The sequence below is a fragment of the Triturus cristatus genome, chromosome 7 (assembly GCF_964204655.1).
Source record: "Triturus cristatus chromosome 7, aTriCri1.1, whole genome shotgun sequence".
In the NCBI taxonomy this organism is placed as follows: domain Eukaryota; kingdom Metazoa; phylum Chordata; class Amphibia; order Caudata; family Salamandridae; genus Triturus; species Triturus cristatus.
The window spans coordinates 967,262,780-967,406,958 of NC_140590.1; the positions used below are offsets into that span (position 1 = coordinate 967,262,780).

A 144,179-nucleotide genomic window follows, 5' to 3' on the forward strand; every position below is an offset into this window, starting at 1 on the left:
GGCATGCTATGCCTAGGAGCGGCACGTGCAATGATCCCCCCACTCTGCCCACACACGGAATCTCACAGAGTTTTCTGGTAACTCTGCGGGATTCTGCAGAGTGCAATATCACAACTCCACCCAACCCTAATTTAGACCAAGGAATCACTGTTAAAACAAGTGAAAATCAGTCCTGGGTGCCTCCATGTCAATATACCTACCACTTACACCCCCCAGTTATCCTTCTCCACGACGTAAGGAACTCACCGGAACTCTCTTTCCCACAGCACTGCCTCCTCCATACAGCCTTGGCCACAGCCAAGATATATATTTCTGCCAGTGGAGTTCAACAAATGGGGGGAGGTAGAGGGATATGCTAGGTCCACCCTCCTGTTCCAATAGTAGACCTACAAAATCCGAAATCTCCGATAGGGTCCTAGCAGAAAAAGGGAAGGATTTTCGCTCAGTCTGAGTCGGAAAATCTCCTCTGAAAGGAAAAATGTCCGTTCTTGAGTCCCCTCACTCACCAGGGTTTCCCCACCGTGACATGCTTCATCAGAGGGGCCATCTCAACCCGCTGCAGGTTGAGGCGTGCTGCGACTTGTAAATTTACGTAGGAGCACTGCATAGTGAGGAACTATGTGTAGTGCAGTGGTGTTGTGGAGTGGAATGAGTTAAAAGTACCTAACTAGTGGGCGAAGTAACTTTATTCAGGCTCCTAGTTGGTATATTAAAAACGGGATGAGTCTCTAGGGTGCCTAACTTTAATGAGTCAGAGATCCCTAGTGAATGTCAACAAGTTTTGAGATTCCCCAGTGCTCTTCTTCAGGACAAACACAGGGTAGCCCTGTGTGTACCACTCCTAAAGTGACCTAAAGTGAGGTAAAGTGAATTAAATTACGCTGCAACTAATAAGCATGCATTATTAATACATACGATACATTTTTGTCACGTAGTATCTGTGAAAAAAGAAATAAATAAATACAGTGTCATCAGAGACAACCTCCCCCGCATGGGGTAGGTAAGTTTAAACCGCAACACATATGTTATTCCTCATCATGGTGTGTGTCTACACGTAGCATTCTTGTGCTTTTCCATGCTGATTTTGTAGACAAACACACTGACTGCTTATTATGCCTCTACTAACAAACAGGACGCTGTTAACCGGTGCGTGGTATTTTGTTAAAAAGCGATATCTTTTAAAAAATACACCTCGTGACTGTACAAACAAACATGACGAACATTACATAAAAGTTAGAAAAACATACTCGTTAGAAAACAACACTGTGCTTCATGGTCTTGAGGGGCTGAGAGGGTTCGTACTCGAATGCTATAAGCGGAGGACAAAGCGTGATTAGTTGCCTTGTTGCTTAGGGAAAAAAACGGGTGAACTGTGGTTGGGACCGCAGTCTGCCCGGTTACGAGATCTGCTCCTGAAAGGGAAATTGACTTACTTGTGAGAAACTCCTCTCGGGCAAATTACCTATTCGTGTCCCTCGAGACCGCATATTGGCGAGTCTCACTCGGGTGCTGGTTTAAGTAGGAAGTGTTTCCGCTCAGTCATGCAGTGAAGACTAGAGCGGAAACCTTCTCAAGATGGCCACCGAACCTGGCTACTGGAGACGGCCCTCTTGGGACCTATTAAGGAATATACGAAAAGGAGATGAATAAAAACGCTTCACAAGTGCTTTGTAGGAATGCTTACACATGCAAAATAAAGGTGAAAAAAGACATTAACACACAAAGAGACACGTGATAGGTGGTATATACGCTGTCTGGTAGTCTTTTTAAAAAAAGGGGGTTATTATGTGGATGTAAAAAACCTCCGTAAGAATGAACTGTTAAGTTGAATAGGTCATCATAATAGTTAAGAAAGTCTCTGATTTTGTGCTCTAGAGGGCTGATGTTACCTCCTCAAAAGGGCAGTTTAACTGTCCTCATCCTTGGTTAATGTTTAAAGGTTGATAAATACCCTGAAGTTTTTGAATTCTGAGCAGGTTTGCTTGTTAATGCACCTTCCACGGGGTATATTGGGTAAATGTGTTTTTGCGCCGCCTCGGTTAAGTTTTCATTCTTCAAGTTATTTCCAAAGGGCAGTGCTGAACAATTCTTACAGTAAGTGTCAGACCTCAATACAGGTTGACTAGCTAGTGTTCCATCAAAGCGGTGTCATAGGTAAAGTTTCTTACACAGTATTTCCTACAATCAGTAAACTATGATTCATGTTTAGTATCATTTTGTGAATTGGCCCCGCGGGATGTTATCATTTATACTTTGGTTGTCGGAGCGTAATTTGAACACCCAGCGTTGCTCCTTTTCAAGGAGTCTGTGTTCTAGATTGTCATTGCTTTTAATGTGTTCCAAAACCACCCATCTCATATCGTTGGGTGTGTGTTGTTTTTCTATGAAGTGTGACGTCATTGTTGTGGTGGCCCGCTTGCACCTGATGTTACTGCGGTGTTCAACTATTCTGGTGCTGACTTTTCTGATGGTTATCCCTACGTAGTGGAGGTTTCAGGTACAGGTGATCAGATATACGACCCCTGCAGTATTGCAATTGGTGAAATTGCGTAGTTCCCAGGTCATTTCGTTGTTAAATTCCACCTTCTTGATGGCTGAGGTAAGGTGGCATACACTGCAATTACTGCACGGCTAGTGTCCACTAGGTAATGCGTGTAAGGTTTTCTGTGGCTCATCTGTTTTGGCTGTATTTTTAGGGCGTGTATGGACAAAATAGTTTCTCAGGTTTTTGCCTTTTCTGTGGCTGAACATAGGTCTAGGTATGTCTAGGTGGCCACTGTTCAGTGTCCGCCGGTGTTTTTTGATGATCTTTGTCACTTTGTCTGATGCGATGTTGAAAGTGGTTATGCAAATTGGTCTTTTATCTTGTGCAGTCTTTTTTTTTGTCTGGGTTCAAGGAGCGCTTCTCTGTGGTTGTTAGCAGCTCTTTTTCTAGCTGTTGATATTAGGTGTTTCAGATAGTGTCTTTCTTTCAGTTTTTCTGACAGGTCTTTTGCTTGAGTGTTATAGTCTTCCCTCTCAGTGTAATTTCGTCTTAATCGCAAGAATTGTCCGAATGGTAGGCTGTCTTTCAGTTGCCTAGGATGAAAGCTGTCGAAGATTAAGAGACAGTTCCTAGCTGCCGGTTTGAAGTGGGTAGTTGTTGTCAGCATTCCCTTGTTAGCCATGATGTTTAGGTCCAGGAAGACTAATTGAGACCTACTCATTGTGTGGGTAAACTTTAGGAACGGGTCTAGGAGGTACAGCCAGTTGATGAAATCCGTAGCTTCTGACTCGTTCCCGTCCTAGACCAAAAACACATCGTTGATGTAACGTTTCCATAATTGTAGGTATTTGATGTGTGGGTTAGAGTTGTTAAGTATTTTCTGTTTCTCAAGGTGATGGACATAGAGTCCTGCTACACTCGACGTGAAAGTGCTCCCCATGCTGGTGCCGTGCACTTGGCGGAACAGTGTGTCTTCAAACTTAAAGTAATTCTCTGTTAGGGCCAGCCGGCAGCATTCAAGGACTACATGTCTGGGTGTGTGGTAATCCCATGGATTTTCGAAAAGTATTTCCTCCATAATTCCCAAAGTTTCTTTGTGTGGGAGACTTGTGTAAAGACTTTCCACATCCAAGCCGATCAGGATGTTGGTTGTGGGATCGAATTGTAAGTCTTGGAGGAGGCAAAGGACTGATTTTGTGTCCTGTAGGTACGTTCTAGTGCCTTGTATTAGGGGTCGTAGAAAGCGTCAGCGAACTTTGAGAGTGGTTTTAGTATTGAACCAATCCCCAACACTATCGGTCTTCCTGGTGGATTGTCCATTGATTTGTAGATTTTTGGGATGGTGTAAAAATATGGGATCGTAGGGTTGGTGTTCTCCAAAAAATCTGCTTCTTTTTTGGTTATCCAGTTGTTGGCTATGGATTCTTCCACCAGATAGGCAATTTCTCTGCGTAGACGTTCTGTAGGGTCAGCCTTGATTTTAATATAGTTTCTTTCATCCGCCAATAGTTGTAGGCATTCCTCTCTATATGCGGTGGTGTATTGTAGTACTATGGCGCCGCCTTTTTCTGCTGGTTTTATGGTGATTCTTGTCTCATGTGCCAGTAGTTGTATGGCCTCATGTTCTTTTTTGCTGGTGTTATGGAAAGGTTTTCATGGTTCTGGGGTCTATTTCTGCCACATCCTTCAGGACTGCTTTCTCAAAAGCTAGTAATTCCATGGGGAGACTTGCTGCTGGTGGTGTAAAGTTGGATTTCTTGTGAAGACCTGTGTCACTTTCCTGGGTTGGTGTAGGTGGTTTGTCTTTAAAGAAAAGTCACAGTAAAGCCTGAATTTATCCATGTTAGGCATTGGCACAAAACCAAGTCCTTTTTCCAGAACTGATTTTTGTATTGAGGTCAGAATGGTGTCTGGTAGGTTTACCACTAGGCTGGTTGGTTGCTGGTTGATGGCTTCTTCTGGATTTTCCATAAGGAGGACCACCACCGTTTTTCTACGGCCCACTGCCCTTCCACCAACAAGCATACCAACAGCAACCACACGCATATTGGGACCAAGTACAACCACATGAGCCACAGAACCAGTCATTTTTAGGACGGGGCAAGGAACCCCAAAGAGGAAAATCCAGAAGAAGCCAACAAGTACAATGGGCACAACCCCTGGAGACCTCGAGGAGCCACACCAGGAGCATGGGCCAACCGGATCACCCATCAACCAGCAACCAGCCAGCCTCCTCCCTCTACCCCGGACACGCATACCCACAAAACAATCAGGTCCCTCCCCCCTCGCCGAGGGTAACAGATGCTGCCCACCAGCCCCATCTTTTATGCCTTCTACCACAACACCACCTACCCTCCTAACAAACCATGCGTGAAACAAAGACGGAGGGCTTCTTTTCTTTTCTTTTTTCCATGTTCTCTGACACAATCCCGGCCTCTGCTCCATCCGCAGCCTGCACAACCCAACCCCTGGCGGCCTATTCTATTTCCCCACTACTCCTCAATATAGGCAATGCCTCCTACCTAGGGCGCGCACCCCAACACACTCCCACCCGAGAGCCCTATGCCCAACAGTCCTCAGCATACGTGGCATCTAAGGGCCAGACCCACGTCAGGGCAACAGACCCCCCCCCACCTTCTCCTTCCTAGGTTACCAATATTGGGTCCCAGTATCTCTTAGAGTATCTCTTAGTATCTCTCAGTTTTCCTTGGATATGGTCTCCTACCCTGTCTCCTGCAATTGCCCTCCCCAACTCTATTCTTAGTACAATGTATCATATCATTCCGTCTATTACTGCACGGAGTTATTACATCTAGCTGTTGGATGATGCTCACCCATACTGTATGTCTTTTCTTACTACAAAAATTGCAACACAATAAAAAGTGAAAATGTATTTGTGTCCATTGTAGCACTAATTTCCATTAGAACGTTAGCACAACCTACACTTATCCCCAATGCACTTACAGGTTTTGCTTGGTTATAACTGGACAAGCTAACTATTGAGCAAACAGGGAAAAAATGCACTAAAAACTGGTGCAATTATCATTTGGTTTGTGAAAATATTATGCCATTATTTTGCACCTAAATGAAGAGATAGAGCTCCCAGCTCTTTGCACCATGGGCCATTATTCCAATGTATTTTGTATTTTGGTAATAAGATCTCACAATGTAAACAAGCAGGTCAGGAATTACCCACCGACTCTGACTTCTGCAGGATGAATTTTTGAGCATTTTACCTTACAAAGCAAGTTCTGTCCTCTATTCTGATAGTGTTCCTAAACAGATTTTCCATCTGTATAACACATTTTAGATTATGCACAAGATCACTGAAACCTTTATTTTGTGGTTTCAACATAACTTGATGAATATTAGTCTTCCAAAATGTATTTAAAACAAAAAGGAAATTAGTTAATGTGAAAAGTTAATGTGAAACATTCATACTGGTTAGTTTGTTTAAGAGGGTGAAAATGGTTGCTGTCCTTTGCTATATCTTTGTTTTATAATCTAGATTCACATTAAACCAAAATACATTGTAATCTTTACACAATTGAATACGTTTTCAGTTAGCCAGGATGTTCAGACATCTCCAAAGCTTAATATATTATCACATCCAGGGCTACTGAAACCACTGATTGGGTGTGCTCAAGTAGATTGAGAGGTGATTTGATGCAATATAGTTCGAAACATGCAATATTCTGGCCCCCATTTAAGGTTCAGGTATAAATTGTGATCCCTGTCCAAACAAGTGCACAAATTGGAATTTCATGTTGTGTGATAATAGTGACACTCTCACAGTTTTCCCTTGATAAATTTGAGCAGCTCAAACTTTCTGGAATCTACTAGGAGAAAAGACCCTGAAAAACGCAAAATATGCAGTATTTGGTGTGCTAAATATAGATCCTACATTTTATACCTCATTTCCAAATTCGAAAACTCATAGTAGGAGAAAATTACCACACCAGTTACATTTCTGACCCTGGAATAATGGTATTTACCAGGTGGGGTTAATACCTCTTCTTATTCTGCACAACTTGTCATCACAGGCTATGTCTCTGCAGACATGTGCACTGAATTTATAGGCACCAGAAACCTTAAAACTGTTTTAATACGCCTGCAATTTATTTAATATTCTCTGAAATATCAGTTGCATGCAGGACTTTTACATATGATCTATCTGAATTGCTCTACTGTTTGTCGAGTGGTGTAAACTGGGATTCCTCTTGATACTCTTAAATGTTTGTTTCTCAAAATCACAAATAATAGACGTAGAAGCAAGATGGTATAAAATATGCACATCTTCATGCTTGCTCCCAACTTTTGTGCTTTACAAAGTTTTACTTTCAAATAATATCCTGAACAAAGTTTAAAAAAATATGAATGGTTGAAGACACGCATGCAAAAACTCAGGGAGATGAAATAAGAAGTAGTAAGTTATGTCATCAAACATGTCACTATAATTATCTCTTGCAGTAATTTGATGTTTTGTGAGGAAACAGTTCCTTCATGTGGCACTTTATTCCAACAGGATTGAGCACAGGCCATCCATATGCACAATAACAAACAAAGCAGACTAAAATCCACAAGGTTTCCCACTCACAGCCAGTATTAGCAAAGGTGTCAGAGAGCAAAACGTGCATGTGCTCCTACTTATTCACTTGTTGTTCTTTTTGTAAGTTATAAAGTGCCACCAACATTTTTATTGTCCTTTCTGTACCACCCATGTATTCAGTGGAAATGTTAGCAACACAGTATGAAACATCGTCATGGCTCCTTCTTTAGCATGGAACGTGCTTGAAAGATGATGCACAGCTAATGTATCCTTTGACGTAAGAGTGACCCTTTGGCAGAGAAAATATATTCAATTCCAGTATTTGAAGGGTCATAAATGTTGGATTCACCTAGTCCAGTGCATTGAGTTCAGCTGGTCAATCATACTTCTCAAAGTCAGCTCTAACTTATTTTTCCTGGTCCATTTCTTGTGACATGCAGACACACTGAAATATGCCACTGGGGAAAGAATGGTGTAGATGATGGCCTAATGTAGTAAGAAACGATTGCCTACCTGTTTGAAGATGGCTTGACTACCTTGAGCTTAGCTTTTGTTAAGGCAGCCAATCAGGTTATGCAGGACCTCTGTTGTACGGTTCCTATGAGTTTAGTAGCGCTGTGTATTATGTCAACGAGAAGTTCACAATAGAGACTAAACCTACTTATATCATCAGTAAGTGTTAGTTTGTTTTGGCTAGCTCACAATGCCACATCTAAACCCCTAACCTGACCAGGGTAATTGATGTTATTGATAACCTCGAACATGACCACTCTGATTCCACAGGTATTCAGAGAAACAGATCTAACCCTTTTGTTCATTACTTTTGAATGCCCAAGGTATCAACAGGAAAAGATATGAAAATTCATTGTCCAACATTTATGGAAGAGATCATATTCTTGTAATAAAAACATGAGCTGCGATTACTAAGCAGATGGAACTCAACATTGTAATAAACATTATTAGGATGGTGAAAAACACAAATGAATCAACCATGTTAATTGTTACTAAAGATATTTTACTATTAACTGTCACTAAAACCTATCCCCTGCAGAGGGAACAGCTGGAGTACCATCTGCCAAACCTACTGGAATGGTCTAACCCCCATACCTTGATATTATGTGTTAAGCAGCTGGTCTCGGTGCATTCACAAATGCACCTATCTAAGCGTGCTGGCTATCTCCCTTCTCAGGCTGAAGGTTGGAGTCAGCAGGGCTAATGTCCATCACAGCACACAATGATTCAATGATAACCTAAGCATGAAGTGCCCCTCTCACCGAGCTTCGTACGGACGCTGTTATATAATAAAACACTGTCCTTATCATACTGTGGTAGAGGTGCAGAACAGTTCATTAGTTTGTCTAGAAAATGAGTTGTCTACGATGAGCACAGGAAAAATAAAACAAGGGCATTGTCTATAAATGTCTGAAAAGCTCCAATAATAGTGAAATAGTATCACGGATTGTTTTGCACTTACTGTAGACTGCCTAGGGGGATAGTGTATTAATTCATGTAGTAACACTGTACATGGATGGAATAATTATTTAATGTTTTTGGTTAGTGGGGTGGCACTTCTCTACTCCAGTCCTCTAAGACGTTGGTATAATACATGCATTAGAGTGGACAGGATGGGATGTTGCTACTATATTGTGCGTACTGCGGCAGGCATTCCGCCGCAGCGCTGGGGGGGGTTAGGGGGCAGCGCGGTGGCGCTGTGCTCATGGCGGAGCCACTCCGTCATGAGTCACGGTTGAGCTGTGCTCATGACAGAGTGGTTCCGTCACGACTCCGCCCACTGCGCTAATCGCCCGCACAGGCAGGGAATTAGCGCCGCGTGGGAGGAGCGGCCGCCAACGGCCGCGGCATGACGGAACCACTCCGTCATGAGCACGCGGCACCCGTGGCTCATGACGGAGTGGTTCCGTCATGAGCAGGGAAGGGGTTAAAGCTCCATGCATAATACAAGAGTCTTCAAAAGACCCAAAGGTCTCTGTTTTTCCCTGACTTGAGAAAGCTTATACAAACACACAAAAACTCCAATTGCAGGCTCGCTTGAGGCTGCTCCGCTGATTATCGAGCTGTTCCCTTGGATCTCAGCCAGGTCTGTGCTGCCGAGGCACACTGACCTAGTTTCGAGAGGCTGAGAGAAGACGGGAGGGAGAGGCAGGACAACAGAGAGAGAGAGAGAGAGAGAGAGAGAATGCACGCACTGCTTGCATTTGTAGATGGTCGCATTAAAATAGAAGGCTCACTTAGAAACCCCACCACAGTCACAGACGCTTCGGAATCGACGAGCTTCTCCTGTACTTCTGTATTGTGAACAGGAAAATCTACCACGGCTTTGGTGAGTATTCATAATTCTCACCTTCACAGAAACCGGAATTATATATAGGGTAGTTTTTTTAATAGGGTAGCTTTATTCAGGGCGACGCACAAGAATCGTGTAAAAGGTAAGATATGTTGTATGGCTAACACTTTCATGTTTGTGAGACCATCTTTGATCCGTTGTGGAAAGGGAGCAGGGCACGGTGGCAGCTCAGAAGGAATTAGTAGGGAGAACATCGGGGTTTATTTCTGGACTGGTGCAGTCTTCCTCGAAGACGAAACGTTTCGGCGGCGAGTATGACGCGCGGACTGAGAGATGAGAAGATTACCAAACCGAGAGCACGTCAGAGTGTTTGTTTCTGTGTCAGGATGGGCGGATTTACCGTCAGCACTGATGGACTTGAGCCAGCTGCTCAGGCAGGCGGGAATACGAAACGAGAAGTGATGTAATTGTCTCCTGGAGTCAGTCCGGTGTATTGCTAATGTTTCCGCTCACATGCTACAGTAGCGAAATTACGTGACTGTTTTCTTTTCCGTGTAATGTTAATCCTGAGGGGCAAGAGCGAGCTTTTGGCATTGTGAGGTTTATCTGTAATTTCTGCATAAAATTAACTCTACAGATTTAGCACCGTTGAGTTGTATAATATCTTGTCTGTGACCGAAACCGTCCAGCGCCCGGTGCAACAGGTAAGACGTTATTTTATATATTTAGAATTGAAGAGAGTGTATCAACAATATTTCTTATAACGTGGAGGCGTTGTTGAAACCGCGTAAAGCTGGAAAGAATGCGTCGGCGTCGCGCGCCACGCCGTGACTTGCAGATATTTTTAACTGGGTCAAGTCTCTGACTCATCTCGCGAGGCACGACGCGTCACTTGCACAAATATTGCATCTCGGAGGATTGCGATGTGATTGTCAAAGCCTTTTGTTTAAACGTCAGTTTCAGGGTAGTAGATGTCGTGCTCGGCTATTTATAATTCTTCTTTTACCTAAAATAGGTGCTCCCTGGAGCCTACATATGCAGAATAGCAGGGAAACAGCGATTCGAAACCATGATTGGCCAATTGTCAGAAACGTTGCACTGGTGCTAACAATAGTTCAAAACGATCTTGCCCTATTGTCTTTCTTTTATAAGAAAATATTCATACACATTTTACTCTAGCAAAACGAGAAAAGGCATTGTGGAAGCACTGCTGAAAAATGCATCACATGTTTTTGCCTGTAAATCATTTCAAGAGTGACAGAGAGATTTTAACAAATCAGCCTAGTCCAGCAACACACGTCTTCTTAAAAAATGAGCAACTTTTTGGCAGCATTGTTGTTAAGAATGGAAACGAGCTGATTTTTCTTGCAATATATTCCCAACAAGGTAATTTCAGGGGCTGAGAAAATGTATTGTATCTACATCTCATTATGTAAACGTGGTAAGTAAAACATAAAAAATATATTTATGACATGCTTATGGACATACTATTCTGCTTCAGTATCTCCAGGACTTCCCTAACGTGGTTAAGTATAAAAGGGCGTTGCATGCTAGCTTATTACGTATAGAAATGCATAATAATCATATTAATCAGTCATATCTAGAAGCTATTCCTCGAAATCGAAAATTCCCATGCGTCATCCGGACTATGATACGACTATATGAGGAATGTGAAGCAATTCTATGACGAAAAAGCAATCTTTCAGATTGATTTGTTGCAAATAATGAATTAATTGTTGAGAGCATATAGTTCTGCTTACTAAAAGTAAGTGGTGCTTGACTGGAGAAAATGGTAAAGTAACCAATCCCTTGAAGTCTGGTCTTTGTTTCCTCTAATTTTTACCATTCTCCCTCTGTCCCACTCTCTCCCTTTGTGCGTGTCTGTCTGTCTTCTGTCTCTCTCTCTCTCTTTAGCTTATGCCCTATCCCACACTTTTCTCTCTTTTGTGTTTTTCTCTTTCAGTATCTTTCTCAACCACTCTATCTTTTTCTCTCGCTTTTTCTCTGCCCCATATCTGTCTTTCCCCCTCTATCCCTCCCCTCCCCCTCATTCTTTCTCTTTTTCTCCCTCTCTATTCCACACCATGTGCAATTAACGGGCACCCTTGTTCATAAAAGCGCTGTAGAAGTAGCACAGGGCTTTCAAAGAAAGTTGCTTCTTCAAAAGAAAGCCAGTGCAATTCAGAGAGTGCATAACCCATGGGGACTCACCTCAGAAAGTTCAACAACCGATGAGCTGCAGAGTTCTGCAGACGCTGAAGTCTCATCAAGCGAGATTGAGATACTCCTAGCTATAAGACGTTGCAGTAGTCCAGACTGGAGATAACTAGTGCCTGAACTACAGTGTTCATGGAAGATTCATGCAAGAGGCAAATTATGATTTTAAGAGATTTTAGAATCCCAAAACATTTGCCGGACAAGGATGTGATCTCACTGTCGAACATAAGCTTTTTATCAAACCAAATGCATAGGTTTTAACCCTAGACTTTGCCGAAAGTAGAGGTCCAAGCAAATCTGGCCACCAGGCAGAGGACCAGATCAATGGTTGCTTGCCTAAGATGATGACTTCTGTTATCCATGCATGCATTTAAGTTCAGGCAGTTGAGGTCCATCCACTGAGTGACCTCCGACAGACATGTCCTCAGTGAGACCATCCATACTCCTGATCTGGTTCCGCGTACATATGGGATGTTGGCGAGTAGGAGTACTGTGGAATGTAGGTGTCTGGGTGGTTGGTGGAAGGTGATGCAACTGTTAAGGTAGGTGGGCCCAACTTGCTTATTGCTGTGAATATGTGTGTGAGGAGTTTGAACTGAGCGTGTATATGTATCAGGAGCCAGTGGAGCTCTCTGAGGTGTTGTGTGATGTGAGATTTGTGTGGGAGGTTGAGAATAAGTCTGCCGGCCGTGTTCTGGATGGTTTGTAGGCTTCAAATGAGTTGCTTTGTGATCCTGCTGTAGATGGTGTGCCAGTAGTTTTTCTAGTGTTGCTTGGGAGCTATTTGCAGATTTTCCTCAGCATCTTTTGGGTGTGCAAGCAGGATGCCATAACAGCATTGACATGTGCGGTCATGTCCAGTTTGCTGTTGATGATTATTCTGAGGTTCCTTGCATGGGTGTTGGGTTTGAGCTTTTGTGGTTCTGAGCTTGGCTGGCCACCAGTTGGCGTCCCATGGTGAGGTGTTCTTGCTGAAGATCAGTACTTATATTCTTGTCGGTGTTGGTCTTGATATAATAGGCTTTCATCCAGTTAGTGACCTCGGTCATGCAGGCAGTAATCTTGTTGGGGTCTTGTCCAAGAGTAAGGATCAAAAAATGTATGCAGTTCTCACATGGACACTAAATACGATATAGTATTGTGAAAAGTGTACAGGCAGAAGAGTTCACACTCAGTGCTAGTTTATGTGATGTTTGTACATGAATCATTCCTCAGGTGCAAATATCTTCAAAAACGGGAAAGAAATATTGAGTTCCAAACATAACAACTTTCTGTCCTAATCCACTTGTCCTCTATTTCTTCAAACAAATTGGAGCCAAAATACATTCTTCACTAGTTAGAGCAAGCACTTGCAAAGCTGGTTTTGGATTTGTAAATGCTTTATTTGTTTAGTCATGCTTTTTCTATTTTTTATTGCTGAGGAAACTGTCATGCCCTCGTCAATCTAAAAAAACGGGTAAAAGTATAATTAGTAGTTTTGGGTAGTAGTTTTGGTGTAAAAAAACATGCATTACCACAATAGTCCCTAGCACTAAAGGGAACTAATTTGCATGTGGATGTGCTCTTTGTGAAAGGACAAAATGCCAAAGCTCAAAGTGAAGTTAGCCAATGACAGAAATGGGCTGATCCATTTCCCCATGCTTCATGCTGGAGAGAGTGGAAGATAAAACATGAAGGACACAATAACAGACCCAATTGATGAAGAGGGCCAGGTAAAAGGCTCAAGTGGTAATTATATTATACATATAATTGTAAGAAAATCAAGAGGTCTTCTCTTACATCAGGCATTAAATAGTCTAATTTGGGGAAATTAGATTATTCTGTTGTGCTAAAAATTCTGATAGACCACTCAATACCTAGTCACATTATGTTTCATGTTACAGATGAAAACAAGGACCGTATTACTTTTGCTTCCCACACACCGGCATCCCCTTCATCCCGCTTCATGTAGCTTAATTTTCAAATGCAAAAATCCTTCAGTGGTGACTAGGCCAGTTCCTTCAATTTTGAAATTCTAGCCTCAGGATGGCAAGAACTTGGCCAGTAGCACAGTCCGCTTTCCTTTTCATGAATAGTCAGCACAGTGAGGGGTGGTAGCGGGTTGGAATTTCTTCACGCTTGTGGAACCAGTACATCATGGCAGCAGCACAACAGTGCAAGAAGCTTACCCAAAATACAGAAGAGAATCAGTGTGGGCAGCCGAAGGGCAGTCTCCCAGCTGCCAGTGCCTACACCCTGAACATTAGTATTTGCTGGACTGTGCTTGCGCAGTTTGTGTCACTACAGAGATCAGCCCTACCCGTGACTGATTAACGGGCAGAGTTAATGAAGTTGTTCCTTCATCTTGCCTCCATCTCCCTGCTCTCACACCCACAGGGAGCAGCAGAGGAGAGGCAAGACAGCACTTCAGGATTTTTGCATTTTGATTATGAAAGTCCAAAAAGCTTGTCACTGGCCAGCCCCTCCTCAGCGGCACAAGGGAGAGTGATGTGAGTGTGCTCAAGAGGGAGACAGGAGAGGCCACAACAAAGCTCAGCCTGCTTTCCACACAGGCATCCTAGATGGATTGGCAGAAATAGAGCCTAACATCTGGCTTGATTCAGGCATGGGCCTTTATTCGCTAGATGTCTGACCAATGGGTACTATTGCATGTGGCATTAATCCCTTTTTTGTAATTAGTTCTGTGTTTTGTAGAGTCCCAACTGTAAAGCTGTGGGGGCTACGCCCACATACTTAGGGAAATAAGGTATGCACACACAGCAATTATTGTATTGGAACTGGCACAGGGCACATGCTCCCTGACACTTTTATTAGCAGGGTCACCTGACTTGTGATGCCTGAGATGGGTGGGTGTTTAGTGTGGGTACAGCACAATGCTGAACACTAGTATGTGTACAGCAGGGCACTACATCCCTCCCAAAGTTTATTGGAAAAGAAACAAACAAAGTACAACCTGTGGGAAAGAACAAACAAGGAAACACAGCACCACTGAGTCTCTTTAGGCCATCTGCCAGACAGTGATGGAATCTCAACCGCATGGCCATTAGGCTTAAGTTCACCTCAGCTTTGTCGTTTGGACCGGCTTGGTCTCATGGTGTTGGAGACTATTTACAGAGTTCTTTGTGGGTGCATCCAGAGTGGTGGTTGAGTCCAGTTTGGAGATCTTATTGAAGGCGCTCAGGCTCTGGTAGATGAGGATCTTCCATGAAATCGATGATGCTTCCCAGTGCCTGCAAAAGACACACAATTGATGGACGGAATGCAGAACAAATCAAAACATTCACCTCCAGTCAAAAGATCTGGGTTAAATCCATTATTCTTTTACTCACCATGCCACCCCAGTTTCGACCAGGCCATATGCAAATCAGTCTTGACCCTGTGCCTCATGGGAATAGTCCAGCCCGAACTGCCAAGCCAGGTCCTCCCTGGACCGGAAACAAGCATCCTAGGACCGGTTTGGGGGTTTCACCCCTGTTCAGCCAGGATAGCTTGATTCCAGTGGCACAGTGAGCCCAGGACCCACATCTTGACATACCTGGCGCACTTAGGGCGAGAAAGCAAAAGACACACAATTGATGGATGGAATGCAGAACACATCAAAACATTCACCCCCAGTCAAGAGATCTGGGTTAAATCCATCTGCTGGCAGAACAGATTCAGACTTTCCTCTCCTGTCTGTACTCCCCTCTCACAGGAGTCTCCTTGAGGCCCTTTCTTTTGGGCTGCTGCAGGACTTTGTGGACTGTGTCGGTGCCTCTCGTAGCCCACATGAAGGCATTACTGAGGACATGCCAACAGGACCACAACCAAGACGCTCTTGCAGCCGCAAAAGATGGTGTCTTAGGGTCTGTGGGCTCTGGCCATCAGGACTCATGTGCACGTGCCTTCACTAGATAGTCTTTGACTGACCAGTCTCCGTCTCTGACCTTAGTGGTTCCCGTTGCCTGTCCTGGAGCTGCTGCAGGTGCATCTCTTTTGTCTGGATTCCCCTCTCAAACTAATTCCCTTGCCCCTGGATTGCCAAGTGACTGCATGGTCTGTGCAGGGCCTCTCGTAGGCCACGCTGGGTGTCACTGCAGAACTCCCAACAGGGTCACAGTTAAGCCTCATGCAACCCCAAGAGTGGATGCGCCAATGTTGAGTATGCTCTCTTCTGCAGGCCTCAGGGTTACTGGGGCTCATAGAAGGTCTCTGGTTGGCCAGCCTCCCACGGCATCAGGAACGCCTAGTTGGTCTCGGACTCTTCAGGCGTTTGGATCCACTCTGCTGGTGTGATGCTCCTTAGGGGTTTCTGGTGAGGCATCTGTGTAAAGATGACAATTACCCTCTTACACTTGGGCTACAGGTGGCGATGTCTTGCTTGGAGTGAGGAGGGCTGGGGGGACTTCGTAGCCACTTGTACTTTTTTTCTTCGGCAGGTGCAGTTGATAGTCTGGATGCCATCTCTTTCAAGCAGCCATGTACAGGTGACTGGATGGTCTCACTGTGAAGCATGGGGCCTGGACGCAGATTGTGACTGCTGGCGGCTTACAGTTAGGCCTCCTGCAAAGCTGTTTCCAGTGACGTCCCTGCACTCCGGTGGTTGGCTTTTGTTGATAGATAGTATTAGATACCTTCTCCGGTGCTGGCATGAGTCCTCAGTCCTAGCACTCTTCTCTCTTTTCTCTTGTGCACCTGTGGTCATTCTGTGCTGTGGTGGCTGACTATAGCGACTTCTGTTGTGTACATTCTTTCTTGTTATTAGAGCGCTCTTTCTCTGGGCCTCCTACCCTGCTGTCAGACATCCCGAGGCGGTCCTTGGCGCACCTCTGTCTTTGCGCTCTTGTGCCTTTTTTCATGGGCGCCCTCTTCTGATGCTTGATGCTTGGTGTACCCATTCTTCTAGCTTATGGTGGTGTCCATTCACCACAGGGGGTGTGTGGCACAATTTCCTCGCTTGTTGTGGCATCAGACAGCCACTGGGGGTTGCCTGCTGTGCACACATATTTCTTGTGCTTTATGTGGGGATTGCTGCCTTGAGGCATTGCCCTCTGGCTGCTCTTGGCATCACTGGACCAGTGGCAGCCTCCCTGGCTGGGCACCTTTGGGTTGTTGTGGTTCTCTGTTGGGAGGGACAGTGTCTCTCTGCTGGCAGCCTCTTCTCTCAGGCCAATGCCCTTTGAGTCTTCTCTGGCCGACTGTGGCTCTGGCTGCTCTTCTCCTTTTCCCCGTGGACTCTACCTTTCCTTAAACATTGCTGCTGTGATTTCAGCTGCCTTTAGTGCCATTATCTTTGTTGGGGAAGCTTCAGGCCTCTTAGGGCTCTCTAGGGGGAGGGGAAGTGGGATTTACAGTCTCTTCCCCTCCCAAAAAGATGGGCAGCTTATTTGGGGGCATATGGCACTCTTTTGGTGAATCTCCAGTTTTCCTTCTAGAAAAGTCAGTTCATTAGGTCTCGTCTGAGACAGCGCTTTAGCGCTGCTCTGGCGAGACTTATAGTAAGCGAGTTTTGGAAGTGCAAACAGTGGCTTTTCAGGCCTCCAAATACAGTGCATGTGCGTCGGCCGGGCGCGCGCACCATTTGGAGGCCTGAAAGCACTCGTTTGCTTTCACTTTCGCCGGCCGCTTTGATGTGATCGCGATCACTTTCACTTTTGCTCGAAAGCGTTATTCCACCATTTGCCACCCCCTACCTGCTTGTTTCTTTTTGTTCCTGTGTTTGCGTGAAACTTTTTCACTTCCCATGTGAACAGCAATAGTGCAATAAATAGAACACAACCGACAAGTGAATATGCACACACAGTGAGAGGTGCCTGACTCGTATTAGGATTTAAATTACAGGTTGTGTCCTCTTCTTTATTGAATTAGTCATTGTCGTTGGGTTGTTTGCAAGATACTACTGTGTAACCCACTGCCCCGTATTCAACGTTAACATATCATATATCACTTTGTGTGGAGTATCGGAGTAGTCGGAGTACAAGCATTTCAACTTTCCATTTTAGACCCTAATACTTGTTTTTAACCGCAGCAATGTCTCTTTAAAAAACAACTCCATGGAGCAGCAGACTTCATTTACAGCACCCATCCCCCAGGGTCTAAATCAGCTTAATTGCTGTATTTACCAATCAGACCTGCAAACGCAGAGCACAACACGCACCTCCTCACCGCCCCTGCCCTCCACCGTGTTCCCATCTTTCTGCACTCCGATTCCCTAACGCTGCTGTAGTTACCGTTGTGGCTTGTAGCTCCTGAGACAGAGCACAATGAGAAAAGGCACTCAGCTGAGTTGTAATTTTCCACTTGCCGAGCTTTAGAATATTTCCCACTGATTCGCCCCATTTCAGACCTCCAACTCACATGGTAACACTGTGTGACACACATATATGCCGTCCCAAGTTCTCTCCCTCCTCACCCCTCTCTTGTTGGCTCCATATTTATCCTTTTTATGTCTCCCACCCTCTTCTTGCCAATATTCTCTCCACCCCTCCACGTTACTCTACTTTATCGTTCTCTTGTTCCTCTCACCCCCTCTTCTCTCTGTCACTCTTCCAGCTCACAATCTTCCCATCTGCAAATATTATGTGTTTTCTTATTGGTTGCTCAGTCTCCCTCACTCCGTCTCCGCTTACTCAGTTTATTTTTCTCACTTTTCCTACTCACACCCTTTTTCTGTCAGTCACCTTCATTCCCTCGCTTGTTTCTGTCTCTCCTCCTCCTTCCTCCCTCACTCACTCACTCTCCTTTTTTGTCTCTTCCCAGAGTGTGTGTTCCACTCTCTTTTTCTTCACTTCGACCTCCTCTTTCTTGCTTGCTATAAGTGCCTAGAATGGTGAGGCGGGCAAATAAGATGGCGCCATTCAGTTGAGAGGCCCTGGCATAGTGACTAGTCCATATATCCGAGTGCTCTAAAGATGCTGTAAAGCGTGGTGCGTTCACGAAACACCAAAGTAAATAGGACATTTCAACAAATACCACGTGATCTGCATACCGGGATATCCTCTTGCTACCTTTGTGTATTCGTATTTTATTAAAACTTTTAAAACGTTTTACATCAGTGACGTGGTGAAATCCGAGGACTGTTAAAGAGTGGAATGTCAGTGAATTAGTAACTGGTACGTAGCCAGTAAACCAATATAAACGGGGCAAAAAATACAAAGTTGACCCAAAACCCCCCCCAGAAAATGAAGGGATTGGATGGACTCGATTCTCAAAAGTGTTTGTGCCCCCCAAGTGTCACCGTGCCAAAATCCTCCTTCAGTTTCACCAGTATGCCTACTTCGTAAAAAACATAAGCAGATCCACGTACTGTTTACAAATGAGCACTGTGTAGGGAGAGAATAAATTGCCATTGCACGGGTAGGGAGGGGTAATGAAAATTTGCATATTTGTCTTATTTATTTCCTTTATATGGGACAATTCCCCTTGTGAAGCACTCTGTTCCCGCATGAAACCACGAGTGGCAAAGCCAATAATTCTTGCTTTTTAGTGGCACCACCTGAGCATTTGGTTTTGCCACTGCTTTTTAACGATATTGTTCTGCGTCAGCAAAAATAAACAAGCATTTGCAATGCAATAGGTCTCGCAGTTACACGAGTTTAAGCTATTGGCATTGTAAATGACAATGCCTTTTATTTATGTTTTTAAAACTAAAACAAAACTAAAAGGCATTGTTATTTGCAATGTCAATAGCTCAAACTCGCGTAAATGCGAGACCTATTGCATTGCAAATGCTTGTTTTTTTGTTGTAGTTGTAGTAGCCTATTGCCACTAGGGGGCCCGCAGTGCACACAATACCCTTCTTAGCAGTTCTTCACAGTCTGTCTCCCAAACATAGAGCCATCAGGCCACTTTGCACAGGTACATCCTGGGGTGCCGTGCAGTGAGCCAGCACAAGGTGGAGCTGCAGTCACTTATTCCAAAACAGCCGCAGCTTTAATGTTGCGGGTCATCATTCCGCTGGCATGCTACCTCGCAGGGGTGATGCAGGCAGTAACTGCAGGTAGGCTGAGAATGCCTGTGCTGTTTTAGTTGCATGAAACTGCAAGTCCCTTCGGTTCTGCCTCACAGTTACCTCTTAGATAAGTTCAATACTGGTGACCAGCAGGTGGCGCTAGAGTCTCTACAGGACGCCACAGCAGTTTTCACAACACTGTGGGCCTCATCTCTCACCTGCAGGGCTGCTCTGCGGCGTAGGAGGAAGACTCAGCGGCATCACTATGGGGGTGCGGGGGGTGCAGACCGCACCGGGTGACACCCTCACATGGGGTGACACCAACAGGGCCGGTGTGCGCAGAGCAACCTAACCTTTTAGGAGGAGGAGGTGCCTGTGCGCAGTGCGCATTGTCTCCTCTCCTTTCTTTTATTTGCTTCCCTGTGAAATGGATCCAAAAACAGAAAATCACTTTTGCTGGAAATCAATGTCGTATTTTTCTGACATTTAATTCCAAAATGCAGCATCGGGAATAAAACTTTAAAAATATGAAAAATAAATAACTAAATAAAGTAAGACAGAGTGGTAGCAAACTGTCCAGATTGAATAATTGATTTTATTCACACCCAAACACATTAGCGCCACTTTTACAGAGTTTGCCAGTGAAGCGCTATTTTTGTTGTCTTGGCTTTGTTTTCCCTGGGCTTGGAACTAGTGCACCAATCCTAGAGGTACTGCAATGTGAGGATTGAAAAACAAAATTTGTACTGCTTCTCTGTATCTAGGGATGTTGTCTTTTTTTTACCTTACTGCTTACGTTTTGTAAGGATATAAGCAATGGCCATTGAAATGGGTCCATTCAGGGCCCTGTTGTCATGTCCTTAACTTTTCAGGCAAAAGCACTCACTGATTTCTGAACAGTGAGTGTAAAAGCGTTAAGGTAACCATGTTGTTCCTGCTTACATTTCACATGGTTTGCAAAATATTGCATTCTCTATGATTGTTTGCTTTTTCCAGGATGCTGTCACTTTTTTTTGTAGGCCACATATTGCTCTTGCCCAGTGCGTAATTTAAATTGAGCCGCATCCAGGTGTTTATAGCTGGCAACAATTGGGTCGTAGTTGAAGGCAGTCTGAGTTTTTCTCAGTGGGGCAGTATGGTGTTCAGTGGGGGAGAGGATGTGGCACTATGGTCAGAGCTGCTGAATTTGGAACTCGGGAACCAGGTTCAGCCTTAATAATCAGTCCGCCAGACCACTCTCCTGAGAGAGCACTATCTCATGCTAGACCTTAGAAGGCTTCGCAAGACATTTGAAGCCCCGGTGTCGTAGCACCAGCAGGTGGACCCTAGCATGACAAGTGTAGGTTAACCTTCAAGGCTTGTCCACCACTATTCATACTGAAGTTCACCTCCAGTCTTGCGGGCAGGCCTATGAAGCAGTACACCCTAGAACAGTGACCCTGTCACTGAGATCACAGGACCCTTAAGAAGGGCCAGCTCTAGGGCGGTGCAACCGGTGTGACCGCACCAGGTGCTCACTTTTGGTGGAGGCCTCATTTTTGCAAGTTTATTATGGTTTTAAAAAGTGCTTGCTGCCTCCTTCCTGGCCTCCAGTAATTTTCGGTAACAATAAAAATGTCATGATGACTCTGGTGATTAATGTTCTTCCTAGAGAGAGATCAGAATTTTGTCTAATGGAAGATTTGACTCATGGAAAGGTAGCTCAGAGGGTTAATGTACCTGCTGCAAAGAACATGTACCATGCAGATCACAAAGTGCACATAATGTAAATAGGCCAGTGGGCTACTGCTTTTGTCAGAGAGATCCTTTTGTTACTTGCAGTTTATAAGTTAAAATCCTAACAGAACAGTGAGCTATTAACTGTAATCTACTCCGCAGCAACACAAGTCGCATATTTTATTAACTTTTGATACGTTTGAGCTTCAAATAATTTATTAGTTTAAATGATCAGATCATGCTGCAGATCTTGCATCATGAGGCAAATATGGCAGAGCCATTATTATTTAGAAAACATTTGCAAACTAGGATTTTTAGCCATTCATGTTTGAACTGCTGTTTTGGAAAAGGGAGAAGTGCTGATGACAGAAACTCCATGGCTCGGAGACAAATAGCTTGTGCTTCCACATTTTATCGTATTTGAGGACATTCTGTGATTAGAAGCAACTGTCAATAACTCATTATAACCGTAAATAATCATGTGTATCCATTGGTTGATAAAACTGGGCAGTGAAACCAAACAAATACAAAAAATTGGGATGTTTGCGCATTCTGGCCACGCCTCTGGCTCTGCCCACTGATCCAATCCTTGGGTTATTCCCACCCTTTGATTCTCCGCCCACAGTTCCCCTACTTTTTTCCCCCACTTCGACCACTGATATATCGTGTTGCTGGATAGTGGGAACACCACACCAGTAAAAAGTACCATACCTATGATATTATAAATTCCAATAAACTGTTGACTAGCAGGTAGCCCACTGTACAACCTGATTAATGAGTCATTATCACACTGTTGTTAACAGGCACATTTTGTAAATATAGGACCTACATTTACAAACGTTACTATTGATTGTGTATGGTCCCGTTATTTGCCAACTGTGTCCACTTGCGGACTCGGGCGGAGGAGGTCCATGCGGTAAGTCGTGAGGGGGTGACACCATGAGTTACCCGCACCAGGTGACACCAACCCTAGTGACGCCACTGGGAAGACTAGTCTCTATATATGTCCAGGGTAGCAACAGGGATGCATCAGAGGCTGTGTTCCCCTCATGTTGCAGCTAAGGTGTCTCTCTCATTCCTCTTCACTGGGTGAACCAATGATTATCACAGGGTTGATAGTGCATGCTTCCCTCACACTGGGGCAGTCTCAGACTCGGCTTGCTGCAGGGGGAGCCAGTGGTTACGTTGGCCTCTTCACTAAAAAGACAGTCCCTTCGCCCAGGCGGGCAATTCAGAAGCGTCAGTCACTGAGTTGGGTGGCAGCAGGAGCATGAACATGCAGGTGGCTGCAGAGGCGTTTCCGCTGGACACCAAGGTACGTGCTGGGTTGCCTTCTTCCTGCCCCGACCTCCCTTAGTCGAGCTGGCAGCAGGTCCGGCAGTGCTTTAGACTGGGGCTACACTTATCCACAACAGGAACTGTGAGGCGGCAGCCTTAATACACACGGGGCCGGACCCCCTTGTCGCCATTGTAATGTAGTGGGCGCTAGGTCCACATACTTAGGGAAATAAGACATGCACATACAGTGACTGTGGTACTGGAACTGGCCCAGGGCATGTACGCCTGGCCCCTTTTATTAGCAGAGTCACATGACCGTTGACGTCTGTGATGGGTGGGTGTATAGTGTGCGTACAGCACAATGCTGAACACTAGAACGTGTCCTGCAGGACACCACACCAACCAGTATTGATAATTTTCCAGACAGAGCACCACCCCCTTTTTTTTTCTTTTCAATGTACGTTGCAAAAAGTCTGTCTCATTTATCTAAGTCTAGAAGGCCGACATCTTTGCATCTCACTTTAGAAGTTGACGGTATTTGGCAACTGTTGGCACTTTAAACCTGCAAAACAAAGGTACACCTATTAGTATTTCCTGGTACTGTAACAATCTACTTCGATGCCCGATCATCTTATGCCATTGATCTCTGCTACCACTTATTGATGTGCCATCCATTTGAACCAATGCATGGTGAGTATGCTGTAAGCCCTCATTAAACCTCTCACTACCCAGACTTGACATCAATCTTTCCATCAGACAATCACTGCCCTTCGCATAAGCCCAACCTCCTTTCTGTGTTTTGTAGATGCATATGATTTTGCAGTGAGGCTGTTTCTTATTGCGTTGTAATGTAAGTTATCAACAAAATACTGCATAAATAATATCATTAATCCTAAAATGCTGTTGCTAGAAAAGATACTAACAAGAGCAAGAATTCTAACAATAATAAATATATAATTATAGCATAATTGCTTAAGCATGGGAATATATATGCTTATGTATATATTACTATCATTATTATTGATATTATTATCATTATCATGTAATTATAACAATAGCTATGAATGGTTAGATAGATACATACATACAGTTTACGTGGAATTAACAACCCTGCATCCAAGGCAGTTGTAATGAGGCCCTGAAGCAGATGAAACCACGCAACCAGCATATGTCTATTTCCTTAACTAATGCTTTCAGATGTACCATATCCATAACATTCACTAGCTCCTCATTCCATATCGCAGATTGATTTTTTTCCCTGTCCATGATACTGTTCTCTCCTACACCATTCGTTTGTGGGGCAACTATTTTCTGCCTGTCTTCATTTCAAGTTTCTTTGCATTCTCTGTGAATGTATTTATAGTTTAACCCAATTACGTTAAAGTTCCATCATTTCTATTCATAGCCCCTTTCCTGCTGTTCACAGTATGAAGATTGGTTGCTTCTCTTGTCTGTGGAGACACCCTTGTGGTGACCTGTGGTCACTTTACCCTTTGAGAAGATCAACATTAATATCCCAGTGTGGAATATGAATACCTTGCCATTCAATCAACACACTCACATCATTAGTTATTATGCTGACAAATTACAGATTAGATAAAATCTTGTAATATGGCAAACTTGCATTAGAAAAGCTGCTAAGCGATTCCACAACCTCTTAGTTATAGGTCACCATTAAAGCAAATCTATAGTCCTAGAGAAGCTCACTGTAATATTGGCTCTGTTCAATCCTCCTGTTATGCCAAGGTTATTATTACCAAAGAAATTACATTTTACTCGGACTCTGCAATCCCTGTATGAAAGTTTTTTACTAATTTTTTTATAATCGGCGATTTGTGATACCCCCAGTTGCTGAATACAAAGAAAAGATGTCAGCACTCAAGTGTAATAAGTTATTACAGTCGAGTTCTGACATCACAATGCCTGCTGCCAGAAGCTGAGGTGAAAGGCAAGACAGGTCATGCAGCAGCTGTTTAAAGCAACGAAAATGACACTTTGCTTTTCTTTCTTTTGTTTTATGTTTACAGTGTCTAACAGAAAGAACATGATTATTTTTTGCATTCCTTAGATAATTACAGAATGTTCGCATTTGTCTGCACGTTTCTACTACTGCAGCTTTTTTAAAACTGATTTGCATTGAACGGTTTGTATTATCTTTTTGCAACAAACCCTAATATTTTTTTGATGTTTTATTTTTTGCACTAGAGGTTCTACTTTTATTCTTCATGTTTGCCAACTTGCTCTCTCTTTCAGAGCATGTTTATTGTGTTGTGTGTAGCAATAGCACAGGGATGTTAAAGAAAGTCACTTCTTCAAAGGGAGCAAGTGCAATTTAGAGAGTGCAGAACCCTTGGGGGATCGCCTCGGAAGGTTCAACAACAACTGATGAGCCGCAGAGTTCTGCAGACGCTGAAGTCTCATCAAGCGAGATTGAAATACTCCTAGTTATAAGACATTGCAGTAGTCCAGGCTGGACATAACCAGTGTCTGAACTACTGTTTTCCTGGTAGATTCAGGCAAGAGGCAAATTATGTTTTAATTAGATTTTAGAAACTGAAGACATTTGCCTGCCAATGCTAACAAATGTAAGCTTTTCATAAAAACAAATGCCTAGGTTTTTAACCCTAGACTTTGGAGAAGGTAGAGGTCCAAGCAAATCTGGTTACCAGGATGGGGACCAGATCGAGGGTTGCTAGCCTAAAATGAGGACCATTGTTTTCCCTGCATTTATATTCTGGCAATTAAGGTCTATCCACTGACCGACCTCCGGCACACAGGTCCACAGTGAGACCATCCATCCTCCTGATCTGTTCCGTGTATGTATGGGATGTTGGTGAGTAGGAGTACTGGAACCTAGGTGGAAGGAGGCGCAACTGTTAAGGTAGGTGGGCCCAACTTGCTTAGTGCCTTGAATATGTGGGTGATGAGTTAGAATTGGTGTGTTTATGTTTCAGGAGCAAGTGGAGCTCTCTGAGGAGTGGTGTGATGGGAGTTCTGTGTGGGAGGTTGAGAATTAGTCTGCTTACCGAGGTCTGGATGGTTTGTAGGCTTCTAATGACTTGCTTGGTGATCCCGGCGTAGATGGTGTGCCAGTAGTGTTTCTAGTATTGCTGTGGAGCTATTCGCAGATTTTACTCAGCATCCTCATAGGATGCAGTTACGGCATTGACTTGTGCTGTCATGTCCAGTTTGCTGATGATTATTCTGAATTTCCTGGCATTGGTGATGGGTGTGGGTCTGAGCTTGGCTGGCCACCAGTGGAGTCCCATGGTGAGGTGTTCTTGCTGAAGGTCAGTACTTCTGTCTTGTCGGAGTTGAGCTTGATTTAATTGTTTTTCATCCAGTTAGTGACTTCTGTAATGCAGGCGGTAATCTTGTTTCTTGTGCTGGGGTCTTGTCCAAGAGTAAGGCTCACAAAATTAATGCAGTTCTTACATGGCACTAAATAAATATAGTATTGTGAAAAGTGCACAGGCAGAACAGTTCACACTCAGTGCTAGTTTGTGATGTTTGTACATGAATCATTCCTCAAGTACAAATATCTTTAAAAATGTGAAAGAAACATTGAGTTCCAAACATAACACCTTTCTGCCCTAATCCAGTTGTGCTCTATATATTTTAAAGAAAATCAAGAGGTCTTCTCTAACATCAGGTATTAAAAGTCTAATTTTGGGAAAACAGATTATTCTGTTGTGCTAAAAAGTCAGAAAGACCACTCAATACCTAATCACATTACGTTTCGTGTTACAGATGATAACAAGGGCCAGTTTCCTTTCACTTCCCACACACCGGCATCCCCATCAGTGGTGACTAGGCCAGTTCCTCCAATAATGAAATTCTAGCTTCAGGAGGGCAACATTTTCTTACATATACAAAAATCCTGTAGAACATGGCCAGCAGCACAGCCCGCTTTCCTTCTCACGAACAGTCAGCACAGTAAGGGGCGGTAGCGGGTTGGAATTTCTTCACACTTGTGGAACCAGTACATCATGGCAGAAGCACAGCAGTGCAAGAAGCTTACCTCAAATACAGAAGAAAGTCAGTGTGGGCAGCCCAAGGGCAGTCTCCCAGCTGCCAGTGCCTACACCATGAACATTAATATTTGCTGGACCGTGCCTGCGCAGTGTGTCACTACAGAGATTAGCCCTACCCGTGACTGATTAACGGGCAGAGTTGATGTCCTTCTTTTGTCTCGTCTCCATCTCCTTGCTCTTACACCCACAGGGTGCAGCAGAGAGGAGGCCGAACAGCACTTCCGCAGTTTTGCATTTTGATGATGCAAGTTGAAAAGCTCTGTCAATGACTAGCCCCTCCTCAGTGGCACCTGGGAGAGTGATGTGAGAGTGCTCAAGAGGGATGCAGGAGAGGCCAAAGCCACAACAAAGCTCAGCCTGCTTTACACTCAAGCATCTTAGATAGATTGGCCGAAATAGAGCCTAACATCTGGCTTTATTCAGGCTTGGGCCTTTATTCGCTAGATCGCAGGCCAATGGCTACTTTTGCATGTGGCATTTGTACCTTAATTGTAATGACTCCTCTGTTTTGTAAAGTCTCAACTGTAAAGTAGTGGGCGCTATGCCCATATACTTAGGGAAATAAGGCACGCACATACAGTGATTATGGTAATGGAACTGGCCCAGGACACGTGCTCCCGGACCCTTTTATTAGCAAGGTCACCTGACTGGTGACGCCTGTGATGGATGTGTGTTTAGTGTGGGTACATCACAATGCTGAACACTAGAACTTGTCCAGTAGGACACTACATCCCTCCCAAACTTTTTCGGAAAAGAAACAAACAAAGTCCAACCTCTGGGAAAGAACAAACAAGGAAACACAGCTACACTGAGTCTCTTCAGGCTATCTGCGGGACAGTGCTGGATCTCTGGACTGCATGGCCATTAAGTTTAAGTCCACCTCGGGGAGGTAATTTGGACCGGTCTGTTCTCATGGTGTTGGAGACTATTTACACAGTTCAATGTGGGTGCATCTGAAGCGGTGGTGTAGTCCACTTTGGAGATCTTCTTGAAGGCGCTCAGGCTCCGATGGACCGCAAACCTGCAAAGACTGAGGATGACCTTAGTGGATGAGGGCCTTCCATGAAGGTGATGATGCTTCCCAGTGCCCACTTGCCGAGCAGCTTCAGAGTTGGCTCTCTATTCCCCTCTCCTGCCTCTTCTGCCGGGCTGCTATGCTACTGAGTGGACTGTGCGGGGCCTCTTGTAGGCCATGAGAAAGAGTCGCTGCGGAACTGCCAACAGTACCACAGTGAAGTCGCTCTTGCAGCTGCAAAGGGTTGTGTCTTAAGGTCTGTGTGCTCTGGCCATCAGGACTCATGTGCACGTGCCTTCACAAGATAGTCTTTGGGGACCAGTCTCCGTCTGTGACCTCAGTGGTTTGTGGTGCCTGTTGTGGAGCTGCTGCAGATGCATCTCTCTTGTCGGGATTCCCCTCTCACCTGAACTCCATTGAGGCCCTTGCCCCTGGATTGGCATGTGGCTGCATGGGCTGTGCGGGGTGTCTCCTAGGCCACGCTGAGGAGTCGCTGTATAACTTCAAACAGACAAGACGGGAGAAACAAGCAATGGAAGAATTAAGCAAAAATGAGAATATAATTGTCAAACCAGCTGACAAAGGAGGCGGCATCGTCCTCCTTGACAAACAAGGATATAACAAACAATGTCTGGACCTCCTTTCAGATGATAAATTTTACGAGAGAATTGCCAGTGATCCAACCAAGAGGTTACAGAGAACAATAAATCTAATGGTTGAAGAAGCACAAACAAACCAATGGATATCTAAACATGAGGCAGACTTTCTTAGAACAAAGTCACCCAAGACTCCGTATTTTTATTCTCTACCCAAGACTCACAAAAACAGAGTACCACCACCAGGACGACCCATCGTCTCAGGAATCGGTTCAGTATTAGAACCCTTGTCACAATTTGCTGACCAGTTTCTCAAACCTCTAGTGCAAAACACACCTACGTATTTGAAAGACACTCGGGACCTTCTGATTCTACTAGACAATCAAACCTACAATGAGAACACCATGTATTTAGTAGGACTGGATGTGGAGAGTCTTTACACCAGCCTCCCACAACAGAAGACACTTGACACTCTGGAGAACATACTGTTCTCGGGAATTTGGAATCACACTACACCAAGGCACTTCGTATTAGAATGTTGCAGGTTAGCCCTTACAGAAAACTATTTTGAGTATAATGGCACCCTCTTTAAACAACGCCACGGTACTTCCATGGGAAGCACATTTGCTCCTAGTGTGGCGGGACTGTATGTGAGCAACTTTGAAGAACAATACATACAGAACCCCATCAACCCCTACCTAACACAGGTAAAATTTTGGAAACGCTACATAGATGACATCATCTTAATCTGGGAAGATACCGAAGAAATCCTACTCAATTTTCTGGATTGGATTAACTCCAGAGATGATTGCCTAAAATTCACCCACACGTCAAACAAGAAACAACTTGACTTCCTGGACGTCACTATTTACTCTGAGGATAACAACTTACACACCAAAACGTACTACAAACCTACAGCAAAAAACAGCTTACTTTCTTATCAAAGCTTCCATCCTCGTCCCCTCCGAGACAATTTACCCTACAGTCAATTTCTCAGACTCAAGAGAAATTGCAGTAATCTCAAGGATTACAAGATGCAAGCAAAAGAACTAAGTGACAGACTTGCAAGAAGAGACTACCCACAAAGGATAATCAACAAGTGTCAGAAAAGGGCTCGCAACCAGCCGAGGGAAAACCTCCTTCAAACAATCACACGGGATGAACCAAAAGATCTTCTGACATGTGTTACTACTTATAACACCATAACGAATACAGTGAAAAAAATTGTCAACCGAAATTGGAGGATTCTTACCTCAGATACTTTACAATGGCCAAAACCCCGTTTTGCGAACAAAAGAACAAGAAACATCAAAGACTTTCTAGTCCACACGAGACCGACCCCGAACATAGCAAGAGAGACGATCACTGCGGCATGGAACTTAGAACCTATTACAGGACATTATCCCTGCGGCACATGCTCAGTGTGTGATTTGACTAAAATCACTAAGACCATCCAACTTCTTCCGAATCTTACCTGGACGCTACGTCATCATACAAATTGTAACACCACGCATGTAATATATATGATTACATGCCCCTGCGACCTGAGGTACATCGGCATGACATGCCGTAAATTCAAATTAAGGATCACTGAACATAAAAGCAATGTTAATTGTAAAAGACTGACCACCAAAATGAGCAGACATTATATAGAAAGTAATCATACTACCAACGAGCTAAAATGGGTGGTTTTGGAAAGTTTAAGAACTGTAAATAACAATGCCGAACGTGTTCTTTTTGAAAAGGAACAACGCTGGATCAATCGCTTGGGCACAGACAAACGGGGCATGAACGACAATATCCCGTGGTACACACTGGCATGATGTGAATTTCATGATCTGATCATTATCATCATTGACTGAGTTCTGGCATTATAAGATTACTACATTAGCCAAATAAATGCTCTCTCTACACTCACCAGTAAAAACACGAACTGAGATTCATAGTTTAATTACATCCACTATTTGAATTAATTACGAGATGACTTGAGCCTTTATTCTATCTCTGTATTTGTTTTAATGTCGATTGACTTACGGGAATTATACCTATTAGTCTTTTTCCCATCTCCATGCTTTTTCTCTATGTAAACCGGAACTTTGAGCGGTCCGGCGTCACCGGGGATACCGCGAACAGAGGCAGAACAAGTCCATGACTTCACGGAATCGGTAAGCACTGATGGCCGCCACGATTGCCTGAACGCGCTACAAAGAAGTAAGACGCATCTAACCCTCTCTTTCACGTTCTTTCCTATTATCTTAGAAGATAGTTCCGTGAATGCCTCTCGGGTACCACCAAGAAGTGCAATTTGCACCCGTATGAGGTAACATTGAGATTATTGGTAAATTGTGGGTTAGGCTGTTTGTGTATTTTGTCTTTTACACTCTATACAGTACTTGACCGTTACACTCGTATAGACACGAGGGGCACCGCCTGCTAAACGTATTCGCGGACTCTTTCTGCACCGCGTTACCCACAGCTTAACTCGCTTGTTTTATGTACATAGTATAAGTCAATACGAGCACAATATAAAGCACTCTAATAGCTGCACCTTCTACAGGCAACTAACACGCCCGACTATACGCACAACTACAACTTAAAGATGTTACTTTTAACTTACTTAATTTGCCCTGCTTACACTTCTGAATGGCCGCCCTTCTCGCCTCTCGCCCGAATTCTCTCAGTGGTCCACCAAGCCACTAACCTCACTTTTCCAAATAGGACAGTAGCACTCCAGTAAACTATTGTGACACAATACGATTTCTATTTTGTGTCCCTAGCAATACCCAATGCTGTTGCTTTCCTTTTTTCTATCAGGTACAGATACCATGGATCTGACCCTTTTACTTGTAGTCAGTGAATAATATTCACTACTTAAGGAGCCACAACGCGCCTTCCTTCTGATTGGTCCTGACGAAAGCCTTTAGACTTCTACAGAAGGCTGAAACATGTTGACCCTGATCTTTGACACCTGAAAGTACGGCAGACCAGTAACTCGGTCTATATCCTTACTTCAACTTTTTTATTTTTTTTTATTTTATTTTTTTTCTCTTTTTTAACATTCTCTCAATAAAGTCCCATTAGAAAAAGTGATTAAGAGAATTTTACCTCACTTTATCTAGAGCACTTCTCACACCTTCCCTCCCTCATATTCATGTCTGGACGCTACTGTTTTACCAGTTGGTCTTCCTCCTGGCGGAGGACAGCATACATTCTAAAAAAGACCCTATGATGATGCTGTACTAGTACACATTAGCGGTGACCCAGTAAATACCGCCTTCGCGCCTGTGTACAGTTGTGAGGGTTCTTTTTATGACGGAACCAAGAGCAAATAGACCCTGGCGACACAGGACAAGTGGTCCACTCTTTATTGATTCTTTGTAACTTCAAACAGGGCCATGGACAAGCCTTTTGCAACCCCAAGAGTAGATGCTCTAGTGGTTGAGTATGCTCTCTTCGGCAGGCCTCAAGTTCACGGAGGCTCACAGAAGGTCTCTGGGTGGCCAGCCTCCCACGGCATCAGAAATGCCTTGTTGGTCTCCGGACATTTCAGGTGTTTGGATCTACTCTGGTTGTGTGATGCTCCTTAGGTGTATTAGGTGATGCACCTGGGTAAAGATGGCAATTAGCTTCTTACATTTGAGCTACAGGCGGCATTCTCTTACTTGGAGTGAGGAGGACTAGAGGTACTTCATTGCCACTTTCAGGTTTTTTCTTCAACAGGTGTTGTTGCTAACCTGGATGCCATCTATGTCAAGCAGTCATTGACAGGTGACTGGATGATCGCATTGTGAGGCGTGGGGCCTGGACGCAAGTCGCGCTTGCTGGCAGCTTACAGTTGGTCCTTCGCAAAGCTGTTTCTAGTGACGTCTCTGCACCCCGGTGTTTGGTTTGTGATAAGGGATACATTCCCAGCTGCTGGCATGAATCCACAGTCCTAGCCCTCTTCTTCCTTTTCTCTTGCACAACTGTGGTGGTCGTTCACCCTGTTGCAACGTGCTACTATCTTCTTCTCTTTACCTTCGCAATGTGGCATCGTGCCATGCTCTTCTCTCCTTCCGACCAGGTTCCTCGCAATAATGTGGCATCATGCCCCTTGTCTCAGGTTCACTCCACATTGACATCTCGCTGGTCGCGTCCAGTTCTTAGGACTGTATCATTTCTTTGTTACGGACCTGTCGCAAGTCTGTCCTATGGTAGGACTTGACTCTGCTTCTTTGCTGGGACCTCTTCCAGGTTCGGTCTCTTTCTCAGGTAAAGTGCAAGAACAAAATTAATGCTGGCAAAAACACAAAATAGGAGCACACATTTACTGTTTGTGCTATGTTCCAATTGAGTTTTGTGCTAAAAAGAATATAAATGATACAAAATAATGCATAGCTGTTTCTTCCAAATTTTATGTGCAGATTATTATATTCACAATTTACTTTGTTTCTTATCATTAGTAAGGGTGGGCGTAGTGGCGTAGTGGGGCTACGTGAAGCAGCACGTAGTGTGCCCAAATCTATGCACACTACGCGCTCCGCGTAGCCCCACTACGTGCCATCCGCCTCCCGCCGCCCTCCTTTTAAATCATACCCGCATGTAAAATAAATAAAAATTAAAGAGACTTACCTGAAGCGCGGCGTCTCCGGGGCTCCCTCTTCCTCATTTCCACGCTTCAGGTAAGTCTCTTTAATTTTTATTTATTTTACATGCGGGTATGATTTAAAAGGAGGGCGGGTGGGAGGCGGGTGACGGGCAGCAGGCAGCTACGCTTCGCCCTGGCGTGTGCGTAGCGCTGCCTGCTTCGCCTACTTTGAAAACTGCGAAGCAGGCAGCGCTACGTACACTACGTGGGCGAAGCGTAGTGTTAGGCCCAGGGTTAATCATTAGTTTAAAACGGATGGTAAGAGAGAATGCAAAATGTTAGACATTTTTCTTTTACCACTTTGTTCTAAATTGACACTCATTCTAAATCAGTGCAAATATAATTTACTCCCATTTTTCAACAAGCAGTAGGAAGTTGCTACAGACTGGCGGACATGTTCATTTCAGTGGAAAGCATATGTGGTTCATCTTCCACCAAGCACTTGCCCATAAAGATGTTCACAATCAGCTATTGGTAATCTTTTGCCAGTGCTTCATTTGAGCCAGTGGTTGCTGGTTGGGATCACAGGCATTCATTTTTGGGGACCAGCACTTATTTTTTGCATTCAATATTTACTGAGAGCAAGTAAGAGAAAGACAAACAAAGCAGAAAGATGGAAGTAGACAAAGGTGGAATAAACGTCATAAGAGGAGAAATCAAGAACCTGAAACACTAAGATAAATGGTTTGATAGTGGAATAAAGAGTCATGAGGTTGATTTAAGTCTATGCAGCCTTGCTATTTGGCATGCCCACATTTAATTGCATGGGGCGCAGGCTTATGAGCAGAGCTTTGGGCACCTGCACTCATTCTTTTGCAGATTAATCCCTGGATATTGACAAATGTACTGGAGATGATAGCCATTTCTTTTTCAATCATACCCATTCTGATTTTGAGCATTATGAGAGCAATCGCACTTAATGATCATGAACATTATCGTTCAATACATAAAGGAATGGATCAGTATTGCTAGAGGTCACTGGATCTAATTTGCATCAGGTACAGTAAGCATCACCTCTAAGTCAAGCTACTGAACCCCAAAACCAAAGACATGCTATCACCAGACAGGACCTAGTGTATGGAGCTGAGAGGTCAGTCACCTCAAGACTTATCTAATGGTGAGATCATTATAGGGTAATCCTCGGTTACCAAAGGTGGCCGTGAGTGCAACAAATTAGAGATTTGGAGGGGTATCTTTCAGAATGTAGTTTAAACCTAGCCCGGAAGTAAAAATATGGGCATCACTGCTTAGGACAAAGAGAAACCTGGAGGCATTGGAAAGATGAAACTCACAGCTTGAGGCTTAATCGTAACTAAAATAATGTTGATTTTTTTAACACTGGAGGCTTAAGCTCAGTGAGGACAAGAAAAAGGGGAACACATCTTTAGTACAGCACTGTCAGGGAAAACAAACTACAATATTTCAATGTTATACATTTAAACAATGCCATTTGACTAAAACCCTTCTCATAAGCAGCAGAAGTGTGGTAGGCTATATTGATAGCGATGCTCATCAACATGGCCCTAATGGTCCCGATGCATCTCCGTGCATGTGCAAAGCCAAAGTCAAATATCTTCATAAGAACCTCTATCATATTTCCTTTGAGACAATGCAGAGCCTGGGACATACCATGTGCTAGTGACAAAAAATAGGAGAAATTGGTCCCCCATTGTTAGATCCGTAAATTAAATGCTACCAGAGGGCTGCAGCCCTCATTGTGCCACTGACTGAAGTAGAACTGTAAAGCATGCCTTCTGCCTGCTACTGTAGTCTGTAGTGTAGTTTTAAATTGCCATTTCAAACTGGCTAAACAATCTTTGGCAACAAAATAATTCTTCTTTTTTAATACTTATGAGTCAACCCTGAGATGAACATTAAAGGCACTTTCGGGAAGGTTGCATGGTATTTAAAAAGTGGAACATGTGTTCTTAAGATTTACATGCCCTGACAGTAAAAAAACTCACAAAGTCGGTTTTCGCTGTGGCAAGGCTATCACTGGGCTCCCTTATTAAGCTTAAAAAGTGATAACTTCAGTTTGGGAACAGATAGAGGAATGCTTCTTCCACTCATAAAACTTTGGTAGTTTTCTGCCTAAATAAAATGTGCCTTTCTGCCAGTGTACATGGTCACATGACTGTGAATAGCTCTCCTAAGTTGTGTTGTTTAGTCCTTTCAGACATGAGGACAAAAGGGGCCCGGGTATAGAGGGAGTGGTTCTTCCTGTCAGGATGGCTGGGGAGGAGTTCTGATTACACTTCAAAGTACCTACAGCACACACAAAGGAACCTTTCACAAAGCCTGCACTTATCTTTGTCACCCTAGACAGTTTGGAGCCAAACACAGGAGAGGAGGGGGAACTGACCAGAATCAGTTTGAGCGAAGACCAATGATTGCCCCACACACAAAGGGTGGTACTAGGTATACATTTGGCACTTTGAACGTCTCATCAGAACACTTCTAGGCCTATGGAAGAGTCATAAGAAGGTCTGCCCTGCTGTCTGAAGAAGAAACGCTGGACCTGCTTTACTTGAAAAGATGATTCCCAGAAGTGATTCCAGGGGTCTGTTGGCCTACCTCCTGTTTGATGTGCATGGACACAACAACCTGCTAGAGGCCTTCTTTCAACTGTCCAGTTGACCAGAACCACTTGGACCTGTGTGAGCCCTGCTGCTGGCATCTGCTGGAGTGAGTCCTGATCCCCAAGTCCTTCACTCAAGGTGAAAATCTAGAAGTTTGGGCTTTTTGCAACTGCTTGCAGGCTCTTCTCATTAGCAATAATCACCACATCACCTGCCATTGCAAAGTTCCAATGGTGACCTGCTCTTCACACCAAACAATGACCATCCATACATCCTGTAAATGCAGAGCTCCAGGGATGACCTGCATCTCATGCCAGCAACGACCTCTTTGCAGCCCTCGCCAAGGCAAAGCTCCAGCTGAGGCTTCACGCATGGACTTAAACTTTGAGAAAGTAAACTGTTCACCTCGACAAACTTGGTCCCTGTATCTGACCCACACTCCATCGTAGTCGGCCAGAATCTTTAACTTTGATTGTTTCCAACTTGAACAGATACCCGCGTGTGGCCTTTTGTGTTTCTTAGCTCTATTTTCACCTAAACGTTTAAAATGCATAATTCAGATTCTACGTATTGGATTTTTGTCATCTTGGTGTTATTTTATTTAATACATTTTACTCAATTTTTAAACTGGTTTGGGAATTTTCTTGTGTTGTGTTTTCACGTTATTAATGTTTGAATACTGCATACATTCTTTGCACATTGCCTCTAAGTTTAGCTTGACTGCTTTTGTGACAAGCTATCAGCAAGTATTTAGTCACATTTGTGGTTCACCCTGACAATGACTCTGTTTATTATTTGAGTGGGCATCCACCCTTCTCAACGTTTAACCCAATTTCTTACACTCTTAAAACTAATTATATGTGTCAAATAGAAAAGATGCAACCCTAGCACATGCATAGCGACGAAGATCGATCTCCTCACAGAGATGAAGTAGAAGGGGTGAGTCATTTATACAATTGGTGACTGGGTTCAGTCCCAACAGAATAACAGCCACTGAATTCCCCTTGTCCTCAATTGTGATTGCAACCTTTTCTAAGCAGGAAAGTACACTCTTCATACTCAATTTCTGGTGGACACCAAATTGGACAAATTCAAAATTACAGTGAGTCTCAGTCTGCCACTGTAACCGAAGCACAAGTATTCTTGCACATAATTCGGGCACATTAGGTATGATGAGTGTCAGTCTTGTAGTTACCAAATCTACTGAGTCCAGATCTGATTTTTGTGTAGCTTTCAATTGGATGAGTGAATTTACAAAATTAAAGAAGGGGTCATAACCTTGAACACACCTTCATGACAGGAAGCAAAGTATAAAAAATATATTTTCAGTTTGATGTCAATCATGAGCCATGAGTCTACGAACTGAAATTAACCATGGGAGGGAGTTTCTGACATGGAGCTGCACTCAATTTTGTATTCGCTATTTCATGAACAAATTAGGTGGAGTTATGTATAATGGAAATCTGATTCATACATGTTATGCCTTTAGTTCTTTAATTAACATATTTTGCCAACTTTTGAAGTGAAGAGCAATGCAAAGTGAAACTGGTTTGCAAAGATATTTCATTCACTGGTAGAGCATATTGTGGATATTTGACTTTTTATATGGTAACTCATAGAAGCAGTAGCAAGATTTTGTTTCTCATCTTGGCTCAGTCACATGAGGTAGCTGGTAAATTCTTCAAGATTAAAACCCGTCTACTGATTATGGCTATTATCTTACATTTTAACATAATCAGAATTAGCTTAAACTCTATATATTCTGATTGGCTTGTTTTCTCGGTATTTTACTGAGATAGGAAGTGAAAGTGGACGGATGCTGGTGAATGCTCCATGGCAGCGGCTACCCCAATCTATTCATCTAATGCGAACTTTAACCTGGAAGCATTCTTTAGGTAAGAAAATGAGCCCACTAGAAATCTGCCATGACCAACCCAGTTAAACAATAATTATGTATGAAATATTATTATATATATATTTTTTTTTTAAAGTTGTTATATCTTTTGCATATTTTCTTTTAACGTGTGTTTACATATAAATATATTCATATTGTATTTTAGTGTGTACATTGCTTGCTCATTATGTGTTTAATTTTCTTTAAGGAGGTGAATAGAAATAACTTTGTGCATTTTCTTCTGAAGTGGTCCCATGCTTTACATAACTTGAATTTTGGTCATAGACTTAACAATATTGAGAACTAATGTAGTCAATTGTTTTAGAGTGAACCATGGACATAAATCAACATGTGCATAAAATTATATTTCTTTTAAAGTATACAATTAGTTTTTGTCCCCTACCATTGGGGACGTTGTATTGGCACATTCTATGTACTCTTGTCCCTCAGACTCCTGTGGCTGTTGGGATTCCAATGATCTCCCTTTGAACTCTGTTGTTTCTCACATGGCCCCTGAGCCACACCTGAACCCACCAAAATTTCACTTATTAGTTTAGGAACTCAATGTTCCCAGAAGAAATACATTCCAAGACATCAGTCATTCAGAAAGGGCAGCTAGACCTGGAGTCCAAGAAGAGAAAGCAGAACAATTACTCTAAGTTGTTCACTTAACATGGAGAGATGTTGCCCAAACCTCTGCAAGATCTTAGGATCAAGGATAAAAAAACGTTGTTTGATGGTTTTGCGAATGTTCAAGTGTTATCTTTGAAAACAGTCTCTGTCACAGTGCATTCTAGTACAATATTACTGCAGTTAGTACAGCATTTCCATTTTTTGGCAACCATGCCCTTGCTTGGAATTCCATGGCTTGACCATCATTTCCATCAAATTTGGCCTTCAGATTATTTTTAAGCTGAGTTCAGTGTTGGTTATTAGAAGTAGTCCTGCCTGCTATACACTTAGACTGGGCACTGTTTATAAGTACAGTCACTGATCTGAACAAAGATTTAGAGTTAAGTGATATCAGAATACCCTCTGATTTTTTTGAGTAACTGTTAAATGTAATGAATTGTCTGCTCACAGAATTACCTCCACCACACTATCACTTTGGTTGAGAAAAAATGCAAGTCAATTGTTGTCCAGAGTTAGCCTTTCCTACTTAAATCAGATAATATGTCATTACCACCTAAATCTAAACCAGACATTTGGATGTTTTTTGTCATCATATCTAAACTTAATCTCTAGCATGCCTTGCTTGTCCTTGATGATACGAGAAATGGTGGGGAGTCGCGTTCTATTCTGAGGATTCAAATAATTTGGCAAGTTACATGGAGGATCCCACTAGCCTCCTGTAGCCCATTGTGGCTTTAGAAAAATAGTGACAGAGATCTTTAAGTTCCAAATACTTTAATATTTTAGAAAAACATGACACATGGTTACCATATCCTAACATTCTTTCGCCCTGTGTCTTTTGAAGGCTAACACTGGAAAAAAGTGATTTTTAGTTTTGTATACCATTCTGGGTTTTTAGGTTTTCCTCCCTCCTCATGACTCCCTTCTCACCACATTGCTATGCTGACATCTATGTGCTTACATACAGACTTGGGTGCTTATTTAGAGTTTGGCAGACGTCATATAGCTGCCACAATATGGAGGATGTCGCTTCTGCCCTATTTAAAGTGTTTATAAAAGCATACAATTTAAATGCAGCCAAATACATAATGGGATCTGTCATCAGCATTTGACATTGTTGACCACTATTGAAATGGCCAGATCATTGGTTTGGGATAAAAAGGGATAATAAGGGCAGCCAGATTCTTGCCGGCATATTGGTTGAATGGTAGTCCCAACCATGGCAAACTGGGACTTTTTACTATCAGTCTGAGTTCATCAGGGGGCAGCAATCACTTCCTCCTTCTTCGATGGATATATGTTTCCACTGGAAGGCATGATCAGTGATATGACCACGAATTTCACATGTATGCCAGTGACATCCAGCTGGTGATTCATCTTGAAGGAGGACGTGGGTGGAGAGAGGAAATGTCAACCCACCTGTGTAATGCCCAATAGTGAATGATTGAGACCAAAATAGCTGCAAATGGTGAAAACATTGTTGTACTCCTTCTGGGCACTGCAGGTTCCTTGCCACTTCCTTTGTCCTTCCTGAAGTGCTGTGATCATATCATCTAATGACTTTAATAGCTAAGTGCATTTTGACAACAGCATATTTATCACACTCCAAGAAATTGAAATGGTGTAAAGCTGTAAGTTTCAACTCAAACTGCTCAAAAATGTCAGTCACCAGAGAAATAATGTCCTCCTGACTAAATTATGGTAATTCAGTGTACCTCTGACTGCCAGCCTATCAACCTCCAAAATGTACAAAATGGGACTGCTGTAACAGTCTACATTTGAGGTAAAAAAAAATCCTCAGGCCCAATATGCCTTCAATGTCTTTCAGTTAGGCAGCACGTTGAGTTAAATGTACTCCGCTGAGCTCATTGTCGGTGACAGGCATTTTAGAAGACATTCATGGAGGAAACTATTTCATCTAAATGTAAAAAAACTCTTTGTTTCTACCAAAGTAAAAGAGGGTTACATTGGGCTAGACAGCGGGCTTCAAGGGAGCTGAATTCTGAAACACATCGCTCCAAATTACCCAAGTGATAGAGAAATACCAAAAATTTAGGGAATTAGTTATGACTTTCCTTTTTGAGGAAATGACATGCTTTGATGTCTTACCAGAATATGTAGTGTTCAGGTTTCCAAACTGCTTTGTGTTTACAAATCCACTGACAGAATTCTAATGTTGTTGAGTAGCCATAGCCAACCTTGTAAGCACTACACCCCTGATGGTGTTATGCACGTTCCTTTCTTCATCGACAACGTTTGAGATCACAGCACTGCCCTCAGCAGGAAACCTATCTATTGAAATATCATACCAATGTCAGGACGCCCTCATACATCTCACTACTTTGCATATATATATATTTGCACATCCAGAGCATCTACCTCATATTTAGGAAAGACATCACAAAGTTTATTGGACTGGAAAGATTCTTGACAACTAGGCACCATCATTCCACCTGCACAGGGCTCACCAAATGAACCATCTGGGTGACGCTACCTTACCCCACGTCACACATTTCTCAGTTCTCTCTCATGGGTTATTCTTGCTCATTTTCTTCTTCCTTTATCTCTCTCGTTGTCTGTCTCCACCATTTCTCTCTCTCTGTCTATCTCTCAAATCCCAATTATCTCTCTAAAGAGAGCAAGTGAGTGGGGGTGTGAAAAGAGCAGTATAGGTATTAATTTTCTGATGCAGGGGAAAGTTGTTGCAAGCTCTACCACCACCCCTGTCACAAATGATCTGTTGACACATTTTATTCTATAGATTTGAAAAAGAATCTGGTTTTGACTGTGAGCTAGAGGACTGTTTTAAAGGCTGGATTCGTGTGATTGTGCTTCTCCTAGTTGTTAGGTCTTGGCTGAACACATTGTACTAGCACATTTACATCATGACCAGTGTTCTGTTCATTTCCACTTGTAGGTTTGTTTGGACCACTGATAGAATGCTATAGAGTAGGAATAGGGGCATGATGATCCTGCTAGTGTTTTACTTGAAAGTTACATGAAGAGTCTAAGTTAAAAATAAAGAACAGGCCCCTGTATATTATGCTGTGTTTTTGAAATGTGGGTGTGCCCAAGCATAAAAGTCACTGAAATGGAATTGTTACATTATTTTCATCTTCCAGCAGCAGAAGTTCCATTTAAGAAGCAAGCAAACAGAGCAAGCATTTTGTATTCAAATGCATACCATATGGACCTCTGTATTTTGAGACAATCTTTATGGAGTGTTTTCATATTTGCTCACTTGATTCTTGAGAAAGGGTCTCACCTACTCCAAAACCATGACTGGAATTCTAGTTCAATGTGTCTGTCTTTTGTAAGTTGAAGCCTACCAGACTGTGCAGCTCTCTGGTTTGCTAATTACTTCTTGTGGACATTCTGAAAGCTTCCCCAGGAATGCATTCCACCCATTGCTGATCAATGGCTTTGTGGTTTGTAACTCACATTTGCGTGCTTTCTATTTGCTGGCTTTATTTGTTTTACTCTATCAACCTTGGGTTCGCCTCTCTGGTGGAGCATTGCCTGATTACTTTATCCTTCTGCTCGTTTTCTGTAAACAGGCCTGAAAATCCTGTTCTTATCTTGTCACATTTGCTGTGCATTCAAAGTAAAAAAGTAAAATGTCAGGCTCTTTCTTCCGAATGAACTTGGTGTTTATTTTTCTTTCTCCTACTTAGAAGTGGGAGAATTTATGTGACAATCGTGCTTTGAAAAAAAGGCTTTTTTGCAGCACATAACAAAAATGAATTGTGCTGATATTTCAAAATATATCAGAATTAGGAAAGCACAAATTAAGTTGACTTTTTTTGTAAATCTGAGATTTTGTGGATGATCAAAACACATCAATACACTCCTTGATAACATTTCCACACATTATTATTTGGGCGCAGTAAAACTGTATGTCTGTGCAAATGTAAAGATCATTTCAATTGCAAATGTGCTACCTGTAATGGCAGTGAGCTACCACACAATGCATACTCCATACTACACCACTCCACTCTAAAATACTCTAGTCAACTCTATGTCCTCCACTCTAAGCCATGCCATCCACTCTATGATATGCCACTCCATTCTGCAATGCTCCAGGTCACTCCGCTCCATGACACACCACTCCAATCTATGCCATGCCACTCCAAGCCAGTCCACTCTATCCTACGCCACTCTACTCCATTCCCCTCCACTCTACACCCCTCCTATCCCACACCACTAACCTTATTCCACTCCAATTTACCCCACTCCACTCCAATCGACCACAATTGACCCACACCATTCCAATCTACCCCAATCTACTCCAATATACCCCATTCAACTCCACTCTGCTCCAATCTATCCCACTCCACTTCACAATAATCTACCCCATTCGACCCCAATCCACTCCAATGTACCCCACTCCACTCCAGTCTACACATTCTAGCTCACTCCACTCTACCACAATCTATCCCACTTCCCTACCATCTACCACAATCAACCCCATTCCACTCCAATCTACCCCACTCCAGTCTACCCCCCTACACTTAATCTGATACAGTCTACCCCACTCCACTCTAATCTGCTCCACTCAAGTTTACCCCAGTCTATCCCACTTCACTCCAATCTACCCCACTCACTCTACCCCAGTTTACCCCACTCGACTCTACTTAACTCCAATCTACTCCAGTCTATTCCACTGAAATCTACCTCACTCAATCCACTTAAATCTACCCCACTCCAATCAATCCCAATCTTCGGTACCCCAATGTATCCCTCTCCACTCCAATCTACACCACTCCACTCCAATCTACCCCACTCCACTCCAGTCTTCCACAATCTACACCACTTCAATCGACCTCACTCCACACCAGTCTACCCCACCAGACTCCAATCTAGCCTAATCCACCCTCTTCAATCTTCTCCAATCCACCCCACTCTAGTGACTCCACTAAACTCCACTCAATCTTCTACATATCTACACCACTCCAATCTACAACAATCTACCTCACTCCACTCCAATCTACCCCACTACCCTCAACCCCACTCCACTCCAGTCTACCACAATCTACCACACTGAAATCCACCAAATCAACTCCACTCTACCCCAATGCACCCACTCCACTCCAACCTACCCAATTCCAATCCACCTAAGTCTACCCTACCCTACTCCTCTCCAATCTAACTAATTCCACTCCAATCTAACCCACTCCACCCCAATCTACCCCACTCCCATCTACCCCAATCCACCCCACTCCAATCTGCCCCAATCTACCAGACTCCACTTCACCATACCTTAAGGTACCCCTCTCCACTCCACCATACCCCACTCTACCCCATTCCATTTCACTCTACCCCAATCTACCCCACTCCACCCCAATATACCCCACCCCACTCCAATCTACCCGAATCTGTGCTACTCCACTCCAATCTACCCTACTCCACTCCAGTCTACCCTGCCCACTCCACTCTGGTCCAGACTACCCCAATCTATCCCACTATAACTCAATGTATCCCACTCCAATTTACCCTAATCTTCCCCACTTTGCTGCAATCTACTCTGATGTAATCTACCCCACTCAGTCTAACCCAATGCACCTCACTACAAAGCACCCAAATGCACCACACTCAACCTCAATCTACCCTAGTCCACTCCACTCGACACCAGTCTACCACACTCCACTCCATTCTAGCCCATTCCACCCCAATCTACCCACTCGCTCCAATCTACCCCACTCCAATCTACCTCACTCCAATCTACCTCACTACACTCCAATCTACCCCACTCGACTCCAATACTATCTACCCCACTCCAATCCACTCTACACTAGTCTACCCCACTCCTCTCCAATCTACCCACTCACTCCAATCTACCCCACTCCAATCTACCTTCCTCCAATCTACCCCACTCCACTCCAATCTACCCCAATCTACTCAACTCCAATCCTATCTACCCCACTCCAATCTAACACACTCCAATCCACCCCACACCATCCTAATGTCCCCTACTCCACCCCAATCTACCCCACCCCACTTCAATCTACATCACTCCAATCTACCCCAATCCACTCCACTCTGATCTTATGTACCCCAATCTACCCCACTTCAATCTAACACACTCCAATCTACCCCACTCTACTCCATTTTAATCCCACTCTACTCCAATCGACCCCCACTGCATTCTACTCCACTCTAATCTACCCCACCCTACTCAATCTAACCCACCCTACCCACTCCACTCAACCCCACTCTACTCTATTTCAACATACCTCATCCAACTCCAGTTTAGCCCACTCCGCTCCAATCTACCCTAATCTATTTCAATCCACTCCAATCTACCCCAATTAATGCCACTCCAATCTACCCCACTCCATTTCAATTAACTCTTTTCCACTGTAATGTAACCTAATCCACCCCACTCTACCCAAAGCTACCACTCTCCACTCCAGTCTATAATACTTTGCTCCATTCTACCCAATTCTACCAGACTCCACCCCAATCCACCCCACAGCACGCCATCCTTCACTCTGATCTGAAGTCTAGCTAGCTGTCTTGGAGCAGGTTGTGTCTTTCTGCATATTACTGCAGTTGCCTTGTAACTTCTTTTCTAAGACTTTACTCAGTCATGAAGAATACATGTTGGTCCTTATTTGGTTTGAGGTTTTAAGACTTTTGGGTGTCCGCACAAATTATCATCCTTTGATGCGGGACCCCACACCCAAACTTTTTGATACCATCAAGACCCTGGTGTTGGATACAGTAGGAAAGAAGTGGTTAACATCTAAAGAGGCGGATTTCATTATTAATCAGAAACCGCGGGTCCCGGCCTTTTACATTCTGCCTAAGATCCATAAGCCACAACGTCCGCCTCCAGGGCGCCTGATTGTTTCGGGTATTCAGTCAGTCCTGGAACCCTTGTCCCAATTTGCAGACTTTTTCTTGAGGGAGGCAGTCATTACACAACGTTCATACGTGCAGGACACTACTGATATACTGAACATTCTTAAGACAGTGGAGCTTGACCCTGAGACACACCCAATCTTTTGTCCTGCAATGCATTGAACTGGCGCTCACAAAAAAACTTTTTTGAGTATAAAAACCAACTGTACCTGCAAGTGTCAGGGACTTCAATGGGGGCTACATTTGCCCCAAGTCTGGCCTGCATTTATGTAGGCCAGTTCGAGGAGAATGTTATATATCATACCTCCAATCCCTTCAGAGGGAATATTTCCCTGTGGAGGAGATATATTGATGATGTCCTCTGTAGCTGGACAGGCACAGAGGACCATCTTTTGGCATTCTTGAGATGGCTGAACCAGGTTGATGAATGTCTCCGGTTCACGTGGTCGATCAGTAATACATCTGCTGTATATCTGGATGCGGATATTACAGCTGTGGACCAGAGGCTGGCCACTAATGTTCATCATAAGACAACAGACAGGAATTCCCTTCTCCATTATCACTCATTCCATCCTAGAGCCCTGAGGGATAATGTCCCGGTGGGCCAGTTTTTGCGATATCGTCGCAACTGTTCCACGACTGGCAAATTTATGGAACAATTGGAAGAACTGGAGTCCAAACTAAAGGAAAGGGAATATCCTTTTAAAGTTATTAAGCAAGCACGCAAGCGCGCATTGAACACTCCACGTGAAGCTCTGTTAGAGAGAAGTGCTAAGGAAAGGAAGGAGTGTCTCCCAGTTGTCATGACATTCGATTCATTGTCAACTAAAATGAGACAGATAGTGAGGAAACACTGGCTCATTCTTGACACTGCCAGAAGCAAAATGCCACCTCTGTGGTTTGCGTTTAAAAGAGGGGCTAACCTGAAGGACAAACTTGTTCACACTCGAACCCCCATAACAACAAAGGTAACCAGCCTTCCTTCCGGTCATTATCCGGTCATTATCCATGTGGGGGGTGATCGGTATGTAATCTCACTAAGGTGACTAAAAGTGTGACTTTGCACAATGGTAAAACGTGGTTTATAAACAAGTTCAGTAATTGTAATACATCCAATGTTATTTACAGACTGACCTGTAGCTGTGGGCTGCACTATATTGGTCTAACCTCACGGAAGGTGAAAGTGCGCATACAAGAGCATTTGAGCACTCTCAAGGCAAAGAAGTTGACAACACGGTTAGTGCAACATTTTAATGAGAAACAACATGATGCCAGGGACCTAAAATGGACTGTTCTTGAAAGAGTGTTGGGTGAAACACACAATGTTGAATCCATTTTGGCTAGGAAAGAAGCCAAATGGATTTTTTCAGAACGAGCCGATCAGCACGGACTGAATGATTCCATTGGATGGAACAGGGTCAGCAGCCGTTAAAGGGTGTGCGGCTACCTGTGTGATTATACGACACCAGGATTCATACACTTTGAGGGTCCCCTTTCTACATCACAAGGTGGTGAGAGCTAGTGGTGTAGGAATTAGACTAGTGGCAGCAACACATAGATGGAGCCTCTGAATTTATTTAATTGGTGGGACCATTTAAGAATAGGCTTTGTTCTCCCGTCCCCCGTGATTGCCTACTTTAGCTGATATTCTTCTGGGGGGTGAATAGGATGTTGCATTTAGACATCTTGTCAGACCAGTAATTTCTTATGACATTAAATGCCACATTTGATACTGAATGTGATTAACTGTTTTAAACGTTCCGTTAACCCACATCTCACTATGAGTAATGATGGACCAATATGCCCGTTTGGTAGTGAGGGAACTTCATGGAACATTAAGTCTGTGGAGAGCATTGATTGAGGTGGTCAGAATGGGGGAGATTGCCCCTTTTGATGGATGTTGAGGGAAGTGGGAGCATCCACTGGGGATGGAGTTTTGCGCTGTGGATTCAGCGGAGTGCTCGTTTTGTGAATATGTTGTAAGTTCACTTTATCCAATTCAAAACTTCATTTTTGCCACTTTGTAATCCCATTTTAAGATGGCCGCATTCACGATCAGCGGAGGCCTACCCCGGATGTTTACGTGCTCTAGGGGTGGGGCTTAGAGTGCCTTTAACCCGCGCCTGTGTTTCAGCTCGTTGTCGGAGCTTCTAACACGCCGGTGGGACGCTGCAGGGGTAAGCTGTATGCATGCGGAAGAGAGAGAAAGTGTTCACTGCTGGAAATTGCTTAAGTATTCAGACTTAGATTATGACGCGCACTGTTAGTTGTGAATGCACGTACCAAGACGGTCGAGTACCATTGGAGATGTCGACATTGCAGTGCGTATGGAATTCGGATAACAATGAAACCGCACACTGGATTACATGTTGGTCATATTAATAAAGGGAGCGCGTTGGGAGATTGGTGATTTGAAACATTTACATACCCAATGTCGCTCTGCATAATCGAAGGTTTGGAAAGGGAGCATGACGGGTGTTTGCATACTACACTTACAAGTGGCAGAATAGCAGTCTGTTGTTTATTATTGCGAGAAAGACAGGATATCGATTGAGATACCAAGGAACAATATAACATATATTTTTTGAATGTCCGTAGGGGGCTAGACATTGGGCAGTCACCCCAGGGAAACGTGATCAGAGGACGCGTGTACCATTGTGAAGACGGTTGCAGGTACGAGGAGGCTTCGTAACCGCAAGGTAAAGATGTGATTATGTATACTATTTGAAGCAAACTGCTTGGCTAAAAAGTGTTTGAATTCATTATGTCTTCTTGTAAGGCAGATGGATGTTACAACTGGCATCCTGTTTGTGTTTTTTAATGGTACCATCACAGGTTTTAGGTGAATCTCGAGTGAAGTTGAGAATTAGAACCCCTAACAGCCCTGAAGAAGTTGCGTGACGATTCAGCAATGAAACATGTTGGCAGTACAGAGTCCTCCCTTCCCACCAACTCGGATTCTATATTTATTACTTTCTGTTCAATCTCATGGTATTTTTGGCTATCAACTTTTTTTTTAATGCCATCTAAGGCCGGATATTGTCCTCTTAGGACCGTCTTATAGGCTTCCCATAGAACACAACTTGAGTCCACAGTTCCTTCATTTTTTTGAAAATAATTCTTAGTGCCTTCTCGTATCTGCTCTACAAATTCCTTATCTAATAAATGCCATGACTCTAGCCTAGGTGGCAGCACCCTCCTTGTTGTTTGCCCCTTTAACCAGGTAACTACCGGTGAGTGATCCAAGCTGCCCCGTGCTAGTTGGTTTGTGTCTTGAAAATTTCCTGCATCCCTCCCTTGGGTGAACAGATAGTCTATCCTTGATAAACTTCCATGCCTCTCCAACTGCTGTGTATATCGGCGCTCTGCCAGTTGTGGGCTCTCCAAAGATCTACCCAACCCAGTGCCCTTGCAAAGACTCCCAGGAGAGTTTCAGTGTGTGTGGCTGCCCTCCCCTGCCACCTGTCTTCCGACAGGGACATTACATCATTTATGTCACCCCCTATATTTAGTGTGCCTATCGGTAACTCCAGCAGTTGCACCCGTAGAGCTGCCCTTGTTTCACCCTGTAACATTAGCGGGACATATACTGAGCCCACGTTCAAAGTTCTACCATCCCAGCTCCCGGACTGCAATTTTATTCTGCCTATTGGATCTTGCCATTTCCTCTCCGGGACATATGTGACAGTGGCTCTGAGGAGGATATCCACTCCCCATGATCCTGACGTATACCCACCATGTGCTATTAATCTGTATCCCCACCTATCCAATGCTTTGTAGTTACTCCCTTGCAGGTGCGTTTCTTATAGTAAAACCACATCAGGTTTGTGTCGCTAGAGGAACTGAAGTACTAGTGTGTGGTTGATTTTAGACCCCAAGCTATTTACGTTCCGTGACATAACTTTAAGCCTGCGCTGATCTTGCATCTTTACAACGCATTCTCAAAGTATTAACTAGGCCCGAAGATGGGGGATAAAATAAGGAATTATTACCTTACTGGTCTATGGGTGGTCACTAGCCCCAATCTTTGCCAACTGGGGGGACCTAGCAATTGAATGCCCTATTGCAGTTCCTTGGACAGATCATTATTTGGTTCCTTTTAGTGCCCCGGTACCTAATAACCCTATGCCAAAGACGTCACGTGCTGAGACATGGCATAGGAAGTGGGCTAGGTTCTCAACAGCCAGCTTTAATCAGGCCCTCTAGCAGGGTGGACCACCCGAGGCAATGACATTGAGACCGCCTGTAGATCACTAGATACACGGATTACAGAGGCACTAGATAGAGTAGCCCCATGGTCCTCGAGTGCACCGGGGAGACAAGTAAAAACTGCACCATGGTTTAATGAGGAACTCAGGAGAGCAAAGACTGCCTGCAAGCATTTAGAACGTTTATGGAGGAAAGACTTTGCAGATCACAAAAAATGGAGAAAAAAAATCAGTTTAAAACATTATCACTCCCTCATACGAAAAACTCGGGCCGCCTACAATAGTGATAGGATTGAGCAAGTTGAGAACTCTTCTAGAGAACTCTTCACAATTTCTAAAGACATTTCATCACTATCCAGAAGTACAGTTTCCAACAGCAGCTCGTGGATTATTGCAATATGGTGGCAGACTTATTTGCGGAGAAGTTAGCAAGAATTTATTCTACCTTCCCGGATGAAGCACGTGAGGGGAGTTCCGATAGGGGTGGGACGTCTAACATTGAGGAGGCAGACTGCCTCTGCGAATTTATTCTCCCCTCCTATGACGACCTCAAAGGCATAGCCTTAAGTATAAAATCAGGCTCAGCTAGGGACCCTACCACTCCTAAAGTTTTGAGAGATAGTCTGGAGGTCCTAGTACTATATATTAGACACCTCCTTGAACTCTCTTTTGTCTCCGGAATGGTCCCAAAAAGGTGGAAATAAGCAATTGTTCTTCCCATAAAAAAGAAGCCGAATGTGAGCATGAGTCAGCTGGAGAAACTTAGACCGGTCTTACTCCTGCCATATTTTCCGAAAATAGCCGAAAACGTGGCTAATACTCAATTGCTGGCCGACATCAACCGGCACAGTTTACTACACCCTACACAATCTGGTTTTTGAGCAAACTAATCTTCTGAATCTGCACTACTCTTGTCAACAGAAACTATCCGCAAACAGGTAGATGAGGGCCAGACGGTTGCCTCGGTCCTCCTGGACCTAAGTGCCGCATTCAACACTGTTGCCCACCCATTACTCATACAGCACCTCAGGAAAGGCGGAGTAGTGGAACGGGCCCTAGAATGGGTTTTTACAGGAGCGTAGCTTTCAGGTGTCTCAGCGACCACACTACTCTAAAAGCATTGCGCTGTCCCAAGGGGTTCCCCAGGGCTCTATACTAAGCCCCACTCTCTTTAAACTCTACATTGCCCCAATGGCAGAGAATATTGTCAAATATGGCATCAGTGTCGTGTCATACGCGGATGACACGGAATTGGTGGTTTCATTGACACAATCCCACGAAGAGGCAGCCACCAATTTCCCTACTTGTCTACAGGAACTGGCATCTTGGATGACGAGTAACTGTCTAAAACTTAATGGACATAAAATGGAGGTAGTAGTTGTGGGCAAAGCTCCCTCGATATGGTCCTCTTCTTGGTGGCCGTAGACCCTGGGCCCTACTCCATCCCCCGGCGATCAGATTAAAAACGTAGAGGTGTGGCTGGATACCAAGCTCTCGTTTGAGAATCACACCAGATTGGTGGCCGGAAAATGTTTTGGAGTAATGAAAGGGCTTCGAAAGACCCTAGATGTTCTTCCTGTGGCAGCCAGAAAACCCCTCATCCATGCGCTAGTAACTTCAAACCTGGACTACGGAAATGCTCTGTACCTGGGAGCAAGTAGCAATTGTCTGAATAGACTTCAATGAATTCAGAACGCGGGAGCCCACCTTGTTCTGATGCTGCCCAGGAGAGCTTCCTCCAGCCGCGATCAGTAGTAGGAGTAGCAGCAGGGCGGTGAGGTGGGGAGGGGGAGGGGCAGGGTGGGGGGTAGTAAACTATGGATTACGGAGGTTTACAGGTAAATTAACATATAAATTAATAAAACGAATTTCGTTGCGTGCACTGCATCCCCAAATGCGATGCAGTGCACGCAACGAAATTCGTTTTATTAATTTATATGTTAACTTACCTGTAAACCTCCATAATCCATAGTTTACTACCCCCCACCCTGCCCCTCCCCCTCCCCAAGTCACCGCCCCACTGCTACTCCTACTACCGACCGCGGCTGGCTTCCTCTAAGAATGCCCTCGCGATCCTTCACTGGCTCCCGATTAAGGAGAGAATCCTCTTCAAGGCCCTGTGTGTCAGTCACCGCATTTTGCAGGGAAAAGGGCCAAACTATCTGCACAACCTACTATCCCCTTATACTCCAACCCGGCATCTGAGATCTCGGGGGACGGGACAGGTCAAAATCCCGACTATTAAAAGAGCAAGAATGGGTGGCCATTCCTTGCATTATCTGGCGGCTAAGAACTGGAATGACCTCTGCCTCGATCTCCGGATGGAACCATTGGAATCGCTCTTTCGTAAAAGACTGAAAACATGGCTCTTCCGCCTGTAGGTTCCTCTTTAAGATGGGTACAATACTACTCCAGACGAGTCTTTATTAGCTGCAGCGCGGGGACACACTAGTGAGTGTAACCATGCGCTTTATAAACGTACTTATTATTATTATTAATAACTTTCATTGGTGCATGGAAACGGGGAATCCATTGTTTTGCTACAAAAATATGGAATGCAGCTATTTTGTGGCAAATGTGGCTTTCATCCCCCTTAAAGGATTTTTAGACATCTTGCAGGGTACTTGGAGACCCCTCTATCCGAAATGATGATGTTTTTCTGGCACCACTGCTTTTACGACTCAAAGGCCATCTGTCTTACTTTGACAACAATCTGCTTTCCCTGAAAATCTTGTTAGATCCAGCATGTATTGATCCTCTAACAGACACTACAAAAATGTAAGAATAGATCCCAGCCAGCAGTCTCCAACTAAATGATAGAAAGAAGTTATCCTTTGTCCATAATACAATCCCACTCCTCGTGTTAGATAGTCTCTCATTAACCATCAAAGGGAGAATTCTTGAAATGTAGATGCCCTCAAAGACTCTGGAAACCTGTTAGAGCGGAATATTAAGGCAATACTTAATTTTTTTTTATCAGTGTGCTATCTGAGGATGCTGTGCCTGTTCAAAACTCATCTACAAATTCCACAAAATGTGGTTTTAAACTGATTTATAGTGTACAGATATGAGATCATGTGTCTTTAGCCAGGAAGACTCTATTTAGCTCCAATTCATATAGGCAAACATATTATATTTAATATACTATGACTAGCTTTTGAGTTCATCCAGGGCCTCAGACTCACTAACGTCTGTCGAAAGGTTACAGTGTATAAGTTGAGTGGACTCTTCTGTCACTTCACTTCATTGTACTTGCACCCACCCCGCCAAATAAAAAATTTGGCACAGGAGGAATGAAGACATTCCCCCCAATGTATCTAAAGTCTGGAGTGCAGACCAATCATTGTTGTCTTTTACAAAGCATCTAAAGAATTGGTTGATCTAGGTTAAAGGAGTCTGGTGACAATCAGCACCTAGATGAACCATGTGCACAATATGGTGTAATGTGTTACACAAATGCCTTCCATCCATCAAGGTAGAGGACATAAAATAATGTTAGCTGCATAGATATATTACGTTGTACTTAGTCACATTTTTTGTGTCTATCTTCCCGTAAAGCAACAATTCAATAATTATAATTTGCTCTGACCAAAGTACATCTGTTTTATTTCTAACACTATAACCAGGGACACTGAAATTATGTAATTCCGTTGCTGCATTGTTTTAAGCATAATTTAGGATTAAAGCTATTTTCATTTAAGTGAAAAATAGAATTTGCAGATTTCAACAAATAAATTGCTTCTAGTTCAGACTGATCAAATGTCACAAAAAATTTCTTACAATTTGTGCTTAACAGTGGAAGAGATTTTTCAGTGTTTCGCTGATCTCTTTTCAGTTGCTGATGTCATATGCAAACATCATACTGGTATTACTGAGGTGAAACTTTTGCAATAGACAATAGAGGTTGGGCATGAGGGGTAGGGTAAACAGAAGCACACTGAAAACAGAGGGTGGGAGGGAGGTGCTGCGGGAGCACACAGACAGCCAAGGTTGGTCGGGAGGGGCTGGGATACGCACATGGACAGCAGAGATTTGGCAGGAGAAGAGCAGGGAGGAACATGGAGGCAATAGTAGTATTCGGGGGAGGCATCTGGAAAACACAGAAACTCTTGTAGAGTGCTTAAAACAAAAAAAAACCTAGCACCTGAAACATCAAGTAGTGGAAGGACACCGTAATTACAGCCGTGGTCGGTAGTGGGAGTAGCTGCCGGGCGGTGACGTGGGGAGGGGCAGGTTGGGGGGTAGTAAACTATGAATTACGGAGGTTTACAGGTAAGTAAACATATAAATTGATAAAACGAATTTCGTTGCGTGCACTGCTTCCAAATGCGATGCAGTACAAGCAACGAAATTTGTTTTATTAATTTATATGTTTACTTACCTGTAAACCTCCGTAATCCATAGTTTACTACCTCCCACCCTGCCCTCGATCCCCCTCCCCACGTCACCGCCCGGCAGCTACTCCCACTACCGGCCACGGCTGTGTAATTATCCAAGAGAGGGAAGAAGAAAAGCCTAATTAAGATAATAAATTCGAAGTAAGCAAAAAGGAGCGACAATGGAGCAAAGTAATGGTAAATAATGAGCAGGCTCTAAGCCCACTTTAAAGTAACAAAACGTCTTGCAACTGACAGCGCATGCGCTGCCTGAGGCGAGACCACAAAATGTACCATCTCACTCTTTTAGAAAGCTAGAAAGTATATAACAGGTTATTTTACTTTGTAACTAGCCTCCAGGCTTGTCAGCCTTGAAAAGGTGTCAGCTCTGTTGCGTCAGGCTATGATCTTTATTTATTTCGTAACTGCTAAACTGAAAGAAACGTGATGTGTGAGGACAGAAAAGAGGAGGAAAGATTTTTGGGCTAGGCTAGTTAAGTAACTAACGTTTCACAGGTTTCACCACAAATGAAACTCAGCCTCAGTTTCACTTTAAAAAAAATGGTAAGCTGATCTAGTTTGAAGAAAGTTAGCCAGGTTCGTTTTCCTGGCGTATTGTTAACATTTTGATATATGGCGTGGATAAAATTAATCGTAAACATATTTGAATAAATGTTGTTTTGGGAAGTAATATTAGGCTAATTACTTTTGCCTGGTATACATAAAATTCCAAAGTCCTGAAAAGACCCCGCTTAAGCCAAGGGTCACTTTCAAGAGTATGTGCCAGGGCAGTGAAGGTACCTTCGGGTGTTGGTTGAATATATTGCAGACTACACCAAGGTTCAGATAACAGAACGTGCCCAGGGTGAGATATCCATACAGACAGTCTTTGCCTAAGTGGTTTCCTACTAGGGAGCTGTGACCAGCGGACTGGATTCATATCTGATATTCGCCTTACAATGGAAGACGACTGATAACATGCGCAGTTCCTAATGGCTTCTCTTTTTGCACTAACTGTGATGCAAAACACACCATTTGGCACTCCTTTAAGCAAACAGTTTTCTCAAACTCACTGAAGCAGGGACAGTAAAACTATCTGAGCATGTTCAAATCTGTAAAGTATGTAGCTGAGATTATGTGGTAAGGATGGCAAATCAATACTTATGCGAAAAAGCAGCAGCCACATTTTTGCACAATTCCAGTGACAGTTTTTTCTATATTGTATTTTTCTTATTCCATTTTGTTAAGACGTGCTGGAATTGTCTTTTTTTAAGTTCTATGATATAAGAAAAGAGGTGTAGTATTTTGTGTCTGGGGTTAGTGGGAATTTGGGTTACTGGTTGAGGGTGAAACCCTACTCAAGCAGCAACCACAATTATTGTCAGGGTGAAGCACAAGCAAACCCCAAATTATCATGTGGTTTACCCTATGGTAGCTTGACACAAAAACAGTCATGCTTAATTTAGAAGACATGTGCAATATATTTATAAAATGCTTCAAAGAGTAATAAAGTAAGAACACAACACAGGAAAAATCCCATACAAATTTAGAAAATGAGATAAAATGTAATAAATTATTTGGGACTAAAACAACAAAAATCCAATTAGTTGAACCAGGAGATTTTAAAGATATAGGTAGAAATAGTGCCTAGAAACACAAAGCGCCAACTGTTGTTATCTGGTCATGCTGGACTATGACACAGTCATAAATTCAGGTCGACCAAGATGGAGCGTAGGCTGGACACAGGGATCAAGTTAGGCCGCTGATTAAAAGTGCCTGAAATCCTGGTTGCAGAGTGTTGGGAGATGGCATATTGAGGACGTGTCGCACAAAGGTGGTTCCGATGAGCTACGGGTGACGATGCAACATCCTGCTCAAAGGATTAATCGCAGAGCAGTGGTTCTGATGAAGCCATTAATTAGGGCTTGCGATGTGAAGTTCTGTGTCAGGGATTTGTCTTGCAGAGGTGGTTCCAAGAAGCCCAGGCTGCCATGCTAGGACCTGTGTTTAGGATACGTTGCACAGTGGCGATTCTGATGTGGTGCTGAGGAGCAATGCATTGCACTGCCTTTGTTCTACACAAAAGACCACAGCTGGACTGACAGAGCACGTTCAGGCCCACTTCCAAGAGTTCAGGACTGGGGTTGAACCACTTGGGGGGCAGGACTCACAGCAGACAAAGTCCAGGTGCTGGGCTCAAGGTGGTTAGAGCCTTTTCTGTCCCTGAGGCTCTGATGAGGAGGCCAGCCAACTAGCCTTTGGAGTCACTCTGTTGGTCCTAGATTCTAGCTGCAGTTCCAGTCTTTCTCATTCAGACACCAAAGCAGCAGAATAACAGAGCAGTCATTCTGAGTATGCCACAAGTCCAGATATTTACTGAAGAATTGGGTCTGAGGGTCCAATATGTGTACCTAATGCCAGCTTTAAAGTAAGAGAAGGTTCTGGAGGTTTGCATCTTTGAGGTGTTTGGAATGTCGTGCCCCCAGCCCTGGCCCCAGCTTGTTCGGGGCACAAAAGACTAATATCAAATCCTATGAGTGTGTGCTAAGGCAGAGCCTTTGTGATGGTAAGTATGGTAGGTGAGTGTCCACCCCTCTATCAAGTCAAATAAGGTCCATCATGCCAACACCTATTCCCCCTTTATCTCATTCTCTGGGAGCAATACACAAGGACCAACTGCCAGCTACACCTAGTCATGTGACCCAGGATGCAGGCTGCATACAACAAATGATTAGGAGAAAAAATGCCAAATTTCTAAATGTGACATTTTCTGAATTGTGACTTAAATTCCAACTTTACCATGAAAGAGCTTTTAAAATTCCAATTCTTTAGACACCAAACACGATTCTCCTACCTGCTCCCAAATGAAATATGAAACTGTATTACCTGTCTTAAGGAAAACCAATGTTAATCTGTCTGAGAGGCAGGCCTTGCAGTAGTGAAACAAAATTTACGAGTTTTTCACTGCCAGGATATGAAAAAGTTAAAAGTACATGTCCAACTTTTTAAATACACTGCACCCCGCCCTATGCACTGTATAGGGCCTTCCCTAGGGGTGACTTATATCTATTAAAAAGGAAGTCAACCGTTTGCCAAGTCAAAATGGCAGTTTAAAACTGCACACAGGCTGCAATGGCCTGGCTTAGACATGTTTAAAACGGTTACTTTATATGGGTGGTACAATGAACCCTGCAGTCCCACTAGTAGCATTTGATATACAGGCACTGGGTACCATGTAGTAAGTAACACTGTACTAGGGACTTACAAAAAAATAAAATGTTCTAATTAGGTGTAAGCTAATGTTACCATGTTTTAGTATAGAGTCCGACGGCTAGCAAAAACAGGAGTATTGAAGGCAAAAAGTAGGGGGAAAACAATGCCAAGGATGTCAGATCCAACTGTGGATTTATTTTGTGTTGCATTTTTTGTAGTTTTTTAAATTAAGGATGGTGTGAAATATGGTGCTGGGAAATTTTGTGTTATAATGGTGCCAAACCAGTTGCTTTAAGTTAACTTAATTTTTTTATGTATTCATTTTTTGAGAAGATGTCAAGAAACTGTTAGCTTTATGTGGCATGTGTGTTCATCTTCTGTAACTGGGACTCTCTATTTTTCTCTTTTAGAACACCATCTCGCAGAATTCAGTAAAACTTTTCAAATGTTTCTAGTTGAATACAAGCCCATGGGTTCATACTGGCAAGTCAGTAAAGCGGTGCAGTGATTTTTGATAATGAAAATATTATCTGGTATATAAGTTCTAAGGTGACAGTTCTCTGAATCCTCTGGTCATGGAAAATGCCTACTGTGCCTCTAGCTCTTCAAAAAAGGGGGGAACCAAAATAGATAACCCTCTGGCATCTGGGTATACGAACACAAATATATAGAAATAATGCCTCGGGACAAATAATATAACAAATACTAGGATGAAGAGATAGCTGAATTATCTCTTCCTTTGAGTTATATTCTTTCTCTGAAAAACTTTTTATATTATGTTTTCACATAGAAATCAAAGGCAATTCCACCTAAAAAAGTAATTTCAGTTTTAGGCTGAATATATGTGGGTATATTTATTTTAAACTTTACATATTCCACATAATTATATAAAGATCTTTTTTATATATATATATATACAAACATATACAATATTTACATACATAGAAAAGACTAAACACATATATTTTTTGTTTTGTACCTTACCAAAAATGCCCTATTGTTCAATCAGGATGCTTCTGAACTTATTTTGCTAAAGCATTCCTTCAAATAAAAGATCACTCTTTAAGAGACACTTCGAGATCTATTATTACAACCTCTATCCTATTGAAGTACTCTTTACTAGTTATCACAAAACCAAATTCCCAAGAGTGTCTTCAAAATTGTTGTCAACGCGTTTCAGCCAAATCAATCTCAGGCCTCATCAGGACTAGGGCAGTCGAATATACAATTTTTTCAAAGTTCAACCTAAAGGAACAAATTAAATATTCCTTTTTATCCGTATATACAAAAAACAATACTTATATTTATATACACTTTATACACACAGGAACATATCATACAACCATAGAGCTTCATTGTATTACAAACTCTGAAATGGCAGACCACAGGAAATAAAATACACCCAAATGTGAACTTCAAACACTTTAACCGTGTTATTCCTTACCAAGAAAGTGAAGTGTATTTAGAAAAAAGCTTTTTACCAACACCACTCTGCCTAAATTTATTCCTTCTGAAAACTTGCTTAATTCAATGCCATAGGAAAATCAAAATATACCTATTTTCTGCAATTTTTGCTCGAGGTATACGGATATTCTCTTTCTTTCTTTTCTCTATCTCAAAGCGCTAAAAACAAGTGAGTATTATGTTAAGAATATTTTTATAAATACAAAGAATATAGTGGTCCAAACACATTTGTTGGATTTATTTACTTACTGGCAAGCGATATTATGTTATTCATCCTTTCTGTATCATGGGACCTTTAATTCCCGTAGTTCTTTACAGTCCAATCACTTATACTAGTTTTCTGTAACGAAAACAAAGCCCAATAGATCCAGGTGTAACTTGCCACCAATTTTTAACCACAATATCTAAAATAGTCCAAAAAATAATCTATAACGAGTCATACCTTTCAATTCACTATTCTCCCACAATACACCACTTCGTCACATTTGTAACATCGTCTCTATTGAATCAAGGAAGAGATAGACATTAATCTGAGTGCTTATTGCCTTATTTAATCTCGTCACCTAACGTTTCATTTTAGCCTTTTCTTACCTTAAATATCTTCACTGGCCACGCTTCTAACAATGGTCTCCAAACCACGTACTTTGCACGTCTAAAGTCACATGACGCGGAAGTACGTATTCATGCGGAAGAGCGAGCCATAGAAACAATAGAAGCACCTCGTTTTCACATGTTTAATCAAATGCAACGAAAGACTATAGATTTCCAAGAGACTCGTCTCTGAAAGAACAGACTTACAACGTATAACGTGTTCTAATCTGTATCGTACTCCATATTCTAATCTATACATAAGAATGAGGTAAACTTACGCATTATCTCCATTATATCAAAAAACTACTTCTTGAAAAATAATAAATTGTTAATATAAACTAACCAAAAAGGTGAATAAATTAAAAATACCTTATAACCCAGTGTGATACCGCCACTCCTTACAATCTTTACGTCTGCAGTAAGTTTATTTTGTAAATTGTTGGAAACCTAGTATGTAGGGTAAAGCACCTCAAGTCTAAGAAACATATAAGCAATTATATATACATATTTCATTGACTCGCACCTACTCTATTGGTGACCCCATTACTGTAACAGCGCCCAAATTTCATCTTTATCATTAAGGCCCCTTGTTGCAGTGTGATATTTTTCTATCAGCCTGGCTTCCAATCTGTTGAGTTTCATTTGAAGTTCTGCTCTTTCTAGATTTCCAACTAAATACAATACTGACCATTTTATGTCGTTTTCAGAATGATTTTGGTTCTGAAAATGTTGTACCAAAGGAGCCCCTTGTACTTTACATGTTATCCGTGATTTATGCTGTAGTATGCGTTTCTTTATAGGTTGTGTCGTCTGTCCTATGTAATATTTATTACATGGGCACTTTACGCAATATATTGCGTTCCTAGAATTACAATTAGAAAATATCTTTTGATAATGTGTCTGGCCGTTAATATCCAACTGTTTAGAGTCTTTTGTTAGATTGCATGCCAAACAATTTTGTCATCGAAAGTGGCCCACCACAGGTGGCAAACTAAGTAGGCTCCTCAAATCCTTTTTGGGTAATTCAATCTGTTTTACGGCTCTCACAAGTTGTTGCCGAATATTTTTACCTTTTTTAAAAGCAAACAGGGGTTTTGGAATTCCCAAGCGTTCAATCAATTTCCAGTTTTTTTGGATAATTTTCTTGACTTTATTTGCTTTTGGGTCATAAGTCAGTACACACGTCAGTGGGGTGTTCTTATCTAGTTGTTTCGGAATCAATAAAACTTCTCTTGGAGTATACCATGCTCTTTTGAGCGCACCTTTCACAAGCTTTTTTGGGAACCCTCGTGCTATAAGTTTATCTTTTAATATCTCAGCATTAATGAAATAGTCTATTTTATTTGTACAGTTCCTTCTTACGCGAAGAAATTGCCCATAAGGCAAATTTTCTTTTAGCGTACGTGGGTGACTACTTGTAAAATGTAAAAGGGTATTTCGGTCTGTAGGCTTCGTATACAGACAAACCCCTAGCATTTCATTCTCCTGTTGGATAAATACATCTAGGAAATTTATTCTTGAGTGATCCACACATTTGGTAAAATTGAATTCAGCAGTTCTTAAATTTAACCAGTTGTGGAAGTCTGTTAATTGTGTTTCTTCTCCATCCCAAATCATAAAGATATCGTCTATATAGCGACACCAAAAGTTAACTTGTGTTTTAAATGGGTTGGTGTCACTATATATCCACTTTCTTTCGAATTCTGCCATAACCAGATTTGCTATTTCTGGTGAGAAACTACAACCCATTGCTACACCTGATATTTGGAGGTATAGATTTTCTTTGAAATTAAAGAAATTCTTTTTTAGGCACAGAGTTGCTAATGCTATTATAAATTCAGTAGGAACTTGGTGGGGGCGTTCTCTTTCATCCAATGTATATTTCATAACTGCCAATGCCTCATCCTGAGGTATATTGGTGTACAATGATTCGATATCGAAGGATACCAAAAGTTGTTTTTCTTTGTTATAAGGTAACCCTTCAACCTTCGATATCAAATCCATTGTATCTCTCACATAAGCTGGAATCTCTTTTACCAAAGGGATCAAAAATGTATCGATATACTTTGCTAGTGGTTCTAAAATTGATCCACATGCAGACACTATGGGTCTGCCTGGTGGGTCTATCAATGTTTTATGTACCTTTGGTAGAACATATATATTAGGTACCTTAGTTTTGTCTCTTGGAAATTGTAGGACTTGGCCCTTTTTCCCTCATTTGTTTTCGTTTTTGTAGTGTTGCTGCAGATTCAGGGAGCCATTTTATCTACCCCTGAAACTTCTGTCTGAGGGCCTGGAGCACAAAATGGTGGCCACCTGTGACATCACCAGCATCCACTGGAACCTACCAGCACCTTCCAGAACATTCCAGAACCCTGTGACCGTTGGAGGCGGTTTAGAATGTTGGGAAGCTAAGACAGAGAGTTGGCAGTTGGAGCTGGCAGTTGGCACCTGACTGGTGAAGAGTGAGCAGCAGAAACCTGAAGGAGGAAGGAGTGAGGCAGCAGGGGTGGAAACTTGTGCCTGGAGTGGGGTTCATAAACCCACCCGTGATACTAGTCCCTACTGACTGAGCCCAGCCTGGAGCCCTGTGTGGGAAGAAGCAAGAAAAACCATCTTAAGGACCTGGACAGCAGGAACAGGCCTTAGAAGTCAAGAAAGCAAGTACCTGACCTGTTTACTGGTTTCCCTGGAGCCGGACGTCGAGTAGCCTGGAGACCTGGAGCCTGAGGTGGAGAAGCGGCGCTGACTGGAGAAGCGGACGTCGTGCCCAGAGCCGCCAGAGATCGTGAGAGGGCGCCGACGGAGGACGTGAGGTGTACCAGAGGTCGAGGAGGAAGTCACCCAAGGTCGAGTGAGCGGTGTCGACGGGGGAGTGAAGTCCGCCCTCCGGAGTCGCCGGAGACCGAGGTGAAGTGTACCGGAGGTCGGGAGTGAGGATCGCACTCCGGAGTCGCCGGAACCTGAGAGAATCGTGCCGGAGGTCGGGAGTGGAGGTCGCACTCCGGAGTCGCCGGAAACCTGAGGAGAGGAGCACCGGAGGTCGGGAGTGAGGATCGCACTCCGGAGTCGCCGGAAGTCGACATCGAGCCAAGGCCGGCCGACGTCATCGAAGCTGAGGTCGCCATCGGACCGGAGCCGCCCGAAGTCGACATCGAGTAAAGACTGCCCGACGCCATCAAATCGGAGGTCGAGATCGAGCCGAGGCCGCCGACATCGAACCGGAGCCGCCTACCGGCGTCGTCAGGAACTGACATTGTGCCGAGGCCGCCGACATCGAACGGGATCCGCCTCACGGCGTCGACACGACTCCAGCGGCGTCGGAACTTCAGAAAAAAGGGCAGTAAGTGGAATAGAGGGCGCCAAAGGCCCTGTGGAATCCTAAGAGACTACTCTAGGGGTTAGAGAGGTGCTGGAACCAGCTGGACTGTGCCAGGGGTGAGCTGGGACTAATTTAGAGGGGTGGTGTAGAGTGAGAGAGCCAGGTCTCTGGTATTCCCCCCTTGATCTACCTCAGTTTAGGCCTCAGCCTTGTCCAAGCCAGGGAGTAGACACCCTCAAGCCTTCCACATCCCCACAAGCTGTGCCTGGGCCAAATCAGCCCTTAGGAATTCAAATGTGATCTGATTCTATGAGTGTCACTGTCAGCTTTTAATTATTTATTAGGGGCACTGTGTTTATTGTATTTAACCTATTTATTGCTTCACTGTATTTATTGGTCCACAGTATTTATTGATGCACAATATTTATTGGTTTACAGTATTTATTGCCTCAGAATATTTAATTGCCTGTATGTATTGCACTTATATTTATGCCTTCATTATTTATGATCACCCCTATTTATTGAATCATTAAGCCAGTATTTATTTGACCTGCACTATTTAAAAAGTTTGTATATTGTGATTGATATTTATTTATCTAATCAGCAACTAAGAGAAAAAGAAGATAAAGAAAGATATTTTCATAATTTTTACGGTGTAGAGTCGTTTTTGGAACGGATGCACGCATGGTTATTGTATGGGTATGTCGTATGCTTAGCACGGAGCCTGATTCCTGACCACTCGAGCCAAGCTACCACAGTGTATGTCTGGGAGAACACCACCACCCTTCCAGTGTGGGAGTGTTTTTCTAACATAATTGGTGCTCAGCGGTGGAATTGAGCTGTGCCTACGTATACTCAACAATAACTGTGGGTAGTCCATAGGCCTACACCGGGAGTTTTCTCAAAGCGGCCTTCCTAATTGTGGGTTTTTGTTTTTTCCAAATTTACTCTGGTGGTGGGAGGAGGTATTATTAAAGGTACCCCCCTGCATTGTTACTGCAAATAACTGTCCTCTGACCTGAGTGGGCAAGATGGAGTTTGTACTAGAAAATTTAGAAACGTACACTGTGGCCCAACTCAGGGAGTTCTGTCAGCGGGAGGGGGTGTATTGTCCCCCAGGAGCAAAGAAGGGTGCACTCCAAACCAGCTTAAGGGCTTTGGGGGGAGGCACGACGAGAAAGCAAGGCTGAGGAGGAGGACAGGGATAGAGAGCCCGACAGTGAGGGAGCTGGTTTGTACCAACCGGAGGTGGGGAACCTGTCAGCGGGGCCCAGGACACTTTCCAGGAAGGGCAGCAGTGCCTCTAGCGGTGGCTTGTCTGAAGTGGAGTTAACAGACCGGAGGGAGAAAAGACAGCTCACATAGGACTTAGCAAGGCTGGAGAAAGAGATGGAGGAGAGAAGGATGGCGCACGAGCTTCAGATGAAGGAATTGGAGCTGCGTGCCCTCCAGATGGGTGTGTCCAGCGAGGACACTGGTGGCAGCATACCGGCAGCTCCACAGGAGCTAGAAGTTTATTTACCCCAGGATGACATCACCAGGGTGTCTGAGGAGGCATTGGGGTGGGAACCTGAAGGGGGTGGTGCAGGGATCTCCCAACCCAGCGAGGTGGGAGAAGTGGCAGATAGCCCAGCTAGGTCCCAGGGAGAGAGGGTTGTAGGGCCTCACGACCTATCATTAGGAAGGCGTGAGACGGGGAGGTGTCCCGAGGTGCCCCAACCGAAGTCTCAGGGCCTGGAGAGTTCCGCAAGGGAGCCCCAGGTTGGGAGCCTAGGCTGTCCCGATGTGCCCTCCAGTGCAGGGGAGCCCCTAGTGTCAGGAGGACCCAGGGCGACTGTAACCAGCGCGCCTGAGGTTCTGGGGTTGGCCCAGTTTCAGGGTTTAGGTCCTGGGCTGGGATGCCAGGCTCAGGGGTTGCCTGACCTGGCGGGTGGGGCCTCTGTTAACCGGGTCCCCCCGAAATTGACTTCCAGGGGTACTTTTCCCGTTAGGAGGGTGCTGAAATCTGGAAGGGGGTGCAGAGGGAGGAAGGTCTCGCCTCGGGCACCGACTTAGCCTAAGGGTTTAGACCCTAGGTTGAAGGATCAGTTGAGGGGTCAAGGCCCTAGACTGAGGAGGAAGTGTTGGTCTGAGGGTGCCTCGCAGGGTAGGGTGAGGAACCCCAGAAGGAGAGTTAGGGGGAGGAGAGCCTCGCCCCTGAAGGCTGGTCAGCCTAAGGGTGTGAACCCCAGGAGGAAGGACCAGAGGCAGTTTAGGACTGCAAGGAGGAGGACCGGAGTGGTCAACGGGCACTACAGGCCTGGGGCTACTGCCCCCCACTCCGCGAGATCACCCGGGCCAGAGACATCTGGACGGCCCAGGGGCCGGTCCTGGCCACAACTAGCTAGGGAGCCCCAGTGGGGTGGTTTTGTTGGTCCAGGGAGGTTTGTTAGGGAACCATTGGGTTCCAGAGCGGAGGAGAACTTGCGGGTGCTCCTGCCGTTGCGGGCCTGCGTCCACCTTTTCTCGCCCCAAGCAGGGAAGACCATCAAGGCATTGATCGGTCTACCCTGGCTTTTGGCTGGAAGGGGGTTATGTAGGACTTGGCCCTTTTTCCCTCATTTGTTTTCGTTTTTGTAGTGTTGCTGCAGATTCAGGGAGCCATTTTATCTACCCCTGAAACTTCTGTCTGAGGGCCTGGAGCACAAAATGGTGGCCACCTGTGACATCACCAGCATCCACTGGAACCTACCAGCACCTTCCAGAACATTCCAGAACCCTGTGACCGTTGGAGGCGGTTTAGAATGTTGGGAAGCTAAGACAGAGAGTTGGCAGTTGGAGCTGGCAGTTGGCACCTGACTGGTGAAGAGTGAGCAGCAGAAACCTGAAGGAGGAAGGAGTGAGGCAGCAGGGGTGGAAACTTGTGCCTGGAGTGGGGTCCATAAACCCACCCGTGATACTAGTCCCTACTGACTGAGCCCAGCCTGGAGCCCTGTGTGGGAAGAAGCAAGAAAAACCATCTTAAGGACCTGGACAGCAGGAACAGGCCTTAGAAGTCAAGAAAGCAAGTACCTGACCTGTTTACTGGTTTGCCTGGAGCCGGACGTCGAGTAGCCTGGAGACCTGGAGCCTGAGGTGGAGAAGCGGCGCTGACTGGAGAAGCGGACGTCGTGCCCAGAGCCGCCAGAGATCGTGAGAGGGCGCCGACGGAGGACGTGAGGTGTACCAGAGGTCGAGGAGGAAGTCACCCAAGGTCGAGTGAGCGGTGTCGACGGGGGAGTGAAGTCCGCCCTCCGGAGTCGCCGGAGACCGAGGTGAAGTGTACCGGAGGTCGGGAGTGAGGATCGCACTCCGGAGTCGCCGGAACCTGAGAGAATCGTGCCGGAGGTCGGGAGTGGAGGTCGCACTCCGGAGTCGCCGGAAACCTGAGGAGAGGAGCACCGGAGGTCGGGAGTGAGGATCGCACTCCGGAGTCGCCGGAAGTCGACATCGAGCCAAGGCCGGCCGACGTCATCGAAGCTGAGGTCGCCATCGGACCGGAGCCGCCCGAAGTCGACATCGAGTAAAGACTGCCCGACGCCATCAAATCGGAGGTCGAGATCGAGCCGAGGCCGCCGACATTGAACCGGAGCCGCCTACCGGCGTCGTCAGGAACTGACATTGTGCCGAGGCCGCCGACATCGAACCGGATCCGCCTCACGGCGTCGACACGACTCCAGCGGCGTCGGAACTTCAGAAAAAAGGGCAGTAAGTGGAATAGAGGGCGCCAAAGGCCCTGTGGAATCCTAAGAGACTACTCTAGGGGTTAGAGAGGTGCTGGAACCAGCTGGACTGTGCCAGGGGTGAGCTGGGACTAATTTAGAGGGGTGGTGTAGAGTGAGAGAGCCAGGTCTCTGGTATTCCCCCCTTGATCTACCTCAGTTTAGGCCTCAACCTTGTCCAAGCCAGGGAGTAGACACCCTCAAGCCTTCCACATCCCCACAAGCTGTGCCTGGGCCAAATCAGCCCTTAGGAATTCAAATGTGATCTGATTCTATGAGTGTCACTGTCAGCTTTTAATTATTTATTAGGGGCACTGTGTTTATTGTATTTAACCTATTTATTGCTTCACTGTATTTATTGGTCCACAGTATTTATTGATGCACAATATTTATTGGTTTACAGTATTTATTGCCTCAAAATATTTAATTGCCTGTATGTATTGCACTTATATTTATGCCTTCATTATTTATGATCACCCCTATTTATTGAATCATTAAGCCAGTATTTATTTGACCTGCACTATTTAAAAAGTTTGTATATTGTGATTGTTATTTATTTATCTAATCAGCAACTAAGAGAAAAAGAAGATAAAGAAAGATATTTTCATAATTTTTACGGTGTAGAGTCGTTTTTGGAACGGATGCACGCATGGTTATTGTATGGGTATGTCGTATGCTTAGCACGGAGCCTGATTCCTGACCACTCGAGCCAAGCTACCACAGTGTATGTCTGGGAGAACACCACCACCCTTCCAGTGTGGGAGTGTTTTTCTAACAGAAATCTATAGTCTTTCGTTGAATTTGATTAAACATGTGAAAACGAGGTCCTTCTAATGTTTCTATGTCTCGCTCTTCCGCATGAATACGTACTTCCGCGTCATGTGACTTTAGACGTGCAAAGTACGTGGTTTGGAGACGGATTGTTAGAAGCGTGGCCAGTGAAGATATTTAAGGTAAGAAAAGGCTAAAATGAAAAGTGTTAGGTGACGAGATTAAATAAGGCAATACGCACTCAGATTAATGTCTATCTCTTCCTTGTTTCAATAGAGACGATGTTACAAATGTGACGAAGTGGTGTATTGTGGGAGAATAGTGAATTGAAAGGTATGACTCGTTATAGATTATTTTTTGGACTATTTTAGATATTGTGGTTAAAAATTGGTGGCAAGTTACACCTGGATCTATTGGGCTTTGTTTTCGTTATAGAAAACTAATATAAGTGATTGGACTGTAAAGAACTACGGGAATTAAAGGTCCCATGATACAGAAAGGATGAATAACATAATATTGCTTGCCAGTAAGTAAATAAATCCAACAAATGTGTTTGGACCACTATATTCTTTGTATTTATAAAAATATTCTTAACATAATACTCACTTGTTTTTAGCGCTTTGAGATAGAGAAAAGAAAGAAAGAGAAGATCCGTATACCTTGAGCAAAAATTGCAGAAAATAGGTATATTTTGATTTTCCTATGGCATTGAATTAAGCAAGTTTTCAGAAGGAATACATTTAGGAAGAGTGGTGTTGGTAAAAAGCTTTTTTCTAAATACACTTCCCGTTCTTGGTAAGGAATAACACGGTTAAAGTGTTTGAAGTTCACATTTGGGTGTGTTTTATTTCCTGTGGTCCGCCATTTCAGAGTTTGTAATACAATGAAGCTCTATGGTTGTATGATATGTTCCTGTGCGTATAAAGTGTATATAAATATAAGTATTGTTTTTTGTATATACGGATACAAAGGAATATTTAATTTGTTCCTTTAGGTTGAACTTTGAAAAAATTGTATATTCGACTGCCCTAGTCCTGATGAGGCCTGAGATTGATTTGGCTGAAACGCGTTGACAACAATTTTGAAGACACTCGTGGGAATTTGGTTTTGTGATAACTAGTAAAGAGTACTTCAATAAGATAGAGGTTGTAATAATAGATCTCGAAGTGTCTCTTAAAGAGTGATCTTTTATTTGAAGGAATGCTTTAGCAAAATAAGTTCAGAAGCATCCTGATTGAACAATAGGGCATTTTTGGTAAGGTACAAAACAAAAAATATATGTGTTTAGTCTTTTCTATGTATGTAAATATTGTATATGTTTGTATATATCAAAACACTATTTTCTCCAAGACAGAAGAAAGAATAGGGTCGCACTCCAGCGATTATTTTGCAGTTCAATGCTCCATTTATTTAAATCCACACATCAACGCAAATCAACCAACGTGTTTCGTTAACTGCTGTTAACTTGATCACGGTTGTTACCAACAAAAAGAAAACTTTCATTTTAAACATGTGATACAAGGAAATGTTGTGACTTCATTTCCTGTCAGTCCGGGGTTTTCCATCCCAGGCCCTCTGGGAGATGTAGTCCCCTTATAATTTGCGCATTTCCAAAATTTCGAAAATTTAGCAGGCTAAAAAATATTAAATAAACCTTAATGCTGGTGATTTTAAACATTGACATCAATGATTCTATGTACATTAAATTATATGCCAGTTTATAAGGAAAGCTCAATGATATTTCTCTCATCGTGATGTCTCTGTATTTCCATTCTCTGTTCAAATTGCGCCCTCCAGTGGGCAGTCCCTCTTGTTTAAATGGCCTTCATTGACCTTATGCAATTAATTTCAATAGCGAAATACGTTCCTGAGACTGTCTGTATTCATGGTTAAGAGACAAAAACACATGAGTTTGATCCTTGGGCCCAAGGTTCGAAATTTGATACAGGTAATCCATCTCCGCATAATTTACGATCATCTTTCCTTGTTAAAGATGTATATACAATTCTTCCGACTGGTTTAAGCCAAACGGTGTCATGCTTCTAAAGTTTATGATATGGCGAGATTCTTTCTGTCGCAGTAGTTTCTCCCGGTTTCCTCCTCGTGCACTGATAGGTATAGTTTCTATTCCATAGAACTTCAGGGACTTCCAATTGCTGTTGTGGTGTGTTTCCATATGTTTGGCCACTGCGTTATTTTTGTCTCTGTTTTTGGTGGCCCTTGTATGTTCCAAAATTCTTTTCTTTAAGTCACATATGGTACTGCCCACGTATTTTAATTTACATGGGCATTCTATTATATAGATTGTGTATTGGCTTTTACATGATATCAATTGTTTGATTTTCCAAACTTTATTGTTCGCCATTGTTGCTTCACTGGTTGGTTTTGCAATTTGACACACCTTGCAGTTCTGGCATTTGATGAAGCCTTTTTTCCTTAGCCAGGTCTCTTTTGCATTACTTGGTTTAAAATGACTGTGCGCAAGTCGGTCCTTTAAGTTTTGAGCTCTCCTGTATGTTATTGTTGGTTTAGATCCCATTACTTTTCCCATGGTCCCATCCAATTGCAATATTTTCCAATTCTTTTTAATAATACCCACAATTTCCTTTGATTCTTGGGTATAATCCAATATCAGTCTGATTGGTTCTTCAATTGGTTCATTCTCTTTTTCTTTTTGTTTCGTCAGTGATAAACATTCCTCCCGGGATTTTGAATTGGCTTTATTCAAACAATGCTTTACCATATGTTTATTGTATTTCCTCTTTATGAATCTTTTTATTGTTCCTGCGCTCTGTTTTCTCCATTCCTCCTCCTCACTGCATATTCTCCGGTGGCGGAGAAATTCTCCATAAGGTATACTGGATATCAAGGAGGGTTGGTGAAAGCTGGTTGCTTCCAGGGTGGCATTCGTGGCTGTGCTTTTTCGGTATAAGGTGGATTCCAGGATTATTTTTCACATATATTTCAGCGTCCAGGAAAGTAACTTCCTCCTTGTTGATTTCATATGTAAATTTCAGACTTGTTACGGTGTTGTTGATGATCTCAAAATATTCCTAGAATTCCTCCTCATTCCCATTCCAGATGACTAACATGTCATCTATAAAACGCATCCATTTGATTATTTTCTTAGTATGTTGTACAAATCTTATGTTCCAGGCACCTCCTGCTCCTACCAACCCATTACCAAGCAGACGTAGCTTGGGCTAAATGAAAAGCCCATAGCCGCCCTGTTCTTTTGTCGGTAGAGATCATCTCCAAATAGGAAAATATTGCAAGTGAGGCATGAGGAAATCATGTCAATCAGCATTTCATTGTGTTCTTTATAATGAATGTTCCGTTCTTGCAGAAAGTAACGAATTGCTTCCAAACCCAAATCATTGTCAATGTGTGTATACAGAGCAATTACAGCCATTGTTATTAAGTGGAAATTATCTTGCCAAACCACATCTTGTAAACACACCACAACAGCAATTGGAAGTCCCTGAAGTTCTATGGAATAGAAACTATACCTATCAGTGCACGAGGACGAAACCGGGAGAAACTACTGCGACAGAAAGAATCTCGCCATATCATAAACTTTAGAAGCATGACACCGTTTGGCTTAAACCAGTCGGAAGAACTGTATATACATCTTTAACAAGGAAAGATGATCGTAAATTATGCGGAGATGGATTACCTGTATCAAATTTCGAACCTTGGGCCCAGTGATCAAACTCATGTGTTTTTGTCTCTTAACCATGAATACAGACAGTCTCAGGAACGTATTTCGCTATTGAAATTAATTGCATAAGGTCAATGAACGCCATTTAAACAAGAGGGACTGCCCACTGGAGGGCGCAATTTGAACTGAGAATGGAAATACAGAGACATCACGATGAGAGAAATATCATTGAGCTTTCCTTATAAACTGGCATATAATTTAATGTACATAGAATCATTGATGTCAATGTTTAAAATCACCAGCATTAAGGTTTAATTAATATTTTTTAGCCTGCTAAATTTTCGAAATTTTCGAAATGCGCACATTATAAGGGGACTACATCTCCCAGAGGGCCTGGGATGGAAAACCCCGGACTGACAGGAAATGAAGTCACAACATTTCCTTGTATCACATGTTTAAAATGAAAGTTTTCTTTTTGTTGGTAACAACCGTGATCAAGTTAACAGCAGTTAACGAAACACGTTGGTTGATTTGCGTTGATGTGTGGATTGAAATAAATGGAGCATTGAACTGCAAAATAATCGCTGGAGTGCGACCCTATTCTTTCTTCTGTCTTGGAGAAAATAGTGCTTTGATATTTAGCGGTTTGGTTCAACCGCAAGGGTGACGCACCTTCAACGAGCGCCAGGAATACCGGGACCTTGAACCGTTGTGTTTGCATGTTTGTATATATATATAAAAAAAGATCTTTATATAATTATGTGGAATATGTAAAGTATAAAATAAATATACCCACAAATATTCAACCTAAAAGTGAAACTACTTTTTTAGGTGGAATTGCCTTTGATTTCTATGTGAAAACATAATATAAAAAGTTTTTTCAGAGAAAGAATATAACTCTAAGGAAGAGATAATTCAGCTATCTCTTCATCCTAGTATTTGTTATATTATTTGTCCCGAGGCATTATTTCTATATATTTGTGTACTGTGCCTCTAGCATCACTCACATTCATATAACCTGCTTCCTGTAATGGCATACATGTGTGCTAACTTAAGTAGTTGTTGTAGGATCATTCAGGCTCAAGCCGGATACTTGGAATTTAAGAACAGACTTTCTGGTGAATGAATTTTCATTACCTAAATTGGACACAATAATGCATCAAACATTGGCAAACCCAAAAGGTTGCGTCTATGTGTGAAAGCTATTGGCTTTGACAATGTATTTTAGCCATGTTGTACAGCAGTGTAGCTGCTGTTCAGCATGGCTCAAAGTTAGTTGGATGGTTTAGAGGACAGTAGCATTGAGGACAGTGGAGTAGAGTGGAGTAGCGTGGTGTAGAGTAGCATACAATGGAGTGGCGTACACTAGAGTGGCATACAGTTTAGTGAAGTAGAGTCCCATAGAGTGGCATTTTGTGGAGTGGAGTGATGTGGAGTGGTGTAGAGTGGAGTGGTAGAGTGGTGCAGACTGGAGCTGAGTGGTGTGGAATGGAGTGTAATTGAGTAGATTAGTAAAGAGTCGAATGTCCTGAAGAGGGGTAGGGTGGCATAGAGTAGCGTCTCCCATGAAGAAAAGATAACCCCAGATTGTGCTGTATCTGAAGGGTTAGCCCAAGCCCATCCACTAATAATACCGACTGGCGGGGTGTCCATCTCTGAAAGTTTAGCGACTACATCCAGTGATGACATCTCCATACCAGACCCTACTTCCCTAACTATTGAACACCCCTGTAATAGAAGAGGATTACGGATAGTTAGTTGGAACATAGCGGGATTGATTGCTAAAGGGGACTTACCAGGATGGCAGAATTTTATTGGCTCCGGCGACATTATTTGTCTTCAAGAAACTTGGTGTACCAACTACACTAGTTTTGAAGGTTTTGATGGCTTTACCCCTTTTGAATTACCAGCAGTAGCTTCCACCTCAGGAAGAGCCAAAGGGGGTCTCCTGGTTCTGATTTCTATTAACTTGCCCCTAACAGTGGAAAGGTATCTTCAAGTAGGGACCCTGGTCCAGCTATTATGGTTGCGGGTCAAATGTGGGCGAAATATCCTGTTAGTCAACTTTTACAATAACATCTTTGACAATACCAGGAACTCCATTGTTATGGAGTTAGCTGTTGTTATTGAACAATTGAGTGTAGAGGGCAATGTTTTGTTTGATGTTTTGTGGGTGGGCGATTTTAACCTCCCGACCTGCGCCCAGTCTACATCTAAAGCTTGTGGGGTAACTAATAATGCAGGGACTGAGGATTTGCATTTTCAGCATAATCCATATGGAGAATCGCTTAATAGTTTAATGGCAGATTTGAACTTGGAAATTTTACAGTTTTCCAAAAGAACGGATGGTATCTCCCTCCCTACTTTTACAGGCAGGAATTCTAACACTACAATCAACCATGTATTGGTCTCTTCCAATTTAGCACCTTATTGTGAGGCCCCTATTATTGTGGAGTCTAGTCTGAGTGACCACAATTTTATCATCTTATATATCGCTATCGACCCCAGTATGTTAACCGTGCAGGGGAAAATTGTTGATAACATTGTTCCATGCAGGCCAAATGGTTTTAGGTTAAGATGGAAAGGAGCAAAATGTAAGGAACTTCATACTAAAGTTGTAACCACCTGTTTAACCGATATTAATAATATTTGAAATTTTTATAATGATTCTAACTGTGTTTTGAGTAATTTCTATAGTATGAATAATCACATTAACACTTTGTTTACCAATATAGGAAATGTAAAGTTTAAATGTGCCCCGCGTTGGTTTGACCATGCATGTACATCCCTATTAACGAGACTCAAACAAGCTTTGTCAGTTAAGCCTAGGGATCGGGTGAGAATCCGTGCTGCGAGATCGGAATATTATATTGCCTTAAAACGTAGGAAGAAGGAATTGCAACAACATGCTTGGGATAGCCTGATTCAGGCAACAGCTACGTCCAACTGTGCTCTTTTTTGGGCTACAGTGAACTCCCCATTCCTCAAAGATGAATCCATCCCGGTACTTACCTCAAACGTATCCAGTGAGTCCTGGGTCTCTCATTTTATTGGTATTTTTGACCCCACCAGGTCAAAGGTACCGTTTACTACCCATTGGCCGATTTTACCCCTTAATATTACTACATCGGAAGTTGTGCTAGCCATTAACAATAGTAAGGGGGGGAAGGCCCAGGGCCCGGATGGAGTCCCTATCGATGTTTATAAGGCAGATGTATCTTTATGGGGTCCGGTTCTCACTGTTGTTTTTAATATAGCAGTTAATAATGAATCCCCCCCTTCATGGGCTGAATCAATAATAATACCAATTCACAAAAAGGGTGATAGGTCGGATGTCAAAAACTATCAGCCAATTTCCCTGCTCGATTCTTCCATTAAAATTCTGAGCAGAGTTTTAATGGTTAGACTGGAGGAATGGGCAGAGGAAAATGGGATTTTATCAGCCACTCAGTATGGTTTTCGGAAAGGTCGAGGAACCATTGAGCAATGCCTAAATCTAGATCTCCTGATTGGGAAATGTACTCGGGCCAAGCAGGGTTCTCTATATCTTTGCTTCGCCGACTTAAGCAGCGCTTTTGATCTGGTGGATCATGCGATCTTGTGGAGAACCCTGCTTGATCTTGGCGCTCCGGAGGGCATTGGTTTCTTTTTGGCTCGGCTCTATATTAAACTCCAAAGTTGTGTCCATTTTGGTATGAAGGGCGAGTGCACTCCTATGTTTAATGTTAAAAGGGGAATTAGACAGGGATGCGTTCTTGCCCCTTTACTTTTTACCTTGTTCATTAATGGGTTGGAGGAAGCCCTAAAATTGGTTGTGTCTGACGCTCCTCAGGTTAAAGGGATAAGCGTACCCGTGTTACTATATGCGGACGATTCCGTGCTGCTATCCAGGACCCCAATTGGTCTCCAACGCTTAATGAACAAGTTTTCTGATTTTATGCAGGAGAGGAAGCTACTTATTAATATTAACAAGACACACACTATGGTTTGTGGGCATGCTCGGAAGAAAATACCCTCCTTTTATATTAACTGCCAGAAATTATCAAATGTGGACACATTTTGCTATCTGGGGATCACTTTTTGTAAAAACAATTTATTGTCCCAAGAATTTGCTAACGTTCGCGCCAAGATGACGAAGAGCGCTTTTGCTATTTTTAGATTTGCCAATAAGTTAGGAGATAGACGCATTGGTGATATGTTAAAAATGTACCAAGCCAGAAGTGCGTCTACTGCCCTCTACGGTACGGGTGTGTGGGGTTACCACCCGCACCCGTGTATCCATTTAGAGGAAAACCGCTTTCTCAAAAAACTCCTTTGCCTACCCCACTCGGCTTCCACTGAGATTATTCACCAGGAACTCGGAATTAATTATTTGTCCGACCTGGTGTCTTTAAAACCCCTAACGCTATGGCATTCTATCTGGCGGAAAGAGGAGTCTTCCTTTAGTAGAGCTGTAATTGAGGATTGTCTTCTCCTGGACAATTTCTGTAAGATACCATGGTTAAAATTTGTGTATAGTTCCTTCCAAAATATATTTAATTTTAATATCCTTACAAACACATTTGCTGCTAATAACACACCTAAAAGTGAGCTGAGGCTTACATTTTTAAGGCACAAAGCCACCGAGCGAGCCTCTATTTTAGAACAATCTCCCCTGCTCATTTTTTATAATCGTTTTAATAATTATCAAGGATTTAAACTCTATCTTGGCCTGATTACACGTAGTTCGCATAGATTTTTAATAATTAGGTTGCGATTAGGAATTATACACCACCTGGTGGCTTTTCCAAACATAGAAACGCATCTGGAAGGGCCTTGCCCTTGTGATGGTTCATCAAAGCAATGCACTCTGCACTTTCTTCTTATATGTAAATTTTATCTATCTTGGCGTATTGTATATTTAAAACCTCTTTTTATGAAATATGGGGCTTTCACGGTTAATCATGCTATGGAACTGATTTTTAACCTGATTTATCCTGATGTTTGTTTTTTCACTGCTACTTTTCTTTCTAAATCTATTAGAGCCCGGAAATGTATAATGTTTTAATTTATGCTTGTATGGATTATATTATATTTATGGTTTTTCTTTTTCTTATGTACTTTTATGGTCATATTCATGTACCGAATAAAGTTTATTGAACCTGGACCTGAGTAGATTAGTAAAGAGTCGAATGTCCTGAAGAGGAGTAGGGTGGCATAGAGTGGCGTAAAGTAAAGTGGTGTATAGTAGAGGGCATAGAGTGGGGTGGTGTGAGTAGAATGCAGTGGCGTAGAGTGGTGTAAAGTGGAGTGGAGCCAGGGCCGGTTTTAGGGCAGTGCAACCAATGCAGCTGCACTGGCCGCTGGCCTGGAAGGGAGGCACTGACCTTGGGGCGAGGGCGCTGTGTTTAGAAATAACTTATGATTTAAAGCACCTACTGCAGAGTTCCTTGTGCGTCGAGTTTTCAGGCAGCAATTAAAATGTCAAGATAACTCCTGTGATTAATGTTCCTTGCAGAGAGAGAGATCGAAGTTTTGTGTAGAGTAGAATGGCACAGAGTGAAGTGGTGTACATTAGAGTGCAATGGAGTGGAGTTGCGTAAAATGGCATTCTGTGGAGTGGACTTTACATTTTCAAAGATTCACACGCACATCTAAAGATGAGAAAGTGCCCAGTAGAAGGGTGTGGCAAGCTTAGAAGTTGCTTGAGGCACCCTACCGCATGACCTGCACTTTTGTGCAGACACTTCTTAATACACCCCCTTCTGTGTGAAAGCATTTTGATTCTAGGTGTGTGGATAGTAAACAAATCCAAAAGCTGAAATGCCTGAAACCTAGATAGTTATTTATTCATTTTGGCACTCTTAATATTGTTTTCATGATATTGACTAAGCAAATGAGTTCCATTTGGGCTAATTGTATTTGAATATATATCGTATGGCTAAACTGAGCATCTGGCATGGGTCAGACTGTCCTGGATCTTGCTTGGACACTAGTAGTGTCAATGATGCACAATCTTTGAAATTGACTTAAAGCGGGAGTCTGCCTTTCAAGACATCAACACGTGCATCCAAGACATTGGTGAGTTCACAAGTAAAATAAAGCAGGCTATAGGGCAAAGCAGGTTAGCCTATCAATCTGGATCTAGTCTCTTTTTCTTGTCATTGTGTGCAGCAGTGGTGTCATTGGGGCACTGAGTGTTTTTAAGCGCACTCTGAGAACTGAGCCACCTCTATGTGAATGTTCATGTGAATTTAGCAAAATGGAAGGTTGGCAAGTGGTGTACGAGCAGTTAGAACCTTCAAGGTAATATTGCCAAACGTTTTTGGAGGATTATATTAGTTGTCTATTTATACATCAACATTATTAGCAATTACAATCCATTCAAGGCAGTAGATCATGCAAATAATTCCCCGTCATCTATTTAGCTAGAGCAAACTCCGCTCTTCAGCTTTTTCAAGGCAAGAAAATGTCTTTAAAGTTTTGCTGCATCGAGTTACATTGTTGTTGTGCATCAAAGAGATGAGGTACTGTTACATCCAAGAGTTCTTGTCAATAGATGGATTTTCACTGCAAGTGATGTATAAAGTACGAATAGCTCTCTAATTTGACACTTCAAAAAAAGTATGACCCCCCCCCCCCTCCCTTACCAATCCCTAGCAGCGTGCTGTCATCTCATGCGCCACTTGCAGCACCCCAGGTCTGGCCTTCACCTTTGCAAAGCTAAGCAGGGGGGAAGGATTTTTAGCAATTGCAATGAAAGTCCGGTGACAGCGGCGCAGAATAACAAAAAATAATGGAACCCAAACACTATCGCTGGACTTGACACACACCTCAGATCGTTTTACGCTGATCAGCGCCGATATGTGGGAATCAAGTGTGCACACATTTTTGCTTCTGTTTTGTATGCATTGCTGACCCCTGTTCTGGTTTTTGCACTCGCAGTTGCCAACAGCAAAATGCTGAAAATAGCGTCAATGAGCCCATTCTATTCAGCTATTATGAACAGACACAAATATATTTTTTGCACTATCGCCTTTGCCTGGATTATCCCGAAAGAGTCTAAAAAGTGAACGATACGCAGGGAGTAAAAAATATGCCCTGCAAGAATTGTTTTGTAGGATGAATTCAGTGCTTCCGACCCGCAGGCTGTAAGAGTTATTTACAGTAAATACAACAATCAACATGATACAAATAAAGTGGGGGGGAGGGAGGGAAAGGGTTGAAGCAACAGGAGTGAGGCAGGGGGAGGAGGGTGGGAGCAGCAACAAGGGGAGATGGGAAAAGTGACGAGGGATGAGGAAGGGGAAAGCAACACGGGAAGGAATACGTGGGAGGGGAGTGAAGAAATAGTACTTCATATACAGCGCGAGTGGTGAAAGAGCACTAATTAAGTTGAATCAATCTGTGCTTGGTCCCTGTGCACAGAAAGGAACAGTAGTGAGACTTGGCCTGCACTGGCCAATCAGGAGGCAGCAAAGAAGAGTGACACTGAAGTCAGCAAATAGTAAGCAATGTGGGGGCTCCAAGCCCTTTATTATAAACAATACGTCTAGCCAAGCGAGAACGCATGCAGCACATGTGCGGTGGCAGGCTCAACCTAAAAATGAAGTCTTACTTTTAGCCTGTCTACTAAAAACACTATCAGCAAGATTTCTTTTTTCTGTAACTTATTGGCTTTTTTCATGAGCCTTCATGATCCTGTCAGAATGTGAGTATGACTGAAAACCTGGCATTATACAGGCAAAATTGACATGTTTTGCATTATATGAAAGTTGGGAAATTTTGCGAATTTCACAGTAGTAGTAGTAGTGAAAACTTTATTATAGCCAAAAGGCCAAAAAAGTACAAAATTGAAACAAAATACACATACACAATCGCATACTTAGCAACAATTAAAGTCAGACAGTGTTCAAAGTATGTACATACAACAGGTTGCACATAAAATATGCATTAGTTGCAAGGATAATTATCATTCCGATAAAGTGCATAGTGAAATATAGATATAAGACAAAAAATTGCCCATCTGTGTTTCTATTACAACATGCTTGGAATAAAAAGCATTAACAGAGGTCTGACATTTAAGGATTTAACAAGAATTCGAAGTATCAGGTGGGGAAAGTCTGGAGCGTATAGATCAGGCCATAAACAAATATCTACTGCTGGTAACTACTATAATCCTGGAAAAATTGGAAGTAAAGATCACACGGGCAAGCAAGATTCTGTCAAGGCCCAGGTTAAGGCACAAAGGGCAAATCCATTTGTGTCTGGGGCCAGTGGAATAAGGGATGAAACACAAAAAGTGGAAGATATCCTCGGATTTGGAGCTGCACAATTTGCACTCAGTCATAAGTAAAGAGCTTTCAGACCCTTTACTATGGAAGGCCCTTAGCAGTAAAATGCCAGAACTAAATTTAATACATAGGTATTTGGCAAGGGGTGGGGTGATCTTGCCGAGATAAACCTCAAATAAGGGAAGTAGTAAATGGGACACAATTTGGAAAGATAGGGAACCCAGATTAGTTTATTGGTGCCACGGGACCACTAAGAAATCTGTGTAGGTTTTCTTTTAGAACAGCATTGGAGTTAGAATTAATGCACTCAGGGGGGAGTATAGAAGGACTGTAGGCCTAGTTCTGTAAACGATTGCTTCAAGTGGGTAAGACACTTGATTTTGTCACCTGAATCTAAACTTGATTTTTAGGAGATCCCTTCTATACAGGTTCAGTTCACGGTTTGACTGCAGTGTGATCTAATAGAGGAGGGGTCTTGAAGCAGCAAGATGTTCGAAACCTTTGTGAGCAGTGTCTAGGTTTATAGGCATAGAAGAGGCAGACTGGGGCAGTTTAAGCAAAGACTTGAAAAACTTAAGACATTTCAATTTTAACACTTTAAGATTTGTGTATCCCCATAACATAGCACAATAGAATGCAGCTGTTTGAGTTTTGGCTCTGTAAACTTTCAATGCTGGGGAGATAGCCTGCAATTGGGAGGCATTTTTAAGAAACCAACGGAGGTCTAAGGGATAATCCAACTACTTTTGAGAATCTGGGGTGACCATGAAAGAGAATTAGAGATCCTTACTCCAAGATAATCAAAAGTTTGAACCAGCTTCAACGGAGTGGTGATAAGGGTAAGTTGGTACTTAAGACTTCTATTGCATTGTTGCAGAAGGAAATATACCCGAGTCTATGAAGCAGGGAACAGTCCAGGATTCCTGGATTAGGATTATGTGGAATGAATCCATAAAGCTTTTTCAAGCAGGGTCTGTGATTTCATCAGCTTTCCAGGCTACATTCCATGACTATATACAAGTCTTAGAGTTCAGAAATTGGAACTGGGATATTGGTCTTTTATATGAGAAATAAAACAATGACTTCGGTGGAGCTGAGGGGGAAACGGCTCTTTGATAGGAAATAGACTTAGATGGAAGTAGCCAGTCTATCTCATTGAGAACACCATTGGAGTTCAAAGAGGACTTCAAAGTGAATACTGGCAAATGGGTATTCAACGTGGGATATTCATTAGCAGGTAGAGACTGAGATGTGACTTGAAAGTTGGATGTAGATATTTAGTCATCAGAAGGCCTGTCTGCTACACATGGTGGATTAGGATTTCTAGAAAAAGAAGGACATGCTTGAAAGTCCGACCAGGCCTTATTAATGATGTCAAGTTTGAATGAAATAGAAGAGCCTGACGGGGCTATAGACCGAGAATTCATACTAATCAAGCCCTGGACTAAGGATTCAATTGCAGATTAGGCAGGCAAATATAACAAATCACTACTTCAACATGTAAATATTAGCAGTATATACAAATATATATTAACATATGACTTTAAGGGAATCTCATTCTGTATTTAATTGCCCATAGTGTCTATCTGCTCACCAGTTGATCTGGAACTCATCAAGGACAACAGGAGAGTCACTCTCAAGAAGCACAATGCTCTGTATTTTTCTGCTCTTACAAATAAATACATACAGGAAATAGATTGTTTTCTGTATTATACAGCCCCATATGTTCACAAGAAAATGAAGCAATTAGCCAGCAATGTGCCAGTACAACAATGCATGCAAAGGTGCCAGTCTTTAAGATGGCCACATTACAGGTGTAATCAATGTTAAATGACACTATACTGATGAATATATGCTCCCTCATAGTAGTGGTAAGTGGGACCATATGCTAGAGACTATACAGAACACAAGTCCAAGGACTCTCTTTATACCATGAGGGCAAGTTGCAATGTGACTTGGATAGTTGGAAGACCACTTCAGCTGCCGTCTGTGGGCTGCCCTGTCACAGAAGGCCCACTGTAGTTTAGGTTTCTACCTGGTAGATGTTTTTATTTCCTGTATTACATTTGTTTCCACTCGATGGGAGCTGCTTTGGTGGAAAGGTCAGTAACAGAACCTCCACTATGTATCGCTACTTTTTTATGAATATAATCCCTCCAAGTGGGAAGGGAGGGTCTGTATTTAAAATAATGATTGTTTCTGTTGCATCAAGAGTTGTCTCCTTGTATGACGGACACATTTTTGTGATTTTCCTTTTTGAAACTGCCCAGTTGTCCATACAGGGAAAAACACAGGCAGCTGTAATGTTAGAGGAACAACACATTATATGACATGTCTCCTGGTGGCAGCAAGAGAGGTTTCCTGAAAACAGAGCTGGTGGAAGCTCAATCACTTGAAATCAGCTATCCTTGAATTCTAAATGAAGCAAGGGATGCAAAAGGTGGGGCGGGTACGGGGCAGTCAAAACATTTTGGCAGCTCACCTACGACTGGATAACTCTGAATGAAGAGAATGTTTTTACAGGTGCACTGAGACTAGGCTCACAGAGGAAGACAAATCATCATTCAATTAAAAGCAGATGACTATGAATGTGAATGGGGCAAGGCTAGAGAGATAACACAGATGATTCTGAACTATACATCAGCTTCAGTTTGTGTATTTAAGCATAGGACTTCTGAAATAGTTACCCCGCTCTTCATGAATATTTCCTCATGAACTGCGATTGTCATTTCTTCACAACATCTTTCTCTACAGAATGTTTAGCTCTTGTAGCAAGCTATTCCTTTGCTCTATGAGCAGTACTCTTCTCGACTCTTGTTGGGTCTTAAATGTCTTGCAGCCAGCTAGTATCAGTAGGCTACCAGGTGAGAAAGACACAATGGGGAATGTATAGTTCCTTTTGTTTCTTTGTCTTTTTCTTTCTTTGGGTAATTACTCATTGCTACTTCCTTGCCACTGTCCATAGTGGTTCTTCAAGTTTGTTGTTAATGTTTCCATTAGAAAACAGATCACTCAAGAAACAGGTAGTAGACAACTATATCCTATATAAAAAAGGTAGCTTAATTTTTAGATCTGGTATTTGCTAAGATCTTTAGATTTAACTAACATTATTTGTATAATATACTTACTTGCAGGGGTTTTCAGCTAGTCCTCTTCATCATTGGTCTGTTTTTGTGTCATTCATACTTTTCTTGTGCCCACTTTATAAGGCATGGGGCAGTAGGTCAGCCCACTTCAGCCATTAGCTTCACTGCAAGTGGTTGCATTTAGACCTTCCACACATTCAATTCAACACATCAAGAAATGCCCTTATGTGCCAGGTAATGAGTGCTTTTTGAGATTAAAAAATATTTTTCCCTCTAGCAAATCGTTTTTTTTATTGATGAGGGCCTTTAGTTTCCTCGGCAATAATGCTTTAAAAAAATGAAAAAACAAGCATTAACAAACCCAAAAGAATAATGGCCAATGTCAGACCTATTGGCTTTGCCAATGCCCATAGTTCTTCCCCTGGGTACAAAGGGAACTGGAGTATGAAATAGTACTTCCCTCACCAATGCCAGGTATCATCAGGAAATTACACACCCAGGAACGGCAGTAAGGTGGGGTGTGTCCAGCAAACATCAAATTAAAGAGGAGTGGCCTGGCTCTGCCTGTTTTGGGTGATGACAGGTGAAGACGAGCCCGGTCTTCGCATGGGCACATCCCTTGCACATCTCCAGCTGCAGGAAGCTAAAGCCCTTTTAAGAGCTGCTTGAAACTCTGGTTCCGCCTCCAGCCAGATGTATGCTGGGGGATGAAGTCCCACCTCAGCAAGGATAACAATGCGGACAAAAAGTTCCGAGGGCAATGAACTGCTATGGAGGCTAATGTTTGTTGATTGGAATGAGCATAGGTGAACAAAAATAGCCAGAGCTAGAACAGGATAGCCTCCCTGTTAAGACTCCAAATACTTTGACAACTGACTCATGTCACCACTGGATACCAAACATTCCTTGATGGCATAGGAAGCATTCTACAGCCTACTTCCACTCTAGGCTAGCATGGTATGCTACTGCATTGCACATTAGAGAGAATATTGGCTTTGTGGTGCATGCTAATTAGCTAGTTGAAAACGTTCTTTGCTGGAAATGCTGTATGAGGTTACCTGAGCCGGAAGGCATCGGTTTCATTGCTGGAATTACACCACTGAATCACAAGAAGTGTGACACAATAGGTACATCTAGCAATTTGTTTATTGGTACTTGCCTATGAAATGCTTACCTGTGCTCTTCAGGAAACCAATGTGAAGCACACTGCTTTTCAGATAAAACCTGGAAAGGAGAAAGGGAGGAAGAATACCTGCTTTTTCCGAGCTAATTTGTCCATGAAGTGGCTGCTAGATAAAAGCAGGAACCTGTCTTTCCAAGGTCTTGCTTGAAAATGCGTGGAAGGAATTAGGAACTCGCCTTTTCAGACCCACAAGGTTGCTCTGATCTTGAGCTGATGCAGGCAGCCTTCAATCTATTTTGGAAACTGATTCCTGATATTGGCAAAAGGTCTTAGACCAGAGGAAGCCAACAGCAAAGCTAGAGAAGCTCTTTAGCTATACTGATAATGTGTGGTTATATATGGCCCTGGGATATCATACAGAGCTTCTCTAGCTTAAAATACTTGTTTCTATAGCCAGTCTGCTAACTTGATCTACTGAGTATTTTAGACTTCAGAAGCGTTAGCTAGTGAAGAGGCAGAAATTCGAGTGACCCTAATTTAAACATTTTAAAAATGGTTGTGTAATTTTCAGACATGCATTAAACACTTAAAGGTGTCCATTCGTCTAATTGCTTGCTGGAAACATTAAATGGCCTATTACGATGTCGGTAGATGACACGTCTCTGAAACGGGACTGACCGCCTCATTATAATGCGAGTGCACATGGTGCTGTCCCGTTCTGACATTTCCATATGGGAGCATATGTTACGGCCGTAAACCGGTCGTAGTACATGCTCCCATGGGGAAATGTGAGGTAGTGTTAATCCCTCAAGGTGCCTGCAACGGGGTGAAGGGTTTAACAGGGGGCACCATAGGGGCCCCGTTGGCCACCAACCGGAGGCCGCAAAGGAAAGGGGGCCTAGCTAGGGGCCCCCAAATGCTTTCCAACAGGGTTTCCATGTCGGAACGGCTGGCAGAGGAACCCTGCTGGAAAACGTGTATCGTAATCCGGACGGCGTAAAACGCCGTCCATTTGTATTACGGGCCGGTTCCGACTGGCCAACAGGCTCCTTGATCCTGTCGGAAGCCAGCCAGAATGATCAGACAGTTTCAATTCCGAGTGGCTGAATCGAAATCAGCCGGTCGGAGGTGAAACCGACGATGTCGGTAGAAAACACCAACATCATATTAGGCCCCTAAGTATTTTTAATGTGCTTGCATTACACATTATTTTTTGAGTACATCTGATTTCGCCATTCCAAAAATTGTTTCAGCCTCTTGGTTTTCGGAAGTTCACTATAAACCTACTACCAAGAACATTTTGGGACTCAGATGTTATATGTACCCCAATTCATTCTGAAATTGAATGAAGAACCCCATTTTGAACCCATTGTTAGCTAAAAATATTTATTGATGTCTGTGGTTGCTTTTAATAAAGGAGGTTCTCAGTATAATTTCCATTTTACATTTTTCATCAACATTTTAAATCTGTTCCGTAAAGTTATTTTCTATAAATAGAATTAAAGGGCAAGCTGAAATGTCAGCATGCCTCTGTTTCTATTCAGCTGCACAGTACATCTGCACACTGAGAGAGGCACAGCAATGGCATTTGCTCAGAAGCAGAAAAAGATTGACTGATGCAGTCACACTAACCCTGTGAACTAACTCCTGGATCCCACACAAACAAAGATTTACCCATGCCCAAGTAGTACCCTATAGTGACCATCAGGAAACATGCTGGCACTGCCTAAAATGTTGTCTCAAATTATTGACCATGTGAAACAATTATGGTGATGCAGCCAGTGATTGTTTATGTCATCTGAACCGTCGCCAATAAAATATATAACAAGCTTTTGCAATGCAAATAGGTCTCGCATTTGTGAGTTAGAGCTATTGACATTGTAAATAGCAATGTTTTTTACCTACACGTTTTATTTTTGGAGTGAATGTATGTAGTGTGCAAAATCCCTTGGAAAGGTCCTGCACTTCGTAATAAATATATTGAAGACGCAAGGTGTGGATTGTGTCAACAATTGCTTGGCACGTACCTCATGGGTGAAGTGTCGCCACACATGCACACCGTGGTGCTTTACTAATGCAAAACTCATTAATAAAAGTAGTGCTTACAGACTAACCAACGCGATCGGGATCGGAGCATGTGAATCCGAATCCCGGCTTCTCTTTCATTTTCTAGACTATTTGATTCACTCTCCTGCATCTTGGTTATCCCCCAAACACTGGGAGGCAATGAAGTTTGCCAAGGGGGCGGGGGGAAGGGGGGCTTCGGGGGTACATAAAAATGTATTCATTGCCTAGTTGTCAAAGGTCGCCCGGTGCTATTAGTTAAAAGTGTGCAGATTTCATGAAGATATTAAGAGTACTTTACTCGCATCTATGAGAAAATCGACATTAACTACACAAAATGCCAGAATGCGTGTCAGTTTTCACAGTGTTTAGACAGTACTGGTTGCTTAGTTTCATTGCATACATTTTTATATTTACTCATCTACACAGCATCCAAAGTAGGTTACCTAACCCCAAAGCTCCGAGTTGTTAAATGACCCATAGAAGGGAGTGTTTTACAGTTGAGCAAGTGTGTCCAAATGTAATTTTGGTAGTACCAGACAGTGCTCATAGAGGGGCAACTAAAGCACAGAACAAAATGTATTTATTTATCCTGAGTGTGAAGGCACCCGGAAGGCTTAGGTGCCTGCCCTGAGAGGCTAGGGATCCCATTGCTTCTACAGACTCTGCCGTACTCCTCTGCACCAGCAAGGCACAGCCCAGAATCTGCCGCTTCTGCTAAGAATAGGTGAGGTGGATGAGGTTGGGGCATGCGGGAGTTGCGGGCAGATTTCCAGGTTATTGAAAGTGATGATTCTAATGTGAGGCAATGGAGACTGACTTTGTCTGTTTGTGTGCGCCAGTCTATTTCTCTGCCATCTACCGGGCTCACTGTCATGTATCCATTCATCTCTATTTGTTAGAGGTGCACGAGCCAATATATTAATTAACAGGTAGAGCCAGCGGGAGACGAGCCAAGAGTATACGAGCCAGTGGGCAAGCCGTGAAAATGATCGGCATGTTAATCTTGCAGGTTGCATGATGTAAATTTGAAATAATGTCTCTTCAGTATTCAAAAAGGTGCATTTCTTTAAAGTGTCACCTCAGTACACAAGATTATAGCACTGAATTGAGAGGAAGTTATTAAAAGGGCTCGTTTTAAGCATGAGTTAAAACACTGCCGCTCCTCCCGCCCGACAACAATACCATTTGTGAACTAAGAGGCGTCAGTTGCCATGCATACCCGGAAAATTGCCCAGAGTCTTAATATATTTAGACATTAAACACGAAAAGTTTTTGTACAGCACGCATCTTGATCTTGCATATTTCAAGATGGCAATAATAAAGATGAATACGGAAGTGCCGGCAGGCAAGAAAACACGAACAGGAGTGGGGGGGGGGAGGGGGGAGGATGAGAAGTCACAGACTGAGGGAGGGGGCGGTGAGGTGGGGAGACAGGGAAGAAAATAGTGTTAGGAGTGAAGGGGCCAATAGCCGTGGAAGGATACAAATGATGAATGAGGACGGACTAACAAGCCTCAAACCAATCGGAAGGCAGCATGTAAGTCATAAGCCAATGAGCAGAGAGCGGGCGGAGCTTCCACGAAGCTTCCACACTACAGTATATACTGCATGTCTCGCAAAGCGATGGCAACGCATTTGCACCACAAGGCTAGGCAAGACCTAAAAGAAAATAGTGTCAGGAGTAAAGGGGCCAATAGCCGTGGAAGGATACAAATGGTGAATGAGGAGGGACTAACAAGCCTCAAACCAATCGGAAGGCAGCATGTAAGACAAAAGCCAATGAGCAGAGAGCGGGCGGAGCTTCCACGAAGCTTCCACACTACAGTGCATACTGCATGCCTCGCAAAGCGATGGCAGTGCATTCGCGCTGCAACACTAGGCGAGGGGGGCTGCTTGCTGCACTTTCACACGTTGCCTACCTGCTTGGTCAGTGATCCTTGGGGCTACCGGGTCTCCTGCTGCTTACCGCGTCTCCCTCCCGCCGTCGCATCGCGACCGCTGTGTGGGGGGAGCGCTTGACGGGACCACAACACCCAGGGTCCCCAGCGACACGGAAGCGGAACCGGAGCTGTTTGCGCGCCCGGAGGCGCTACTTAATTGATCCTGCCCCCGGCAGAGCGGGGGCTGCTTGCTGCACTTTCACACGTTGCCTACCTGCTTGGTCAGCGATCCTTGGGGCTACCGGGTCTCCTGCTGCTTACCGCGTCTCCCTCCCGCCGTCGCATCGGGACCGCTGTGTGGGGGGAGCGCTTGACGGGACCACAACACCCAGGGTCCTCAGCGACACGGAAGCGGAACCGGAGCTGTTTGCGCGCCCGGAGGCACTACTTAATTGATCCCGCCCCCGTCAGAGCGGGGGCTGCTTGCTGCACTTTCACACGTTGCCTACCTGCTTGGTCAGCGATCCTTGGGGCTACCGGGTCTCCTGCTGCTTACCGCGTCTCCCTCCCGCCGTCGCATCGCGACCGGTGTGTGGGGGGAGCTCTTGACGGGACCACAACACCCAGGGTCCCCAGCGACACGGAAGCGGAACCGGAGCTGTTTGCGCGCCCGGCGATGCTACTTAATTGATCCCGCCCCCCGCGTCGCGGGACCGCGCGCGGGCTAAGCCCGGGAAAAGGGCGGGCCCTCTGTGGCCCTCAGAGGTCATCAGTGGTCGGGCGGGCCACCCCACTAAGCTGTAAAGTAAGGTGAGAGAGGCGACATGTCCATCAGGGGGAAACGCTCCGCAAATACTATGGGTAAACCGACAGTGACCGACCCCATAACATCGTTGTCCCTAGAAAATATGCTGGACAATGCTTTTAACATGGTTGCTAATGAAATTGCGAGCACAGAGAGACGGATGTCATTGGAGCTCTTACGTGCACACTCTGAGCCCCGGGAATTAAGTATAGAACATATTGTACCTTTATCCCCAATTGTTACAGTTACCAAACCCAATTCGTCTCATTTACCATCTGTTACCCCTGGGGGGGAAAGTGACACTATTATTCTCGACCCCCAGCTTGATGCCAATGCGCATGTTTCCATCCCTCTTGTAACCTCGAAAACCAAACCTGTTGGAGGAAAAAGGAAAAGAGGCCCTCCAAAATCTTTAACCAATAAAAGGAAACAAGCTATATGCAATAAGGACCAACCCACACCACAGAGTATGTGGACCAGAGGGAAGCAAAAGACAACTGGGGGTAGTATGGTTATGACTGAACAATCACAATCTGTTGAAGGACCCTTGGACATTACCCCTCCAAGAAGTGGCTATAATTGCACATGCACACAGACGGATTTTGTTAGTGAAAGTATTACATCAAAGAAGTTTAATGTGAATTTTATGGAAACCATTGTGGACACCATTTTTAAACAGTTAGAATGTCAAATGATCAAGCAGTTTAATAATATTTTTAAAAGATTAGACCGAATTGAAACTCAGATAAAGAATGAAGATGTCAAAAGGAAGGGGGCTATTAGCCTTGATTTAATAAGGGGAGAGCGCTTGTTGAAGGAGCTAGAAGTCGCTAATAGGGGCGTTTTGAGCAAAGGACCTAATGCTCTTAGTGGCGCAACTACCTCTAATACTGCATCCAAAAGTGTTAACGAAGGGAGAAGTCACATTGCAAAAACCACCCAGCAAACCCTGATAGGAGCAACGGAACCAGTACACCTTACTAGTATGGCCACTAATATGTTAAAGGATGCTCCGACCCTGCCAGCTGCAAGGAGGGAGGTACCTACTAACATTGGATTAGATAAGGGTCAAACCACTGCAACAAGGCCAACAACACACCCAGGGACTGTTCTCCATCTGCCCCCTGACGCCTGCCCTTATGTAATAATCCTGGCAGGCGTACCTCAGTTAAGGGAGGGACAGAGTGAGTCATGGTTGCAGCTAAACAACAAGTGTATTGACTGGTTATCTAAACATAAAGGGGTAGGCCCCAATATTATGAGAGAAATTTTGACTGTTCGACGGGTAAGTTGGGTTGGGCCACTACCTAAGAATATAGCAGGGGACTGTATTGTTATTAATTTTAGAAATCCCTCTACAGTTAAATGTATTCTTGGTAGCACCAATACGTGTTTTTCTCCCTCCACTGTCATAACCTCTCTGCCATTGGGCTATTTCTACAGACCCCACTATAGACCACCTAGCCCTGCTTTACCACCTTTTCCCCTGCACAACAGGTTCAGTGCTTTGTCTGATCTGGGTTCCTTAGACTGACTACCAACTACCTTTCCAGATCTAGCAAGCAGGAATTATCTTAATATATCTGGCCTAGCGGGGGATCTAACTATTGATCCGACTACAGTGGCTGCTTATAATGCCAAGGCGCCTAAGGGCAACAGTTATGTTTCTACCTTGGTAACATCGATTAATAATCTGACAATCCTGAGTTGGAATATAGCAGGTCTTAACGCTAAAGTAACAAATGGGGACTGGGTGGATTGGGTTTCCAAATTTGACATCTTGATGTTTCAAGAAACTTGGTGCACTACTTCCCTACTTTTTGATGGATACAGTTGTTTTAACCAAACTTCACCAATCCCAGTTCTGGGTAGACCCAGTGGGGGACTTTCCATCTGGGTCAAAATTGGTGCAGACGTTAAAGTCGAACAGCTGGAAACATATGATAGGAGCTTTCAGGCATTACTTTACATCAGTAGAATAAGAATATGTTTAATACATTTTTACAACAATGATTTTAAAACACATCCTAATATGAATTTTATAAAGTTGTTTAATTTTATCGATGACATTACAGAAGGACAAAAGTGTGGTAAACTTGATGGGATATGTTTAGGAGGAGATTTCAATGCACATATCCACCGTCAAAACCCCCCTTGTAAAAGAGGTAAAGAATTGTTTAATCATCTGGCCACAAGGGACTTAATCAATGTCATGGAAAAGGCAAATACTATTGAAAATAAATGTCCTGTGGCTACTTATGTTGGGCATGGGTGTGCATCTACAATTGATTACGTATTCATAACCTCCCCACTTGTGGATCTTTTATTAGAGGCCATAGTCGCTAGGACTGCATATAGCGACCACCACCCGATTTTATCTAGTTTTAAATCTATTAACAAAAAGGTGAAACGGACAGAAATAGGGGCTAAAAACATAGTCGCGTCGACAGACAAACTCAGGGTGGTCTGGAAGGGGATTGACAATAAGGGGGTGTTAGCTCGTGTTATAAAGTCTAACCCCCGATTAGTATCCACCTGTCTATCCTCCGACTGCCCGGGACAAGCGATTGTGGAAGCATTTTCGGAGCTGTGCAAGACCATAAAAAAGGAGATATCTAAGCCAGCTTTAACTAACACTAACACTAACCCGAGATGGTTTGATAACTCCTGCTCTAAAGCAAATAGAGAATTGCCCTAAAAGCTGACCCACCTGATCAGTTACTGGTGAGGTCTCTGAGGTCTAGTTACAAACGCACTTTAAAAACACGCTCCGAGGAGCTCTTAAAAACCCATTGGGAATCCCTTGTACGCACAGCAGCAACGAAGGATGCTGCTGGGTTTTGGAGCGAGGTTAAGAACCTGAAAACGTTTGGCTCCAACATTACTCCCATAAACTGTAGCATACTAGGGGATGCATGGGTGGAGCACTTTACAAATATTTATATGGCACCGATCCCGTCCGTGGTAAATTCCCAAACTTTTAAGTTTCCGAACATTTCCATAATGGAGGTGGAGGACGCAATTTTTCAAAGTGCAGGAAATAAAGCGCCGGGGCCCGATGGATTATCCATTGATTTAATAAAATCAGAGCCTGACTTTTGGTCACCACTATTGTGTAATGTTTTTAATAATTTATCTATTGTTCACTGCCCGATTCCTGGTCTAACAGCACCATCGTACCCATCTTCAAAAAAGGTAATAGACTTGACCCTGGCAGCTATCGCCCAATATCACTAATCGACAATACATTGAAGATCTTGGGTAGGGTCATTTTTAATAAGATCAGTACTTGGGCTGAAGAAAATAAAATTTTACACCCATGTCAGTTAGGTTTTAGAAGCAATGTAGGGACGGTGGATCAGTGCTTAAACTTAAATTTAGTTTTAGACAAATATACCATAGCTAAAAAATCCCCACTTTATGTAGGCTTTATGGATTTAAGTTCTGCTTTTGATTTTGTTAACCGTTCCCGTTTATGGTCAGCCTTGCTTAGACATGGTTTGGATGAACCGTTGGTTCAATTTTTGGCCCATCTACACAGTGATTTGAAAGCTCGTGTCCGTATTAATAACGATGGTGAGGTTTCGGGCGAGATTTTAATTGGCAGGGGAGTAAGACAAGGCTGTGTCCTGGCTCCCCTGCTTTTTATTTTATATATAAATGAATTAAGCACATCTTTGGGTAAACTAACCACCGATGTTCCGCTCGTCAATGGCAATCCCCTCCCCGCACTTCTTTATGCCGACGATGCGGTACTTATAGGTCGTACACCCAATGCACTGCGCACTTTAATCTCAGGCTTCGTTTCTTACATGGCTGATCTTGACTTATGTACAAATTTTAAAAAATCCTACATAATGTCCTGCGGGCCAAAAAAACATAAAATTCGACATATTACGTCAGGGAATAATGTTTTAAACAGCACTTGTACCTTCCCTTATCTAGGCTTGTTGTTTTCTGATTTTGGATCCTGGCAACCTCATGTTGCCAGAGGGAGGAACAAATTGGGCAAAGCCATTAATTCTATAATTACTCTACGCCAACCAAAGCATGTTGAGGTCATTCCATCCCTCTTACAAATTTATAAGACCCAGTGCGTCCCTACAGGAACTTATGGTGCCGAGGTGTGGGGTTACTCGAATTGCACCAATATCCAGACAGAAGAAAATAAATTCTGTAGGAAGGCCCTGGAGGGGGGTTATTTCGGCACCCTCCTATGTATGTCATAGAGAATTGAATCTCCCCTACATAGAGGATTTTATAAAATCAAGACCCGCTTTGTTTTGGTTAAAAATTTGGCATAACCCCGCTGCCTCGTTGACCCGTGATATCATCTCAGATTGTCTAAAAAGTGAGCGGGCCAATTACATTCCCTGGCTTAATGCGGTACAGAAGAGTTTAGTAAGTGTAGAAATGGGGCACCTTTTCTTAGCCCCTGAAACAATAGACTCTTCACATAAGAATATAGTAAGAAGGGCCTTATTTGATCTGTACCGAGTGAATCGAGAAAATATTGAACTCGCTAAGCCAGCAATCCTTAGGTATATTCCTATTCAAGAACCTTGTGCTAGGCCACATAATATGCCCCAATGTTACTTGCGCAAGAAACTGGGCACATGGAACAGGAGTTTGCTATTTAGGTTTAGGGATGGAAGTGTGGTAAATTTACTTTGTTTCCCCTTGGGAAATACCCATAATTTGGGAAATTTAGACTGTCCATGTAACCAAGGTGGAAAGCAAAGCTTGCAGCATTTTACATTGTTTTGTGGCTTTTATGCAAAATATACCAAACACTTCCTAATTCCCTATTTTAGAGTTAGTGCTTTGACAGACTATAACGAGGCTTTCAGAATTTTACTGATGCTAAGCACTGACGATGTAATCTCCAGAGTTAGCCACTTTCTCAAAATTGCTGTTCGTTCTCGTGCCTCAATGAACACGGCCTGATAGGTTGTTTAACCATCCCGCACCATCTGCACATTCCCTTAGATGTGCTTTGATTAATAAGATTTGTTTTACCTTTGTTCATTGAGATGACTTTTATGTTTTATATATATTTAAATGGATGTATTTTATAGAGTTATCAATTTTAACTTTTTTTTCTTTGATGTCGAACAAAATGGAAATGGCCTGTTAGATCCAGAAGCATTTGCACTTTTCTTGGCTGTTTTGCACATATCTTACTTATTATTGCTGATGTAACTTTTATTGTGTATAGGGATAAATGCTGCAATTTGTATGTACTTTTATGGATGTTTTATATATATCCGAATAAAGATCATTTGTATTTGAATTGAACTAGGCGAGATCTAAAAACTAAATTGCTTTCTTTGCAGCCTCTACCCAAGTTTTTCCATCTATAAGTTACTTAGATAATAGATGTTGATAATATCCAATTGATTGGTACAAAACTAAGTGACCACATACAGATGGAGATATGAATTGGCCTTAACAGGATTAAAACTAGTCTCCGCATATATCAGTACTGAGCTTTTGGCTCACTTAGCCTGTTGCTAGCATAGAATACATTTTCTAGTTTTTGTGGGGAGCATAAAATGCCACAGGATAGCATTATCAGCATAAATACATATATTAAAACAACTAACAAAGTTTAATTGGCTTTTTATTCATACGTGTTCTCTCATCTAATGACGTTAATTATTTGTAAAGCTCAGATACTTTAGTGCTCACATGGGGGAGGTTGGTGGGAGTTGAGGGGGAATACACCTTATTTCCTACTTGTATCACAACTGCCATTCTAGGGATCACTGTCTGGGACACAGTGTTCTAAAGACAAGCTCAAGTCTTAAGCTTGGCACATGAAAATGAGGAAGCCCTTTGCCTCTGCACCCGTGCTGTATAAAGTTGCAGATACCAAAAACATGTCAGGGGGCACACTGGCCATACACAAAAAAGAGGTGGGGGCATATTATCAAGAACGGTGTTAAAATTATCGCCGCTTTAGCGGCAGGAAATTGCCGCTAAAGCGGCGATAATGGGCTTGATAATATGCCCTTGAGAATTCCAATAGAAGCCCATATTTACACCAGAACATGGGCTTCTATTGGAATTCACAAGGGCATATTATCAAGCCCATTATCGCCGCTTTAGCGGAAGTTTCCTGATGCTAAAGCAGCAATAATTTTAACGCCGTTCTTGATAATATGTCCCGTGGTGCGCTGCTAGTGCATCATCTGAGAGTGAACCTTGAAAGGGGATAAAAGAGGTCCCATTGACACACTAGCTTTCTGCCTCCAGGTGTGAGCAGTCAGTCATTGCACCCACCTGCCAGAAGATCTCTGCCCCCTGTTGAAAGGCAGGCTGTGTTGTGCCTCCAAAGTGAAATAGGGCTGTCTGCTTCAAACACGAAGTCTACCTTTCTCTAATCTGCTGCTACAGGGGGAAGACCAAGTTCATTGCTGGTTTCCGGGTAGAGCATAAAATGTAAAAGGCTGCAATGATCAGGTCTACATGGGGCGTACCCATTTAAAGATTAGACCAGGGCAGTGCACCCTAAGCATAATACGGCTGCAAGATGGCAAATTGCTCACTAACAGATTTGGGTAGAGGCAAGAAATTTACAATTAAATCTATGTTTGAAGCATTCATATCCCATATCGTCCACTTGAGAGGGTTGCAGAATACCCTTCCTAATGAACAATAATTAGCTGGCTTGAAATTCGTAATCCTCTGCAATTGACTGCAAATGCAGGGATGATGGTCTGCAAAAGACCCCTGTTCCTATATCTACATTTCCAAACAGGATTTAAAAAAGAAAACTCATGTTCATTAAAGGGGAACGTGCTACTTGAAAAATGTTTCCCCTTTTATAAGACATGGGGAGAGCATGTAGCGGTCCCGGCCTAGACCACTGTTTGGTTCTCTTGCAGCCCCCTAAAATAGTTCTCAAGGTGGGCAGCTGCCCTTTTGCAAACCAGACACCACCCAAACTTGAGTTTTGCTAGCTGATCAGTGATTTGTGACCACAACATGCATTCATAAACCATTGATACATGTCATTGTGAATCAAAATTAAGAAGCAATGCCTCTTTCATGACCCCTTCTTCTTGCAGATAGGAATGAGGAATAGAAACCCTTTTGTGAGTACATTTCAAAACACCCTATTTCAGTTGCAAACATTTATTTTACAGATTACAGGGTTTCCAGCCGCAAAAGCATATCTTATATGGAGCCCTACATCCTTTCAAATCATCGAGTGCATTCTGCTGAGACATTCCAGAGGAGCTGAAGAGGGTTGGATAATATATTTGATTTTAAAAATTGTTTGTTGGTTTGATCATAAACGTGTACATATTCTTAGACATTCATACAGATTTAGAGTATAATTTGTGGCCCTTCAAAAACACAATTCCTAAATGTATTTTACTTATGATAGTTCTTTTGGAATATTTACTCTCTCTTCATGGTTGAGGCTTGGGATTTTGAAGTTGAAGTGGGGGTGGCTGGCGCGGCAAGGAGGCAAGGTTACTTGTATTTCATGAAGTTATAGATTTTGAATGGCACCAGCCTGCAAAGTTATATCTGGGCTGTGGGGTTTTAAGTACTTTTCTTGCATTAGTGATTCCACCTTGCCTCTTTGCTATTTACAGTAAAGCTTTCTTCTGGTGGAATGGTGAATTAATTTGCACCATGACGGCTGCAATATAATGAAATAAAAACTGTCACCTTCTTTTTTGAGAATTTTATGTCAAAAAATAATTGTTTTTCATTGCTTTTAGAATGAAGAGAGGTCGAGTGACGGTTACAATTGACAGTCAAGTTCTCAAAGTAAAACAGACAATGAAAAAGCAAAAAACGGGGTTCCACACTCCAATATCAGCCTGCTGGATGGACTGGGGGAGCCTTCCACACCACGTAGTTCTGCAGATATTTCAGTACTTGCCCCTGGTGGACCGCGCACGGGCCGCATCTGTATGTCGGCGATGGAATGAAGTCTTTCACATCCCTGACCTCTGGAGGAAATTTGAATTTGAACTTAACCAGCCAGCTACATCCTACTTGAAGTCCACTCACCCCGATCTCATTCAGCAAATTATCAAAAAGCATGCCAACCATCTGCAATATGTAAGCTTCAAGGTAAGGAAGCAAATATTGAAAATGAGGACCTCATTCCAGAGTTCCATCAAATGTTCAGGATATGTGGACATCAAAACATTTACAATATTCCACATACATTTATGGCTTCATTCCAGTTTTGAATTTGACTGTGATCTGAAGCTTTTTAATTATACCGCAATATTCCCTAATCAATGTGTACATTTAATAGGATTCTTGATTTTTGAATTGCATGCATAAGTTTCTGTTTAAGCTGTTGCACCTGGTAACATGATAGCACTCCTTTTACAGTTAAGAGTTATACCAGATGAGCTAGCATGTTAACTAAGAACATTTGTAGTTCTAAAAAAAATATGCAGATTTGCGAGTTGTGAGAATTTGCCCAACACTTTTTTCTAGTTATCACAAAGAGTTGAGTGGATCTCATTTCTGGAGTCAGTACATATCGAAACACATCTCTTATTTTGATATTGTGGTTTGATGACCACAACATTTTATGAATCAACATGTCAAATTTGATAGAAAATTATTGGGCAACCAGGAGCCATTAGAATTTGTGAAGTACAGGAAATATTTTATTCTTAAAGGATCTTTCATCACAATTCTACTAGCAGAATGTTGACACCTTTGTAGTGTGTAAATAGTTCGTGGGGAATCCTAGATACAACTCATTGCAGCTGACTAACCAAACCTCTTTAATTGAGAACACGTGAGGGCGACATACATCTACATAAGTCTACTTTCTCACCAACAACTAGGAAATAGTTGTGCTAAGCAATAATAGTTATCAGATTAATCTGCCCAATGTATTTGAAATAATGTTTAGTGTATTTGGAAAAAAAGTTAGCATTAACACATATTCTACATGAAAACTGCAAATTACATGAGATAGTTGGAAGTGTTCAAAAACTTTTTTTGACAAAGCAGCATTCCTATGCTAACGCTTGATGGGGGTAAAATTCGAGGTGAAGTCAGTGTCATGCATCAGGAATTAAATTTTGGTTTTGTAGTATATTATTATACCAATGCATGCAACGGATACATTGGTGCATCAACAGAAAGGTATAGTGTACACATACATCATTCTGGTCATGCATTCATCGTCAGATAAAGTTCAAGAAACTCTTATCTTTTACACATACTATTCAACTTCATTGGTTGCTTCTTGCCAAAATTCAAAGTGCACACCACCTATAAAGACATTTAAAATATGGTGCACCAAGGCGCAAGGATTGACAGGTGCGTCCGAAATCTTGACGCATCTGTCATTGCTGGAGTCGTGTCGCAAGCATGACAAAACTCCGGCAATGCATGCAAAGGCGTTTTCGTAATACAATGCGTCACTCCTTATGCCTGCTCCAACCAGGCATAGGGTTTTGACGCAGTGTCGTCCTAGAAGTGGCTCAGTGAAACTTGTAAATTTCACCGCATCACTTCTACAAGGCTTTTCCGCGTGGGAACGCCCACCACGCATACATTATACCTGATGCAGGTATAATGTGGCGCAGGGCTTCACAAGATGATGTATCTCCCTTGATATGCCACGCTGTAAATGGTCTGCAACGTGACACATTTTTTACGCCGCCGATTTGTCACAAAAAGTGATGCAACAGCAGCGCAAAAGTGTCGCAAGGGGCATGTAAATTTGCCCCAGAATACTTTAACCCTTTCATTGCAGGCTTGTCTGCGCACACGTGTGATGGATACATTCTCGAATGGTTGTGCAAACATTGTACAAAAACTGGAGGGCCGCGTTTGTTAAAATGTATGTCTCACGACGGAGATTAATTACACACATACACACAACGCACACACGGATTAAAGGATCAAACCAAAATCAAGTCACAATTTCACATTTTCAATATTTCAAAAACATAATGAGGAAAATAATTTTCATATTTTCTGCCCACTATTTCATGTACATTACTATCTCTTCCCCTACAATTCGAGTGACATCTTCACTGGCTTCTGGCTTGTTTCCACAGATCACTACATTCTGGCAGTTGTAATTATGTGTTTGCAGTTGAAAATAGGGACCTAAACTCTAAGCTTGCAAAAAGACTCTAGGAAAATGCGCCTCTAGCAGCTATTCCAGTGTGCCTGCATGTGTGTTTAAAGAGAATGTAGTTGTGCTAATATGTCTTAACTGTGTACAGAAGTATCTGTCCAACACAGTTTATTGCAAACATGGTAGTCACCAAAAATAGCTTATTACCTTCTTGGTATTACAGAGAAATATACTGGAAAAAGTCTGAAAGTTGCCTTCTTTGTTTTCCAAAATGTAAGGTTTCAGGTTCTAACATTTTTTCTTCGCATTCTGGTATTGTAGCCTATCATTTTTGAATGTTCTGTTTACCTATTTTGTGTGTAATTTAAATAAAACCATTGCACAAATACTCTGCGTATCAAAGCAATAACATGCTTAGGTTTTAGCTAAATATACATATTAGCCACAGGGCCAATTCCGGTAATAAAAGCCCCTTCTAATAATAAAACATAGTTATTGACAGTTGTAAACCTTAAAATAAAGCATTACCGTCATGCCAATACTCATGTTCATACTTGCTTTAAAAACCTTCCACAAAACGAGACTACTATTGATGATCCCATCATAAAAATAAACTCAAGTGCTTCCTTGAAAGTTTTCCTATTTTGTTCCTTGATTGGTTTCTGATGGAGCTTCAATAAACTCTGGTCAAATCAAGAACAGATGGCACATTTAATTTGATATCTTGTACAGTCAGTCACATTTTCCAACAATTGCCAACTCTGCCTCAATGTAAACACTGTCTATTCTCGGAATGTGCCCCTTTGCATAAGCAGCAATGAGTATCTAAATAGTCCTGCCTTGAAAAATTGTAAGATAATAGAATCCCACAATATGAAGAAATGAAGCAAGGACTAAATGAGCTGCTCATGCCTCAGATGGACAGCATGAAACAAACTTGTCATCACCTTGTGCTCACCTGCAGCACATTCACCAAAGCCCTTATTGTACTTCACCATGTACAGCCTTTGTGCATCACCCAGTGCCTCCACAATGCAGCCAGTCCTGTACCACTGAATTGTACATCTCTCAGTGTAGCCATGGTGCACTATATCCATCGCCTGCCTCTTGCACAACATACAGTAGTCAAATGGAGCACATCCCCAGTGCCCACTGAGGCAAATCACACAGTGAATCCATGCGGACCATCAGCCACTGTTACCCTGAGGGGCGTCACTGTGTTAGTTTCTTGTAGATCTGCTCCTCAGTCTGTAACCTCTTAGTGCACATGGTCTGTTGTCCCCTGCTGCACATCACCACATGCGCACTTGGCACATGACCTTCCGCAACTGGCTGCGCAGCGCATCGTCCTGTCTTATGTTTGCATATTTGTTGGCCAGTGTGCAAAGGTTCCTGTATCTTTCATGGCCACTGGGTATTTTTCCCTGTGCGAATGCTCTGTGTGCCTTTATAATGCATGCTAACACTTCAAAGACAAACTATTGGCTTTGCCAATGCTTTTTTTACCCTACTTACTTATTATTATTAATATTATTATTTACTACTTACGAGGGATTCCTGTTATGTTGAACGGAAAATAGCTGGTGCTGTTATGAACTTAGAAAATGCAATGGTTGTGGTTATATCAGACTTGGGAGGGGAGCAAGACTGGTTCGGTGCTGCCCTTCAGGTTATCACCGCAGGGAACATTCGAATGAGAGAGCCCGCCCCGCGTCTGTCACAAATTATTGGAACTGGAATGCATGAAAACAAGAACGTTTTGAGAGGAGGTCTCATGTAATGCTTTACTTTTATGGCAAGTACAAGAAGATGCCTCCGGTAAATTACTCACAATAACGCCCATTATGTTGCACCTACGCTTGCCACATACATGACTTAGCTGTGTGAGCTGAAGGTTTGGTCATGAACAGATGTTTCTGCAACGTGGCAGTCAAATCAAATAGCAACATTGCAGTTCTGAAGCGCGTTACTTATTAGTACATGCAGGCATACACTGCCATCTAGAGGTTAAAGCCGATTTATTTGACTGTAGAGTGGATGGACGGCTTAAGCGCCCAGTTACTGCCATGGTTGAAAGTGAACATTCATTTAGTAAATAATCACAAATCATTTGAATAAATATCAGAATGCCTATGCGAGTCTCAAAAGTTGTTGATCGGTTCACTTTTTTGCCAACGACTAACCTGTAACACTGTGATAAAAGTAAATGATTTAAGAATTGCCAATGTGTCAATTAGATGACCAACGGCTGAAAAGCGGCGATAATTTTATTGCCTAATCAGCAAGGTCACGCTAATGCGTGAAACCTTGCTTTAGCGTGGGGATTCCTAACGCCCAGCTTTGCATCTCTAATGAGATGCAAAGTGGGCGTTCCTGACCTGGCATGACAGGAGAAACGTCACTAAGCGACATTTCTCCTATCAGCAAGCCTAACGCTATGAAGCATAGCGTCAGGAAAAGTAGCGATAACCCCTGTTATCGCTACTTTCCTTACGCCTGCTTCAGGACTGACTTAGCCATGATATCCTATGGAAGGTGGATATCATGGCTAAGTTTGTGAGTCCCTATCAACTAGCTAACGTGAGATTATCGCTGGGTTTCCAGCGATAATCTCACGTTAGCCAGTTAGCACTAGGATTTTTATCGCTGATGAGATAAGCGTTGCTAATAGTACGCTATCTCAGCGATAAAAATCGGCGCTAGCCGGCGATAATTATCCGAGCGCTAAGTGCGCTCAGCGATAATTATCGCCGATTGTTGTTGATATGCCGCTTACCTCGTTGAACATTATGTAAATACTGTTAAAGTACTGGGATCCCAATTCTCTCTTCTTTATGCAGCAGAGCGCTACTCGAAAATTAGCGCAACACCAGATACCTACCAGTTTTTATCATCAGCAGTACTTAATGTAAACCTGGATCAATCAATCAATCAATCAATCAATCAATCATTTGTAAAGTGCACTACATACCCGCGAGGGTCTCAAGGCTGTTCTTTGTAAGAGTAAATGACACCTGTAAATTACTCAAAAGTGTAAGTGGCCTTTTTGAATAGTACCTGCAGTTTATGAAGAGCCCCCCGGCCCTTGAGACTTTTTAGAGTAAGCTGACACGCTGATTTTGTGTATAACTAAAAAGTAAACTTTCTCAAAAGTGGTCATTACTCCAAAATATAGGTCACCTTTGTGAATCAGTTGCAATATGTTTGAGGCAAAAATCATAAATGATTAAATGTTTGCAGATCCTTTATAATATTTTAGACAAAGACAGCACACAATTTCATGCAATGTTATTACGTAGAATGGTGGTACGAAAACGTTACTTGCACAATAAACCATTAAACATTTCTAAAACACCTAGGGGCAGATGTACAATAACTGGCGCATCCCTGCATGTTAGCAGGGATGTGCCAGTTACTGTGTGTGACGGAAAAATAGCCTTGCAAATAAAAATAAATGCTTATGCAAAAAACTTAAACATGCACTTTCAAAAATGCAGCTAAGCTGTTGTTGCCTGGTTATGCTAACTGAACCAAACCTATATAAAGCATTATTTTGTTTGAATGAAATAGATATTTCCCACACACGCACAGAGCAGCTCCTCATTAACCACTTAAGTAAAATGATTAGAATCCAGCATTTTCACCCAGAAGCTGTACTGTAAAGGCACCATATAGAAAGTATTCAACAGGATTCTCTCTAGGAAGTGATGTATAAAACAAAGCAGCTGGTCTAAATGTTCCATGAATTGAGGTCTGGATTGATGGTCGAATACCACACCAAATGTTGCCACCTCCATTAGGTGTTCCATAATAGACTTGAAAAAAAGCACAGGCACTGTGGGAGAAAGAAACCCATGACTGCTTACATAATATCAAAGAAGCAAACATAGCCAAGACGTGGGCACCTTAAAGTGTCCATGTAGTGGTGTGGCATGAGCAGACTCTATGAAAACAGTTCGCACAAAACATGGAGAACATGGAGGCTCCCTTAGGCAAAAAAAAAAAACCTGGGACAACTTTGTCTACCTTTCCTCCCATATCCTGCATGCAAATTGAAGCTTCCCTTATGTCTTTGAAATCAAGCTCCCAGAAGATCCCTGCCCCCAGAGAACTTCAGTTGCTTCCTGACTTGATTACTACGTTCATAGAAAGAGTATATAACTAGATATTGTGTATATGAGTTTATTCTCACATTTGGAAAGAAGACATAGTCATCCCTATTAAAAAAAGCCGAATGGGGAGCCAGGTGATTTTTAAAAATTGCCACCCTATTTCACTTCTGCCTACCTCGGCAAACATGTTTGAAAGATATATAAATCAGATTCTGCCTGAGTTTATTTCCACACAGAACTTCCATTCTTCACAAAAGACATCTTGACATTGGCCTTTATTGTGTAGACAAAAAAGCAACACCCACACATAGGGAGCAACTCCAGTCAGTAGGGGGAAAGGTAATCCCACGCAAAACACAAGTCGGCAAGGCGTGCGTGAGGTCTCCCAGCAGAAGGGGTGCCTTGTGGGGATCACAAACGTCATCAATGAAGTGCACATTGCTGTCATCAGCTTGTAATGAGCTAATTGGGCCCTGGGTGGGAGAGTGAGGGGGCTGGCCTGCTGGTGGTTCCCATCTATCTGGCCTCACCCAAGATGCTCAGTGAATGTTCTTTGGGCATTGAGCTCCAGGCACCCTTGCGGTGGTGGAGGCCATGGGTTGGGTCGCTACCTCCAGGATGGAGGGTACTGGAACTATACAGGGTGGTCATACAGTTAACATAATTCTTCATAATTATATTGACTTATTATGACCTACCATTGGAAAGGAATTTATGGAGTAAAGGGTTGTCTCAACTTCTCCGTGGAAGGGCAGGCCTTACAGGAAGTATAATTAGCACCATCTTAATGCAACAGTCAATCAGGCCTACAGCACCATGAGTAATTTGGGGAGGTTCTCAGGCTACAACGGGGGGGGGGGCAAGCTGCTCCCCCCGTGGGGTTTCTAATAAATAACATAAAAGGCCTTTCACATAATCCGCAGATATTTTTGGTTTTCTTGGTATGTGGCAGGCATAGAATCACACCTGTGCTCAGGTATCCCAGGGGGATAAGCCGCTTTGCGGTGCTCTGTTAACTATGCGGTTCCTTTATTAGCTTAGCATTAAAGCATTTCCATAGGTCCAGTTTAGAGTAAGCACAGGAGGCCGCTAGGTGGTACACCACACCGGTCAATTTATCCATTCACGCTGGCAGGAACGATATGTTCCCTCCGGGCAGGCATGGGATCAGCGAGGGCTGGCAGTAAATCTTTATCCAAGCTATACTGGGCTATTATTGGAGCACAGTCAGTGAGGGGGGAAGGGGGAAGGGGGGAGGGCGAGTGCGCCAGGGAGCTTCTCACCCTGTGGCGGAGTGCTGACAGATAACAGATAAGGGGCATGCACAGCAATAGAGGATAAGCGACAGGATGGACCCCAGGAGGGGGTAGGATGGAAGTATGCAGAGGGTAGGCGGGGAGGGCACTGACCTACTGGTGGTCCTGGAATCTTCTGCCCTAACCCGCAACGTATGGACTGAGTAGAATCTTGGGGAGGTTGCCTGTGTTCAGGTACCCCGGTGGGCAGGTGCGCTATGCAGTGCCGTGGATTTCAAGTAATGAACTGTTTGCTGTAGTGCTTTGGGGCCTGCTGGCACAATGTGTGCAGCTGAGTGAGTCGGCCACATTCAAGCTATGCAGTGCCCTGGATTTCAAGTAATGAACTGTTTTCTGTAACGCGTTGGGGTCTGCTGGCACAATGCACGAGTCGGCCAAGTTCAAGTGTAAGGCCAAGCTGATGTTCAAGTGTAATGTTGTGCCTAATTGTCTTACGGCCTTTGACATGTGGATGTCGCTAAAGTTTGAATTTGTGAATAATGATATATCCAGGTAGAATACTTTACTCTTGTATTTTACAACTGTTTGCTGTAGCGCGTTGGGGCCTGCTGGCACAATGTGCGCAGCTGAGTGGGTCGGCCGAGTCGGCCAAATTCTAATTCAAGTGTAAGGCCAAGCTGAACTTCAAATATAATGTATGCCTAATTTCCTAACTGCCTTTGACATGTTGATGTCGCTAAAGTCTGATGCTGTGAAATATGATATATACAAGGAGAATACTTTTACTTTCATAATGGTTTTGGTGAATCATTTGATGTGATGTGAATAAAAAGTCTACGCCTTGGACAACATAACCTGATTCCGAAAGTTCTTGGAGCATGAAGAGGCTGTAGGTTGAGATATCAAGAGGTCCAGATATCAGAAGTAAAATCAAATAGTTGGGTATGGCTGGCACTCATACGACCTTCTCATTCTTATAACGATTTAGAAGGGCATTATCTATTCTTCAAATTTGGAGGGCTATGCATTCCAAACGTTTTAAACCGGTACAAAGTAAAACATTGTCTAAAAATCTGCTGATCTATTTTTGGTCAGTAAGCCAGGAGGACGCAGGAGAATATACCTTTTGTAAGTCTTGTTTTACAACACCGATGTGTCACGAGACAGCGGATTTATTTATTCACCATTTGTAAAGCGCCTTGTTACATCAAACGGTGTGTCCCCATGCTAGGATTAAAGCCCCCTAAAAAAGAAGAAAAAAAGAAAGGGAGAAGGATAACGATGCCTAAGCTAGAGAGAGCAGGAGCCCTGAAGGAAGGCACCTAGATGTTCCCTATTTAAGGGCGATTCAATGCTCATAGAGCTAATCCTGCTTTTATCAGGTAACAACATACTTGAGTCCCGAGTGCCAGACTGTTATGGTCTTTTTTGTCAATTCCAGTTTTTGAAGCATGCAAGTTAAAAGAAACTCATAAAGTTTGATTTTGCAGAAATAGGTACAAATCTTTTGAATTCCTTGGCCGCTGCCCTGCATAATGCAAATGAAGACATTGTGCCCTGCAACAAGTTAGAAACCTATCTGTTTTCTATGTTTATCAGCCAAATATGCACTGGTCTAGTCTTAGTCAGTTAACACCATGAAGCTTTACCTGGAGTACCAACTCCTTACAGAAATTAAATGTCACAATATAGCCATAGGTTTCAGATATTGTAAGTCTATACTGTCACTACAGCCACTATCTAGTTTCCTAGTAAAGACCAGTTTTTTAAAGTATTTATAATGGAAAGTGTACATGCATGAACTGTGATGTTCTGGTAAGGCTACGCTTGTCTTGACTACCTGTGACATGTGTTTTCTTCCTTCAATATATAGACCTAATTCCTGTGCCATTTATGATTAATATTATGACTTTTCGTTTCTAAACAAAATACGTCGCATGAACATGATTTCTAATTACATTATTTTAAATAAATGATTCTTGACTTTGCTCTAGGTGGACAGTTGCACTGAGTCTGCCGAGGCGGCCTGTGATATTCTGTCACAGTTGGTGAACTGCTCGATCAAAACCCTAGGACTGATTTCAACAGCACGACCAAGCTTCATGAATGTGTCCAAGGTAACTATGCACTGTTCATTGATATATAAATGATGCAGCGAAGATATACCTGGCAGTGCTTCTGTGAAAGTACGTCTTAAGTCAAACTAATCAATGAACATGATTAGGTCAAACAATCCTTGTAAGAGAGGCTGATGTTGATCACACACTACCTGCTTCCTGTCCGACAACAAAATTAAACAAAACACATTCGTTTAATGGCAGATATGGTTTGATCTTCTGGAACAAGTGGTTGTGTTTCTAATGTAAACATAAAGGGCACACCGTTTTGCAAAGCAACATGCATATTAAGGTAAATAGAATCACTAGACTGTGCATGCATGGACATGTTAGATGCACCATATTATGAAAATATAGAGTGCCTTGCCCTAAGAAAGATAGAATCAGATGGGTAATAATGGCAATGAAAGTACTCAACAAGACATTACAAGGAGAAGCTGTGAAGATAAGATGAGCCGCGCCCAACAAATGAACAGTCACAGCTCCTAGTGGGAGTGCTGTGGGGCGGGGGAGGGGCAGGGTGGGGGGTAGTAAACTCCGGCATACGGTCGACCGGAGTTAAGTACATAAATAAATAAAACGAATTACATTGCGCGCGCTGCAACACAAATGGCGTTGCAGCGAGCGCTATTTAATTTGTTTTATTTATTTATGTACTTAACTTCGGTCGGCCGTATGCCGGAGTTGGCCCATGTTTGCCTCAACCACACCAATAGTTTGCTCTTTGGAATGTTCCAGGACTTCCTTGATTTTGTTTTCCCTCATCCATGACCAATTCTTAGATCTTCCTGTCTCTGTCAAAAGTATAGAACTCCTCTCCCTAACAATACACAACGAGGTGCTTGTGGTTTGGTTAACACTCCAGTCACTCATGCTGTTACTTCTTTAACTCCTTCTTTTAGTGTCTTGGTTGTAGGTGACCATTTCTTCAAGCTTTCCAGTTGCCACTGAAACTGTATAGCACTCTGTCTTGCTTATTCGTGTGATTTTTAGTCTTCTTTTACTGGGTCCATAGACTTAAGTTCCTACCGTCACCACAGCTCATTCTTAAGGCTTGTACTTGTGGCCTTCTATTTGGAGATTTGAGCCCAAAATTGTTCTTGTGCTGCGTTTTCTTCAGAGGATTGTTTGGCATCAATAAAGGGGGTCTGACTCACCTCTTTACATATTTTCAGGGCTTTTAAAATGGTTACCAATTTTTTATCTCAGGCGTGTTATATGAAGAAGTGAGTGAAGATATTGCCGTCAGTTCTTATTTCTGGGTTCCCTGTCTTCAGCTCTCTGCTAGCATCACCGATAGACACAGTCTGGCTCTTTGTCTACTGGCATAACCCTACAAAACATCAACTACGTGCCGGGCTGGCAGCAAAGTTTTTCCACTTCGGATAATTTCTGGATGGAATAGCTAAGACAGGTTCCTTTACAAGTAGGAACAAAATTGGAGTGAATGTTAGGAGAGGCCCTGAGATGGCGGTTACTACAACATTTATAGGTTCTCTTTCCCTTGAGGGACCTCTGAACACTTCAGTCTTGCTGTGGTATTCTAACTGTTTTCTAAAGCAGATAGAAATGGCTAGCAGTCACAAACTCAGGGATGTAAGACATGCTGGAAAGAACAGAGGTGCTTGCAGCCCCAGATGAATAGGCTAAATGTAAATAAGACACATCCACCTCCCATTACTCAGTAATTACCTCTTTTGTCAACCCCCCCACCCAAATACTTGCATTGTTAATGTTGGGTGGGAGTTGCCTATCTGCAAACATTCCCCCTATCTTTCGTAAGCTTGTACCAGGGGTAATGATCTTGCAGGCCAGACAGGTTACAGTTGCCGTTGATGTATGAGCAGATCTTGGTCTAGGTGGGCCACATTTGATGCATTAGTTCTATCAGCTGACCACTTTATCAGTAATCGGCAATTGATGGAGGCAGCAAATAAGACCTTAGCTTTGTATGAGATTCATGTTGCAATGGCTTAGCATCTTTGAAAGTAGATGAAACACTTTTGAGTGGAACTATCCCTTTCTTTGTGCATTATCTGGGGCATGCTGGTCAACTGTCAACATTTTAATATCTCTGTGTGCTGTTTGCTAACCTCCAGGCACAAACACAGGATCTCCTTAAAAAACAAACATCAAGTATGCTTTAACTAGATGCAGCTCTAGACAGCAACAATTCAGGGCAGAGCCTAGATCAAAAACAAATGGCCAACCAATACTGGGGAAATGGATGCCCAAAGAGTGACCAGGGATTATGCATTGGAGCTTGGAAACTTTAAATATTAAAGGCTGAAAATACCCTTGCCTTCTAAAACTGCCACCCGTGTGGAAAAATGATCACTGCAGTCATAGACCCTTTCCCTCCGCAGCTTATCCCACACCTATTCTGCAGTTTACTATCCCTTTTCCAGTCCCTTTAAGCCCTCAAAGATGCTGTTCAAAGCCATTTCCTCAGTGGCATCAACTGTGCTCTGCTCTTCTTTCTCTGCTGAGTGCTCCTGCTCATGGCTCAGCCTCCCCACAACACATTACTAAGTTGACGGTGGCAGGAATTGAGGAGCGAAGGGTGACAGTCAGCTGAAGCTAATGCTGCATATAGGTGTGTGGCCGGGGAGAACAATCACCTGAGCAAACTTAACAGCAGTTACTGCTGCAATTCCACTCAAAGAGCGAAGTTTTTGTCTTCGTGCTGCCCAGGGACTGATGTGACATAAACTGATTGCAAAAACCCTCATACATTGCAAGCACAATCAGGGCAATTTGCCCTTAGAAAATAATGGAGTTTGAGATTTAAATTAAATTATTTAAAATAGTTAAAGATGTAAATTGACATATATTTTAACAATAAAACATATGTAGAAACAAAAACTATTTAATTATAAAATATTTTAACAACCTTTTTTTCATTAAAAATTTATGTAACCTTGCATTTTACTAAAATGTAATTCAATTATTTTTAATTAATTCCATACATAACCTTGAACACTATTATTTGTGCATAATAAAATATTATTTGTTTGTTTAATGTAATAAAAGTTAATAGTGCTGTAGCATTTATTTTGATCTAGATTGAGAATACATATTCAAAGGGAGATCTCCTTCCCAACTGTCTAGTCTTCATTTAGTAAAGTATAGGCAAAAATATAAAAGTTTATTAAACTCTAATTTCTTTATGTTGTTTTTTAAATAGTTGTATAGCCAAGAATAGTACATTTATTACAATTTATAAGAATAAATATAGATGTGTAGATTTATTCTCATATAAATTTACTTTTGTGAATAGGCTATTTATTTTTTGAATAATCCTTTTGAATAATGCATCTTTTTCATTATGGCATATGAACGTTAATGCAAAATCTCCAACCAAAAATTATTTACTACTTTTCATCAGTATTTACTTTGTCTAAAACTGTGTGCCATCACCTGATCACAAGAAATAACATACAGGGGCCTATTTATGAGGCAGTTTTGCATCACTCTTGCACCATACAATGTGGTGCAAGAGCAAATCAAACCTTAAGACAGTTTTGGGAGGCATAGTCCTCTTTCTAGGTGTGCTGCAGACTGCAGCCACCTAGAAAGAGGAAGAAATGAGGAGAAATAGAGACATTTCTCCTTGTTACACCTCCCCTGGGAAGGTGTAAGAATTTGACACATCCCCAAATATACACGTTCTTGTAAAACTGGGGATGCGTTGAAATCCATCAGAGGTGCGTCGGAACATCCAAACAATGGTATGGAACACCTACCCAGGGGACAGTAACCCAACGCAAAGATCTGTGCTGCGTTACACCAGATTTCTGGAGTCACTCAAAACCATCTTTGTTAATGTGTCCATAGTTTTAGTTTTGCAACATATTACATATACTAAACGTCACTTTGATGGCCTCATACTTTCTCTCATTGCCCCAACAGTCCCATTTTGTATCTGCCCTGACGGTGGTCTTTGTCAACTCCAAATCCCTTTCATCGATAAAGATTGATGACACGCCTGTGGATGATCCATCGCTGAAGGTGCTTGTTGCTAACAATAGTGACACACTCAAACTGCTAAAGATGAGCAGCTGTCCTCATGTGTCCCCTGCTGGTGAGTAAACCGTTCATTCTGTAATAATGTGGATTTTAAAAGGCAAAATGTGTGGGTTGAGGAAGATTGCAGCAAAATGTATATCACTTAGATTTCTTCAAAACTAATATTTTCAAATTTGCTCACTCCAGCCTTCAATTTGAAATTATTGTCATAAAAGCATTTTACAGGAATAGAACACTAAAGCATTTTCACAATAGAAATAAGAAGTAATTCAAAATGGTTTCGAATTTAAATATTAAATTCAGACGTTTGTTCTTTCTTACTGATCTGTGAGTCATGGTATATTCACAAGTTTATTCACCAATTCACTGAATGGGCAAAAATTATAAAAAATGTTTCAATTCATTCTTACTAGTCATTACAACTGTTAAATGCAATGTCAGTTGATGAGAAACATTACATTACTTTGTTTCAGTCTCTCCAGTGTTTTAAAAAAACCCTATCTCATTTTCAGTCTTTGAAGCTCAGACTATGCCATACAGATTTCATGGTACTTTGATCGCGAGCTCTCAGGTTAAAATCATTTATCAAATGGACAAGGCCTAATTGGTTCTTAAGGAAATGATATGTGAGTTGCCATAGGTCTGGTCTGTTTACTATGCAGAGGTATGTCAAAGACATAAATAATATAACCAAAAAGCTAGCCTGAATTATTTTTTGTGATATGTTAAAGCCAATAAGCTTACATGGGTGAACGTTTTACAGGGCTAATGTGATCACTGTTTCTAGCTCATACCAGCTCCCTGAGTCAATCTTGAGCTGATCCACCTGGTTACCCATAGACAAAACTCCTAAATGGGGTTTTTGGTACTACGGGGCATATTAACAAGGCGGCGATAAAATATTATTGCCGCTTTTGCGTCAGTTTTCGGCCAAAAAGCTGCGATAATTTTATCGCCTTATCAGAAAAGACACGCTATTGCGTGTTTTGCTGATTTAGCACCCCTTACAACAACGCCCAGCTTTGCATCTCCAATGAGATGCAAAGTGGGCGTTCCGTGCCAAAATAACTGGAGAAATGTCGCTAACCGACATTTCTCCAATTATCAAGCTGCACGCAAACAAGCAGAGCGATAAGAAAAGTAGTGCTAACCACAGTTATCGCTACCTTCCTTACGCCTGCTTGTAATCTGACTTAGCCATGTAATCCAATGGGAGGTGGATTACATGGCTAAGACCACCCTGCCCTATCAGCAAGGTATCGCTGGTCGCAGTGCGATTATCGCTGGATTTCCAGCGATAATCACACTGTTTTCCAGCTAACGTATGGATTCCTATCGCTTGGGAGATAAGCGTTGCTGATAGCACGCTATCTCCACGATAGAATCCAGCGTTAGCCTGCGATAATTATCCTCACGCTAAAAGCGCTGAGCGATAATTATCGCAGGCCCTTGCTGATATGCCCCCAATTAGAGGGTATAGATCCTGATGTCCCGGAACACCAGGAGTCGTATCACAGGAGTGGCCAGGGAGTACAACGAACATTTGCATCCACTTTGTGCACCCTCGGGACACTTTGATATTAAAAAAGGGGCCACAAACACTTTATTTAGAATACTACAAGAAATACCACACAGCCCTTACGCCTCACCTGTTGGCTTTTGACAGCAATGCGATAACTAAAGGCTGTTTCCCATCGGAATTTAACAAACTGTCTATTGTGGTCCTGCATAAAGCAGAGAAATCGCCTGTAGACTGCACTTCCCACAAGATGATTTATTTTATTAATGCCTGTTGGACTTCGCTCTTATTGTCCTAAAATGTTTCGCTTTTCCCCCTAGCCTTTTTACTAACATGGTGTGTCTGAACTGAAAATAATAAATTTTGTGCAATTCTGTACGCACCTTTATTTCCACCATTGTAGAAATGCACCTTTGTAAAATGTCACTTTTAAAATGGACGCCATTTCTGTCTGCTTGTGCCGCCTGCCTGAGGTGGGTTGGCGATCTAGTGTTTGAAGTGACAAGGTGCTCTACACTCCCCCCACAGTGACAGTTGAGGCTGGAACTGCCAGGGACCTTCGAGAAGCTTCCGGCCCTTTCTGGTAGGTGGGAGGAGGGGTGTATATGTAGAGCAGTAGAGATACCATGTGCTCAGACTGAGGGTGGACTTGACTGAGAGGGGACACTCTGGCAGGAGGTACCGCCACAAGGGTCTGTGTGCTGGCCCCTGTGCCCATCTGTACCTCTCTGCTGTCCACAGGACCACTGAGAGACTCTGCTGGAGTGGAGACTGTGGTGCTAGCAGGATTGCCATCGTAATGGGGGATGACTGTTCCCAGGAACTGCTGCTTCATTTTTGGGTGAGCTGCCCTACTGCTTGCTGATCTTGCCCTGCATTAACTGTCTCCTGGCCCCTAGCGCCTCATGAGTGCTACATTTCAAGTGACTGGGCTCCTCCTGCTGTCTAGCGGCTCGTGAGGGCTGCAGCGCTATCCCAGCCCCCAAGGACTTTCCTGCTTCTTAGCGCCTTGTGGGCACTATTGTCTACATTGCCAGAGAAGAGGAGCACTGTCTGTTGTCCCTGGAGCTGTTGGGCCTCTCTAGCGCCTGGTGAGCGCTGCCTCCAGCACCTGCCCAAGAGAAGAAGGTGCGTGGGACCTGCTGCACATGCTGCCAGGGAGAGCTGTTTATTTTCAATACAGCGCTGTGCTGCTAAAGCACTATTTATCCAATTCCCCGCATTTTTGCTGCAGCTTGATTCTGTGGGACCCTGACGGCATTCCTGGGACCTAGCGCCTAGTGGGCACTATTGTCTTGTGTGGGACTTGGGATCCTCACCAGCTCCCTAGTGCCTTGAAGGCACTATTTTCTTGGTTGCCAGAGGAGGAGTGACGCCTGCAGCGCTGTGCTGTCAAAGCGCTATATTTGGTGACCTGTACTTCAAGGAGGTCACGAGCTGAAGCCTGCAGCACTACAGCTGTGCCCCAGAAGGAGGTGAGGAGCATGGGCACTACTTTCCTGTGTGATGTATTTCAACCCCCCCAAGGAGAAGGCCTGTGGGACTCCCCACGTTATTGCCAGAGAAAGCTCTGCAGCCACCGAAGAAGCGGGAGCAGTGCGTGCTCCATTCCGGCTGCCCCCATTGCCTGCCAGCAGGAAGGGGCCTATCGGGGCACAGTGCCGGTGCCCAGAGATTGCTCAAGGACTCCAGAGAGCCCGGTGAGTAGGGCTCAGTCCCAGCTTGGTGGGGGTGGTGTCGGGGCACATTGTCGGTGCTCGCCTCCCCCCGGTGCCGCTCTGAGGGCACCGTGGTGCCCGTGCTGGCCTTACAGCAGCCCCATCTGACAGCGGGCAGCTGCAACCTTGGGGTGCACTGTGAATTTCAGGGGTCCTGGAGTTGGGCTCCCAACTGCGCAGTGGTGCCAGTGCTTGTTTTTGGGCCTGACTCCCAGCTGCCCTGTGTGTGCGCAGGCAGGTGCAACGTATTGGGGGGCATTGTACTACTCAGGAGAAGAGAGAGAGGAGTGAGAGACACTCCTGCCCTGCCCCAGTGCTTTGCGCGCTTTGCTTTTGCTGTTTTTGCAGCCAGCCCTAACTTTGCGGGACATAGGGCATTTGAGCCCTGGAGGGAGGCCAGTTGGCCTGGGGCCAGTTTCAGAGTGTTGTGCCCCCGATTGGGGCGAACTCTGTTTATGCTGGGAAGGCCTATTGCCCCATATGATTTATTGCATAACCCTGGGCGGAGTGGACGTAGTGAGGCTATGTGAAGCAATACGGAGTGGGGGCAAATCTACGCCCACCCGCACACTTCGCGTAGCCCCACTATGCCCCTGCCCGCCTCCCTCCGGGCGTCCGCGCATGCGCATTAGTGAGGAAGAAGATATGCAGGAAGCAGAAAGATGGAGCCCCGGGACGCGGCAGCTCAGGTAAGTCATTTTTCTTTATCTAATGATTTTAATCCTTGTAAAATGAGGGCAGGAGGGAGGCGGGTGGCGGGCAACTCTGCTCCGCCGCGGGGTGTGCGTAGTCTGCCCCTGCTACGCCTACTTTGCGCAGCGCGAAGTGGGCAGTACTACGCACACTCCGTGGGCGGAGGGGAGCACTGCGCCCACCCTTAATTGTTACCAATGCTAACCAGTTTAGGCCTAATGCAATTATGCCCATAAGGTTGATGCCTAATGTATTTCTCCCAATGCATCGATGCTAATAAGGTTTTTGGCATGCCCACTGCTGATGGTGTTTATGCAAATGTGTTGATGTTTATTGATAATGCCTCATGCGTCAAGCCTCATTTTAATATGACTGTGCCTGATGCCTTACACTGTTGGTAGGCCTAATGCTCACATTTTTATGCCCACAGGTTTATGCCGAGTGATAATGCTTTTCTTTCCCTAAGGCCTGCACTGCTGGTTTTATGCATACTGGGCCTAGGACTCATGCATCATGCATTTATGCTCAGGACGATGTCTCATATGATGCTTTATGTTTATGCTTAAGGCTAGTTGCACTGTGGCTAAGTGCCTGATCTGGCCAGGAGGTACTGGCTGCTTTACGTTTATTACTGAGACTCACATTTATTCTACCTGTGCTTGTGATGACGATTAGCGCTGCCCTGTAAATAATCCCCATGTAAAGTACTACCCAGTGCCGGTTGGCACAATGTATATGCCCCTGTGATGGTTCTACACCGTGTTCTGCATAATACATATGCTGTTTTTCTCACCTAAACTGGTGTGATCTCTTTTTGTAGTGTGCCTCGTGTGTCATCTGTGTGTGCTGCTTGGACACAAAACTTCCTCCGGAGTTTGGCCCACCCGCTCTGCGCCACGCTACCCCGTGTCTAACAATGCCAAAGTCAAAATGTATGCTAAAATGCTGGCCAGTTGCCTGCTCTGTGTTATCCCCGCTTTAATCTATCCCGATTAATGTGGGTTCATGCCCCGTTGTTGTACACATAACTGCATCTGCAGAGTGCAAGCTGTAGTGGTGCACCATCTCTAATGTTCTTCTCCTAATTGACTTTCAGAAAGCTTTCAACTCCCTTGAGTAGGCTTTTCTCAGTGATATCCTAACCCAAATGAGCATTTGAGCCCCATTTTATTTTGTATGTTCAGAATTTATATGCTGGGTGCCCACGCATGAGTCCGTGTGAATGGCTCAGTCTCAGGGCATTTCTGATCCAAAGAGGGATAGACCAGGTTTCTCCCTGTCCCCACTCCTCTTTGCTTTGGCAATTGAGCCCCTTACAACTTGGGTCTGCTGCAACAAACAGCTTCAGGGGTTTCAATGGAAGATGGGAGTTGGGTAAGACTGTATTGCACTTTATGCCGTTGTTATCTTGTTTTTCCTTACTGATCTCGAGGCAACAGCCCCAGAGTACTACATATGCTTACTATTTATGGGCAAGCCACTGGCCAACCACTCGAAGTCCCTGCTGTTTCCACTGACTTTCACCTTGCACAACCATGACTGGTGGGTCCCCATCCCCCTCAGACAGCTAAGCTTCTTGTACCTTAGCATGTATATTTCACCTCTCCCTGATGTGGTATGGTTGTTAATCTGAATCCCCAGGAGACAGGAGAAATACGCAACTTAGTCAATTTCTGGAGTCTACTCAAGCAACCCAGCATGACTTCAGAGGGGGGCATAGTACCGAATCTGCACTCCTGAAATCCACTGAAGAGATCCGGACCATTTTAGATCAAGGGGGCAAGGCTGCGCTGATCATGCTGGATCTTTCAGCAGCATTTGATACGGTCCATCACGGTTTGTTGATGGACCGGCTGCAGGAGATAGGAGTACAGGGCTCTGCCTGGTGACTTCTGAAATCTTTTCTGACAGACCGGAGTCAGTCAGTGTCTTTGGAGGAATTCTCGTCCGATCCTTGTTCATTACCATGTGGGGTCCCGCAGGGGGTCTTCATTGAGTCCAACACTATTTAACATTTAACATTTATGTGTCCTCATTGGCGCCCCTTATTCAGTCATTTGGGTTTAGCCTGACCTTCTACGCGGATGACACCCAAATCGTGGTTTCATTACAACCAGATGAGTAGCGGAGCACGACGGTCCGTTTTAAGGACTGCATGAATGCCGTAGGGATCTGGATGGCCCAAAACTGCCTTAAACTAAACTCCGGGAAGACGGAGGTGGTATGTTTCGGCAATGATCCAAATTTTTGTACCCCGGAATGGTGGCCAGATACCTTGGGTCCTCTTCCCTCACCTAACAGGAAGATAAAAAACCTGGGAGTGTGGGTGGACCAGAAGCTTAGGTTCAGAGAATGCAGTGGCCTCAGCTACGTCCTTTGCTCTCAGAGCCTGCAAGAAAATTCTGCCGCTCTTACCTAAAGAGTGTAGCAAAACAGTCGTCCCAGCTCTCACCATATCTAGGCTAGTAATGCAGAAGTTGCAACTCCTGCAGAATGCTGCTGCTAGATTAGTGTCGGGCATTCCAAAATATGTACCAATCTCGAAGGAGATACGGAAGCTTCATTGGTTGCCAGTTAGGAAGCGTACCCAGTTTAAAGCTTTGTGTTTGGTTCACAAGACGCTTTATGGGACAGGTCCAGCTTATTTAAAAGAGCCGCTGTTTTGGTATACTCCAATCAGATCACTGCGCTCATCTGATGGTAAGCTGGTCTATGTGCCATTTGTGAACATGGCAAACTGGGGTGGAAGAAGCTTTGTAGTGAATGCAGCCAAGGCTTGGAATAATCTTCCACTATATCTCAGAGGTATAACCAGCTTACTGGCTTTTCGAAAAGCTTTAAAAACTTGGCTGTTTACAGGTTAATCTGACCTCTGCTTTGAGCCTTGGGCAAGATCTCACATAGCACCAGGACACCTACGGGTAACAGTAGAGCTTAATAAATATTATATTAATAATAATAATAATAATAATAATGATAATAATGCATGCATGGTGATCTAGAGCAGTGGTCCTCCCTCCCTATTATGGTGCTGCCTCACTTCCTTTATGTCCTGCAGAACTTTCCCCATGCCATTCCTGGGGTTTTGTTCGTCCACTCCATCCAGGCTAATTTGGGGCCCTTCCTGTGGACATACAGGATTCTGCGCATAGTGTTCGAAAAGTGTGTACAGTCCACCTTTGATGGTGCTCCAGCAGCAGCCGACCTCTATCTCTATTACTGGACTTCGCAATTGATGGTTCTGAATGATGAGGAGGTCGCAAGGATCCAGCATACTGGGTGGAGGCATCCCTCATGTCCTGGATGTGATGGTGGACCGTGTGCATGGGTCGCTGGTCCCCCGGTCCCTCCCGGACTTGATCAAAGTGATATTCACAACATGGCACATGGCCATGAAGTGGACTGACTGGCAGGGTAGGGCTACACTCCAAACAACCCCATGGAGGGGTGCTTTGCTCTGTCAAGTAGCTGGTTTGGAAGGGTTCAGGAGATGGGATCTCAGCAGTATCTCACATCTGAGTGATGTATGGCAGGGTTCACATCTGCAGTCCTTCCCAGACTTGCAAGCCAAATTTCAATTACACCACTCCCAGTTCTTCAAATTCTTACAGCTCCCCCTCACCCTGTCGATGCATAGGTCCGTCTTGGAGGGGTCCCTAAAATAAGCTCTATGCTTATGGCTCAGTTAGGGAGGGGGGTGTCATTCAAATATACCGCCCTTGGGTTACAAATGCACTGGGCCTGCCCCTGGATCCCCTTGATCAGTGGGAGGCAGGGTTTGGTGCTCTGGAGGATTGGAAATGGAGGGAAGCGTTTATGGCCCCAAAAGAAGTGGCCATTTTCTCCTGTCTCCAGAAGATTCAGGTAAACATACAACACACTACATATTTGACTCTGCTGAGGTTGTGGAATGCGAGCAAGCTCCAGTTGCGCTCATGTCTTAGATGTGGGGCAGAAGAAGGAGACTTCTACCACGTAATATGGACATGCTCCATTATGTACCAATACTGGTCCACGCTCATGGGGGTCTTGTTGGTGGTCCTGGGAAGGTCCATTGACTGTTCACCAAGACTCCTGGGCCTGTGAGAGGACTTGGGTGGAGGGGACACTCTGAACTATATCTTGTGGTAATGGGTTCATTACTTGTGAAAAGGGACATAATACGGAACTAGAATTTGACTGCCGCCTGGACATGTTGGTTTGGCAAAAGGCAATGAACTGGTGTTCCAAAATGAAGGAACCAGTGTATACAGCCTGGGGATGCCCACACAAACATTCTAAGATATGGGATCCTTGATGGGAATACTTTGGGCTCTAGGGCATGTAATGTCTATTTTCATTTGGCCCTTGGTCAGGATGTCACAGCCCAATGTTTTGTTTTGCCCATTCCGTTATTTGCATTTGTTGACTATTTGTAAAAACTCAATAAAAATATTTTATTTAAAAAATAGTTTTAAGGGCTTGCTTTATTTGAATTTGCCTTAAATCAGATACGTCATGCATTAGTTCATGGAAAGGAGATATGTAACTCCACAACTATGATTGAATGTATTTTTGTATAAGTGACAGATGAGGCATTGCATGAGGAGGAAGCGCACAACCCTGCACACCTTAGTAAAGCTTTTTGGGCTTGTTTAGAAAGCAGATTAAGGATCAGTGCCTACAAGTGATAAATTATCAAGTAGGTTTGCAGTGTAATAGTTGTTTAATAATTTTTCTTTTAGTGCTGATAAAGAATATATCAGGTGAGCCTTAATGTCTACCAAATAATGCATAAAGAGATGCGCTATAACGTAATGTTTTTCATTGCAATCTATATCTTTCATTGTTGTTTGTTCTTTTTCAGGGATTCTTTGTGTGGCTGACCAATGCCACGGCCTTCGGGAGCTTGCCTTGAACTATCATCTCCTCAGTGATGAACTGCTGCTGTCTCTTTCAAGTGAGAAACATGTTCATCTTGAACATCTTCGCATTGATGTGGTCAGTGAAAACCCAGGGCAAACCCACTTTCACACAATCAAAAAGAGTAGCTGGGATGCACTTGTTCGGCACTCTCCTAAGGTCAGCATTGTTATGTATTTCTTTCTGTATGAAGAGGAATTTGATGCCTTCTTCCGTGAAGAAACTCCTGTGACCCACCTTTATTTTGGTCGTGCAGTAAGCAAAGACATGCTGGGCAGGATAGGAATGAACTGTCCACGTTTGGTTGAGTTAGTAGTTTGTGCCAATGGACTACAGCCTTTAGATGATGAACTCATCCGCATCGCTGAACGCTGCAAAAATCTCACCGCCATGGGCCTTGGTGAGTGTGAGGTCACCTGCAGTGGGTTTGTGGAATTTGTAAAGATGTGTGGGGGAAGGCTTGCACAATTGTCGATCATGGAAGAGGTGCTTATTCCTGACAACAAATACAGCCTAGAACAAATTCATTCGGAAGTGTCCAAGCATCTAGGGCGACTTTGGTTTCCAGACATGATGCCTACTTGGTGAGCCACTCATGAACTATTCCAAGATGAAGACTCTTCTTAGTTAATTTCTCTTCTATGCAATCAAAAACTGTGAAAAATAATGTCATTGAAATTCTGTTATTTCAGAAGGACAAAAAATCAATGGCAAGATTTAAACTCAGAACCACAGAAAAGGGACATTGATTTTATATAGGCAGCTTTTGAAAAAACTGTAACACATAATAAATTTACATTTACATACTAAATCTTTATCCATTAAATGTAATAGAACTCAACATCAAGAAGAGAATTACTCAAACTCAGAACACACCAGATGTAACAGACGTATAGATAATCAGGGTAGTCCATTGAGTTCTATATGCTTCTTGAATGTAGCTTTCAAATATCCTTTACAGAGAAAAAAAGATAAATGAAATAATAAAGCTGCACAAACCTTTTCAAGTACTCCGTATTTATGTGATAACTTTTTAAATAATTGTTTGTACATATAGATGTAAATAAAAAAAAATTGTGAGTGAAAACATTATTACCAATGACAGATAATATGGCGTACATAAAGGCCATAAATGTATTATACTGGTTCATACACACCTCCTCCTTTTATACTTATGTGCTGATATCAGCTACACTTGTTTTATGTATTGTAAACTCTGATAGGTACTCTGAAATTGCTATTAAAATTAATAATTTCTCATTCTGAGTATAACATAGCACTCTGATTTTGAGTTTTTGATAATTAAGGCATTTCAACTGTGAATGTATGAAATTGTACAGAAACAATACTGTATAGACAATATATTTATTTTTGCTTTAATTCACCATGGTTGTATGTATAAATGTGATATATTATTTGCTAATACAAATCCTCAGCATGGTAGCTAGTGGTGTTTGGATTTGCTACACCTTGTTTATTTATATATTTTCGAAAGCTGAATATTTATTTGTGATTTACAATGCATATGTCATATTTTCACTTTACGATTATGAAAATGTACCAAGCAATGCAAGAAGTCTATACATATATGTGTATACATTCTTTACCAAAGATTATCTGAGAGAATTGACCTTGTCTATGTTTAACTCAGAAAGAAAAGAAAGTATATTTTTCTTTTCATTATATTATTTTACAAAAGTGTCCACTTGTAATTTGACAAACCCTCAATGATATGTTTTGTAACCTATTGTGATAAATATTGAACATGATAACTTAGTTACATCAACTCTTAATGAAAAAACAATAATGCATTTTTTGCAAAAAGCTTGTGTTTGATGCATGGGAGCAAAACATATACTAATTTAGCCACATTTGATTAAACAAGGCTCAGATCTCACTTGTCAGCATGATATTTTGTAAATCTCACAAACCATTGTCCCTAAATTGTTGGTGTGGTGTGAATCCTAAAATTATATCAGATGGCAGCAGCGCCACGGTTGTCTTCATCTGTTTTCAAAATGTGCAAAGGGTACACAAATGCACTTAAGTGTTGCAAAGTACTGCCTAGATTACCTTTTTACATGACTGCCATCATTATTATTGTGACTACCATATTAACCCCCTCAAAGGGATGTCTACAGTAGGTGACAGATGGACACCTGTTTGTGCAATAAAGAATGGGAAATTATACCCACTCCTTTTACCTGGTGACACAGCCTCCGCGTCCTCATTTACTTCACTTGAACATTAACTTATTATAAATTCTAATTATGACAGTTGTTAGTCTAGCAACGTGAAAAAAATGTTTCTTGCACAAGTAAAAATTAGTTTGTTAGACAGAAAGGTAATGTTCCTGCTAAAACAAATCATGACAAAGTCCCTGAGTGTTAGTTGTTTGTAATTAGTAACAGCCCAGACAGAATTATTACCCTTAGTCCTCCAAGAAGTATTTGTGTCCTTGTTGTATGTTGGCTGAACAATGAGAGAATGGATTGAAAGATTTCACAATTAGCTTTTTAAGATGTTGGATGAATCCCCTGACTGTACAATGCAAAACTTCTTTCTTATCTTGATGTGCTGAAGTCAAACAAAAGGAGACAGATTCGTTTTCCAGGTGCATCTGTGGAGTAACCAACATTGAAAACCTTCCTGAATATTCACAAATTACTTGCAGGAGTTTGGAAGCTTATAACCCTCTCACTCCCATGATAACATTTACTTCCACATCGTTATCCCCTGTAAAGCAGGCTTGCTTATGTGGCTCTGTCTACAAATGTGGCGCACTCTTCCACAATATAAAGTTAATTTCAGAGGCCCAGACAGACCTATATTTTGCCTCTTACCCTGTCTTCACAGGAGGGCCCTATGTAGGTCTGTAGCTGAAATCTGGCACCTCATTCTTGTGGCATATTTTGCACCCTAGGTAGGGTAAAATTTGCCTTGAAAACAAATGTCGACATTTCTTGATTCAAAGTGTCTAGATCTGATAACGTAAGTTGCATAATTATGGGTCAGTTTTGTATGGTAACCAAGTACTTTTGCATATGCTTTGGATTATCTCGCTCCATTGTTGATATACATTTGTATTTACAGAGAGGTAGAACATGTAATATGTGCATTGATCAATAGGTAGAGATTACAGTTTTACACTGCCCTTCAGTAGCACATTTCACTGCTAAATATCCCGACATCATTGGAATTTATTGTAATTTGACTTTTACTTTCTCTAAAATAAGCATTCAGGAAGCTGACTTTTGTAGCAAAGGTTGCAAGCTTACACAGCTTTTTATTTTAATATTTTAATGATAAAGAATGGGCAGAGTTTGGGTTCACCATTCCCCTGCTTCTAATTCCTGTTCTATTCATCTTTCATTATTTCAAAATTGTTTGCCTCTTTAATACAAAGAATCACAGAGAACTCTGCAGCCTCATTCACCTTTTAAGTTAGTCACTTTTTAAATTATAGTATAGCGAAGGTTATTGTATTAACCTTCACTCGTCGCTTTGCTTTAACTGTTAGCATCTTCTGTTCCTTTTTTTAAAATTTGTCTAAATTATTTTATCTTGATGCTTTCCCACTCCTATGTTTGACTTTCTAAAAGGTCTCTATGAGTCTCACAGTCCAACTCTTTCAGTTTTCTGTAGATTGTAATCCTCTGTCTCTCTATGGATCCATCAATTGGTTTTCTTCTGTTCGTTCAATATTATTAATGCATTCCAAAAGTTGTACTAAAGTGCATGCCTAGATTTGTCACCTTTAAAGGTCAAATATGTCCATTATGTGGCCAAGGCATGGCATAGCAGGTTAGCTGGCATTGTCAGTTTCCACCAAACGTGCCCATCAGCTTGCAGAAGCCCATCTGTGAAACACCCTAGGCAACCCACTCCTCACTATGAGTTGCCCAGATACTCGCTATGTCTGCGGTAATTAGTGTTACCACACATATCCCAATTATGAGTTTTGAGATAAAGATAGACAGATCAAACCTGCCGATATAGCATGGAATAAATGCCCATGATGTACCAAAACATGCAGATTTTGGTGCACAAATGACCAAAATATGTATGTTAGTCATCAAAAACTCTTAAATTGTGTGATATTTATCACATCTGATAAATTCTGACTCTCAGAATTGGATTTTATCCAGTGTGATAAATATCACAATAAAAGGACCACTACTAATGAAGGCGTATGTTGTGGCTACTGGCCGACCTCTTCAAGTGATAGTTTATAGTATTAAAATGACAACATTGTTGTTTCACTCATAGTTATACTGATTTTACCTAGGAAACCATATTACTATAAAAATACATTTTACAACATTTCTGGTGATTGGGGGGCTTGGGGGTTCACCAAACGTTTCTAAATTTCAGCATGCACAGTTACCCTGGCATTTTTTAAATACATTTTGTTTTCAGGTATCTTGCATGGCTAGTCAAATTAATGTATATTTCTATACAAATGCGCTGTACTCAAACTTTTGACTAATGCCCATAGCACTATTTACATAATAGAAGGGGTCGGTTCTACAAAGCAGCAAAATTGTCTTTGTGTGACTCTCTTGGCACCATAGGTATAAAAGAAGCACTATAATGAGCAATAACAATGATAGACTGTCTTTTGTCTTTAGCATGACAAGAGCACAATGTGCTTTGGGGGGATAGTGCGTGGAAGTGGTAGTGGTGAGTGGGGAGCCGCAGCAGAAACAGAAGCAGAGGATAGAAACTATGCATAGCTTTCTTGAACCTTCCCTCCTATGAAGGGCATTTCATTAGCAAAACAGAATAAAAATGAAAATGTAGGGGTTCTTGAAACTCCAGTGGGCTGAATATTGACAGGAGAAACTAAATCAATGGGGATCACCAGTACATTTTTTAAGGGTAAACAATTCGCTTGGGTTTATACATCAGTCCTGGTTTATGTTATTTTACATTGCTGGCAATTTATTCAGGATGCTATTATCTATCTTTCATTACTCTGCTTCCAGTCAATTCAGATTTTGTCATGTTTGCATGTAATGAGTGAGAGACAGGACTATCTTTGCAACAGACATAGTTTAAATGTACAGTAATTATTGAAGGTAACTTTACATAAAGGCAGTTTGTTATTGATGAAAAATCAGACTGTATCATCATGACATAAAAGTGTTTTGTTTACATTTACCATTCTGTACTTTTTTGTTAAAAAATTGTTTACTGAATTTTAGATTAGCAGTATAAACGTATAAAATAGACAACATTAAAGCATCTTTACATCACAATAACGGGTTGGCACATTATTTTATTTTATGGTATGTTATGTTAAAGCCATGTATTACACGCACTATCGCCAGCAGGCTCTACACATGACCACTAAGCAAGCTGTGATAGAAATAAAAAGAATAAACTGTAACTGTGGTCAGATAGTTTAGCTCAACATGAATGCAAAGTTGTTAGATGTCATTTGAGCAAGTGGATGGATTTTCAACACTCAGGGCAACTGGCAGAGCATTTCAATCTCTGGCCTCAGAAAAGGTAAATCTGTGGCCTACAGTTATTTGCTTGCATCATCTTCGGTCTATCAACAAATTAGTTAAAGAACAGTGAAGAGTCCGATGTGAGTTATATCTTTGGAGGCATCTAATAATGAATGTCAGTGAATCACTCGCTAATGTCTATGTATGATACAGAGGGCCTAAACCTGCTTAATGGGAAGCTGGTGAAGTTTCTAAAGCAGTGGGCTAGCATGTGCCGGTGAGGGGCAGCAGCAGTAAGCCGAATCACAGTGGTTTGAACAATTTTCAATTTTAGTAATAAAACTGTGGCAGCTCCATATAGAGCAAGTGGCATAGTCCAAACGTGGCCCTATAATGGTGGTGGCCCCACCTTACTATCTGGAGATAACAGAAGGAGAATCTTTCTCAAAATTCTTTTAAGATGAAGTGTTCATGAAGATACAACAGAATAAACTTGGGCTGCTTACGATAATTGGCAATCAGAATTCACCCTCGGCTCATAAGTAGGGGTGGGCGGAGTTTGCGAAATTCACTTTTGCAAACTATCGCGAAAATTTCAAAAATCTCCGCAAACAGGCTGGAAATATCGCGAAGACGCAGAAGTTTTTTTCCCGCCTGTTCGCGGTATTTTTTGCGTGATCGCGGCTCGCCTACTTACCCATGCGGTTGCTCACGGGTGCGGCCATCTTGTTTTCACTTGCCCCGCCCGCTCGCGTTCGATATGACGTGCCTGCGTCCTCATGCTCTCGCTCGCGGTGCAGAATGACGTGTTCGAGATCTCAATCTTCTCATACTCTCGCGGTGCATGATCACGAGAAGAAAGACGTGATCGCGCGACAAATGACGTGATCGCGTGACAAATGACGTTAATGCGGGCGCGAACTGTCGCGAGACAGCGCAAATGGCTACCAACAATCCAACATCTCGTGGAGAACGCGACCGGATCAGGAAAACTTGTCGGCGAACGTGGGGATTCAGGTAAGGCGATCGCGCGCACGCGAGAATGTATTTTTTTACAGCGCGAGCAAGAAAATAATTACTGGCAAAATGCGGATTGCGGAAATCTTGACATTTTCGCGCTTTCCGCTGAACGCAAAAAGGCCAAATTATCGCAATTTTCGCAAGCGGAATGGAATTTTGGCCCAGGCCTACTCATAAGTTGGTAAAGAATAGATCTCAGCCTGCCAGTCAGCATCCAACCAGAGCTCTCTATGACTATTGACCAGGAAGATCTCTGTTTTCTCTACATTCAGTTTAAGTTGTTTGATCCCATCCTCTCCCAGAAGAATCTCATAGTTTTCTGAAATACAATGAAGGAATGTCATCTAAATGCATTGAGTATCATCAGCATACATATATGCTCCAATTACCTTCTATACCACAGCAGAAGCTAACAGACTCACCTATATGTTAAATAGATGCAGGAAGAGCGAGGATGCCTGAGGGATCCTGCAGCTGACAGATATCTTTTTAGTGGAGTACGATGCTAATTTTTATTGTCTGTGTGCAATCAGATTGCAAAACATTGAACCACATGAGTGCAGAACCACTAATATCAATCAGTAGGAAATAAATCAGATGGCAGTTCTTCAGATGGGAAGGCTCTGCTCCAAGTTCAATAAATAACAGTATCAGCTTTAAAGGAGGAGTAAATCACACCTGAAAACAAAGAAGAATCTAATGAAGTCAGAAAAGGAAACATAATTATCAGAACTGGTTGTTTAAAAATATTGACTGGACAGGGATCAAGAAGAGAACCATACTTAGCATAAAGGATAGACTAAGTCAACTTTATTTCACATAGGATAGTTAGGTTTTCCAAAGGTGTATAAACAGCTTTATTTCAGTGGATACCAAATGGAAATTCATGACTTAATTTTCTCAATAAAACATTTATGAAAACGATCACAGTGTTCTTGTGAAGGAACGCCTCCCAGTTCAGTCCTAGTTGTATCACTTTGTTCATATATGATCTGGAAGATAGTGTTCTGAGCATTCATTAAGGAGACATATTTTTTTAAGAAATGGTTTGTTTTCTCTCAAAAATTAGTTGCTTGGATAAATTTAGCTGCAATCAATATGAGCTTTCAAATTCATAAATCGAATGTATAATTTGCTATCTCTAAATTTATGTGAATATCACAGAGCACATTAATTGTGAATAGGAGAAGCCTTTTTAGTCAACAACATATGATAGTCAGTGACTTCAATTAGACAGGTATTAAAAAGAACACAGTGCTGTTCAGTCTAACATGAGGGGGAGTTTTTTTAGATCATTAAAGAACTCCTCCAAGTTCACAGCTTTCAATTGTAGGATATCTGGACTCTTCTTAAATGACATAGTTTTCACGTGCAGAGCAACTAACATTCACTTATTGACTAAATGGTCAGACCATCAGCACTATTCTATTAGGAGGTCCATAATATTCACATTGAATGTCCACACCTGATCTAATGTATGACACTCAACTAGGTTGTGGCCGGACTATGTTAAACCATATTAAGAGAAGTTAGTAAATCAATATTCAGCTGCCTTAGGATCTGCAGCCAAATCATTTAGCCAATAATTTAAGTCATGAACAAAAAATAAACAATAACAAATAGTGAGATTAGAGCTCATTAATTAATATATAATACAGATTTCACAAAAACTGATTCCAATTAAATGGGCATCCATATTCCTGGAAGTCATGAAAATGTTCATACACTGTTGCATTGCATTGATTAAGAAAACTAAATCAAGGACTTTATTAATAGACTGTATTTAAAACAGCTAAACAGAAATTGATTCACATCTATTCACATCTATTGTCCTGGAATTTACATTACCTGTTGTTTTGCTTAGGTTACATTTTTGCAACAAACGCTCCTACGTGTTCAAACGTAGGTGAATGTCATAGGTGTCTGTGAATCATCTTGTAATTATATATATGATTAATAAGAACAAATACATGGTGCTTGGGAAGGGACTGGCCAAAAACACGATTATTCAAGTAGGTGGTAAAGCCTTAAAGAAAGTTCAGAGCTTCTATTACATCTTATGGTGCCGAGACATGGGGTTGCACTGATGTTTCTTTACTATCCTTTACATAAAACAAATATGAGAGACAGTTAGTCTCTGTCCCAACCAGTTCACCACTAATTCCCTTATATTTTTACTTAGGACTAAAAAGAATTGCAGACTTGGCCGCACTTAGACCGCTCATTTATTGGGTCCGTGTATGTGTTACACTGAATTTAAGTGAGTTTAGAGACTCTCTTGTAGATGTATTAAATGTAGGAGGCTCCAGTCAGTTGGGTAAAATTTGTTTCTGACTGGATGAGTAGGTTGGGATTGCAAAGGCTATGGGCTGAGCCGATAAATATTCGCAATGCTGATCTTAATGTCGTGAAATCCTGTGACTAGTCACATATCAAGGAGGGTTACGCTAACAACAAGTCAAATAGATCCCTGACAAATAGATTTTAGATATCAAGCCTTTTCCTTGTTTTGAGGAATTTTTTGATTCTGTTCACATTTAGCTTATATATATCGTTTTCAATTTGCCATTCTCCCCCTTAGATCCTTAACTACTAAATGGAATAAGGACATAGGAGCAAATTTATAAGCCCCTTATGCCAGATTCGCGCCGCAAAAGTGACACAACGGCGGCGCAAAGCCAGCGCCATGCTGCGGGCTATTTACAATGTGACGCATCTAGGGAGATGCGTCACGTTGTAAAGCACTGCGCCACATGTGGGCGTTCCTGCACGGGGGGGCGTTCTGGCGCAGGAACGCCTCCGAAAAGTGGCTGAGTGAAATCTACAAGATTTCACTCAGTCACTTTTACGGCCATGCTGCGTCAAAACCCTGCACCTGCTTGAAGCAGGCGTAAGGATTGACGCAGCATGTTAGGGATAGGGGCACCCCGAGCCTTGCTGGAGCTGCGTCATGCTTGCAACGCAACTCCAGCAATGCGCCGCCTTTCCGCTGGGGGATGCGACACGCATCTGCCCATCCGTGCGCCACGGTGCACCGCATTGTAAATGCGGCGCATCAGTGGTGGCGCACGGGTGGGCAGATGCGTCGCAACTCTTCTGGCGCATCCCTGCTGATTAGCAGAGATGCGCCAGAAGTAGTAAATCTGCCCCATAGTCTCTAGCATGTGCCCGGCTTGTGGCTTGGAAAACGAAGAAGAGATACTTTTACTGTTTGTCTGCCCTGGTTATCTTGGGTCCCGCCGGGAATGGATCGGCCCAATATGTCATGATCTGGTTATGACCAGATATCTTGCTGCTTACAGAATTTTAAAAAGTGATACCTCCCCTGTAATTGTGTTTCCCATGAGTAAATCTTTACTGGGGGTTGGGTTCAAGCATGGCAAATTGCAGCCAGGGAAATCTAGTGCATAATAGGCATTTTGAACACCAATGAATTTTAACTTATATATACTTTTAAATCCCTACAACATCTGTGAAAAAAAGTTGGGTTTTTTTTATTGCCTGTTTGCACACAGCCCAAACCAAACCTATCTTTGCACTATTTGTATATAGGAATGGATTTGAAGTAGTATTGATTGTTATTGTATGATTCAGCCATTTGTTGTTGTAAACTGTATTTTAATGTTTTATACTGTTATTTTATTACGTATGTATACTTTGATGGTTCATGGATACCAAATAAAATACTGCTTACTTACTCACTAAACATATGATTACCAGAGATGGCTTATCATTAACTGAGCAAAGTCAACCACTTGCTTTTATCATCACTATTGAAAACCTGGTCATGACTGGAAGACCCAAGTGGATTTCCAGGCCTATCTTCAAAAACCAATATATATGCAAGTTCTCCCAGAGTCTCTTTCATCATCTTCATCAAATCATTTTCTTACAGAAAAAGCTGAACACAAATCATTAAATACTATACAACACAAATTGCAATTCTACAGTTCTACACTTCAAATTCTATCGAGCCATCATTAGATCAAAAGCTGAAAACAACCAACGGATATTGTAGCAAATCAATCAAGTACAGAATACAATTTTAGAAACAGAGTGTCCCCACAAAATGTGCACTATTGACAGATAGTTCAAAGGAGTCACCATCCTTTAAACATAACTAGATCTCCAGAAGATGAAGAATACTAGCTTATACATAAAGTTATAGGGACCAAGATGACCCTACTATTAATATGCAAATGCCAACTCTACAGAGCACTTTTGTTATGTTACTTGCCCTATAAAAGAGTGGAACATCACCTCTACTCTTTACAAAGAGATTGCCTTCTGTTACCTTTATCATACAGAAAACAGACATCTGGAGAATGTAATAACAATCATTTGCGAATCTATTTATCAACAAAACCTCATGTCCTACAGAGTCCTAATTTAGAAGATTCTCAAGACACACTAGCCAAGATTTACTGGTAGTTCTCTATAAAAAACAGAAAGAACAAAGTGCATTGCATGCTCAATTTCCACTAATCACAAAGAAACTTTGATGAGAAGAAGGCATCACCTCTCCACTTCTCGACAATTTCCCCAATAAGTCTTCAAGTTCTCAATGAAACTTTAAATTTCCAAGGTAGCCTCTAATTGTTTTGCTGTTTTAAAGTGGCAAAACATATATCTGGATATTATCATTCTTGGCACAGCCAATCGTAGTTCAGTCTCTAATTTGGTCCAGGTTGGACTATAGTAATAATATTTACCTTGGGGCCTCCAAAACCTCACTGAAACGTCTACAGGGGGTTCAGAATACAGCTGCTAAACTAATATTTCAACTCCCTAAACAGGCTTCCATGCCCAACTTTTTTGGAAACCTCCACTGGTTGCCTGCGGAAAACTGTATCTAGTTCAAAGCTCGTTGCTACATGCATAAAGTTGTGTCAAATGTAGGTCCTCATTACCTGAGATCATTGGTGACTCACTATAATCCCAGTCATTCCCTTCACTCCACCAATCACAATTTGTGGGCAGTCCCCATAATTAATAGATCACGTCAGGACGGTTCTTCTTTTTCTTAATTGTGTCCTAAACTTTGGAGTTTTCTTCCCGACTTGATGAGAAAGCGCCCATTCCTTAGTGTTTTTTGAAAATCACTTAAATACTGGCTTTTCTAATTCTGTTTTGGTTCCTGTTATGGCATACTTATTCATAACAAGTGCTGGGAAACTCTGTTGGGTAGCTATGTGCTTTATATAACCACAATAAATACATAAAATAAATAAATCCCTAACATTAATGAAGTTAAATGGACTTTACACATATTGGGTTAATAATAATCAAATATACCTCCAGTTCTGGTGTCACATTATTTTGGTAGTACTTACAAACTTTTATTTCAGCTGGATATAGGGGCAGTATCAGAATCTGTGACGCATTCCCTTTCCCAGAATTTGCCCTAACCAATCCACAGCTTTATATTGATATCTTGTCTGGAATATGGCAAAGAGAGGGCAGTTATATGGATTGACAGAACACTCCCTTATTGTATCATAGTCATAGGAGCATAAATGTATTGTTCTATGTTTTAGGATAAGATTCACATAATATTTGAACAATCCAAGTTAAGTGCATTCCTGAGCATGAAAAACGTAATCATAGGGGTTCCAAGTAAATCAGCCTGAAGCTGGTCAGTGTGTCCAGGACTCACTACATGCTTCTTCTAAACACTCTCTAAGCTTCAAGACTTCAGTGGCACTCAGGAGGTATCACTGCACATCATGAGTTAATGACAGCACTCATTTTGCTTGGTTTATGTGTACGTTAACATCATATACAGCTTTCCATATTTGAAAATGCATTGAAAAATATCAACCCTATCACTTCGTGCAGTTCCTTTCAGACATCTGTGCAGTTCACTTAGATTCAATTAAAGATACCTATGTCACCCAATTTTCAATCAGAAATCACAGATAAAAACATCACTTCATGATTTCTGTCAGTCGAATACTCTGGGTTTTGTTGCTGAATTTTTTACTAAAATACCATTGTTTTGCTTTTGAAGTGCCCGTTTGCACATCGTTCATTAATCGCACATGATATTTAGGGCGCATTGGAAACCAGTTGAGTATAGCCACATTGTATGGTGAATATACTACAGGAATAGCATAACATTAAAAATAGCATATAGTATCATAGCACAGCTCACCACAACATGAAATGACATGACGGAGTGCTGAAACTATTCAGACACTCTGGGTTGAACCCATCCTCGCTCGTCTGCTCACTTTGCCACCCCAGATCAGACCCAGTCATTTGCAAATCAGTCTTGACCCTGTTCCTCATGGAAACAGTCCAGCCCGAACTGCCAGGCCAGGTTTCCCTGGATCGGAAACAAGCATCCTGGGAAGGTTTCGGGGTAACATCTCTTACCAGCCAGGCTAGTTTGAAGCCAATGGCAAACTGAGCAATAGACCCACGTCCGGGCATACCCTGCCAACATAGGCCAAACAAAGCAAACCCAAAATGATAATGGACAGAGAATGACACTTTTAGTGCACTCCCTCAGTCCCTATTTGATCTGAGTTGAATCCATCATCGTTCTTCTGCTGACTTCGCTACCCCAGTTCATTCCCAGCCATATGCAAATCGGTCTTGACCCTGTTCCTCATGGGAACAGTCCAGCTAGAACTGCCAGGCCACATATTCCCTGGATGGGAAACAAAAATCTGGGGACCTGTTTTGGGGTAACAACCCTCATCAGCCAGGCGAGCTAGAATCCAGTGGCAAAGTGAGCAAGGGACCAATGTCTGAGCATACCCTGCCCACATAGGGCACACAAAGCAAACACAATATAATGATGAATGGAGTGCTGAAACTTTTCAGACACTCACCCCAGTCACTATTACATCTGTATTGAATCCATCATCGTTCTTCTCACTTCGCCACCCCAGTTCAGACCCAGCCTTTTGCAAATTAGTCTTGACTCTGTTCCTCATGGGACTAGTCCCACCCGAAATGCCAGGCCAGATCCTCCCTGGACCGAAACCAAAAATCCTGGGACCGGTTTTGGGGTAGCACCCCATATCAGCCAGGCTAGGTTGAATCCAGTGGCAAAGTGAGCTACGGCCCCCTGTCTGGGTATACCCTGACAATGTAAGGCAAACAGAGCAAACACAATATGATGATGGACGCAGTGCTGAAACTTTTCACACACTCACTCCCAGTCACTATTACATCTGGGTTGAATCCATCATCGTTCTTCTGCTCATTTCGCCATGAGGTATTTATGTACACTCCTAACAAAGCCAATACAGGTTTTCAGCTCTAATGTGGCTTTCTCAGAACTATGCTAGTCTCTTTACAAGTATACAACATGCCTATTCTTGATCAAACACACAGAAAGTGATAGAAGGAATGCTTGGAAAAAAAATGCTACAATAATTGATTTCCAATGATTATTGTCATCATGTCTGTGTGTTTAATATAATGCCCTAAGTGGCCGTGGGCAAGCTCAGACATGGGTGTAATACTCACTGTACCACTGGAACCAAGTTGCACCTGACTGAGGAAGCCCAACTAGGCCAAAACCAGTCTTGGGTTATTTGTGTTCTGGTTGAGAAAGGACCTGGCTTGACAGTTTGAGCTTGACTGTTCCTATTAAGGCAGCACCAAGGCTGATTTACATATGGCTGTGTCTAATCTGAGGTAGCATAGAGGACAAAAGAATGATGGGCGATATTGTTACTTTGAGTGATTGCCAGTGGTTAGACTTTTTTCAAGCAACACTCCCATCACTTTTGGTTTGTTTGATGTAACACCCTAAGTGACTAAGAGAATTCCTAAACATGGGTCCTGTGCCACTGGAACCAAGCTGCACTCAAGTGAAGAGTCCCAACTATGCCAAAACTAGTATTGGGTTGCTTGTGTTCAGGTTCAGTGAGGACCTGGCTTGGCACTTTGGTCCGGACTGCTCTTTTGGAGTAGGATCAAGGCTGATTTTCATATGGCTGGGTCTAAGATGAGGCAGCATGGTGGGCAAAAGAACAATGGGTTAGAATAGTACCCCGAGTGATTACTAGTGGTTAGACTTTTTGAAAGCATTCCTTCCATCCCCATTTGTGTGTTTGGTGCCTATTGTTGATACCTATTTATACACAAGCCTCCATTCAAATTCCAGAGTGGTGCTGAGTTCAGGTTTCTCATTCTTTTTTAGTCCACTGAAAATCATCCCTGCCTCTCTGCCAGTCTGTCTCTGGTAGGTTCGGCTTTTTTCTATACATTTACCTGATTGTCCTGATTCGATGTTGATGGACTGAGGTACTGTAGAATCTGGGTCACTTAAAAAGAGTGTGTGTGTGTGTTTGTATGAGTGTTGTTTTGCTGCTAGAACCCACAACACTTGAAATCATGCTTTTATTGATGTTTTTACTCCATAATTCCCAGTCAGAAATGAGAAAAGTCTGGTGAATATGTCTACTAGTGCAATTTTGTAGCACTCAAATATGTCTACATCTCAGGCCAGAACTATTCCGTGTCGGGAATAGACAAGTGAATCTCAACAAATCTCACCAATCCAGTAGCTTATGGTCATATCTACAGTTCTGACAGCCCAAGGCATGCCATCTTAGGTGAAGAGTGCAAGTTCCTGTCTCTAACCACTGTACCGCAGTAATGCTTTCCCCTTTATATTTCCCTTATTCTGACTGCTGAAAATATAGTGAAGAGGAAGAGAACAGCAATACCTGAATGCTCATGTAACCTTTCTAGGGAGTGTTCTAGGATCATTCCAACAACAAGACAGGAGGTAAGCTGTTAAAAGAGCTATCCCTCAATTATGATAAAATGTAGAGCTATCTCTTCCTTGGTGGGATTATCCATCATTCAGTGGGCTCAGCTATCTCTCAGTTGACACGTACAGCAATGATTTGTTTTGTGCCACAGACAGCAGGCCTAACCTCCACTCACCTCATATATCCCTCTCTCTGTTAATGCAGTAATGATCCTCATTTGTGATAGACAGCTGAACCTCCCATTTCTCATCTGATTGATTCCTTGCAAAATGCAGATATCAGAATTATTGCTCACTTGTTATGGAGAGCAGAGCTGGCCGTTGCTCAACTAATTTGTCCCTGGCTGGCTACACACCTGTCTGTCAATCGGCCTATCTATTTCTATTTATGTGTATACCTGTTTGTCCATCTAAATAACCACCTACCCATCCATCCAAAGGATAGGGAGTCAAAGGGATGCTGCATCAGATATATTCTTATATTAAACATTCAAAACAGAGGCTGTGGGAGATTTAGAGAACTGGACCAAAAGTCAATTAAGATTTGTAAATAATTTTAACACCGTTTCTTGATAATATGCCCCTGGGAGTCCAGGGACGAGAAATATAAAAGATAACGGGCCATATTATCAAGGAAAGGCGATAACATTATTGCTGCTTTAGTTTCCTGCCGCCAAAGCGGCGATAATGTTATCGCCGTTCCTTGATAATATGGCCCAACATTTGCTGAGGACAAAGATACATGAGGATTGAGAGACCTAGGGACAAGAGGCAGGTGGACAGAGTAACGCAGACTAAGAGTGAGACTTAATTGATATATAGACAAACACAGTGAAAAGAATACAGATCTGGCTGAACAAAAACAGATGGAGACAAGAGATCAGAATGACTATGTCTCCATCATATCCTGACTTGTGAAATGAATGGCACAAGACCCTTTGTTGATATGTTGATACATCGAACTCCAAAATGGCAAACAACACTACAAGAACAGAAAAGGGTTGGATCGAAGGCTGCAAGAGCTAAAACCCTCAGTAGAGCATAAAACAGAGGTAGTCTGTGACATTGCTTGAATTCCTACAGGTCAGATTGGAAAGTTATGTGAGCTTCCTCTCCCCATGGTGCACCAAAGTAAGGAAAATCTTCACCCTGCAAAGTACATAATCTGCCCTTACTCAGGGTATTCAGGGCAATGGAATGTTGATTGGTCTGTCCCTCTAAGGAGATCAACCTTTGGGCGAATAAACAATCACAGAAATTATTGCGACACGATCCTAAAATGTCAAGAGGCAAGGGAATTGATTAAAGCCAAAACTACATAGAATGAAACAACACATACATTTGCAGTACCAACCATATGAGGAAATTGCAACTGCTCTAGTTGCTCCCATAGCACCGAGACTTTAAAATGAAAGTGTAATAAGGCAGAAGCATATACATGCATTGTGACACCATACCTGCAAACAACTGATCTTGTGAGTTTTCCACTTCCAAACTCTCATAACCATTCCGTGAGGTAATTAAGATTCCATAGCATTTTCAAAAACCCACTGTATAATCCTCTCCGTATATAATACTTTTCTATAGTGTTCAGCTTTCCTTAACCTGCTGTTAAGATCTGGTAAAATTCCCTTAGCTTGGAAATCAGTTCAGGTCATACCTATTTAAAAGAAGGCCAATCAACCATTTATGGACCTCTCCACCTATGAACCTATCTCTCTGCTTCCCTTACTGAGCATGCTGCTCGAAGGGCAAATAAACCCTCAACTTATGGAATGCTAGAATCAAACATGAACTTGTACCCATCACAGTCTTGGTTCAGACCAATGCATAGCACTGAAACAACTCTTATTGCCATCACTGATCACATAAGATGTTCTATTGATGGTGATAAGCCATTATTGCTTGTGCTGTTGTACTTGTCTGCAGCATTTGATACTGTGCCTCATTCTAGGTTGCTTCAGAGGTTGCAGTCTATAGGAATGCATGGCATGGCTCTACAGTGGTTCACTGATTTCCTTTCTAACTGAACCCAGCCTATCAACCTGGGCCCTTTTAAATCCCACATCACAGAGTTAGACAAGGGTGTGCCTCAGGGCTCTTGCCTTAGCCCCATGCTATTTAATATCTATGTGCCCCCCCTTGCGAAAATCGTCAGAGCATTTGGTTTCAAACTTCTTTCATATGCTGATGATACACAGCTTATGTTATCTTTCGATAAAGATCTGAATAATAAGAAAGCACGTTCTGCAGCTGGGATGAAAGCCATCACTACCTGGATGCCATAAAACTGTCTCCAGCTGAATACCAGAAAAACTTAGAGTATGCTGTTTGGCAGGGCCCAACAGCTCTAGACCTCAGGCTGGTTGCCTTATGAATTTGGCTCAGTGCCAATTCCCAAAATGGCAGTTAAAAACTTAGGCATTTGCCTTGATCAGTCACTTCCATGAAAGAACAGATTTTGGTGACCATTGACACCTGCTTTTATATGATGCGATTGCTGAGAAGAGCTTCCTCTACTTCCTCTTTCTGTAAGGAAAACTCTGGTCCAAATGTGGTTTATCAGCTGCCTGGACTATTGTAATGTCCTCCTGTCTTTTACTAATGAAACAGTATTAACTATACTTCAATTTGTCCAAAATACAGCAGCTCAGCTCATTCAAACTCTCCCATCCGGGACTGCATCTTCTCCTCTTTTGCATTCACTTCATTGGCTTCCTGTTGTCAAATAATTATTTTTAAAATATGCTGTTTAACTCACAAATTCTTGAATGGCAAAGGCCCAAGCTCTCCTCACAGTCCCTCAGATCAGAAAGTCTAGCTCAGGTGGTAGATCCTTATTTTATCTTGCCCCCTTGTATTGGAATCAGCTTACCTTATACATGCTTAAATGTAATGATCACCTTAGATTCAGAAAACTTCTGAAAACTGAGCTATTTCTGGTCTAAGTGCTCTCTTATTGCCTGAGATATTTGCTGTGCCGAGATGCCAGTTACTGGTGTGATTTGTGAACATTATAGGTTGAATTAACATGACAACATAACATTATGCATTTTATAAGTGATTCCTAGATCACTCATAATGCATCCTAACATTTGCACATACAGCAGCTAACCACATAGCCAAAAGATGCAACCAGACTAGCTTGTGAGACTGCATTTTCTTACTAACCCAATTTGTGTTTTTCAAGTGTTTTCCTGGATTTCTTTTAGTTATATTGGCCTACATAGCTGATGTTTTTGACCTCTGGAATATCAAGGTCTACAAAGCAGCACCTTAACATATGTGCATTTCCCTAAACGTTAGCAACTATTTGAATTAAATGAATTTGCATATGTAAGAAATTGTGGTATTAGTTGAGGGGAGTGAGGACCCACCTCAAGTAATATTTATAACCTTTGTTCAGGGTAAACCCTTAAAGTCAGTAAATTAACCTGAGCTTAAACCCTTAATAGCTCTAGCACAGAACAGGCAGGCTTAACTTTGAAGCAATGTGCAAAGTATGAATGCAGTACTCAAAATGTAATAAAGTCAAAACTCCACCCCAAACAAAATAACACAAACAAATTTAGAAATATAAAGTAAACTTTTAGTAAATAAAATGACAGCAAATCAACAAAACAATAAAGGTTTAAAATAGCGCCCAAAAATGTTAAGCATGAGCGCGGTAATCCTGTTGCGCTTGACCGGTACCCAGGCACAAGTTAAGGCTGACCGCGATGGAATGCGGGCTGGATACAAGCTCCAGGGTTGTTGCGGTCAAACATTTTACCTTCTGATTTGGTTTCCGAAGTGGAAATCAAAAATCCTGAGTTGAGCTAGGCAGCAGATAGATGCTAGCTGAGGTCTAAGTGAAGCCTTTGACATTTTGCAGGAAAGTTCTGAGCAGTAGAAATTTGAATTGCGTACCCAAGAACGGTCCTTTGCCGGCCATATACTTTTGGAACCTTCCCCGGTACTAAGTCACTTTTGTCGTAGCTAGGATTCTTACAGCAGGGCAAGGCTGCAGGGTGTAGGCGAAGAGCACTCCATGAGCCTGACACCTTCTCCATGAGGTCCAGCTGAATTGAATTTGCTGCTTGAGGAGCAACCTGACTCTATGGCCCAGCGGCAAAACTCCTTTGTCAGATTAGCTTAGCAGCTTGGTCCTCATCCTCTGGAGTCTTTGAAGCCAAAATGTTTCTAAGTCCCAGGTGTCAGGAAAAGTTAGGAATTGACATTAACAACATCCAAGGGGACAGGACCTTGCGGACAACGCTGTCAAGACTCATTCTAGCAGATTTCAGCAGCAAGGTCTACCATAATTCCCTTTCTGATTAGATTTACTTACCAGTGCATAACTCGTAATTTATTTCTTGGATTTTTTTGTCATTTTGGTCTTGCTTTATTTCTTAAAACAAGCTATATTATTCTAATCTGGTGTGGGCTCTTTTTGTGTGGTGTTTCGCTGTTTTACTGTATGAAGATTTGCACAAATACTTTACACATTGCCTCTTAAGCCTGACTGCTCTGGGCCAAGCTACCAGTGGGTGAACACAGGTTAATTTATGTTGTGTATCTGAATTACCCTGACTAGAGAGGTAGTGTCTGCCTGGCTTAGGAGTAAACCCTAGTGAACCAGAAGCCCCATTTCTAACCAATATTATTTCCTAAAGTAAGGAAAAGAAGATTGTCTAATGAACAAATTCAGGTGCAGTTGCATATAGAAAAACCAGCAATACCAATGGCGATAGGAATGTTGCTGTGATCCTGATTGGAAGTGGACAAATGTCTCTTTTCAACTTTAACTATTGGTGTGGTGTTGAAAGAGCTGTTCACACAGACGAGGGAAGATGTGGAGAACTAGAACAGAAGATAATATCCATCTGCGGCCTCTGTTCCCCATTATTAAATCCTTCGGTATTGACTTGGTCAACTACGCTGACGACACTCAACTGGTGTTTTCCTTGGAAGGGAAACAAGCGGTATCCATGGATACGTTCCAGGAGGGCATGTGTCAGACTGCTGGATGGCTTAAGAAAATTCCCTTCAATTTAATGGGGGGAAAACGGAGGTGCTATATTGCTCTGCTACTAGAACTCCTCGCCATTTACCACTGGAATTTAAACTAACTCCTGAGGAAGAGACTCTGGTCCCAGTCAACTCAGTACGCAACCTGGGGGTCCTGATAGATAACAACCTCCAGATGGAGTCACAGGCCAATCAAACTATTGGCGTGTGTTTCTCCTTGCTGCGCATGTTACGGCAAATTCTTCCATTACTCCCAAAGGATCTGCGCCCCCTTATTGTAAGGAACACGGTGCTGAGTAGACTGGACTACTGTAATTCTTTATATCTGGGAGCCCCCCCAATACATTTTTCAGGGATTACAGAGAGTCCAATATATGGCAGCAAAGCTGGCGCTAAATAGGCAACGTAGGTCTTCTACTACTCTGGCCTTGAGAGATCTCCACTGGTTGCCTATTAGAGAAAGGGTCTGCTTCAAATCACTTAGTATCATATATAAAGCAGTACACGATCTGGGACCAATCCCACTGCAGGAAAAGTTTAGCTGGTACAATCCCAAGAGGCAGCTCCGCTCCTCCAGCGCAAATTTGATGACAACCACCAGCTTCAAGCGCTCGAGGATGGGGGTAGAGCCCTCAGTGTGGTGGCTGCACGTCGATGGAATGAGTTGCCCCAGAGTATTAAACAAGCTAACTCTCTGACTGAGTTCAGAAAGAGCCTGAAAACCTGGCTATTTCCTAAGGACTGATCTTAGTCTTCCTTGTGTTACTCTGATCTGCTCTCATGCTGGTCATATCTAAGTCTAAGCGCCAGGATACCCGTAGGGTGGCAGTCTGCGCTCTATAAAAACTAATTACATTACATTATATTACATAAAGAAATTGTCCTTGAAGTTATTAACGCTTGGACATTTACTTATATCATTACGTTCTAAACATGGTCATATGCTGCACATAAGTCAAACTAGGTTTTAAAGGGCAGCATTTTTCCAAAAACAATTCTCTTCTTAAACAGGGTGTAGTAGCTTGTTTTGTACCAAAAATTATCATTAGTGTTTTCACATTCATCGGCTGCATTAGATGGGAAAATCGTCATGATTTATTATTTTGGATCACCTTATGCCTACGTCAGATTTGTTTCATTTGTGTGCCATTTCAATTAGATACATTTTTTAAATCTAAATTAGATCAGGAACATATTTAATTTTTTCCTGAACTGTAAAGCTGGTTTGGAGTTGCTGTTTATATGTCATACATGTTTTCTTTCCTCTGAGAAAGGCCTTGCTCCTTGTGCCAAGCTACCACTTGTAAGTTCATGATTCTTCAGAAATGATTTGACTGCGAGAGTGCTCAGCCACAGCTCAGATCAAGACTTTGATCTTTATCTCCCTTAGTGATCATGTTTTCTAAATCAAGACAATGGCCTGATTGTGTCTGCAAGTAAATAAAAGACTTCAGAGTTCTTCTAATTCAGAATAGTACAGCAAAAGCTCCCCAAGATAGTGTTCACCTCAACTCATCACCCTAGAAGAGACTTTATTTTCTTTAGCCACATTGGAGAGAAATTACTCAGATGATATATTTTACTCTGCTAATCTGATCTAGTGTGGGTCATACGTAAGGGGTGGAGGGGCTCTGACTCTTTTGTCTCATCGTAGATGACACACTTGTGGCCTCAGATCAAGATGACCCCTGCCTCCTGATACTGATGGACCTCTCAGTCGCTTTCAATACCATTGAATACTCACAATCATTCGCCCCCTCAAGTTCTGAATAGGATTCCCTGAAAATGTCCTTCACTGGCTCTTCTCCTACCATAATCCATAATTTTGCATATATATATTTATCACAAAATGTATCCAGATGTCAATTTGTGATGCAAGGGTGAATTTAAAAAAGAGCACCCCGAACAACAGCTGTTGCTTCTGTGTGTTTGTGGTATATTTTTTACCATGAATTACCCAGAATTGCACCATTCCTTGTAAATTTTCATCACAGACAGCGCAAAATTATGCAAAGTGGCATCATGATGTAATTTCAGGAATTTCGCGTAATAAGCATACCGAAAAATGCCCTAAATTATACAAATATCACCCGCGTAATTTACATTTTTCCCAGACTTAGAATATACATCTCAACTTTAAATGTCTCTCCCTCCACTTGTCATTTGCCAAGGATCGCACTGAAGAACTAGTCTAAACCTGTCTCAAGGTCAAGGTCATGAGCATTGATGGCTTCAAACGTTTGGTTTGGAATCTATAACAAAATATCGAGATCAAAAATATTGTGGTACAAAAGTATTGCAAAAAAACAAGATTGAGGATAAAAATATCAACTCTACATATTTATTATGTGAAAATATAAAAGTATCAATTGCAACAATATACATGTGCCTATATATATACATATGTATATGTATATATATATATATATATATATATATATATATATATATATATATATATATGTGTATGTATCTATATATTTATATTCACTACTTAAAAAAACCAATGAAATTCCACCGTTATAGTTAGTTCAGATAACTATAACTCGCGCGCCCGCAATCCTCTGCTCATGACGTCACATTTAACATCCCTCATGACATGGTCAGTGGCATCACTCTTGACATCACTGATGACATCATCCTTGTGATAGAGGGGCGGTCGCGCGAGTTATAGTTATCTGAACTAACTATAACGGTGGAATTTCATTGGTTTTTTACGAGTGAAATATCCACCTAACTATAACATGTGTGAAACCTATGGTTTTTTAAGTGAATTTGCAAGGTTTTTTAAATGCTAATTCCTAACTATAACGTGTGTAAAACCTATGGTTTTTTCAGTGAATTTGTACGGTTTTTTAAATGCTAAGTTATGTATGTATTTTTTTTAAAAATATATATTTTTTTAATTAAACTACGAATTAAATTTTTTTTTTTAATTGGTTTTCACGGTGCGCGCACGGTGCGCGCACCCCCGAGATTTAAAAAAAAAATAAAAATGTTTTTTTCCGCCTTCGGGGTCCTTCAGGGACCCCCTGACAATGGCTAGGGGGTCAGGAACTCTCTACCCTGCCCCCTTTTCACGTTCGCCACCTTCCTTTTCCACTCTTGCACTGAAAACAAACAAAATGGCGGCCGACACTTCCTGATTTTGACCGATTCGAACGTTGACTGACAAGTAACAACCAATCAGAATTACGCTCGCGCACGTTAGGGTGCGCGCACGGTGCGCACACGGTGCGCGGCTGTAGATATGTATATGCTTTTAACTGCAATTTTCTCAGGAACTACTGAACAGATTGACTCCATATATGCAAAAGACACATCCCTGACCTGAGGACTACCTCTCTGCCAAATTTCAAGTAATTCTGTTCAGCCGTTCGGGCTGTACCTTCGACTAAAGGTCCTACGGGAAAATGCATGGGGAAAACGCGTTTTGGGACCCCCCTTTTTCTCGGCCCCCGCTTGACGAATCCCCCCGAAACTTTCAGGGTAGGAGCTGAGCGGAGCGCCCCATTAGTTTTGAAAACTTCGCGAAGATTCGTCAACCGGCGCCAAAGTTATTCAAAATAGAATTTTGAGATTTCCTATGGAAACACGGTCCTAACTATAACTATCTACTGGCGACCGCCAGTAGATAATATGTGTATGTATCTATATATTTATATATATTAAAAATATTTACCATTGTAATGAATTGGGAAATATAAATTAACTTTAAATTTAAAAATATATCAAGTAAAGAAAATATAAAGACAAATGTGTTAGTTGAAAAATAATATCAATATATGTAACTTTAAAATAATCAAAACATAAACATAAAAATATGCCAAAACTAATATTTAAATAAGTAGATACTTTGAATAAAATATAATATTTTAATACTCATTTCTTGTTTTAGGGATGGGGGCTGCATATTCCCCCGTCCCTGGACCGATTATGGCTCTTGGGACCACATCCTCCCAGGGCCAGGAATTTTAAGAATGGGGAGGGGGGCTGGGCCAATTACTGCACCGGGGAACCCATCCCCCAGGTCCCGGATTTTTCTTTATTTTAATGAAGGAATGGGGCCGTGTGGCCCCCTTCCCTGGGCTGATTTTGGCCCCGGGGACCCCATCACTCGCGGCCTAGGCCTCTACTGTGTGTTCCCTGGTCCCACCCAGGGCACCCTCTCTCCTCTGTTGGTGACCCCAGGGGAGCCTCAAGGCCCCCGTGGTCCCTGCCAGCTCCCCACCTCCTGCGAGAGTCGGCATTGGTTTTGGACAGAGGGAGCTGCTAAACATGGAGCTTCTTCTGTCCAAAAGCAATTCTGCTCTGCTTTGAGTAAGCAAGAGCATTTTACATGTTCCCTTGAACCAGAGAAGAGTTGCTTTGGCTTTGCAGGAGTGGTAATGCTCCTGCCAAGCCATAGCAAACTGCAATGTACCCGGGGTGGGTGCCCCAGGACATTACAGGACACGGCCCTGGGGGTGGCGGTCCCTAGGGCACGGGGGTCCAGAGGCCCCCCAATACTAATATTTAAGATCAGGGGAGGTGGTGGTCCCCAGGGTAGGGGGGTCCATGAGGCTTACCAAATGTATTTAATATGGCCATGGACATGTAGTGGTCCCTGAGGCTTGGAGGGGTCTGTCAGACTCCCCTATTTCTTACAAATTGACCCCGGAGAGGCGGTGGTCCATGGGGCCTTGGGGCGCACATTGCCCCCTATGGTGAAATAACCCCAGGGAGGTGGTGGTCCCCGGGACATAAAAATACCCTAGGTGGGGGCCCCATGTGCCCCCCTTCAGTAATTATTTATAATTTGCCCATCCCCCTGGGATTTGGCCCACCTGGGGGCCGATAATTAAAGAATCAGGGGAGCCTGCACTTATTTTTGTAAAAACTTTTGGCTGGAGTTGCAGATCCAGCGCGACTCCCACTGAAAAGTAAAAACAAAAATGCTTTGTGGGCAAGCTGGCTTCATGCTGCCATTGTAAATATGGCAATGCCCCTATTGCCACCAGAATGTTGTAAAAAGTGACGTTCTGGTGGCAATAGAGGCATATACATATGCCCCCAAGTCCATAGAGGTCTACTTTCTGCTGCTTGATACAATATAAATGCTATATATAAGTTCAATATAAAGACTGAATGAAATATGGTCCAATACACATCCTTGATTCACCCAATTGTCGGTAATTATATTCCTGGATAATTTTGCATTGATACTGATTCAAATCTGTAGCCATTTATTGGAGAATACCTTTGCTGCTTGATACAATATAAATGCTATATATAAGTTCAATATAAAGACTGAATGAAATAGGGTCCAATACACATCCTTGATTCACCCAATTGTCGGTAATTATATTGCTGGATAATTTTGCATTGATACTGATTTAAATCTGTAGCCATTTATTGGAGAATAACTTTTGAATGGCATTCAATATAAGGTGAGAAATATTACATTTTTGTAACTTTTGTTAGAGTGAATTGGTAAGAGCAAAGAGAGTGGATCACAGTGAAAAAGAGGAGTACAAAGGAACATTAATAACATTATCAGAGGAAATTTTATCAATCACCCACTGAAAGGGTATACAATCAAAATATTCACAACAGCTAGCTGTGACTCCAAGAACTTCATATACTTATTGAAATGCCCATGCGGTCTTGCATATATAAGGAAGACAGAACAAAAGATCAAAACAAGACTCACTGAGCACAAAAGCAACATAAGAACCAAGAATGCTAAGACAGTCAAAGCCACACACTTCATGGTTCAGAATCCCAACATCTGCCAACTACGCTTCATGGTATTGGAAAAGGTTGACCTCAGAGAAGGGAGAGACAATCGAAAGTTTCTCTTGCAATGAGAGACACATTGGATAAAGAGACTGAACACACTAATGCCACATAGTTTAAATGACCGCATTGAATACAGTTGTTTTCTGAGATGATCCAAGATGTACACTTGTTATAATCATACCTATAAGATCCCAGGGTTCATACAATCAAAGCAGTCTTACCTTCGTGACCCCACCCGTTCCCCTTCCTTCCATCCTCTCTCCCATTCTCCTCCCCTCCCCCCTCCGTTTCACCTTCCTTCCATCCTCCCCCTCCTATTTCCTCCCCCTCCTCCTCCGCCCCCTTTGTCTTATCCACCCACACTCCTTATTGTAATTGATTTACTACTTTTGAGGAATATTATTATTGCATATACCGTGGTTGACCTGTAATATGTTTTTCGT

General features: G+C 42.6%; 1 protein-coding gene across 7 annotated transcripts; it reads left to right on the forward strand.

The window, feature by feature from the left end:
* The first annotated feature begins 9,167 nt into the window (after positions 1-9,167).
* On the forward strand, positions 9,168-119,004 carry LOC146810932 (F-box/LRR-repeat protein 3-like). 7 transcript variants are annotated; one of them, XM_085618002.1, is made up of 6 exons: positions 9,194-9,375; positions 37,131-37,226; positions 95,042-95,399; positions 104,749-104,871; positions 108,784-108,955; positions 117,677-119,004. In XM_085618002.1, exons 2-6 carry the CDS (start codon positions 37,165-37,167, stop codon positions 118,318-118,320), a joined length of 1,359 nt encoding a protein of 452 aa, XP_085474128.1. In that variant the 5' UTR covers positions 9,194-9,375; positions 37,131-37,164; the 3' UTR covers positions 118,321-119,004. The 7 variants fall into 7 exon arrangements, with proteins under 7 accessions (XP_085474134.1, XP_085474128.1, XP_085474132.1 ...); XM_085618006.1 differs by lacking the exon at positions 37,131-37,226 and adding an exon at positions 47,321-47,421; XM_085618003.1 differs by lacking the exon at positions 9,194-9,375 and adding an exon at positions 9,733-10,043.
* Positions 119,005-144,179: the final 25,175 nt, after the last annotated feature.

Excerpts from the sequence above, each read along its gene's own strand:
- LOC146810932 (XM_085618002.1), top strand. The coding sequence starts at position 37,165 with ATGGCAGCGGCTACCCCAATCTATTCATCTAATGCGAACTTTAACCTG. Across the intron at positions 37,227-95,041 it reads AACCTGGAAGCATTCTTTAG|AATGAAGAGAGGTCGAGTGA; the intron begins GTAAGAAAATGA and ends CATTGCTTTTAG. Across the intron at positions 104,872-108,783 it reads GCTTCATGAATGTGTCCAAG|TCCCATTTTGTATCTGCCCT; the intron begins GTAACTATGCAC and ends TTGCCCCAACAG.